The sequence below is a fragment of the Sinohyriopsis cumingii genome, chromosome 10 (assembly GCF_028554795.1).
Source record: "Sinohyriopsis cumingii isolate HCF-2022 chromosome 10, ASM2855479v2, whole genome shotgun sequence".
NCBI lineage: Eukaryota > Metazoa > Mollusca > Bivalvia > Unionida > Unionidae > Sinohyriopsis > Sinohyriopsis cumingii.
This window is the reverse complement of record NC_142970.1, coordinates 69,993,179-70,115,074: the sequence shown is the minus strand read 5'-3', so window position 1 is coordinate 70,115,074 and position 121,896 is coordinate 69,993,179. Positions and strand designations below refer to the sequence as shown.

Genomic DNA, 121,896 nt, shown 5'->3' with positions numbered 1-121,896 from the left:
CAACGTAAAGTGATTGGGAAGTCTCACTCGCTTCTGGTACACGATTTGATAGATTTTTTCCAGGGGCCGACTGACGATGTGGTGAGTGGGTAAACGTACAATCTTGTTCGGTTGATAAGTGGTCACTTTAAAGTTTCCATCCTCTCCCGATTGCAAGGCTTCTTTCAATACCCCAAAGCTGACCACTCGACTGGTACGATGATTCAGAGTCAGTCCTTTCACTTTGCACGTCGTGTGCACTTCTCCTTGTTTGTCCCGGTATTCGTAGCCGTAATTTTTGGGACCACCACTGACGAAACTTAGAATCTTGTCGTCGGGATGCTCGTCTGTCCAGGCTCCTAAACGGTCTCCTTCGATGTCAGGGTGCTGTTGAATCGGGTGATGGATGTAAATGCAACTGTCCGTGTCAAAGTACAGGACGCGTTCTTCTAACAGTTCTAAAGCTTCGTACAATTTTAAGCGAGCATGAGCTGTCACGTAAGCCGCAATGATGACATTTCCAAAAGGGTCGTCTTGTACAAAGTCCAGATCTTCTTCGTAATTGACCAAGATCAAATCCTCTCGAACGACGTCCACGTGTTTCATGTATTTGGTTTTGTCGTGAATCATCTGGAAGTAGCGGGAAGGTTCTGTCAAATATTCCGTCTTGGGTAAACAAGGTCGTTGTGCCATTTTACCCCACAAGCAATTTAACATCACTTTGGCAAACGATCGCCTGCCTTCGTTTTTTTCGATGTGGTCTAAAGAGATGCCTTCTTGTGCGTAGTATTTCTCTTTGAATTGTATTTGGTCTTCGGGAGTGTGACACCAGGAAGGATAGCCGCTGGCTTCTTGTTTCAGTTTCAAAAAGGCATCCACGTAGTCAGCGAAAATGCCTTTCTGAGTAGGGTCACCCTTGTGGTACTGTTGTGTCTTGGGAAAGTGGCAAATTTCGTACACTTCTAACAGTTGGTATCCCATGTCCAGAGCTTTGAACAATTCCACGCTGACCCAGGTTCCCGTCAAGGCACGTTCTTCCTGGCTGTGATGGCAAGGCTGGTCCTGGTTGCACGTTTCGGCACAAGTACGGCACAAGGGAAACATCAGTTTGCCTTGACAATGGTGAGGTAAGACGGGATGGTATAGGTTCGTGGGAGGCAAAACTTTACACTTGATCAAGCCTTCGTATTGTCGAATGTTTTTCAGGTCGATGTGTTCCGTCAACAATTGCGGGTGCCCTACAGGAAAGCGACAATATTTGCACACGTAGGGATACAGCGAACACACGTCCAAGTATTTGATTTCTTCTCCTTTCTCTTCGTCGGATTGGTACAGCAAACAGGTGGCATTGGTCCTTCCTCCGTACAAACTATCCCTCGGGTTCAGCGGGTCCATGAACTGGTAACTTTCCACGAGGCGTTTAAACTCGGGATCGGTTTTCAAAAGGTGATCGTACTCGTGTTCCCACATTTCCACCACTTGGTATCCTTCCTGTTCTAACTTTAGGCGTCGCTGACAAGTGTCCTGGTACAAGTCTTCCATGGTTCGTTGCAAAAACTGATTTTTAGTGCCACGGTCAGGGTAACAGACGGGACATCCGTGAAATAAGCAACCGTTAAACTCGTACACGATCTTGGGGTTTTCTAAGTCCCAGCCATCTACCGAATACGTTCCGATGGTCTTTTCGCCTCCTCCGTTGCGGGCATGCTGAATCCATTTGTCTTCCTTGTCGCACAAGTAATGTAACCAACGTAGGGCTTTGACCGAGTATTGACGCTTGACATAGTGGGTCGTTTGAGGACTGATGACAGCCACGGTGTTTTCAGGCATGAATCGTTGGCGGTACACTAAGGAACACGCTTTGGCAATGGTGCAAGTTTCTTTCAAAGGATCGACCCCTCCGTGTTCCATGAACAGTTCTCGAAATTTTCCACAGCAACGCCGTAAAATGTCCACGTCGGAACGACAATACTTTAACATTTCTTCCTGAAAGTCGAAAGGGTCCGAGGCGTGAGCTTGGTACCAAGTGTAGAAAGCTTCTCGTTGTTCGGTACGCATGTTGTCGGGGTCGTAATAGTGAGCCTCAGGCAAATGGGGTAGAACGGCATGTTGATTGGCTTCCGTATTGAAAAAGTGTGGAAAGTACCCTTTAGCCATTTCTGTCATTCCAAACGTTTTAGGCATTCGGCTCAAAGGCATGGCCAAGTAACTCATCGAATCTTTAAACTGTACTTGTCCCACTTGCATGAAAATGATTTTGGCTCCGTTCAAAATCACTTTAGGACGTTCGGTGCCATGTTCCGTATAGTACCTCAAAAGAAACTGTCCATCGTATCCGGAGAAATTGTGAGCCATCACCGTGGCATGACGATGACAATCTCCGTAACGTTCGATGTCCTCTTGGCTCCACGTCTTGTCGATGGGGTCTAAGACCCATTGGGCAAAATCGGCTAACGTGTTTGGTCCCCGAAAGATTTTTTCACGTCCTCCAGGAATCTTGCTGAAGTGAGGGCAATGACTGAAGATAGGTTCTTGAATGCACTTCTCGCACGCTCGATGAGCCACGCAGAAATTAGGGATGTGAATGCCAGTCTGTTGCATGCATTCGAAATCGAAAAAGATGAAATTGCCTTTCTTCTTGTGACCGTCCTCTTTCTCTGGTGGGGGTTGGTATTTTTGCACGTAACATTCGTGTTCCAAGTCCACGATGTGGTGACAAATGTGACATTTTTTCTTTCCTCGACATACGTGTGCCTTGGCATTGTTGGTACGTATGCCTTGTCTACACGTAGGGCACAATCTCAGGAGTTGACAAGCACATTTCTTCTGTGAACCTTGTGTTTTCAAATGTTGTTGGTAACAGGTAGGGCTGACAAACGTGCGCAGACAAGTCGAACAAGGCACTGGTTCTTCGCTCAGACAGGGTGGAGAGGTCAAACATCCTGGGCATTTCCATCCACAATGCTTGTGTTGCTCTCGATTATTATAACCATAGTCACATTTCTCACAGTAATATCTGTATCCCAGGAATCCGGTGATACTGGTAATGGTATCGAAATGGTCATCGTGATGATAAACATGAATGTATTTTCCGTCCTTAAAGTCTTGGCCTCGAAACAACAGAGACCCGCGCATTTCTTGAGGGTGCACTTTCAAGGTGTAGCGTGGAGCTAGGGCATCTTGCAATTTTTGCATCTCAGGAATGCCACAGGGTGTGTCTTTGGACAGGCCAGCTTGTTGCAACAGGAGTTCTGCTTCGTTTCGTTGTTTGGTTCGGTTCGATTTTCGAATGTTCTCCCAGGTTCTTTTCCATTCTACCGTGTCGTTCTTGTTGGCATAGGTTCGTCCCACCACGATGGCACGGGCTAAACACATCTGGTCATGAGGATTGTGAATTTGGACAAGACTACGCTTAATGCTGCGAAGCTCGTTCACCAATAACATCTTTTTGCGTCCTGTCCCTTGAGGAAGAGAGACGTGGGCCATTTTCAGTGTGGCTTTACCATCGGTGATGTCAAACTGGTCATTAGATTGTTGTACGTGTTGAATCTTGTCCATGATTTTGGAAGAGGTTAGTTCTGCAGGTCTGCTAAACTCGATCCAAACAGGGGATTTCAAACCGTCGTGATCTATGGATAGTGTCAAGCGATCGTCTTCTTTGGGTTGATATTGTCGCTTGAGTGCGGTGAGCAAAGAATCCCACATCTCGGTGATAAACCCTTCTGCTTTCTCCAACGGTACGTCGGCCTTGAAATCTTTAAACTTCACCGTGTAGGTGTAAGCCGTGGTTCTAAATTTTCTAGAGGAGCGCTTTTCCGTCTCTCGAATGGAATAGTACTTTTCAGGGTTGACTAAGGGTGGTGAACTTGGTTTAGAGGTTTCAAATTCTGGTTCACTCATGTCCTCTTCAAAATCACTGGCATGAATTTGTGCCAAGATTTCAGCTCTGGTACGAGGCGATAGATCACGTTTCTGCCTCTTACTTTCTTCTTCTTCTTTCTTCTCGAATGAATGGGATCGTTTCATCTTGAGTGAAAAACGTCAAATGACTCAAGTTTAAACACCACAGACTAATTTATAGTCATGGCAAACCAGCGTATATAAAAAGGGTGTGTGTCTTGTCCTTTCACTATTCATTTCACTCTCAAACCGAGGAGAACGATGGAAGAGACTACCCAGATGGAACGTTTCGTCAGAGCTTTGCGAGGGGTCATTAGAAAATTCTCTTCAGACCAGCCGACGGACTACTCTCCTTCCTTTCGAGATAAAAGTCAAGATACTTGCTATATCTGTCAGAAGAAAGGGCATTGGTCTTCAGAGTGTCCAGACAGTCAAAAAAGAAAAAAAAACAGGGGCTAAAAAGGACAAAAGTCAAGATACCTGTTATTATTGTAAAGAAAAAGGACATTGGTCTCCAGATTGCCCAAAAAAGAAACAAGAGGAGTCAGAAGAAAAGAAGGATTCTTCAGAAGAAGAGAGGGATTCTTCGGAAGAAGAGAGGGATTCTTCAGAGGAAGAAGAGGAAGAAAAAAGACAATTGAATTTAAAAGAAGCAAAGAAACAGGAGAAGAAAAGAAGAAGGGAAGAAAATGAGGTAAAAACGGTGAAGAAATTCAAAAAACAGAGAGACTAAACAAGGAGAAAGAAGAAGTCAATGAACTTTTAATTAAAGTGTTCTGTGGTGAATTGTGAATTGGATTGTAAAAAAATGGATAAAAGAATACATGAATGATATAAGGTAAGTGTCTTTGAGTTTTGATTTTAAAATAAGAAGCTACACTCACGCACTCATACACAGACACGTACTATAAGGGTAAAATGGGTGGGGTTTATTTTTGAGTTATTGGCAAATTGAAATTGTATTTCTTTTCGAGAAATGTGGGTGGCCCTGAAAAGGGCCTTTTTATTTTGGTGTAGGGGTGAGTTTAACCAATCATCTTTAACTGCCTTAAGCCTTTGCCACGGCCAAGGCCTACTTCTGATGATTGGGTTGAAATCACTAAGGGTGGTACGACAGGCTTAGTCACAGGGTTGGCGTGTTTAGCTCGGGAAGGTCGTATTCTCTTCGGTCGTGATAAAGAAGTCTGATACATTTGTTTCAGACTTCTTAACTCCGCTAAAATGTCCAACAGTACCGTGGCCGTTTGATTTTCACCCTCTTGTTTCTTTGCTGCTACTTCTTCTTGCTGTTGTTGCTGTTGTTTTTTTCTTACCTGTTCTTGTTGCTGTTGCTGTTGCTGTAGGAGAAAAGCTTGTTCCGCTTCCTTTTGTCGTTGCATAAATTTCTCCAATTCTTCTTTCTGTCTCTGTCTAAAATTCTCCACTTGCGGTAATGAAGAAGGTAACGAAGGTTCTGGAACAAATTCTTGCGAGGTAAGAAAATCCACAAAATCCCAGTGTACCTCTTCTGAAAGTAAGTCCGGGTTCCCTTGGGCAGTCTCCCCTGCTGGTGCACCCCAATGGATCGTTTTCTGAGTTTCCGTCATGTTGAATCACTGTCGCATAGATTGACTGCACACAAGCGCTAACGAATCTATATAGACCACGTGACGTCACAGACTGCTCTCTTCGGATTGGATGCGAGCTGACTGAATTTTGTAACGCGTGTTCGGATTGGTGAATGAATTCAATCCGTTTCAATCCTTCCTGTACCTATAAATAAGCACAGTTCACTGCATTGATTCACCTATTCGCGTCGCTTCAAGATGTGGACCACAGTTGAGTCATCCACCCTTGTGTCTTCCATGATGTTTAGGACGGACATGCTCATGTATGTCAGGTCCAAGTGGACTGTTGTTGATAGGACAGATACTAGTCAATAGATGAGGAGAGTTTACATAGAAAGACAAGGATGTCTCAAGAGGGTACTTTTGTATGGACCGGCAGTTAGAAGGAGTTTAAGAAGAAGAAGAAGAAGATGTGACAGATGCCATCTATGTTAATATTAATATTAACATAAACCCAAAGGCCCTTTTCAGGGCCAGCCATATTTCTCGAAAAGAGATAGCCTTTCCATTGCCTACCCCTTTTCTAAATTTAAATTTAAATTTAAATTTAAAAAAACTTTAAAAAAAAAAATAAAATCCCATATTCAATTCCCCTTGTCCCTAGACAAACCCAAACTCTATTCCCATGTTAATTTCCCTTGTCCCTAGACAGACCCAAACTCTATGTTAAATTCCCATTGTCCCTAAAGTGGCCCAACGTTTTTCTCCATGTTAAATTTCCATTGTCCCTAAAGTGGCCTAGGGGTGTTTTTAATGCTAAGTCCCATTGTCCCTATGGTGGCCCACTTAACTACTAATGCAAAAGGTGATTATTAACCAATTAGCCATCAATAATTATACTAACAACATCTATCTGCTCTCACCTCCGACGTAAGGCCTGATGAATCACTTAAATATAGTAATTAAAACTGGCCAATTAACTTTGATATTATAAGGTGGCTTAAATCTCAGCCATCAGGACCCGCTGCACATTGAGGCAACGATTTGACTAATAAACTTGTTAAAACTTAAAGTAAGAACCTAAAAAGTAGATCTATAAGGTGGCTAAAATCCCAAAGCCATCAGGACCAGCTACACAACGAGGCACCAGATTTACATAATTAGGAAATATGTCCCCGAAAATTAGAATTAGAAGGTGGGTAATCACCAGCCATCAGCCCCCCCCCCCCCGCACACGGCGGAAAAATTAATGATTAGAGTATGGACCCCAAATACCATCAGACTAAATAAATTTCACTAAAACAGAATAGGAAGATTCATCATGTCATCTTTATCTTATTCCACAAACAGCAAAAATAATGATTTTCCTAATTACAAATACGGCAAGACGACGCCATTTACTATTCGGAAACTGGGGAACAAAAGAACGATCCTGGATGTAAGGCGCATCCCTTCCATTCAGTCAGACATACCTTTGCCAATTCCAGACATGTACTATATAAGTGAGTGCGTGTGGGCCATTCCCACTCACCATGAGTCCCGTGAGACATCATTGTCTCGAAATCGAACTAATCAAATAACACTTTCTTAGTGCACTAATGCGTTGGGGAAGTGGCACCATTCCCCTCCCCGTTGAAAAAATCATTCAGCCCCAAACGGGGCACTAACTAGTCGTAAATGCCCATATGGGCGCAAACGACTTAAATTTAAATGACTGATTGACTGACAATCGCGTCATTCAACATTGAATAAACCAAGATGGCAAGTAACCATCTTGAGAAAATGAAGAAGCTGCAAGACGTTGTGGATAATTTGGGACTGATTGAAGAAATGCTGGTCAAACTGGATGACGATTTTTGTTCTTACAGTCCCCATCGAGTCAAGATGGAAATCAATAATTTAAGAACGTCAAAGGATATGTGAAGGGAGATGAAAATGAGAGAATGGAATGTAAAGATAGAAAAGGAAGAGGAGAATGAGAAAAGGAAGAGGAGAAGGAAAAACAAGAGAAGGAAAAAATGAGAAAAAAATTAGAAGACAACATCAATAACGAAACTCAGAAGATGGTGGAGGGAGAAGAAGACATTAGAAGAACAAGAAGAAGAAACCAAAAAACCCTTTTGAGGTCCACTCAGATGCTTCGAAAAGATATTTAATCTCTTTGCCATATCTGTGTTTGATGTTCATCAATCTATGTCCATGTGTTGCATATCTTATATACGTCTATGTCCCGCCCGCCAAGCCTTCTAGTTTTCCCCCGCTGTTTTGCCCAATTGAGGTCACCCACTTACAACATTGTTACCAATGTCCGGTACCGTGACGTCACCTGACATGTTCCATTCCTATTATCCCTATACAACAACCCAACTTTCCCTTGACGCTATACAACACCAATATTGCCCATGTTAAATTCCCCCTCGTTGCTAAACATCCCCAGGGTTTTGTCCATGTTAAATTCCCAATTGTCGCCATACAGCCCCAGCAATATTTTTTCCTTGTCGCCATACAGCCACACGACCTTTTTGACTGGGACTTACATTGTCGCTATACAGCCCCACTGTACTACTTACATGTCTGAGCCATTCGATTCTGCGTATCTTGATCTCCAGGGAAATGTTGTTACATTCGGTCTTTTCATACAGGATTACATTGGAGAACTTGTTTGGCCAATAGATGTTGCAGATTTTACTGAGGCAGCTATTGTGAAATTAATTTAATTTGCTCATGTCTGTATTCACTACTCTCCAACACTCGGACAGTAAAATAGGGTCGACTTTACGTTGCTATTGTAAAATCTGATCTCTGTCTTGAGGTTATATTGTTTTGATTTCCATATAAGGTTAAGTCTGTTGAAAGCACCGCTGGCTTTATTTAACGTGGTATTGATGTCCTTTTTGGCACTGTTGTCGTTGCAAATTAGGCTACCCAGGTAGGCGAAGTCCTTTACAAACTCAAGTGCATCAATGATAATTGGAGGAGTAGCTGTAGCATTTATGCACATCATTTGAGTTTTTTTTTTTTTATTGACATGCGGACCAGTCTCTTTAGTGCACCTGCTGAGTCTGTCAGATTTCTCTAAAAGATGAGAGTACCTTGATGAAATGACAGCCACATCATCAGCAAAGTTCAGATCTTCAAGATGTGAAAAAAACGTCTACTGGATCCAGACAGATCTTGTCTGATGCATTATCCAGTCGATGGTGAGGAGGTACAGGATGGGAGAGAAAGGATGCAACCATGATTAACACCAATCTTCACTTTGATATTACGATTCTAAGGTCTTAAGATAAGTAATAGAAAAGAGCGAGAAGCAACAAGCTTTATAAATTTCAATAAATACTTCCTTTGCCTAGAATACAAAGTGAAATGTAAAAATAACTTACGGTATTGCAAATCCCAAATGAAGTTCCAACACAAGTTATAATGAATAAAGTTCTGAATAAACTTTAGTGGTATTCCAAATAATTTCCAACGCTGAAGGTGTTGATGTTCCTGCAGTGGCAGGTAGCTTCTGATGTACTAATGTACCAAAGACATGAATTGTAATGATGTGCCATCAATCTTTTGTTGAATCACAGTAATATAATCCAATGTTTCCTTGTCTGAATTCACAATAATTCCCAGTTAATGTATCTTTCTAAGAACAGTATTGAACACTTTGTATTTCCAGTGAATACATAATTTGAATAAATAAATTCCAGCCCAAATGAAATACTAAACACAAAAATTGATTCTTCATCAAGATCTTACAGCAGAAATAAATATTTTCCAATTAAACACGATTATAAAGTCTTCTTATAAAGTCTTCTACTAGACATAGTCATAATTAACATTTTCTGACACCCCCCACCTATTGCTTAATGGAATTGTCTATTATAAAATATTATATTTCTAAAATGATAATAAAGAACATCGTAAACACGGTGTCCTTGACTCACACCAATATAAATATCTTTACTTCTGTTGATAATGTTCCTAATTTTAAACCCATGGTCATAGAGGAAATATTTGCTCTGTATTAGTTGTTTACTGATGCTACTGAGTCTGTGTTATATAGACTCGTGCGTAGGAGACTCTCTGTCTCTCTCCCTCTCTCTGATATATATATATATATATATATATATATATATATATATATATATATATATATATATATATATATATATATATATATATATATATATATATATATATATCATGAGAGAACTTTCCAGTTCATGAATATATTAAATTATTAAAAAAAATTATTATTCAGATGCTTTTACACTGCTGCTGGGAAAAAAGCGAGGGAATTTTTTTTTAATTTGGTTCCCAAAAGATGACGTTTTGTTCACACAGGATTCCGCCATGTATTTCTATGCCAGTATTACTATAGCCGTCCTTCTTATTTTCAGGAATAAATTTTAAAATGTAAAGACAACACTTTACAAATCTGCTTGAAGTAAAACCGAATAGTTTTGCAACGCAATTTACTGACAAGGGTGACTTTTTTTTTAGTTTTGACATAGTGGACCTAAAATTGACGGCTACCTGTACTGAGAAAAATATAAGAATCTCACGTCGATTATTTTTTTTTTTTTTTTGATACAGTCTAATCGTTGCCTACTATGAACTGAGTGCTGCAGAAGAGTTCACAGATAATCAAATACAAAATGTGTAGTTAAAGTCAGGTTAAGATCAGGACCGTTATGCCACAACGGTGGATCCTAATAAGATTGTACGTTTGTCAGATCATCGTTAGTTGACATTTGGAAAAAATGCATAACGAGAAAGACTTCGTCGATTTCAACACGTTATCGCACAAACAAATCAATATTCAGTATAAACATTTCATAAAAATAAGAAAATATCGTTGTGAGTACATACACGGACCTAGAAAGATGAATTCACACAGAGAAACGGTATAAAGGACAAATTAACTCAAGTTCAAGTCAAGCGCTATGCCTGGCTACTGAAAATTTTAAAGTCGATGCTAGACTTTCAAAGGGAAATAACCCAACTGTCTGGAAGGAACTGTTTTAATTATTCAGCTTCTGGAAGATGTTTTTTAAATTTTGTTTTTTCTTTGGGAGAAATAGTGTTTATGCTGTGATGTGAAGCTTCACAAGTGGGAATGTAAAGAACCAGCTTTGAACATTCCAAATGATGTCCGTACACTCTCTACCTTCTGCCCAAAGTATGATCCCCATGTTAGATATGACAAATTCCCACTGTCATTTCAATGTTAAAGTTCCCTTATGCCCGAGACAGCCATTTCCATGTTAAATTTCCCTTATCCCCAGAGTGCCATTCCCATTTAAAATTCCTATTTTGCCCCGTAAACTTTCTACCCATTTTAACGTGGATGTATGACGCGCTAGATTGTCATCATAAACTATTTATCTTGTCCAAGTTTAATCTGCTCTTTCTAGTCCCATTTTATATATTTGGACAGTTTTGTTGAGAATAACCATCCAACTATCTAAAACGGGGTGGGAAAAGTCAGAGAAAACTGGGACTAATTCTATCCTCCCCTGCAAACTTCCAAAGTCAAAAGCACCACCCAAAAACAACAAAATTAACACCACTAACAACAACAACAAAAAGAAAAAAACAAACCAACAACAAAACTTGGAGTTATCCGGTTTGAATAGCTTACGATGAATAAATCCGTTTTGTTTTCAGGTGCAAGAGCTTTATATGTTAATTAGTGGGACATATCCCAGAATTCCAATTAAAAGATGTCTGCGCCCATGGTCCTACAGTTCACGTCAAAAATCTGATATTTCTTTTCAGTTTAAAATTATTTCCAGACCTTGAAAGCAAACAGCAAATATTAGATAAGAAAATGGTAAGTTGTACCTACAGTTAACGTACCAAACTTGCTACTGTCATCGATACATAACGTTTCCAAATCGATAATTTGCAAATAGATTGAACAGCTGGTGTTATTCAGGTATGTTGTTTACCACCATGTCGGGTAATTCTGCGCAACGATAAGTCATTCCTGTAAACATTGAATCACGTGTTATTTTTGTTTAAAAATCCATTTTGTATCAAGAAAGAAAAATCGTACTTTAATTAAGGAAAGTGATATTCATAAAGTGTACAAAAATATCCCGCATTTCGACTCGAAATGCATCTGAAAATGTGATTTCAAAATGTTAACATGAAGACCCACTCCATGACCTTCTTCAACCGGTAACCCAGAAAATCCGATTTACTATGTATCTTTTAGAACCACACAAAGAAATACATTATATAAAAGAGGGAAATGTATACCGTAAAACAATACTGCATTTTTATCCAAGTTTCCAGTTTTGCAAATTGTCCCACATGTACAAAATTGTCCGCTACTCAATGTGTCAACTTGTCACTAGACATACATTCTCAAGAAATTCCCTGGTATATAGTCTGTTTATAAATTTTTTAGTAATTTTGTTCCCATCAACAAGACGTAAATACATTACATCCTATTCATTGTTGTTTCTCTTCAAAATATAAGCTTTTTTTTAATGAAAAGTTGAACTTTACTAACTTTTGTAAAAGATCGGTTTAGTTTACTTAATATCTCTTGCCATTCATTGGCATTTTTACCTTGAATTTTGTAAAACTAGCTATAAACCTGACCTAATTACTCGACTGAACTGCTGACATAAACAGTCCAAAGTAATGTATTTAATTTCTGTAGTCCGAAGGATAAACATTACATCTTTTCAATGCTGTGCACAGAATAGGCTGACATATCGCGAGTCATGAAAACATGAGGGTGGTATCCTTGTATTTTATTTTTGTCAATCGTTCGAATTCGTTATGCGTTTTGCTTAAGTGCGCAGAAATGCCTAACAGCACTGTATTACTTTTAAAAAGAAATCTAGCTCATTAACACATTTGAAACATTTCCACAAGTATTACCTAAACTTGAATACAGCTGTAGTGCCCTTCAAGAGGGAGCTTTTTAATACAATGCGACCCTGCCATAACGCGCCCATTGATAACGTGGTCATGGTGTGGCTCCCAAAAGTTTGTATATTCATTCGCACATGAAAAAATATTTTTTGTTCCAAGTACATGAAATAGTGTATAAAAATGTATTATCATTTTGGGGAAAGAGATTGTGGGTGAATTTGAATATAATACAATCGTGGCTTGGTTCCTGAAATTTTAATGTATATGCATTTTTCTCATACTGGGAATATTTTTAAGTGCGAGAAATAGTGTGTAAAACATTTATTATCATTTTGGGGAAGAGTTCACATATGAAATCAAATATAATATGCTCTTGGTGTGGTTCCTGAATTTTTATGTACATGTACATGTATTTTTCTCGTACCGGGAAAAAATATTTTTTTTTTAAGTATGAGAAATAGTTTGTAAAACATTTATTATCATTTTGAGGAATAGTTCACATATAAATTTTAATATAATATGATCGTGGCATAGCTTCTGAAGTTTAATAATTTCACCATTTTTTAAAAGTGTTTTGCCAAAATAAACATTATCGGAAATGTACTTATTATTGATTCATGAGTAAAGCCAGAAAGTCCTGTTTTTGATTTTCTTCAGTTAATTCTGTATACAATCGTTGCTCAAACAATAGCCAACATGTATTTCTTCTTTAACTGCATACACAACCAAGCAGCAGAGAATACGGTGGTTGATAAAAGACTCTCACAATTTAATAAACATAAAAAAATGAAAGCCGCCATAAGTTTTACGAAATTTACACTTAAAATACAAACTGATGACATACAAGCAAAGACTGGAAGAATGATCATTGCTGAAAAATCCGGAAAATTTGTTCATACTTGTTTGATTTGGATCCAGATTTTATATTAGAAGTGATGAAATTGGTCAGGGAACCAGACAAATTTTACAGCAGCACATCAGACGCTTTAAACTGCAGCTATTTGTTTATGCAAAGCATATGCATGATCAAACTGTTGATCTTAGAATTTTGTAAAAAAATGGCATCCAGCAGGTGATGCATGTTTAAGACAAAAGGGGAAATAAGCCTCTTGAAAAGTGTTAATAAATCAACACAAAAATAAAAAGTTATATTCAGATTCTTGCGATTCTTGAGTATGACTCGTGGCGGGGAAATATGATTGCATTCATGTGGAATGGAAACAAGAATTTCCAAGCCATTGAGCTCCATAGGGTATGGAACAAAAATTTGTGCAACTGTACTAGTGGTAAATAAAGTCTACACGTGCTTTACAAACTTTTCAACTGAACGTAATGTTTATCATTGCTGCATGTTCCGAATACCAAACTTTTAATTGTTTTCCAGCTTTACAATAACAGTTTATGGTATTTTGTTACACCTTACTGAAAACTAGTCAAATTTATGGAAATAAATCAACTGCCTTACTGAGACGGACTCGTCAGGGTCGGCAGCTCTGTTAGTATAGTAGTTTTCACATGTTTCATTTGGTATTCAAAAAATCTAAAGTAAAAGTTATATGCATGCTGAAAATATGCATTGATTGTTAATTATTCTTGCTGTAATCATTCAAACAAATAGGCATACAAGCGTTAATTATTGGAAATTTGCGATTGTTAATTATTCTTGCTGTAATCATTCAAACAAATAGGTGTACAAGCATTAATTATTGGAAATTTGCGATGGATAAATGTACACGGAAATGCATATGAGAAAATTTTAGCAGTATGAAATTTGTAGACACTGTTCATAGACCCTGGAACCTAATGAACCATACACGTGCTTCATCTTTCTTAACCTAATTTTGCTGTTAATTTTTCCAATTGCATTCAGACACATAATGATCTGTGACAAAATTATTGAATAGTTTAAATATGTATGTAATTTTTGCAATGGAATTACATGTATTATGGATTAATTGCAAGCCCAGATGGTACGATATCAGATGGAAAGTAAACATTGTCAATATTCTGTTCATGCTGTATATTAGACGTTGAATTCAGACACAATGATCTGGGACAAAAGTATTGAATATCGCAAATCTGTGTGCAATTTTTCAATGGAATTACATGCATTATAGATGATCTGCATGCCACGATGGCCTGATAGTAAACGGTGTTGATACCGTATTCATCATATACATCAGACATGAATACACGTATATGTGCCAATGAGTTGTTCTCTGAAAAAAGTAAAATACTGTAAACCCCGCATTAATGCAACCCTGATATTAATGTGAACCAATTTGTTTTACCCCAATTATCACGTTATAGCAGGGTTCCACTGTACCGCCATAGTGCCCTTCAAGAGGGCGCTTTTTGATACAGTCATGGTCCCCTTTTTGATATAGTCATGGTCCCCTTCAAGATGGTCCTACAGTGTAAGACATTGATGCTCATATTTATGTTTTTGCTTTGGTGTCCAACTGTTAAATAATGGCGTTGGATAGCATGTCGACTGACAGTGGAACTAGAGGCCAAATTTTCAGGAAAGAACTCATGTTTGGCAGCCCATATTAATGCTTCTCTCCAAATTGAAGTCATATTACTTTAGTCAGACTTAACTTAATCTGATGTCTATTTTTCTAACAAATTCTCATTCTGACAAGCAAATGAATGTTTCAAGTTCTGTTGACCTACATTTCAATTGACTGGAATGTGATGACAGCGGGGAATGCCAAAATAGGTAAAAAGGATGATAAATATTTTGAATGAAACAATGCCAGTTAAAGACTTTCTTCAGTATTGGCATATTTGTATACATTTCTTGAAAGAAACTTATCTCAACTTCATAGACATGCTCATTCAATAATTGACATATTGCCTTGCATGCATATGTTCAAAACTTGTAACAAAAAGGGTTACAGGTCTAGTGTTGCATGGATTATTGATTTTCATCTCTACTGATCATAGGTCTTTCATCTGTTGTCTGTTATCCACCATCAGTCCATCTGATAGTACAAGTTTGTTAACCTCTTAAACTACTTGGAATGTTGCCATGAAAGTTTGCACATGTGATTATTCCATGGTCTGATTGGTCCTAAATGAAAATGGTGATGCACAGACCTCCAATATGGCCACCGCCATGGTCATCTTGGAAATCTTTGTATCGCTATGGAGGGTCATATCTTTTTATGATGTCTAGGTGGTCCTAAATGAAATTCAGATCAATCTAATCACCAGTTTGGCAGTCATATTGTGGCTAACTTGAAATTTTGTTATCACTACTTCTTCTAAATGAATGTTTATATCAACATGGGGCTTTTACTAAAAAATTCTTATATATTTATTTATATTTATATTTTTTATTATATCCTAAATTAAAATGGTGTTGATCTGACATATAATAGGTGCATATCTTGAAATCTTTTTACTACTAGGAAAGTCATGTTGACATGGGTTTTCATCAGAAAAAATATTGGTGTGAAAATCAATAACCTCAGTATGGCCACCATGGCAGCCATCTTGAAAACCTTGTTATCTCTAAGCTTCCCAACATGGGTTGTACACAAACAGACTTATGATAACTAGTTGGGCCTAAATGAAAATGGTGACATACATCCAATATGTCTGCTATCATGACTGTCTTACAATTCTTATTGTCACTACTCCTGAATGGATAATCTTTATGACATGGTGTTTACACCAAAATTCTTATAATGTCTACTTAATCCTGAATGAAAATGGTGCTAAGTTGATGATCAATAAGTGCATCACAGACGGCAATTTGAAAATCTTATTATCTCTGAAAAATATTAGAAATGGTTTCAACACTCAGAAGTTAAATGGAAGAAATGGTCTTGAATTCTTGGAAATTCTTTTCACACAGTAGAAAATCAGTTCTTTTGAGGGACTGTTGTTTTTAAAGATTATTGAAAATATATTGAGCAGTTTGCTGTTAAAATAGTTTATTTCTAAATTTTACATTCTATGGTAATACTTTTCTATTGTAAATCAAGAAAAGGCTAAGAGAAACAAATGGCAACAATATGTTTTGTTAATGTACATGTATTTTAAGAAGCTGTTGCAGTCATTGGAAAGGTCATTAAAGCTTCTGGAAAAGGATAAATTATGTAACCCTAATAGTCAACATACAAAAAACAATAGGGGCCCTGAGAGGCCGAGTAGTCTGAAGTGCTCAGTTACTGATCACTGCCATCTCACCTCTGTCAGCGTGGGTTCAAGTCTTGGGTTCGGCCTATGTGGGTATGTGAGAAAGCTTACCAGTAGCTTCTCGGGGTTGGTGGTTCTTTCAGGGGTTTTCCATGATTCTTCCTCAACTATTAATACTGGCTGCCATGTATAGCCTATCTTGAGCTGAAAAATGGTGTTTAACCCATCAACAACAACAATAACAACAAATAACAATAAAGTGTAACTAGAATTTTGATTGTTTCAATATTTTAGAGGCATGCTGTATGATTGTAATGCTTTTAATAATCATATGCATTTTATACATCAGGGGTCAGATAAGTGGAGTGTCTATTTTGCGTGTTTAGAATGCAGATTTGTATGGTCATGAGTTCTTTTATTTCAAGAGCACACTTTGTATATTTAGGAATATGATGTAATAGTAGATGTAATAGTAGATGGTCTTCTTAAATCGTTACAGGCTCAGCATATTGGACAGGTTGATGTAGAAGAGGAGGATGATTTTGGAGGATTTGAGGTAAATGCCATGTATAAGTAAAACCTGTTATAACACGATTCATGATATCGCAATTCTGCTTATAACGCGATGGCAGCATATCTTTCATTTTTTAATTTAAGGTGACTTCTCTTTTTAAAATCCTAAAAACATGCTCTTGGAAAAGCTGGTTATTCATATCCCTATCAGATTTTTAATCCCAGAACTGCATTTGAAGTTGCCTTAACTTTGCCGTGCACCGTTCCCGCCATATTGGCATGTATACAGTTCAAAACTGAAATATACTTGATGTCTGATGAAACCCGGTGAAAATAACAAACAATATATGATCAGGAGGTTAGTTTAAACTGATGACATTGAAATTTCAGTGCACATTTTCTATTGGGAAGGTTTTCGAAAAATTTGTTATCGCGATGTCGCTTATATCGCTTTGTCATTCTTTTGACCCTGAGCGTTATAACGGGTTTTACCTGTATAATTAAAATAGTTCAATCCAACTCTGCAGTAACCTGCACCTACTGGACACAAGGCTGTCACAGGTGGTACAGATATGGACATCTCCACTTGCCCTTCTTCAGTCTCCACTTGTATCTCTTTCCACATTTGTTTCCTTCCTTCTTTAAATCAATGACACACTTAATGTTCTATGTCATATTGGTTTTCTTGTAATAATACTCACTGTTTATGTACATGTATAATGAGGTAGCAATCAGCCTTAAATATTTAGCATTGACAGACTTGGATTAATAAAATATCTTTAATTTCCTGCCATTTATTCTGAAAACATTTTGAGTACAAAACTCCAATTTAAGCACAAAAGTTCGAAATCTTTGAGTTCTGTATCTTTAACTAAAATGAAGTTAAAATCATAGAACTTTCAGGAGCTTTCTGAACTTGGGCTACTCATCTTGCATGCTAAATTTAAACTATACTGGCTTACTTCATTTCTCTAATTTCATTTTGGGGTTTTGAAATTCAGCTTGAGTTTTGTATTCTGGAGATTGCAATGACTAGTGTATGTGTAAAGATGACTTCTTATACAGGTAGTTATACTGGTAATTTAACTCACATTTTTAATTCCTGTTACCTTTAGATCATGGTCATTAGTAGTCTTTAGTAACCATCATTTTCAGTGGCAACAATTTCCTATACATATTTGTATTTTATTATTGAAAACAAATTATTCAGTTATAGAATGGAAAATGCTGAAAAGGAATTTTAGTAATCTTTTGATAGATGTTTGCAAATATGTGACCACATTTCCTGAATCTATAAACATGTTGACACAAAGGATGAATTTAGCATTCCATGGACACATTGTCTTCATTATGAATTCAGTGTTTATTATATTCATGTACTTTTTTGCCTTTTGGAATTTTTCATTCTTCAATTTTTCTGATTTTATGATTTTAAAACTCAGATTTTTGGATTAGTCTTCATATACAAAAATGAGCAATATAATTTTGTGACTAACAATGATTGATGTTGTATTTGCTATTTTTGGCTTTTACCTCACCTGGTTGCATGTTCAAGTGAGCTTATGATACTGCCATGTATCCATAATACATTGTATTCCCACATGCATTTTCCATCAACACTTGCCATCTTAAACCTCTGATGTAACTGGACCAGTTTCAACCAAACTTGCAAGAGAGCACCCTGGCATGAAGAGCTTTCAAGTTATGATGTATAATGCACCATCAAATGGTAACTGATACTAACATTAGGAAACATTTATGCGACTTCCTCTCAACAAAAGTTCAACAGAATGTTACCAAATTGGACAGAAAGCATCCTGGCATAAGGAGTTTCAAATTTATACAATTGATGACAATCTGACATAAAAAAATGACATTGTCAGAATTTAAAAAGGCAACTTTGAAATAGACCAATATGTTGGCTTAGAGTGGTTAGAGCATTCACTTCAGATGCCAGAGGTTGTGGGTTCAAACCTGGCCAAATCTTACCAGAGACTTATAAAAATGATACTAGCAGCTATCTCACTTGGTGCTCAGCTTTAAGAGGTTAGTATTAGGACTGGTTGACCTGGTATTAGGATAATTTGATTGGGTGGGACATGATGCTACATGTTTGTGGCATTATGCCCCAGTGCTGGACATCACTGTAAACTGCCACACTGCGGACATCGTAGTGATGCGACTAAAAAGTTATTAAAGTTAAATTAAAAATCCAAATCTCTCTCTCTCTCACACACACACACACGCACGCACACACGCACACACACACACACACACACACGCACTATACTGCAGCCCTCTTACAACACTGGATTTGTTATAGATCTATACATATTTATTTTACTATTTTCTGATTCATGATAGGGTCACACTTGACATTGTTCTTTCAGGCAGCGGTGCCATTTGCCCCAGTTGAGGCACGTGCAGTAGATTTTGAGGCGGGTCCTAGTCCCTGGGTTATCTTTCCACCTAGTAAGTTTAATTCACATTGCGGTACTGTTGATTCACATTGCAGTGATGTTGATTCACACTGCGGTACTGTTGATCATAATGAATAAATGAAAAGCGTTCACTTATCTTATTGATGTATACATGTCCTATAGCACTGTACATGTCTTATACATAAGTGTACATATGTATAGAACACACCATGTATAGCAGTATATATGTATAGAGCACACATCTTATAGCACTGTAAATATATATCTAGAGCACATCTTATAGCAGTGTAGATGTATCTTATAGCAGTGTATATATGTATAGCATCTTATAGCAGTGTACATATGTATAGCATCTTATAGCAGTGTATATATGTATAGCATCTTATAGCAGTGTATATATGTATAGCATCTTATAGCAGTGTACATATGTATAGCATCTTATAGCATTGTACATATGTATAGCATCTTATAGCATTGTATATATGTATAGCATCTTATAGCAGTGTAGATGTATCTTATAGCAGTGTATATATGTATAGCATCTTATAGCAGTGTACATATGTATAGAGAACACATATGTACATATATCTTATAGCAGTTTACATGTGAATAGAGCACATCTTATAACAGTGTATGTATGTATAAAACACATCTTACAGTAGTGTACATGTTTATAGAACACACATCTGATAGCTGTTTACATATATCTCATAGCAGTGTACATACATACATACATATATATATATATATATATATATATATATATATATATAATGTCTTATAACAGTGTAAAAATATATTATAGCAGTGTACATGTGTGTAGAACACATCTTATAGCAGTGTACATATGCATAGAACACACAACTCTTATAGTAGTGTACATATGCATAGAACACACAACTCTTATAGCAGTGTACATATGCATAGAACACACATCTTATAGCAGTGTACATATGCATAGAACACACATCTTGTAGCAGTGTACATATGCATAGAACACACAACTCTTATAGCAGTGTATACCTTGATCAGCCACTGCTTAATTTCCCATAAAACATCTTGACAGAACACACATCATGATACATAGATACAACTTCCAATAGTGAAGACCCTGATCTGCTACTGCCTAATTTGTAACAGCATGTATTGCCATGGGTATCATTGTATAATATATATGATGATACACGGATCGTGGTGCAACTTCCACCAGCATTGACCCTGATCTGAGACTGCTTAACTTGTTGCGATGTGTATTGCATCATGTGCCACAATATGATACATAGATCCTGATACAATATTTCACCTTTGTATTGCTAGATTTTTTATATACATTTGAATAAATATAATGTGTATTTCATTATTAAGACTAGCTACAATATGACCAAATTTAAATTCATTATATTAAGACAAAATTATGAAGAAAATTGATAGAATTTTGTAGTTACACCAGTCAATGAATTTCAAAGCGCCAATAAATTTGTAAAATTAATATTTGTTTAAAGTTCTGAGGGAGTATTATTTTTCATATGGTACATTGGTGGTGATATGTTATATTGTATATAAATATGAATATTTCTGATACATATTGCAACATCATTACATCCCTAATAATTTGTTGGTTTATCAAGGTCTACATGGTTTGTTGTAAATGGAACAGACAAAGTCAACAATAATCAGCTTGTATCTTCTGTGAAATAAGGGTATATGCATTTGAGATTTTATCATAGAGCGATTCAAAAGATTTTGCATTTATTTGATGAATACAGGCAAGAGGTTGCCATAGAGCAATTTTTATGTAACAGCTGTTGAGGAAATTCTGTCCAAATTTATGTAATTAGAAATGAATATAAAACTGATTCAAATAAATGTGTTAGTGAAGTCTGAATATCATTATGCTTTTAGTAAGAAACATTTTTTCACAGGTTTATAAAATTAAGTTTATTTCTTCCCCATGGTTTTCATCACCAAATGACAATGCTTGCATCAGCTGTTTCAAATGTGTAAATACTAAAATAAGTCTAAGTGCCAGCATAGTGTGTGTGTGTGTGTGTGTGTGATTTTTCGATTTTTAATGTAGCTTTCAAAAAATTTCAGCATAATGAAGACACAGACAAAAAACATAAACATTATTTTTGTTTCCTAAAATGTAGTGCCAGTACTAAAACTAAATGACCATCCGGATGAAAGAGACTATATCTGTGTTTCATGATTTCTGCATCATGAGATATGATTTCTTTAAGAGTTATGTGTGTTTTTATACACAACGTGGAATTTGGGACCTACTTCAGTTAAGTCATTATCAGTAACACAAATTATACTGCAATTTTTGACCAGGAAGAAAATTAAGTTTATTTGTTTACTCTGGTTATTTTGTCCTTGAGTTTTGAGAACATTGTGGTAGACAGATTGGTCTTCCTAAAAAACTGAATAGTTTATTAATTTTTACATGTCAGGATCTACAAATGGTATTGCTTACTTTAATGGTCTATTTCTTACCTAATGATTTTTGACAAATGCGAAGATTTCCAAGTAACCCACCCCTAGTGTCAGTCCTCCTGACTTTTGGTTCTCTGTCTACTACATTACCTACTCACATTAACATTAGGAAATAACCACTGCTACATCAGAATTCAGCCCTACTTGAAAGATGAAAAACATCTTTCCATCTGTATGGCATAGAAGCAGAGAGGAGTAATTCTTACAGATTAACTCCCCTTTCCACTACTAGGTGACCACCCATGTACTAGATGTTTACCAGTTTAAGCTTTTTGCTCAAACTGTTAACTGTGCCTCCAAGAATCCATCACAATTTATCATAATTTTAGACCATACATCATATTTTTTACAGTGGTACAATAACTCAGAAGTTTGATATGTGTAATGTATACTTTTGTATCTTTTCTGGTGAATTTATTTATACTGATTCATGTTTATTGTCAGTTGTTATTGTCCATGTGATATTGTTTGGTAATGTACCTTCTGGTCACACGTATTCACCCAACTGAATACATTGTATGTTTGTTGCGTGCGCTTGTTTTTTCCCTACCATTTCAGAGATGTCAAGCAAGTAGAAGAAATATAAGCACTATAATATCTCTGACAATAATTACGAGATGCACCTTGCTTACACCAAATGTAGATCATTACACCCAGATGTATGGTCCAATAACTTAAGAAGGCATTAGAAGGGCTGAGAGAAAGAGCACATTTGAAATTGTCCAAACATGAAGTGTTAAGTATTCATTGGAATTAGGAATCGTTGGCAAATTTTATGGGGCATGTGGAGATGACATCCATTCCTCTGACAGAGATTCCCAGAATGGCACGTATTCAATAATTATTTCAGATCACATCGATGCTGTATCGATTTCACATAGGCTGTACTGGAATTAAGGATGATGTACATATAAAAGAGGTCATATCTTAAAGGTTGTTGACAAGCAATTTCTAGAAAACTGGGGCTGTTTTTATCCCAGATTGGCTGCCCACTGGGAAAAACTGCCCACCCCACACAGGCATGTTCTTAGTGTCATAAAATGTGTGATTAGAATCTGATTTTGCCAGATAGCCGCACCTTCAAATTACACATGTGCCATATGCCATCTCAGCTTCTAACCAACAATTCCAGCGTCCAACCAGTCAGTGTATGGTTTGGGCAGGTATAACTCAATCTTTTAGGACTGGTGAACCACATGTCACTCTTCAGTTCTGTTTGCAACAGTAGGCTTTGTCCCACAGGCCACCCTCGAAGGCCAATCAGCCAGATCCATGACATCACAGGTGGTGCCCACTGGCCATTCTAGCCGTAGGCCAGCATACACACGGCTGGATTGTGCTCTGTGTTGGATATGATATTGCCAGTTATAATAGAATATCTGGCAGTTAGGGCCAATCTTATGCATGGTGGTGAGAAAATATCATGACCATATAGAATGATTTGTCCTTGATGCAGAGTACAGGAGGAGGACAAATGTCCTGTTGATGAGGGGGATGACACAGACTTACCTGAACTTTCCGATCTGACAATGGAAAGGACCATGTTTTAACATGTGTTAAGGTGGCAGTTGAAGATATCAAAAGAATTTGCCTCCATCTGATTACCTTTCTCCTCAAGCAGTCAGTGCCCTTTACAAGCAGATCTTGATGAAGATCAACTGTGCTTTAGAACTTCAACACAGTTGGCAAAGATTTCTTAAAGTACCAGGCTTCTGTTGGATATAAACCCCAGTAATTCAAGTCAGTTGCTTGCAACTTTCTCACCCTACTGATATTTTCCGACACTAAGTTTTAAAACTAGAATTTGCTTAGTCTGTTTAACGACACATGATGCTTAAAACTTGAATTTACCTAGTCTAGATAATGATACCAATGCTTACAACTTGGATTTGCCTAGTGTAGAAAACAACACCAATGTTTAAAACTTTAATTTCCTTAGTCTAGATTCTGATGCTGATTCTTAAAACTTGGATTTGCCCAGTCTAGATAATGACACTATTGCCTTTAGCCAATCTGCCCCACCCCATTGTTATAAGGTGAACAGACAGGTGTTAAGTTGGTCAGGATCATTGTGTTGACTTCCACCCAATGTGACATTTCTTGCAATCTTTCACCTAGCTGAGAAGGCAGGGAGGAACCATGCCTGGGAATCAGTATGTCAGATTGTTAAGATAGTCATCAAGAGTAGCTCACCACAGAATGGTTAATACCTTAACAGCTTCTTTCATCCTTGGTTTGATAGATGTTCTTTTGTGATCTTCGTCTCTTAAACTATGCCATACAGCCCCTTATACTCTCTCCCATTTGGTTCTTACATTTTTTTTGGGCTGGGGTTGAATTAATGAGCTGAAAAAGCAGGCATCACATGAATAGCCACTTCTGCTCTCCTTGCAAGACCCTATCACTCAACATCATCAGGGGATATACTAGAAAAGTGATGATCATTGATAGACTTTAAGAATACTACTCAGTAACATTGACAACGCTCTTTTGGCCAGTGAATTATAGGCATCCACATGCCCTTAAGGTATGCATTCAGGATGGGAGGGGGAGAGAAAGCAAAGTTTTTCCTCTCCCAACCCTCCTGCCAACCAACAATAACTTGGTATCTCTACCAGCCACTAGTGACCTCTTACTGGAACCAGACAACGGTTCTGACAGACTTGGATCATCCTATTTACATGAAATGATTGAGTGATTCATATTATTTTGGAGGGGCTTGTCCTGGCCCCTCAACTTTCAGCAAACCTTTCCATTTCATTAGACCCCTTCCTAAGCAATCCCATAAAGGCATACATGTTACAGAAGGAAAGTGAACAGTGCAGGTTTTTATTCCAGACTTTTTTGTTCCCAAAAGTCAATGGGAAATTGCGACTGTTCACAGAATTAGGCAAGCTCATTGAGTTTATTGCAACCCTAAAGTTCAGAATCTTTTAATTCTTGTTATTGCTTCTCCTGAAATGGTTATGTCAGCATGGGGTTTTAAGTAGATGACTTATGATGTTATAATTTGGTCCACAGTGAAACTGGTGCTGATCTATTGTGGTCACAGTAACAGCCATCTTGAAAATCTTGTTAAATGCTACTTCTCCTGAATGAAAAGTAATATTGCCATGGTGTGTTCACCAAAAGACTTCTTATCCTGGTTTTTTTGTTGTCAATGAAAAGGGTGTAGCTTGCACATTTAGTATGGCTACCACAGTGGTAAAACCACATTTAGTATGGCTACCACAGTGGTATTGAAAACCTTATCACTGGTCCTCCTGAATATATGGTCATATCAACATGGGGTTTTATTAGATAACTTCTTATGATGTCTGGTTGGTCCTAAAGGACAATTATGATTTTTAGACCTCCATTATGGCCACTACTCCTGAATAAATGGTTATGTAAGCATGGGATTTTCACTGAAAGACTTTTTATGATGTCTAGTTGGTCATAAATGGAAATTGCGCTACATGTAATTTCATATCCAATATGTCCACTGAAAATATGGAAAATCATTTAAACATGTGGTTTCCACTGGAAGACTTAAGACATGTATGCTGACTTGTTGGTCCTAAATGATGTCATTTTGTTACTAAATGAAAATGATGCCAGTCTGACATTCATAGCTACTGATTTTAAAAATCTTGTTTTTGCTCAAGAATATCAAATATTGTTTCAACACTCAACAGTCAAAAGTAGACATAGTCTTATCTTGAATTCTTGGAAATTATTTTTGGCTAAAAAGGCATCAGTCCCTTGAAGGGATTGTTTAATTCCCCATTCCCATGGCATCAGTCCCTTGAAGGGACTGCTTAATTCCTCTTTCCCATGAAGTAAAATTATGCATGGACATACTGTTTTCATTTGGTGCTTAGTAATGCCACCTAGTACCATGAAAATTTAAATCTTTTCCAATATTTAATTATTCTAATCTGCTGTTTGACATTTAAGTAATAATACAAATTATAATGGTACCACAAGCAGCAGGGGGGGCGAATCCTACAAAATACTTTTCCGAGACACCCCTTTCACTGAAACTTTTCCCGATAGAAGCGTTATTTCCATGAAATAACACTTTTATTCAGAAAACGAGACAAAAAAAAATGTCCTTGAAAATGCTTTGTATTTCCGCTGATATAACGCGAGTTACTTCAATAAATCCGACTCGTATCCGACATAATTTCCACGGTGAGGTATCATCGAAAAATCAGGTGTAGTTTGCGCCCCCCTGCTGCTCTACGAAGACGAAGATTTCCAAGGAAACATTTTTATGTTAACCATACAGTGTATCAAGTCCGATACGGTATCTTGTTCTGGGATCGTGTAAATTTATTGTCACAAATCCATGCGGGGTTCTTTGAGCGCGACTAAAGAAATTCTTAAACTTATTAATATCCATATCGCCGCTACACCAGGTTTGATGAATATTTCTCAGCGTGTGAACATCAACTCCATTAAACACCGCAAGAAGATTACAGTTATCCCTGATTACTTTTGGTATTTGTGTATAACGTTGAGTAACATAAATGACATCGGTGTTTTTATGACGACCCCGTGAAAATATTCTTGCAGGATTTTTTTGCTTGTCCAGCATCACATCATCATACACTACTAGGTTATTTATTTCCCCGTCGAGGTCTTCCACGGACGGAGCTTCTTCAATATCAGTTATAAATTCAACAACATCCTCGCCGTCTTCACTCAGCGCTTTTGCACTCTCATTAAAATCTTTTATAACATCATAACAACGTTGATCATCCACAGACGGAGCTATCAAGTATAGTTTGTCCCATTTCATCCACTTCATTATCATGTTCAGTAGCAGTTGCGTTTTACCTGAACCGGATGGCCCAATTATAATCGCGCGGATAGAGTTTGGTAGCACTGAATTATGCTTAACTGGCTCCTTTCTTCGCGTCGCAGAAAAATCTGTAATTTCCATTTGTATATAAAGAATAATAATTATGGATCTATATTGTGTGAAGTGTAAGGCACGAACCCCTACAAACGACATAACAACCATTACAACAAAAAATAACAGACAAGCACTTTCTGGTAAGTGTGTGCAATGTGGCACAAAAAAATTTAGATTTCAAAAAAAAAGCCTGACAAAGTCAGCGGAGGTGACATCGCAGCAACCCTCGGACGACTTCCAGGTACCCCTTGGGCTAAATATCCCGGAGAAAAGCATCTCCCAGGATACAATTACTGCGGTCCAGGGACACGACTAGATATCAGACTTGATGAACAATCTAAACCAAAACCGGGAGAGTATCCGATAAACGCTATCGACGCAGCGTGTCACATACATGATGTTGCTTATCGAAGTAAAGATCTACAAGACAGGCATATCGCGGATGTGAAATTAATTCATGCACTAAGCTCCATAAAAAATAAATCATTTAAGGAGTCACTCGCTAATTGGTTAGTAAGATCAGCGATGAAATCTAAATTAGCATTAGGCGCTGGATAATTAATAACAATGGAAGCGATTTATTATTCCCCAATCGGATACTGGAGAGGTAACTCAGCAATTAATAAACTCGCCAACGCGGCATCAGTAACACGCAAGGTTGCCAAAAAATGGCTGTCAAAACAAGCAATATGGCAAATCTACTTACCACCACCTCGACAAATCAACTTTGCACATTTTGATGTTAGTACCCCCAATGAAGTTCATCAGGCTGACATACTATTCCTGCCTCATGATACTGTCCGTAGAAAAACATACAAATACGCGCTAACAGTAGTTGATGTTGCTAGTAGATACAAAGAAGCAGAACCGTTAGCGACTAAAACAGCCGCTGAAGTTGCCTCTGCGTTTAAACGAATTTATCAGCGAGGACCTCTAAGCTGGCCCCGATTATTACAAGTTGATCCTGGCAAGGAATTTCAGGGCGCGGTGTCATCACTGACAAAGCAGCATAACGTTACCATACGACGAGGACATACTGAAATTCATCGGGATCAGGCAATTGTTGAGCGATTTAATAGAACACTCGCTGAGAGATTATTCGGATACCAGTACGCGAGGGAATTCATTTACGATACGAGATCTCGTGAATGGGTTGCAAGACTGCCAAACGTGATAGCCGCGCTGAATAATGAAATTACCAGAACAACAAACATGAGACCTGTAAATGCAATCACAAAAAAATATATACCCCGCGTCAGTGAACGCGTTTCAACGCAGCCAACGACGCTAGCGTCCCCACTGCTGGGTAATGTCACCGTTAGGTATTTATACGAACCAGGCGAACTAGAAGGAGGAAAAAAAAGAGCAACCGATCCCACATGGAGTGTTACCACACACAAGATATCCAGCATAACCAGATCAACTGGGAGAAACGCAATCTACAGATTAGATTCGACTGCTCCTCAGCGTGGATTCACACGCGAGCAACTTCAGGTGATTCCCACGGATACACAATTACCACCTCGATCACTTAAATAACTGCAGCAACACCTCTGCGTCGATTACACTCAAGACAGGTCAGCATTACATTTTCACGCGTATGACCGAGATTGCTGTCTATTCTATCCACGGTAAATTGTCTTGGGTCGTTTTTCGGATACTGCCACAGCAATAAACAATTACAACTCGCACAGTGATTATTCTGACGCTCACGTAACGACAACACAGCGTTGATATCCAGGTTAAACTCTCTATTATTTTTCTTGTCGCTTTGTCGGTAACTGTCTAATTTTTTTCTTATTTGATCTTTTTGCGTTAACTCAACAACGGCTGACTTCGTTGACGTATCTAATACAATTCTTCGTAACTGAGCCATCTTTCTTACTCTGGACACGGCTAAATAAACTAAATTTGACCATTCGATGCGGTCATCAACGATCCAAACAGTTGTATCAGAAATAGTTAATCCTTGTGCTGAATGAATCGTCATAGCATATCCTAGTGTCCACGGTGATTTATTTATTGCTAATGCATCTTCGACCGCATCGACGTTAACTGTTACTATATCATTCAATACTAAATTTTGTTTCTCTGGTTTTCCGGGAATATCAACATCAATATTCTGCAATCGTGTATCATCTGGTCTATAACATAACGGCACTTCCAACGTTGGAAATTTTTGCCGCTGTAACTGAAATAGTCGCCGCTGAAGTGTATCTCTGACTGATTTTCTACTTGCAACAATTAAATCATCTGGTTTCCACGCCGTTAAAAAGTTATCAAATGAAGTCTCTGGAATTATTTCACGCATTATTTCACATTGGACTTTATTGGTTTGTAGCCTAATTAGTTTTTTAAACTCCTTTAATGTGTCATCAAGCGCTCTGATGTCATCACGCATTTCCTCGTAATAATCAACAAACCCTCTCAACCATTCGTGGGGAGATTCGCCGACAAATGGTGGTGGTTGACCATGATCGCCGCACATCACAACTGCGGTATTTTTCGTTAACAACCACGTCAGGAACCGTTGTAATGTATCCAGCGGCACAGTGTCTATTTCATCCCAGATGATTTTTTCCGGGATATACTTCGTTCCCATTCGTGTAGGAGTCCATGTACCGCCGCTGTATTTGAAAAAGCCGTGATAGGTGCAGGCCTTTACTCCGCGTTGTATCATTTCTCTGGCAAGTCTGTGTGTTGGTGTTAGCACGACCAAATCAGAACCGCGGAATAGTTCGATTGCACGAGTTGTCTTACCACAGCCTCCAGGTCCGTTCAAATAAACTGTTCTGTGTCTAGCAATTGGATCGTACACAGAAGGCAACGACAAAGTTGTCCACGACAAGGTTGTTGATTTACGATATTCATCTTTAATTTCAACATCAGCTGATTCACAGTACGCGTGCAACTCTTCCTTTTTTACTCGCCATGTTCCCCATTGATCATCCGATGTTGGTAAATCTAACGCTGTTAAATCGTCTTCGTTAATATAAAACGAATCTGTTGCAACCCTTACCGCGAAGGGAACTCTATTCACCATCGACAATAAATTTATAGAAACATAAGCCAGCATAGAGGATCTCAAATGAGTGTACTGAGCTGAATCACCGTCGATATAACTAACAACTGTTCCTAATCGTTTTCCAGGCATCCCCGGCAATGATATTATTATATCCTCGCGGCTACAAAATGTATCTTTCGCAGTAGTATCAGCGATAATGAAATTTAATTCTTCTTCATCCATAATTAATCGACTGTGATGTCGTTTATGATCATATGCTCCACCTTGAGTAAATTTACCTATCAATCTTCGGCCGAGATCTTTACAGTTGCGCTCATCATGTTTATACGCCAGTGTGCGTAATTCTTCTTCAGACGCTGTAGGATAATTTAATTTTAAGTCAGAATAACACGCAGTATCAGTTGGAGTTGGTAACCAAACTGAGGTTTGTTTTGAGTAACAAATAATCCCCTCACTGACAACAACAGATGTTAGTATTGTTTTGTCAACCATAAACCGCAACAACGGAAACGGCACCCACTTCCTTTCGTGGAAATGTCTGCCAAACCAAGCATAATTAATAGGATGTAACCGTGTTGCAAATTCGAACGATTCCACGCGAGCAAATCCAGTCAGGTCAAAATCAGGTAAAGGTCCGTTAATAGCTACTCTTGTCATTAAATTTGTGGGATGTCCAAATCGTTTAAAGTATTCAGCGCATTCGCCATAGCCAAGAAAACTTCCTGGATAGCACGCAATCATATCCACCGATACCATATTATCACTAACAAATACACTATTCCATAAACCGCCGTGTCCGTATTCGATGCAACTCTGCTGAACATTCTCGAGAAAACTCTTCATGGTTGGTTTCCAATTATTTTTTTGTCGTGCTATATGTGCGGCAACACTTGGAACAGTAAAACAATTAGTTAGTAATTGATCAACTTGCTCAGTTGAATATTTTTCTGTGAGCGCTTTCATTTCATTTTGTAACTCCGCAGTTCTATATATTTCTCCGTTCGGGGTCACGAACTGGTCATAATCACCAACTTCAGAACTTCTAAACAACCATACCGATACCGGATCGGTTTTACTCATTTGATAAATACAATCAAACATACCCGCGGAATAATACCTTATAACACGATCGCGTGGAAATATTTTAACTGATTCCGTCCAGGCGTGGCTGTTATGATCAATAATTGTTATTGAAGCTCCACTACGGTTGTATTTCGATTTATACAATTCCTCGCCTGTTAGCGATAATACCGTTATAGGAAATCTTAATAATTTTTCTAGCGCGGCAACATCCTTAATTGTGGCCCCTGTATCTTTGACTCGATTAGCCCATGTTGTTATTTTATTTTTTCTGATCTCAGTTAGACCATTTCCACGTGCTGCGTTTTTAAAATGTTCCATTACTCGCTCAGCTACACAATTTAACATTACTGATGTTTTCATTGGCGTGAGTTTATCTACACTTGGTTTCTTTATCGGATATATTCCGTAAACGACTGCAGTTACTGGATACGATCTGGCGTAATACGGTATATCAACCCCCGTCAACATTCCTGGTCTAGAATTATTGCTCAACAAAATAGTTTTCCTTTTAATGTCAAGGATAGGATCATTTTTATCACGGATAATCCACGTGTCATCGTCGTTTTCGTTGACCACTTTGATAATAAATTTTATCTGTATGAAATATCTTCTATCGTCGAGATACCCAATTATGTTACGCGCGATTGTATCGTTCATGGTAGCATCAATGATAACGCTCGCGTCGGGGATAATTTTATATGTCGACCACACATGTGCGGCACCATCACGACGAAACTCTTCTTTGGCGTTCTTGATAACACCAAGCAACCCCTTTAACTCTCTTCGTCGTGGATCAGCGGTTAACCGGTCAAGATCGAATCGAGAACCTGCGGGTTTTATTCTGGATAGTCTTTCAAAACTCATTATTATAATTAAGACAAGTATTTAAATAGACAAAAATATTATATATAATGAACGGAAACTCAAAGAGTTTCTCTGGAAATGCAAAGCATTTCTCATGCAAGTGGATCAAACTAAATTCATCAGCGCCGTGTAACAGACGTTGCAGAGGCGAATACTGTGGACAACATGCTCAACAGGTCCGCGGCGGGAGTCTAGGACCGATACCGTGTATCAGATGCGGCATTGGAGTACGAGGAAAAACGCAATTATGTTCAGCGTGTGGTGGAAAACGCTATCGAGAACTAAAACGGTATTATGATAAAAAATATCCAGCCTCGAACACTCTCTCGGAGCGTGATTACATAAATAAGTTTTCAGACAAATTATGAATTAGACAAATGATTTGCTTATAGTATAATGAATCAAGAATTTGTTCCACATCCAACTATTCCAAATTATGAGGCAAACCGAGATGGCATAGTACGACACTGCACGCGAAGACGACCAGTTGGTGGAGTTGATAATGCTGGTTATTTAAGATTTACTGTTACCAAAGGGAGGTATTTATGTCATCGTTTCGTCTATGAATGTTTCTTTGGAGTGATCCCTAAGGGGTTTGTCATTGATCACATTAACGGTAACATACTTGATAACTCTATAAACAATCTTCGCGTGGTCACTCAGAGCAAGAACTGCCTACTGGGTAACACAGGGCGTTGTAAAACAGTTGCAAGAAGAGCTATTAAATCTATAAACGCAATTACAGGTGAAGAAATAATATTTCAATCAATAAACGCCGCCAGTAGGTATTTCGGTATTTGTCCACCTTCTGTACAGCATGTCGCAGATGGGATCCACAAAACAGCATTTTCCAAGAAGCTCAAACAGAAGATTTCATTCTGTTATATAACTCCTATCATTGACACAAACAACGATATAATATAAGACCAAGAAAAAAAAATCCTAACAAAGGACTCATGAAGAGTACCCCGGTTGAAACACAAAGTGTTTCCAGTGATAACCGCGTATCTATGTGTGTGTTTTTGTTATCGTTGGAAACTCAAAGAGTTTCTCGTGCTAGCATAGCTCAGTAAAGCATTTCTCTGGAAGTCCAAGGGACTTCTCATGCATTTAAAAATATGAAAATATATAATAATATGAATCACGAAAACATAAATACCATACTTGTTGAAATTAAAGAATTACAACAGCGAGGTTTTAATATTTTACTAGACACTGAAACAATTATGTCAGATTTTGAATCCCTGAATGAGCTATCACGGTTGGGGAAGAACAATCTCCCTGCGTGTTATAGGTTCATTAAAAATATACAGAATCACGTTTACAAATCACTTGCGTCGATAACGTCCAATCAGGTATCTGAATTTATTCCACTGTGCCACGCAGTTGAGAAGATTCGTCTTGGATTGTCATCCGAGTATGAGACTCGAAAATTAATTAACACCAGGGTGAGACTGTTAAAAGGGTATATAAAGAATCTAGAAAACGCTAACACTTCCGAAAACTCTTCGAGTTCTGAAAACTCTTCAAGTTCTGACACGGAAATGCCTAGTGTTTCTGACTCCGGAAACGCATAGCGTTTCCACGAAGTGTAAGTGAAGTAGAAACCTTTTCGTGGAAACGCTTTGTACATTTTCACGGTAAAAAAAAATTGTATTATTTTTTTTTTGCCTTGAGAAACGCTAGCGTGAGACACTTTCAGTGTCAGAAACTCAAAGAGTTTTCGGAAGTGTTAGCGTTTCCCATGCTATGCATTTCCATCTAGGATCCGCCTAAGTGTTTTAACATCTATACAAGAATGAGAATAGTTCATAATCTGATTTTTATCAGCGTAGACGACAATGACATCTTCGCGCGCCAACTGTGCTTGTTGTGACGGCGTCAACAGAAAATCATCAACGCCATACTTGTCAACGACGATAGCAAACCGTTGGTGTGACTGTTGATCCGCAAATACGGTTTTTATTGCCGTGTGAAGAATTTGCTTATCATGAATATGAACTCGCACGTGGATGTATTCGTGTGTGAAAACGCTATGCGTTTCTGGAACTCTTTGAGTTTCCATATACGAAACTGCTCTTTTTTAATTGTGAAACTCAAAGAGTTTTCGGAAGTGTTAGCGTTTCTAGGATTTCACCAGTAAGTTCACGGAGACAGTCTCGCCACGCAGGTCCAACAAATTTCCCCGTTGGTCGACGAGTTTGAAATTTATCGTTGACAACCACCGGTTATGACACCGCAGATAGACCGGATTGATTGGTTCTTGCACAATCAGAAAACCAGGGGGGTCTTTTGGTGTGAACGTATACAGGATAAACCCCTGTTGTGCCGTCGTAGTATCTGATGCGCTGTAACTGCCATCGATGACGTCACATACAAGATTGACCGCAATAACATCTGTGATATTTACGATCCCGGGTGAGATGTGTCTGCCATCGGATGCTGTACTGTTGTCGTGTCTTAAAATAACAGGTTGTGGTCTTGTTCGCGTGTACGCGGCAAGAATATCTTCGAAAGATTCCGCGATGAGATCAGAGACTGATTTTCTCAGCGTGTGCGCGTTATATCCAGGAAGTTTAAAATCTGGAATATCCTTCACGGGAATACCAAATCGGTTTGCAAACTCCGATCTTTTTCGGTTTCCATAATCATCCTTGAGATTCAGTAGATGCTGAATTATTTTTTGATTTATAATTTCCATCGCGGATGCGAGTTTGTTTAGTTTTTCTATGGCTGTGATAATTTTATCGCGAGAACTGCTTGTAGAAACGCTAGCGTTTCCAGTTCCCGAACTGCTTGCAGTTCCACTTGTTAAATCAGAAATATAATCTTGAAAATATACTCGCAACAGTTCTAGCTGTTGTTTATGTGCTTGTTTGATCGGATTAAAAAAATGAGCTTCTATATCTTCTGGCTGATATTGACGGTATTCCCCGCCCGTGAAAGCTGCCTCTATTTTATCTACGGGAATTCTAGGTGATGTTGAAAACCAGGCTTCTCCGGATATTAATTTATCTGCAAATAATAAATAATCCCCGACGAGGTCGTGTGGGTCTTGCTTAACGGTCTCGAAATCTGATTTTTGGGGTGGTGGTGGGCCCGGTTCAGGTTCGGGTCGTTTTTGTGGCCATCCTAATACGGACCTGATTGAGCTTTTATAAATATCCACGGCGTATCCCGGTGTTGAGATTTCAATGACCGCAGACAGCGTTGGTTCATGAGCTGTTATAGATATTTTGGCTTCCTTGCCGGTGATTCGTTTTATTTGGCGTTGTATCTCATTATTGATTTCTTCGATCTGATAACTCCCAGTGGGGAGTGTAATTGTATCCCATTCAAATTCACGTTGTTGTGGGTCCGCGCTGGGTTTCCCGAACACGAACGAATTATTCGGCTGCTGACCGCCAAATGATGCCGACCTGACATTGGGCCAGCTGTGATACGCACTGAGCTTTGCTAATGCGATTTCACTCACACGAATTGGAGTTGGAAAATTAATGCTGAATTCTGGTGTCGTCGAGGACACTGAGATCATTGTGGTCCTTACCGGTGTTGTGTTTGTGACTATTTGCTGAAGCAGTTCCTGTGGCGTTGCCATCAGTGACATTATTTATTTGTTTAGTTTTCAAATAGTCATTGTACGCATCTGACATTAGTTTGAATTCAGAATCTGATATCAACGCAGCGTCGCTGGATTGCACGTCTAACGATGATGATATCAGCGATGATAATTTCTGATATGCGGTCGTGGCTGTATTTAATTTTGTCGTGTAATCGTGTAATTTTGTGTTAGCACACGAGGATATTTTTTTTGCTATGATGCCGAAAACTCCTGCCGTGGTTGTGGTCGCACAAACAGAGATCGTGGCAGCGACTACTGCTGTTACCGGAGTGACCGCTGATAGTATTACTCCCGCGGATGCAACAACGGCAGATACTGAATAAACCATAACGTCTAACACTGTTATGCGTCTGCGGTATTTTTTTACTTTTTGGGACGTCGCGTCGATGACAGTTTTTAACTCAGATTGCCACTCACGGACTTGATTGTATCGATACGCGGATGCTTCCATTATTACTTTACCCGGTGATCAATTAAGGTGTTTCGGCGATAAATTCCAAATAATACCAGTAATTGACTGTGGCTAATCCTTCCGGTTTTTCGGCTTTGGCTTCCAGCGTAAAAGTTTCTTCGGTTCCTTTGTTTATCACCACAGACGCAACTCGGGAAACCTCGCTAGTTAAATAATGTCTGGTAGATATCTTAAATTCTACAGCAGAGAGTACTGTCAGTCTGTATATTCCAGTAACATCTGCAGTATGTGTAATAGTCCTGATTTTTTGTGACCATGTTTCCTTTCCTGATTTTATCGTACACACAAGGGTTTTTGGGGTTACTCCGGCAGGAATTTTAATTAAATTAAATTTTTCCATTATTTGCGGAATTCCATTTACTACGTTATCTAATGTTTCCTTAATTTCGGTGAGTTTCATACTGACGGCATTAGGTTTCCCGAAGAACTCATCTACGGTGTTAAGAACGTTTCTGCGAAGTCTTCCAAACTGGGTCACATGAACATCATACTCAGCTCGTAACGTGGATAATTTGGTATCTATGACGCTGTCGGCTGTGTCCACATACTGTTTGTTTGCTGCATCTTCGGGACCTTCCGGATTTTTTAAAACGGTTATTTTGTTGCCGTTCATGCTGAGTTCTCCTGTCATCGTGTCACCGTCTTTTTTCACGCACTTGTCAACACCTTTATCAATACTGTCTTTGATGCTTGCGATTGATATGTTCGAGTCCTTGATCCGGCCGCCATCACTAAATGCAACGAAGTTATCCTTGGTAGCTCCAAGAACTCTGCGGATTAAATCATTCCACTTAATGTTGCTCGTTCTTAGTTTTCCTTGCCTGTCTTGGAAAATAGCAACTTCATCTGGGTCAACTCCGGCTAGATTCAAAAGATTATCGACTTCATCTCGGGTCGCATATTTTGAGAGATCAACATCTGTGCTTGGTTTACCTCTTCGTGTGAAAGGTCTTCCGTAAATATCCACCATTATTCTTATTGCTGTTTTTTAAATGCGAGCATAAAAATGCCTAGCATTGGAAACGCTAGCGTTTCTCGATGCGGTATATTCATACACTACTTTATGAGGAGACGTTGCTGGATTTCTTGAGATTGCATCAAGAACATTTAAAACCTCGTTCCCACAAATAGGCGGATCGATTAATGTTTGTGTTGGTAGCGTCGACTGCCACACTGGAACATTATAAAATCTGCTGTTGAGAGTGCGAGGCACTCCGCGGACATACTTGAGAAACTCAACTGGCGGTGCTAAACCGTACGAATCAAAATAGATAATTCCACGTGGATCGATCGCGTAAGCAACCCAGTGAGTTCCCGGACCATCTTTGTTGTCGAGATTGATAATGCCAGTTTCTGGATTATTCGGTTGTTGCGGTAATTGATCTCGCATAAATACTCCTCTGAAATGTTTTATGCGCAATTTTTTAACAGCATCGAGTAAATCAAAATTGCTCAACGGCGTTAGAATTTTTTTGGATACCATGATGCCGGAGTTCCTGGTAGTCTTAGCCCTGATCCGCGAGCGGATCTCCCCTTTTTTTTCTTATACCCGTGTCCGGTTGCTTTCTTTAGTGCCATTCCAGCTGCGGTTCCAACTGCACCAAGTGCTGCTGCCTTTGCTACGGCTGGTGCTGCCGCGGCAATCAACGCCGGTATTGCTGCGAGAAGAGGAAATATTCCACCATGTCCTTGATAGCTGCAGCAGAGAAATCAAGTCGGACACCGGTTTTTGCTGTTAGTGCCTTATTAAAATGGTTAAGCTGAGTATTAGTCAACGACAGCTTGTTTGGACCACCAGTAATCTGATCTCGTTTTAGTGTTATTGATGTCCCGCACGTGCTTGCGTTCTTTGATTGCAATTTCTTCGTTTGACCGGAAGTCAAGGTGACATTAACATGACTGTATGACATTATATTTCAGAAACTAATCTAATTGTTACATATTTTCTACTGGAGCGTCAATAACTCTCATTAGTCCGCCAACACCTTCAAGCAGCATGGCTTTATCGGAGAGTATGACAGCGACAGCTCTAAAACCACCAGCGGGAACACCTACACGAGCTCGGAAATGTAGGTCGACAACAGATTGTTTAACCAGATCAAGATGTTCCAGCGAAAAGTAATAAATCGGATATAAACTCATAAAGTCTCGCTGTGATATTTGCAGGCCAGTGTCTACATTAAGGTCGCGCCCCATAAATGACATCAGACGATGATACGCGCGTGCGACACGATGATGTTCGAAATCTATTAATATATCCTCAGATGGCTCCTGATGCCCATTTATTCTCAACGAAACTTCAGAAACTCCAAGTGTATCAAATACCATTGGATTTCTTTCCTGGCTATCTGTTCTAGCACGGTATTGAAATGCAATGAAAATATGTCGTGGTGCTGATACTCCTTGTTGCGATGATATATGCCATGTAAACAACCCGCCGTGATCACCCTGAATAACGTCCGTGGTTGTTGTTTTCCAGGATAGCAGTGATTTACCGCCAGTGTCCATAAAAGACAACAGTCGTTGTTCTTCGGTGATTGACGGAGACAACACTGGCATCCACAACCACAGTTTAGTTAGTATTATTTGACCAGCGGCAACAGCAGCATCTCGCCAGATAGCGTCATTATCATCAGGTTTTCGCACAAGTACAACTGTGTGTTTGGCACCGAATATGACCTTGTGGACATCTCTGCAGAATCCAAAGATGTGAGACAATGGAATCACACCTGAGAACTCTTCATCTCCACTTAACATCGATCTACGTGTTGCAAAACCCAAATTAAAATTTTCGTTCATCGATGCAACTGCGTCACCGGCATTATTCATTGTTACATTCCTGTTCTCGGGGCTGTCGGTTATATCCTTTGCAAACATCATTGATGGTCCGGCTGATCTGGTGTAATCATCCGAGTATCTCGCCAACCCGAGAATTGTTGTGGCAACGTCGACGTTATCATGAATTGTTTCAATTTCTTTTCCATCTATCATATAAATAGCGGATTTAAATAACGCCATGATCCCGTTGTTAACAAATCCAACTCGGTCGCCGATTCCGTAGCCGGTGTTATCATTCTTTAAAAGCCTACCTTCAACTTCGATGAAGGCCTCAGCGGGCAAGAAGTATCTACTTGTATCCTGGACCTGTAGTTCAATTCTTCCGCGTTGGTTAGGATCACGTGCTTCATAAGAATAATATTGAAAATCACGTACAGAATCATCTTTAAGTACTGGTTTGGACATATCAAACGCGTCATTGGATTTTCGCACAAACATTATTATTATTTGTGATGGTCTAATTAAAATGTTATCGTCGCCGGAAACCACTACCAGCTATCAAATTAGCAGTTACACTATCTTGCAACGCTTTGGAGGTAATTCCTGTTGTTGCGATCTCAGCTAATTTCTGATTTACGGCCTTATTTACTACGCTACTAACATTTGCCGGCATAGCTTCAGTGGATGGTAGTTTTACTGGCACCAACCTCTCGACTGGGTTTTTTTTTCGTATCAGCTGTGCTAGTCGATCCTTGATTGATTGAAATGCTTTCCCGGCAAGACTACCAACAGTGCCAATGGCTTTATCCTTGACAACATCAGCGGCTTTCATCGCGAATTGTTTTGCTAACGGTCCAGCTTTCGGAGCGATTCTTGTGACTAAATCCCTAACAACATCACCGACTCCATCTCCGTAAACAACCTCGTATACTGGTAATCGTGAGTTTACTACTCTGACACTTCTTGGTCTGCGAAAAGAATCGTGTAGTATCATTTTATTTAATTATTGTTTCTCTAACTAAATTTACTAGTCGCTGTAGTAACCATCCGCGAGTTCATCAATGAGTCCCCGGTAAACGCCGATATCCATAATGCCACGCTGAAATAGTCTCTGACAGATATCTGCGGCTTCATTTATAATTTCCGGAGAGTTGTTTCCGGCACGTCTTCCTCCGATGAGAACTTCCAACCGTGATACGTCATTGACGATATTATCAGGGCAGGGAATAAAACCGGATCCTAAACCGCTCCCGGATTTCTCTCCAGGGTCACTAAAAAATTCCTCTTCGGTATCCCCCTCCGAGGATGGCTGTGGTTGTTGTTGTTGTTGTGGTTGTTGTTGTTGTTGTTGTTGTTGTTGTTGTTGGCGTTGTTTATTTACTATCTCTTTCACTTCCGCATTAAATTTTATGTATCCGGGATCGTTTACATCAACGGGCAAATCTTGCATTCCAAAATATACCGCCTTTGCCCATTCCCAGAAGGTATTAATTTTTTGTTCATGTTTTTTTAGTAAAAAATCTTCTCTGTTATTAAAATTTTTTATAGTAAAAATGGGAAGATTCCCTCTTATTTTTTTAAAACCGGCTTTCGTAAACCACCCCCGAGGTGTTTCTTTCTCGGTCTGCTGCAACGGAGGAGGAAGCCGATATAATTCTTCTGTTTCTGTTGGCGTTGCGACGACTTCCGGTTCTTGTTCTGTTGGCGCTGTGACGACTTTCGGTTTAGCTGTTTTCCGAGTTGGTTTTTTATGTCGCTTTGTCTGTCGCATTTGGACATCAAATCGATCTGATCCTGACATATACTCTCGATAAAATACATCACTGGTATCTAACCGTTCGATACCCTGTTTTATTTTATAAATTCCATCGAGAAATTGTTGCTTAGATATCTTTTGATTAGGATCTTTTATAAATTTTTCTCGAGAGTGATATGCCCTAGCAGCGTCAGCACCAAAAGCAATTATTTCATCTCTATTTCTGACTGGACGATTTTTAATTTCATCCACAAAACCTTCAACGAAATCCGTTTTATAATTAAATCCTTTGATCGGTTTCGGTTGAGCCTTCCTAAGTTCTTCTATCGCTTGAAGAAGACTTTGTTGCGGTTTATCAGGATCAGGTTTTCCTATGATAGCAGTTTTTATTGTTTCAGTAGCTTTGGTCACGGGTTTAAATAATTCCTCCGCGGATTCTGCAAAGCCTTCCCGTGCTTGCTGTCTTAGTTGTAATTTTTGTCTGACACTATCACGGACAGGAAGAAATTTCTGAATTGCTTCGAGACGTTCTCGAGCTAATCTAGTCGTATGTGCTTCTCCAATATTTGCCATTATTTATTTGTCAATGATTTAATTCCGCTAACATAAAAATGTTTTTCCTTGGAAATCTTCGTCTTCGTAGAGCAGCAGGGGGGCGCAAACTACACCTGATTTTTCGATGATACCTCACCGTGGAAATTATGTCGGATACGAGTCGGATTTATTGAAGTAACTCGCGTTATATCAGCGGAAATACAAAGCATTTTCAAGGACATTTTTTTTTGTCTCGTTTTCTGAATAAAAGTGTTATTTCATGGAAATAACGCTTCTATCGGGAAAAGTTTCAGTGAAAGGGGTGTCTCGGAAAAGTATTTTGTAGGATTCGCCCCCCCTGCTGCTCCACAAGTGGCCGAGTGATCTAAAACTCTCACCTTTATTGATCACCTCTGTTTGCATGGGGTTGAGTCTCTGTCTCAGCCTGTATGGGTATGTGAGAATCATTACCTCTGTTTTCTTGGATTCTTCATCCACCAGTTATACTGGCTGACATATATAGCTACAGTATATCAAAAGTAATCCCACATTTATTAGCAAAGCAAGAGTTTCACAAAAGTTTTATAACCTTGGGAAGTTACATTTTTCTGACAAGGTATTTCTATTTCGACTTCATTGACATTTTACTTTTAGATGTTCCTGTCCAGCCAGATCTGTTGTGCAGTCAAAACCATTTCCCTCGTCATCTGGATACACCAAATACAGTAGACATCACCAGTAGTGCAGCAGCTAGCCTGGGAGCAAGTGGACATAACTCTGACAATGGAGATACCCTGGAAGATGAGTTTGATTTGGAAAGAGATTTACACAATTCTGCAGAGGTATAAATATGTTTTATAGAATTAGAAGAGTTGCTCGTTTTTTGTTTTTTCATAAATCGGATTTGTATGCCAGTGGCTCTAATTTTTAGCTGGGCTATCCAGAGAATAGGGAGAGATTATACAGTCATCCAGGCATCATTACTGGCATCAGTTGAAAGGGAGATGTGGTAGTTAAATTAATAGAGCAGTAGATTCAATATCCAAAGGTCATGGTTTATTATCCACACTGGTCAGCTGAGGTATGCTGCATCATTGTGATGTCCTTGGGAGAGGCACTTAGCTCCAATTTCCTCTGCATGATTTGGCCTATAATGTGTTGAAAGTGTCATTAAAACCAACAAAAAACAAAAACTGACATGATTACAGTTTTGGAACACGTTATTATTTTACAAGCAGTATCTATGCTACTTTGATGACTTAATGGACTTGTTTTGTTTCGATGGACCTACTTCTTATCATCATCAGGCTGTGAAAAATGTAGAGAAATCAAATCACACAGTCAGGCAGGTACTGAATATTTGTACTCCGGGCAAGCAAAAGTTACCAACTGGGTGAGTTGATTTCTCTGTATTGAATGATTTTACTTGCCTTGAGAAAGCAACTCACTCAGTCAGGCAATTACTGATTATTTTTATTTGCTGTGAGAAGACTCTTACTAAACCATCTGTTTACAGAAATTAAACGTTGACAATATTAATGACCTAAATTAAATTGTATGAAATCTTGTGACCCTTCTAATGCCATTTACAGTTAATTATATATGGAAAATACATTTATTTGTATTGAAGAGTAAGAGCAAAGCACTTGTGTGAGCTTGATCAAAATAAAGGGAAAACAAGCATCAGGTAGATAATATGGATTTTCATGTAACAGATTCAGGAATGTTCTGAACATAACATACTTTTAGTATAAAGAGAAACACTTGTCAACAATGAATCAGGACTAATCTAATTGCATAAGTGATTGGAAAATTGATTTGAACTCCATAAATTTTCATTTGCCATTCCAAGTTGGATGTGTGAAGTTCCAACCCCTAATCATGTTTCATGGAGAAAGGGCAGTCCAGTACTAAGCATATTTTATAGCCAGTTTATGGTTAAGTTATGCAACTTTGAGAAGAGAGGAATTGTCAGTCGGTCATTTCTTGAGTCATGTTAGCTTGTCATACAGTGGCACTTTTTATTATTTCCTGCCTGGTGAGGAAATTTTCCATTTTTTTATTTTATTGACAGCATACAACTAGTATTGATACATCATAGTACTAGTATGGATATATGATATAACTAGTATGGACACAGAATATAACTAGTATTGATACATCATAGTACTAGTATGGATATATGATATAATTAGTATGGATACAGAATATAACTAGTATTGATACATCATAGTACTAGTATGGATATATGATATAATTAGTATGGATACAGAATATAACTAGTATTGATACATCATAGTACTAGTATGGATATATGATATAACTAGTATGGATACAGAATATAACTAGTATTGATACATCATAGTACTAGTATGGATATATGATATAATTAGTATGGATACAGAATATAACTAGTATTGATACATCATAGTACTAGTATGGATATATGATATAATTAGTATGAATACAGAATATAACTAGTATTGATACATCATAGTACTAGTATGGATATATGATAAAACTAGTATGATAACAGAATATAACTAGTATGGATACAGAAGATAACTAGTATGGATACAGAATATAACTAGTATGGATACAGAAGATAACTAGTAAGGATATATGATATAACTAGTATGGATACATGATCGAACTGGTATGGATACACCATAGAACTATTATGGATATACCACAGAACTAATATGGATACATAAAAAAACTAGTATGGATATATAGATATACAATAGAACTGGTATGGATATACCATTGAAATGGTATGGATATACCATAGAACTGGTATGTTTATACCATAGAAATAGTATGGATATATCATAAAATTGGCATGGATACACAAAAGAATTAGTATGGATACACCATAGAACTGGTATGGATGTATAGGTATAGAACTAGTATGGATACACCATAGAACTGGTATGGATGTATTGATATAGAAGTAGTATGCATACACCATAGAACTGGTATGGCTGTATAGATATAGAACTAGTAAGGATATACCATAGAACTGGTATGGCTATATAGATATAGAACTAGTATGGATACACCATAGAACTGGTATATATATATAGATATAGAACTAGTATGGATACACCATAGAATTGGTATGGATGTATAGATATAGAATTAGTATGGATACACCATAGAATTGGTATGGATGTATAGATATAGAATTAGTATGGATACACCATAGAACTGGTATGGATGTATAGGATACACCATAGAACTGGTATGGATGTATTGATATAGAACTAGTATGCATATACCATAGAACTGGTATGACTGTATAGATATAGAATTAGTATGGATACACCATAGAACTGATATGGATATACCATATACTAGAAATGTTTTCTTCACAATATTAGTTCTACATCAGAAACCATGACCAAACTTTGAGGATGGGTAAAGGAAGAATTCTCTTGATTTTTTAGGTAAAATGGTCAAAGTCACTATGACTGAAGGAATAAAAACGATTTCCTCACAATGCTTTAAGTTTTATGTAGCAAACTTGGACCAGACTTTGTCGATGACCTGACCATGGCATGAGGAAGGAGCCTGTCAGTTTTGGGGTAAACATTTCAAAGGTCTATATCATTGTGACTGAGATAAGAATGATAGTTTCTGCACATAAATGTCAGTTCTCAACAATATGCCTTGATACAAGTTTGCTGATGACTTACACATTTGATGGGAAAGAAGACAAATGTTTTTTTGCACAGTAACTTTAGTTCCAGACCTTGACCAAAATGTTTGGAGGGCAGGCACTATGGATATGGAAGAGGTCTGTCGATTTTTGCATAAAAAGATGTAAGGACAGCAATATTGTGGTTCCAAGAAAAATAGATTTTGTAGAGTAATAGTTGTTTTGGAGAAAGTTCCTTCACCAAACATTTATGGATTCCAGTGTTTAAGGTAATAAATAGCCCATAGTTTCTGGGATCTGAAGGTCAGAGGTCACTATCACGACAAGTCTAATAAGAACATAATGGTTTCTACACAGCAGGTTTAGTTTTTGAATAAAATCTTTGACCAAACTTAGTGGATGGCTTGCACTTAATGTAATAAAGAAATATATAGCTTATGGGGTCTAAAGGTCAGAGGTCATGGTTATGGTAAGTCCAATAAAACTAAGATTTGGCACCCATGATCTATAACTGTGTTCAGACATAGATTATAATGTTACTAATTGAACTTTTTCTGTAACCTATGACCTTAAGTTCCCTTTTTGCTTCGACAGAAGATTTATTTATTTGATGGTACTTCTTACATTGCAGTTGGACCAAGATGCAAATTTTGCCAATGACATTCTGGATGGCAGCTTTAGGTCAGCATTAAGTAGCCAATCAGGAGCCAGTTTTGTTCCACATGTGCAAGATGACCCCATTCCTATAGTTGCTGGACTTGACCTTGACCCTGGTATTGGAGCAGGTCAGCAAAGAGCAGAGAACTCTATGCAACAAAATTTTGACCATGAAAATTTGTTTTTTGGTGGACTGTCTGCAATTGAAAATTTTAATGTTTCAGCTGAGGAGGCTTCTACTGCATCTAATTGTTCTAGTTTGCAACAATATGATGGCAGGGGGCAGGGTGCCATGGACATCAGAGTTCATGACCTTTCTCATGAATTTGGTCAAAGGTCAAGTGAAAGGGGCCAAAGGTCAATGGAAACAGAAGATTCATCAGCATGTGTCATTGGTTCAGACAGCAATAATGAAAGGACTTTGTTATTAAATGCTGAAGAGGAGAAACTCAGTGTTCAAAAGGTTAGTAACATCAAATCTGAAGTTGGTAAACTTTTAATATTAAATTACACAGTGTTATAGTCAAAATTAATTTAAAGCCTTGTAGAAGAATGCATCTGTAGATTGATACAGATTTTATTTTTAAAGAATAATTTAATCAGAGAAATTAGTACATGGTGTTTTTTTTTAATATATGTATTACAATTGTATGAGCATATTTTAGACTGGTATAAGACACAAACTTTAAGTTGAATAAATACATATCACATAGTTACTTGTTATCAAAACAGAAATGTTGAACACCTTCCAGACACAGTGTTTACTTGTTATCAAAACAGAAATGTTGAACACCTTCCAGACACAAATATTGTTGACTAATGAAAGTCTTTTTATGTGCAAAATGGATTGAGAAAAAAAGTCTGTAACAGTCTGAATAATCTTTTATGCTGAGCTCAGAGTTACCTGGATGCATGTGTTTAGTTCATGAAGTCTGGTGAGCTGCTGTATGATGTTACAACTTGTATCACAATATAAGAATAAATATTGCAAACTATACAAATTGTTGATGTCATAACAAAGAATATAGAAGTCTTTGTTAAATCTAAATGTTTCATATTAAAGTGCTTTGTATGGGCAACTGAATTTTAATTGGGATAAAAAAAAATATTTTCTTGCTTACCCACTTATACTGTTTAGCCTTGCTGCCATATAATTCTTGCTTGCCCACATAAGATATAAGTTTGAAATATGTTATAGACTGTCCATAAAATGCAGATTCTTCATAAAATGATCTCCCAAATTTAGTTATAGCCAATTAATACCCTAATGTATTTTACAGTGGTTGTAGGCATGGCATAATGGCCTCCAATAGCTGATTAAATATCAGAATTTTGAGTTGAATTTGAGTGAGAATCTTTGGTTATCTTTGGGCCAGATATAATATGGGGTATGCAGAGATTTATGGATCAGAGAGGTTAAATACATCTTTTTTTCAGGAATTGGAGAACTTGTTTGCTGAAAATAGACATCTGTCAGAGCATTTAAAAGAAGTTCAAACCATGAAGGAACAGGCACAGAAAAAATTGGAAGAAATTCAGGTAATGTTGGAATAGGCAATGTTGTAATTGGTAATTTTGTAATAGGTAGGGTTTGTAATAGTAATGTTGTAATAGGTAATGTATTAGGTGTGTGTGTTTGTGTGTGATTTGGATTTTTAATGTAGCTTTAACAATGTTTCAGTCATATCACTATGATGTCTGCAGTGTGACAGTTTATAGTGATGTCTAGCACTGGGGAATCATGTCACATTATCCTGACACCTAACTGACCAGTCATAACACTAACCTCTTAATGCTGAGAGCCAAATGAGGCAGCTGTTAGTACCATTTTTGTTAGTCTTTGGTATGACTCGGCCGGGGTTCGAACCCACGACCTCCCACATCCGAGGCATATGCTCTAACCACTAGACCACCGGAGCGGTATTATGTATGTTGTAATAGTTATTGTTGTATTAGGTAATGTTGTAATAGGTAGTGTTGTAAAAGGTAATGTTGTAATAGTAATTTTTTAATAGGTAATGTAATAGTAATTTTATAATAGGTAATATTTTAATGGGTAATATTGTAATAGGTAGTGTTGTAATAGTAATTTTGTAATAGTAATTTTTTAATAGGTAATGTAATAGTAATTTTATAATAGGTAATATTTTAATGGGTAATATTGTAATAGGTAGTGTTGTAATAGTAATTTTGTAATAGTAATTTTTTAATAGGTAATGTAATAGTAATTTTATAATAGGTAATATTTTAATGGGTAATATTGTAATAGGTAGTGTTGTAATAGTAATTTTGTAATAGTAATTTTTTAATAGGTAATGTAATAGTAATTTTATAATAGGTAATATTTTAATGGGTAATATTGTAATAGGTAGTGTTGTAATAGGTAATGTAATAGTATTGTTGTAATAAGTAATGCTGTAATAGGTAGTGTTTTGATAGCTAATGTATTACATTGTTAAAGTAATGCTATAACAGTAATGCCATAATAGGCAATGTTATGATAGGTAATATTGCAATGGGTATTTTTGTTCTAATATGTAATAGGTAGTGTTTTGATAGCTAATGTGTTACATTGTTAAAGTAATGCTATAACAGTAATGTTATAATAGGCAATGTTATAATAGGTAATATTGTAATGGGTATTTTTGTTCTAATATGTAATTGGTAGTGTTTTGATAGGTAATATTGCAATGGGTATTTTTGTTCTAATATGTAATTGGTAGTGTTTTGATAGGTAATGTTGCAATGGGTATTTTTGTTCTAATATGTAATTGGTAGTGTTTTGATAGGTAATATTGCAATGGGTATTTTTGTTGTGCTATGTAATTGGTAGTGTTTTGATAGGTAATATTGCAATGGGTATTTTTGTTGTACTATGTAATTGGTAGTGTTTTGATAGGTAATATTGCAATGGGTATTTTTGTTGTAATATGTAATTGGTAGTGTTTTGATAGGTAATGTTGCAATGGGTATTTTTGTTCTAATATGTAATTGGTAGTGTTTTGATAGGTAATATTGCAATGGGTATTTTTGTTCTAATATGTAATTGGTAGTGTTTTGATAGGTAATATTGCAATGGGTATTTTTGTTCTAATATGTAATTGGTAGTGTTTTGATAGGTAATGTTGCAATGGGTATTTTTGTTCTAATATGTAATTGGTAGTGTTTTGATAGGTAATGTTGCAATGGGTATTTTTGTTCTAATATGTAATTGGTAGTGTTTTGATAGGTAATATTGCAATGGGTATTTTTGTTCTAATATGTAATTGGTAGTGTTTTGATAGGTAATGTTGCAATGGGTATTTTTGTTCTAATATGTAATTGGTAGTGTTTTGATAGGTAATATTGCAATGGGTATTTTTGTTCTAATATGTAATTGGTAGTGTTTTGATAGGTAATATTGCAATGGGTATTTTTGTTCTAATATGTAATTGGTAGTGTTTTGATAGGTAATGTTGCAATGGGTATTTTTGTTCTAATATGTAATTGGTAGTGTTTTGATAGGTAATGTTGCAATGGGTATTTTTGTTCTAATATGTAATTGGTAGTGTTTTGATAGGTAATATTGCAATGGGTATTTTTGTTCTAATATGTAATTGGTAGTGTTTTGATAGGTAATATTGCAATGGGTATTTTTGTTGTAATATGTAATTGGTAGTGTTTTGATAGGTAATGTTGCAATGGGTATTTTTGTTCTAATATGTAATTGGTAGTGTTTTGATAGGTAATATTGCAATGGGTATTTTTGTTCTAATATGTAATTGGTAGTGTTTTGATAGGTAATGTTGCAATGGGTATTTTTGTTGTACTATGTAATTGGTAGTGTTTTGATAGGTAATGTTGCAATGGGTATTTTTGTTCTAACATGTAATTGGTAGTGTTTTGATAGGTAATATTGCAATGGGTATTTTTGTTCTAACATGTAATTGGTAGTGTTTTGATAGGTAATGTTGCAATGGGTATTTTTGTTGTACTATGTAATTGGTAGTGTTTTGATAGGTAATGTTGCAATGGGTATTTTTGTTCTAACATGTAATTGGTAGTGTTTTGATAGGTAATGTTGCAATGGGTATTTTTGTTCTAACATGTAATTGGTAGTGTTTTGATAGGTAATGTTGTAATGGGTATTTTTGTTCTAATATGTAATTGGTAGTGTTTTGATAGGTAATGTTGCAATGGGTATTTTTGTTGTAATATGTAATTGGTAGTGTTTTGATAGGTAATGTTGCAATGGGTATTTTTGTTGTAATATGTAATTGGTAGTGTTTTGATAGGTAATGTTGCAATGGGTATTTTTGTTCTAATATGTAATTGGTAGTGTTGTGATAGGTAATGGTGTAAGATATAGTGTTGTAATAGTAATTTTTTTATAGGTAATGTTGTAGTGGTAACATTGTTATAGTAATGCTATAATAGTAATGTTATAATTGTGTTGTAATAGGTAATGTTATAACATGTAGTGTTTTAATAGGTAATGGTGTACTAAATAATGTTGTAATTGGAAGTGTTGTAATAGTAATATTGTTATAGTAATGCTATAATAGTAATGTTGTAATAGTCTTGTAATAATATTGTTATAGATTCATTGTTATAATAATGGTATAGTAGTATTGTCATAGGTAATGTTGTAATAGGTAATTTTGTAATAGGTTGTGTCATAATAGAAATGTTGTAATAGGTAATGTTGTAATAGGTAATTTTGTAATAGGTTGTGTCATAATAGAAATGTTCTAATAGGTAATGTTGTAATAGGTAATTTTGTAATAGGTTGTGTTATAATAGAAATGTTCTAATAGGTAATGTTGTAATAGGTAATTTTGTAATAGGTTGTGTCATAATAGAAATGTTGTAATAGGTAATGTTGTAATAGGTAATTTTGTAATAGGTTGTGTCATAATAGAAATGTTCTACTAGGTAATGTTGTGATAGGTAATTTTGTAATAGGTTGTGTCATAATAGAAATGTTCTAATAGGTAATGTTGTAATAGGTAATTTTGTAATAGGTTGTGTCATAATAGAAATGTTCTACTAGGTAATGTTGTGATAGGTAATTTTGTAATAGGTTGTGTCATAATAGAAATGTTGTAATAGGTAATGTTGTGATAGGTAATTTTGTAATAGGTTGTGTCATAATAGAAATGTTCTAATAGGTAATGTTGTAATAGGTAATTTTGTAATAGGTTGTGTCATAATAGAAATGTTCTAATAGGTAATTTTGTAATAGGTTGTGTCATAATAGAAATGTTCTACTAGGTAATGTTGTGATAGGTAATTTTGTAATAGGTTGTGTCATAATAGAAATGTTGTAATAGGTAATGTTGTAATAGGTAATTTTGTAATAGGTTGTGTCATAATAGAAATGTTGTAATAGGTAATGTTGTGATAGGTAATTTTGTAATAGGTTGTGTCATAATAGAAATGTTCTAATAGGTAATGTTGTAATAGGTAATTTTGTAATAGGTTGTGTTATAATAGAAATGTTCTAATAGGTAATGTTGTAATAGGTAATTTTGTAATAGGTTGTGTCATAATAGAAATGTTGTAATAGGTAATGTTGTAATAGGTAATTTTGTAATAGGTTGTGTCATAATAGAAATGTTCTACTAGGTAATGTTGTGATAGGTAATTTTGTAATAGGTTGTGTCATAATAGAAATGTTCTAATAGGTAATGTTGTAATAGGTAATTTTGTAATAGGTTGTGTCATAATAGAAATGTTCTACTAGGTAATGTTGTGATAGGTAATTTTGTAATAGGTTGTGTCATAATAGAAATGTTGTAATAGGTAATGTTGTGATAGGTAATTTTGTAATAGGTTGTGTCATAATAGAAATGTTCTAATAGGTAATGTTGTAATAGGTAATTTTGTAATAGGTTGTGTCATAATAGAAATGTTGTAATAGGTAATTTTGTAATAGGTTGTGTCATAATAGAAATGTTCTACTAGGTAATGTTGTGATAGGTAATTTTGTAATAGGTTGTGTCATAATAGAAATGTTGTAATAGGTAATGTTGTGATAGGTAATTTTGTAATAGGTTGTGTCATAATAGAAATGTTCTAATAGGTAATGTTGTAATAGGTAATTTTGTAATAGGTTGTGTCATAATAGAAATGTTGTAATAGGTAATTTTGTAATAGGTTGTGTCATAATAGAAATGTTCTACTAGGTAATGTTGTGATAGGTAATTTTGTAATAGGTTGTGTCATAATAGAAATGTTGTAATAGGTAATGTTGTGATAGGTAATTTTGTAATAGGTTGTGTCATAATAGAAATGTTCTAATAGGTAATGTTGTAATAGGTAATTTTGTAATAGGTTGTGTCATAATAGAAATGTTCTAATAGGTAATTTTGTAATAGGTTGTGTCATAATAGAAATGTTGTAATAGGTAATGTTGTGATAGGTAATTTTGTAATAGGTTGTGTCATAATAGAAATGTTCTAATAGGTAATGTTGTAATAGGTAATTTTGTAATAGGTTGTGTCATAATAGAAATGTTCTACTAGGTAATGTTGTGATAGGTAATTTTGTAATAGGTTGTGTCATAATAGAAATGTTCTACTAGGTAATGTTGTGATAGGTAATTTTGTAATAGGTTGTGTCATAATAGAAATGTTCTAATAGGTAATGTTGTAATAGGTTGTGTCATAATAGAAATGTTCTACTAGGTAATGTTGTGATAGGTAATTTTGTAATAGGTAATGTTGTAATAGGTAATGTTGTAATAGGTAATGTTGTAATAGGTAATTTTGTAATAGGTTGTGTCATAATAGAAATGTTCTAATAGGTAATGTTGTAATAGGTAATTTTGTAATAGGTTGTGTCATAATAGAAATGTTGTAATAGGTAATTTTGTAATAGGTTGTGTCATAATAGAAATGTTCTACTAGGTAATGTTGTGATAGGTAATTTTGTAATAGGTTGTGTCATAATAGAAATGTTGTAATAGGTAATGTTGTGATAGGTAATTTTGTAATAGGTTGTGTCATAATAGAAATGTTCTAATAGGTAATGTTGTAATAGGTAATTTTGTAATAGGTTGTGTCATAATAGAAATGTTCTAATAGGTAATTTTGTAATAGGTTGTGTCATAATAGAAATGTTGTAATAGGTAATGTTGTGATAGGTAATTTTGTAATAGGTTGTGTCATAATAGAAATGTTCTAATAGGTAATGTTGTAATAGGTAATTTTGTAATAGGTTGTGTCATAATAGAAATGTTCTACTAGGTAATGTTGTGATAGGTAATTTTGTAATAGGTTGTGTCATAATAGAAATGTTCTACTAGGTAATGTTGTGATAGGTAATTTTGTAATAGGTAATGTTGTAATAGGTAATGTTGTAATAGGTAATGTTGTAATAGGTAATTTTGTAATAGGTTGTGTCATAATAGAAATGTTCTACTAGGCAATGTTGTAATAGGTAATTTTGTAATAGGTTGTGTCATAATAGAAATGTTCTACTAGGTAATGTTGTAATAGGTAATTTTGTAATAGGTTGTGTCATAATAGAAATGTTCTAATAGGTAATGTTGTAATAGGTAATTTTGTAATAGGTTGTGTCATAATAGAAATGTTGTAATAGGTAATGTTGTAATAGGTAATTTTGTAATAGGTTGTGTCATAATAGAAATGTTCTACTAGGTAATGTTGTGATAGGTAATTTTGTAATAGGTTGTGTCATAATAGAAATGTTCTAATAGGTAATGTTGTGATAGGTAATTTTGTAATAGGTTGTGTCATAATAGAAATGTTCTAATAGGTAATGTTGTAATAGGTAATTTTGTAATAGGTTGTGTCATAATAGAAATGTTCTAATAAGTAATGTTGTGATAGGTAATTTTGTAATAGGTTGTGTCATAATAGAAATGTTCTAATAGGTAATGTTGTGATAGGTAATTTTGTAATAGGTTGTGTCATAATAGAAATGTTCTACTAGGTAATGTTGTAATAGGTAATTTTGTAATAGGTTGTGTCATAATAGAAATGTTCTAATAGGTAATGTTGTGATAGGTAATTTTGTAATAGGTTGTGTCATAATAGAAATGTTCTAATAGGTAATGTTGTGATAGGTAATTTTGTAATAGGTTGTGTCATAATAGAAATGTTCTACTAGGTAATGTTGTAATAGGTAATTTTGTAATAGGTTGTGTCATAATAGAAATGTTGTAATAGGTAATGTTGTGATAGGTAATTTTGTAATAGGTTGTGTCATAATAGAAATGTTCTACTAGGTAATGTTGTGATAGGTAATTTTGTAATAGGTTGTGTCATAGTAGAAATGTTCTACTAGGTAATGTTGTAATAGGTAATTTTGTAATAGGTTGTGTCATAATAGAAATGTTCTAATAGGTAATGTTGTGATAGGTAATTTTGTAATAGGTTGTGTCATAATAGAAATGTTCTACTAGGTAATGTTGTAATAGGTAATTTTGTAATAGGTTGTGTCATAATAGAAATGTTCTAATAGGTAATGTTGTAATAGGTAATTTTGTAATAGGTTGTGTCATAATAGAAATGTTCTAATAGGTAATGTTGTGATAGGTAATTTTGTAATAGGTTGTGGCATAATAGAAATGTTATAATAGGTAATGTTGTGATAGGTAATTTTGTAATAGGTTGTGTCATAATAGAAATGTTCTAATAGGTAATGTTGTGATAGGTAATTTTGTAATAGGTTGTGTCATAATAGAAATGTTCTAATAGGTAATGTTGTAATAGGTAATTTTGTAATAGGTTGTGTCATAATAGAAATGTTGTAATAGGTAATGTTGTGATAGGTAATTTTGTAATAGGTTGTGTCATAATAGAAATGTTCTACTAGGTAATGTTGTGATAGGTCATTTTGTAATAGGTTGTGTCATAATAGAAATGTTGTAATAGGTAATGTTGTGATAGGTAATATTGTAATAGGTAATATTGTAATAGGTAATGTTGTAATAGTTAATTTTGTAATAGGTAATGTTGTAATAGGTAATGTTGTAATAGGTAATGTTGTAATAGTGAAATGAAAGAAATTCAGTAAACTGGATCAAAGTTAAATTTCTATAAACAACTTTAAATTGTATTTTTATCTCCATTGACGAGAATCCCCTTCCCAACTATATTTCTGTATAATATTTGTAAATGATATTATAGTTATAAATGATATTATATTTATTAATTGATATTATATTTATAAATCATCAGTTCTAGGTAGATGCCAGGGTATAGCAGTTACGGTTGAATTAGATTTTGGTTTTGGTTGGCAGACGACATACTTGGCAAAACGTAGACAATCAAAGTTTCAGTGACAAAAAGATGAATATTCTAAGAATTAAAAGTGAGATTGCTAAAATAAGTCTTATTTTTCCAGGCAGCACACAAGGAACAGTTGGGAGAATTGCACCAAGCTGGACATGATGCCCTGGCAGTGGTTGTGGAAGAATACAAGGTTCTGAATTGAATAAACATTGACTCCGAAAAGAAAAATAATTTGTTCTGTGCCACGCCTGGTTACCCTTTGAACCCATGTGTCATGAAAATAATGTTTACTGCAAATTCTTAAAGCATGGTCTTGATATGCAGGCCTATGCCATCTTGTTTTTCTTTGCAAAGTGTTTGAGGATCATTGCTGAACATTTTTGCAGTTTTTTTTCATGCCTTTTTTGGAGAGCTATTTCATTCACATTTTATTTTACATAAACATTTTTATGACTTTATTTCAATAGCCCCATAACTAGTTTATTTCATATTTTGAATATAACATAACTTTATACTGAACTCATGTATTTTATCTCCCCTTCCCCTGGGTCATGTCCCTGAGTGGTACCGTGTGGTCAAAAAATACATTGGAATTCACATTTTGGTTCAAGTTTATTTTTCCTAGAGTATTTCATTAATGACAAACCTGATTCATTTTTTGTTAGGAAGTTAATACGGTAATGAAATATATTTCTTTAAACTTATTTATTATTCACCTTGATTGTAAATCAACAGGTAACAAAGGGTTCATGTTTGCCTGCAACAGTTAAGATGGGGAGCTTACAGTTACAGGGCAGTCCACAAGTGCCTGTGGACATTCTTGATAGAATGATTGATGTTTTATCATATGTACTTGACACCAACAGAATGAAAAATGAATTTGTTATGAATTTCTTCTTTTGTCAAAATTTGTATGTTTCTTAACAGGAACTGATGAAGGTAACAGTGTTGCATCAGCAGGAGATGTGTGAAGAGAGGCTAAGGGAGAGGTTAAGAGAGGAGACACAGAGGTTCCAGGAGGTTTTGGAAGAACAGGTGAGGAAAGAGTATAGAGAAGCTTGCCTTAAACAGCACCTTTGTGTACAAGGCACCAGCCATTAAATATCACCTTTACATATCTCTAGTAAAATTCCTTTGAAAAATTGTTCTATTTATAAGGAACTCATTTGGCATTGATATAGTATGCTTACTTTTGTTACATATGACTTTTTCATTGTATATGAATTACAGTCTGTTCTTATCGTTAATTCCCCTTTTTGTGGGATTTTCAATTTTTTTTCATGGGATACCAATTTTGTTCTTTTATTTTGTGGCTTCTACAAAACTCGAAGTTAAAGACCCAGTGAATTATAATCCTCGTATGAAAACAATAGGAACTTTCCTCAATCCATGATTGAAAAAAAATTAATTTGTTAAAAAACCTAAAGAAAAAAAATCACCATAAATATCACAAAAAGAAAAATGTGAGCATTCTTATTTTTTTAATTTTTAAAAATAAAAATTAAAAAAAATAATTTCCCACTATTTTCCTACATAGTGGTTTGGTTTGATGAAATGAATTCATGAAAAACTTAAGTCTGTTAGTTATGGTGAAGACAAAAGTGTTTCACGTGATAGTTCCTTTGAAAGAACACTTAATATCAATAAAAGTCAGGTTTAATTGTGTAAGAAATGCATTGGATGGTGTAATTTTTAGACTGAACTGTTTAGGTCCTCGAGAAATGCATTGGACATATTAGTGTTAAGACTTAACTGTTTCAATCCTGAAGAAGATTTGTTGCTTCGAAATGCAGTGGACAGTGTGGTCTTAAGACCAAACTGTTTAAAGATTTCTTACTTTGAAATGCATGATGCCAATCATTCTTTACTCAACCATCTTTGTCAGGAAATCAACACTGTTGTGAAAATATTGATTACGAATACATTAATCTCCAAAGTGCAAAGTTTGGAAGATAATTAGCCAACCTAGGAAAGCTGTAACATTATTTATTGCTGTACTTGCTTGATTATAAACTTTTAAAGTAGTATCTTTAAGATTAGACAGAGATGGCATGGATTAGTCCTGCTGGCATACACTATGCAAGTACTTGAGATGTTTATAATATTCATTGATGACAAGTAGAGAAAGACAATAATTCTGATAATATAAATATAAGAAAGGTAATTCTCTGTTTTATTGTTATTACTTTCACTCTTATTACCATTTCAGAAGGAAAAATTCCAGATGTTATTAAGAGAGAACCAAGTTTCTCAAGAAGAAAAGATACAAGAAAGTATTTCTGAACAGTGTGAAAAAGAGAAGGTAGTGTATCAGTCTTCATTCAGTGAATTACAGATTATTGACAGTCTTGAAGTTTTCATTCAGTCAGTTATTGATTGTTGATAGTGTCTTAGTTTTCATTCAGTCCATTATAGGTAGAATAAGAAAATGAGCATATAATAAAAAGTTTACTACATTTGTATGGGAAAATATGAACTCATTTTGTCGGATGGATATACTGCACTCCCAAGGTCATGCAGCATTCCATCCGAAAAACTTGTACATATTTTCCCATACAAATGCAGTAACCTATAAATACAGTGCAGGGTGTGGTTCCTGTGTCATGTAGTGTGATATACTGGTGCAGGTGTGGCTCATGTGTCATGTAGTGTGTTACACTGGTGCATAGTGCAGCTCATTGATCATCATTCATATAGTGTGATTCACTTGTGCTGGGTGCAACCCATGTGTCACATAGTGTGATACACTTGTACTTTGTGTGTTACTCTTGTGTTACTTATTGTGATACACTGGTACAGTTCTTGTTTCACGGTGTAATTCATTGGTTCAGGTTTTATACTGAATAGATTCTTATCAAGCAAATGCTATAGAGCTGTTTAGTGAGCTATAAATGTTTTATGATGTCATTTACCCATTAGGCATTGCAGCATTGGCCACATTGTTTTCTGATAAACATACGATGCAGCATTCATTAAAACTTACTGTTATATTCATCTTTATCTAAGTGATAACTTTTATGTTTTAATAATGTAACTGAGTGTAATTGTTATAGCTTGTGTACCATAATGCGGTTGGTATAACAGTAATTGAGTGTAATTGGTATAGCCTGTTTATCATAATGGTTTGTGTACCATAATGCAATTGGTATAACAGAGTAATTGTGATTGGTATAGCCTGTTTATCATAATGGTTTGTGTGCAATAATTTAATTGGTATAATAGTGTAATTGAGTGTAATTGATATAGCATGTGTACAATAGTATAATTGGTATAATAGTGTAACTGGGATAGCCTGTGTACCTTAATGTAATTGGTATAGTTTGTATGCATAATGTAATTGGAATAATTATGTGATTGAGTGTAATTGGTATAGCCTGTAAACCATAATGTAAGCGGTATAGTTTGTGTACAACAATGTAATTGGTATAATAGTGTGATTGATTGTAATTGGTATAATAGTGTAATTGAATGGAATTGGTATAGCCTGTATTCCCTAATATAATCAGTATAGTTTGTGTACAACAATGTAATTGGTATAATAGTGTAATTGAATGTAATTGGTATAATAGTGTAATTGAATGGAATTGGTATAATAGTGTAATTGAATGGAATTGGTATAATAGTGTAATTGAATGGAATTGGTATAGCCTGTATTCCATAATGTAATCGGTATAGTTTGTGTACAACAATGTAATAGGTATAATAGTGTATTTGAATGTAATTGGTATAATAGTGTAATTGAATGGAATTGGTATAATAGTGTAATTGAGTGTAATTGGTATAATAGTGTAATTGAATGGAATTGGTATAATAGTGTAATTGAGTGTAATTGGTATAATAGTGTAATTGAATGGAATTGGTATAATAGTGTAATTGAGTGTATTTGGTATAATAGTGTAATTGAATGGAATTGGTATAATAGTGTAATTGAATGGAATTGGTATAGCCTGTATTCCTTAATGTAATCGGTATAGTTTGTGTACAACAATGTAATAGGTATAATAGTGTATTTGAATGGAATTGGTATAATAGTGTAATTGAATGGAATTGGTATAATAGTGTAATTGAGTGGAATTGGTATAATAGTGTAATTGAATGGAATTGATATAATAGTGTAATTTAATGGAATTGGTATAGCCTGTATTCCATAATGTAATCGGTATAGTTTTTGTACAACAATGTAATAGGTATAATAGTGTATTTAAATGTAATTGGTATAATAGTGTAATTGAATGGAATTGGTATAATAGTGTAATTGAGTGTAATTGGTATAATAGTGTAATTGAATGGAATTGGTATAGCCTGTATTCCATAATGTAATCGGTATAGTTTGTGTACAACAATGTAATTGGTATAATAGTGTAATTGAATGTAATTGGTATAATAATGTAATTGAATGGAATTGGTATAATAGTGTAATTGAGTGTAATTGGTATAATAGTGTAAATGAATGTAATTGGTATAATAGTGTAATTGAATGTAATTGGTATAATAGTGTAATTGAATGGAATTGGTATAATAGTGTAATTGAATGTAATTGGTATAATAGTGTAATTGAATGGAATTGGTATAATAGTGTAATTGAATGGAATTGGTATAATAGTGTAATTGAATGTAATTGGTATAATAGTGTAATTGAATGGAATTGGTATAATAGTGTAATTGAATGTAATTGGTATAATAGTGTAATTGAATGGAATTGGTATAATAGTGTAATTGAATGTAATTGGTATAATAGTGTAATTGAATGGAATTGGTATAATAGTGTAATTGAATGTAATTGGTATAATAGTGTAATTGAGTGTAATTGGTATAATAGTGTAATTGAATGGAATTGGTATAATAGTGTAATTGAATGTAATTGGTATAATAGTGTAATTGAATGGAATTGGTATAATAGTGTAATTGAATGGAATTGGTATAATAGTGTAATTGAATGGAATTGGTATAATAGTGTAATTGAATGGAATTGGTATAATAGTGTAATTGAATGGAATTGGTATAATAGTGTAATTGAATGGAATTGGTATAATAGTGTAATTGAATGGAATTGGTATAATAGTGTAATTGAATGGAATTGGTATAATAGTGTAATTGAATGGAATTGGTATAATAGTGTAATTGAGTGTAATTGGTATAATAGTGTAATTGAATGGAATTGGTATAATAGTGTAATTGAATGGAATTGGTATAATAGTGTAATTGAATGGAATTGGTATAATAGTGTAATTGAATGTAATTGGTATAATAGTGTAATTGAATGTAATTGGTATAATAGTGTAATTGAATGTAATTGGTATAATAGTGTAATTGAATGTAATTGGTATAATAGTGTAATTGAGTGTAATTGGTATAATAGTGTAATTGAATGTAATTGGTATAATAGTGTAATTGAATGTAACACTGGACAACAAATTTTTACAAAAGTCATGTTACTGAAATAAAATTAGTCAATTCTTATCAATTTTTATGTGCTGAACACGAATATGACAGTCAAATTGCAAAATTGGCTCTAGTTTTTTTGTAATCTGCAAGAAATTAATGTTTACATAACGAAATGCATTCCAATAGTAAAAGGTCAACTGTAATAGCCTACCTATAAAAAATCAAGTCATTGACTACATCTTAGATTTCTTCGCCTGTCTCTTGTACAGCTGTTCGGGAGCATCTCTGAGGAGTGTCCAGCAGTAGTCAGCCAGCATTGTAGTGGACCATTTTCCCTGGTATCTTTGTTCCATTGTTGCGATATCTTGATGAAAACGTTCGCCGTGTTCATCACTAACAATACCACAGTTGCTAGGAAAGAAATCCAAATGGGAAATGAAGGAAGTGAATCTTTAGAGACATATTGCAGCCAAGTTTCTTATACTTCATCAACATGTCTTCTACTAGTTCCTTATAGTTTTCTGCCCTAACATTTCCGAGGAAGTTTGTAGAAACTAGGCGAAAAGCATTCCATGCTTGTTTCGCGTCACCTTCCAGCAAGTTGTTGAACCGGTCATCTTTGAAAAGCTCTCGAATCTGAGGACCCACAAAAACTCCCTCTTTAATCTTTGCTTCGCTGAGTCGAGGGAATTTTTCATGCAGGTATCGGAATGCTGGCAAAGTCCGGTCAATGGCTTTCACGAAGTTCTTCATCAAACCTAGTTTGATGTGAAGGGGTGGTAGCAAGATTTTCTGAGCCTCAACCAGAGCTGGGTGTTGGATATTCTTCTCTCCAATGGCTACATTCTGCCTGTGAGTCCATTCCTTCCTCATGTAGTGCATTTCCCTTGCTCGGCTATCCCACTCGCATAAGAAACACATGTATTTTGTATATCCTTGCTGCAGTCCCATTAAAAGGGCAACTACCTTCAAATCACCACAGAGGTGCCAGCTGTACTTGTTATACTCAATGGAATTCAGTAGCTGCCTTAAGTTATCGTATGTCTCTTTCATGTGGACAGCATACGCTACTGGAATAGATGGAAGAATGTTTCCATTGTGCAAAAGCACAGCCTTGAGACTCAGTTTCGAAGAGTCCACAAATAGTCTCCATTCTTGTGGGTCATGAGTGATTTTTAACGCATTCATGAGGCCCTCAATATCGGAACAGAATATCAGATTACTTTCCTTTCTGAAGAAAGGCTCCAATTGCTGGTGGCGCTTTCGATATGCAGTAATTGTGACATCTTCTTCTAGAAGATTCCATTGTTGGAGTCTTGATCCTAGCAATTCTGCCTTGTTCTTTGATAAGTCCAAATCACGAATCAGGTCATTTAGTTCTTCCTGTGTTATTCTGTGTGGGGTTGATGATGCACCACAGTGAAAATCTGGATCACTGCATGCTGATGGACCAGGAGAAGAACAGGTCGACTCACCTTTGTCTTCGTCAGATGAATCAAGAGAATATTCTGCTGGAGGTTCTGGAATAGGAAGTCCCTCACCATGTGGAACTGGTCTCAATGCAGACGGAATGTTTGGGTAGACTATTCTCGACTTCTTTCGCTTCGTTATTCCGCCGGAAAGAGGAGGAACCAAGCAGAAGTAACAGTCATTTAGGTGGTTGCTTGGCTCTCTCCACACCATTGGGACTGCAAACAGCATTGATGACCTTTTGCAATTCAACCACTGTGAAAGCTGTGTTGTACATGTAGCACAGCATATATGCGGAGCCCAAGGCTTGTCTTGGTCACCAACCTTGCATCCGAAGTAAAGATGATATGCCTTCTTCACTTGAGAATTGATACTTTTCTTCTGGTTGGCAAATGTCACTTCCCCACAAATATAGCAAAAATTGTCCGCGGTATTAACACACTTTCGAGGCATTACTGTTCTTTATTGTACGTAAATGGATAAAATAATAAGTTTTATGTAACAGTAGCTTGAACTGTCTCGCACAACGTCTAAAATATTTTACATGCTGAACCTATCTGATTGGGCTTTATATAGTACACTGCTTACGTCAGCTTCAGCAGCCGCCTGGCATTAGTATAATAGGCCTACACATGTATAGTACACTGCTGACGTCAACTTACTTCAGCAGCCGCATGGCATTAGTATTGCATTGCATCAGAAAATGATGCAATCAACTGTGGATGATGTGAGCATGATGGTATTATGCAATGTTACATCATTATTCCGGATGTTGCTGCAGTCCTACTGGAGAAATTTACACAGTGAAACATAGAAAATGAGGTATATGAATATCTTCAAAACGAGAGCCAATACAAATTTTTCACGGTTATATTCGTGTTCAGCACACCAAAATACTACAGATTAGGGCCTTTTCAAGTCAGTAATGATTTCACTGTTGACCAGTGTAATTGGTATAATAGTGTAATTGAATGGAATTGGTATAATAGTGTAATTGAATGTAATTGGTATAATAGTGTAATTGGTATAATAGTGTAATTGAATGTAATTGGTATAATAGTGTAATTGAATGTAATTGGTATAATAGTGTAATTGAATGTAATTGGTATAATAGTGTAATTGAATGTAATTGGTATAATAGTGTAATTGAATGGAATTGGTATAATAGTGTAATTGAGTGTAATTGGTATAATAGTGTAATTGAATGGAATTGGTATAATAGTGTAATTGAATGGAATTGGTATAAGAGTGTAATTGAATGGAATTGATATAATAGTGTAATTGAGTGTAATTGGTATAATAGTGTAACTGAATGGAATTGGTATAGCCTGTATTCCATAATGTAATTGGTATAGTTTGTGTACAACAATGTAATTGGTATAATAGTGTAATTGAATGGAATTGGTATAATAGTGTAATTGAATGGAATTAGTATAATAGTGTAATTGAATGGAATTGGTATAATAGTGTAATTGAATGGAACTGGTGTAGCCTGTATTCCATAATTACTGTTTACAAACCATTTTATCATTTATCACCTTTAATATCCATTACACTCCAAGCCTTGTATCACTCTAACATTATGTATTGAATATTCCTCAAACTGGACAATGTTGTGACCAAATGTTCTGGCTGTTTTATTGAGGTAGCCAGTTCAAAACAAGTTAATTAGTACTAAATGGGTCCACTGGGACCAAAATATGTGACCAGTCAGCAGAAATTGCATGTTTAAATTAAGGCTATGTTAAAAATGACATCATTAAGAATATTGCAACATTTTATGATATATCTTGATTTGTTGAATTGGTTTTCATGTCCTAAAACTAATAATTGTAAGAAAAGAAAGGAATTTTTAATTTACAAAGCATATCTACATAATATTTTGATGATTAATTTATTAAATTGGGATATTTATTACTTTTTACCAGTGTTATCAAATTTTTATTTTGTACTTGTCTTTGCTGCATATGAATATTGTCTTTGTTAAGCTAAGGAAATGTTATTTAAAATGCTTGAATTAATAGTCATTGATTTACTTTGTTGTTTGTTTTTTAAATTATTTCCATTATTGGAGATGAACAGTCAACATGTATTGTGTTCTTATTGAATACTGTTGTATTTCAGGAAGGTTTTGAAAAGTTTCTTTCAAATGAAAGGCAAAGGAGTGAAGATAAACTTGAAAAGGCAATACAGGTAAAGAATGTATTTCTGTGACCTCACTTATTGGTTAACCGTTATCATTATTTCAATGGGTGGGTGCTCTGTGAAGCATATTTTCTACAAAACGATAATTGTTGTATGTCCTGCGATATTGTATGGAGTGGGCAGACAGTGTTAATTTCCAACACATATCTATCACCAAGTTTGTGTTCTATAAATATAGTTTGAAAAATTTAGTTGATTGAAACCTAATATTTTGTGTGATGCCTTACACAACATGGTTTGCGCAGTCTTGAAAAGTGCTTGTACTTTGGTCATTACCTTGAAGAGTACTTGGATGTTGGTTTGTTGCATTAAATTAAAAATTACTTGAATTTAAGGGAGACTTCAAGAGAACTGGAAATGCTCTTGAAAACATTTAATAGTCCATGAAAAGTGTGTGAATTTTAAAACAAATGCATTTCATTGAAAAATAGTCATTTACTGATATTGTTATGACTTTGTGGTCCTGAAACAATTAACAAGAAAGTGCAACACCAACAAGTTTTGTATAATTGAAAATATAATTTATTTCACTGAAATACAAAGTGAAAAGTAAAAATAACGTACAGTATAGTCAATGAAACCCTAAAGTCCTAAATAGTTCTCGCAAGTAATCCGAATGAGTTTCAAATGTAGTTAGAATGATGATCAATAATGTACTGATGTATCCACAGTTCAGAAGAATCACTGTGATATAATTTCAAAATGTCTTTAAATAAATTCACAGTAATCCCATAACAGCTGTGAATCCAAATAGTCTGTTAATGAAATCAGAGTAATTCCATATAGCTATTTTTCCAATTAATCCGAATATTTTGAACACTGTAATGCCAATGAATGATTAAATAAATGAATCAGTTCTCTCAGTATAGCTCTTCCAATACTGGTGATACTAGTAAGAATGTTTAATTCTACAAAATAATTCCATAATATACATTGCCAATACACATTAGAGAAAATGCAATACATGGTTTGAATGAATCATCTTGGCATTTTTAAATCGCTTAATCAAAAAACAGATCAGCTGTTTAAATATTAATCAATGAGGAATTAGGTCAGCTTGTTCTTTTAAAAAAAAAAACATGACCTTCATTCACATCATATTTACTTGAATCACAGTATATCTCAACCTTGAGTGTTATGAATGCATTTATGCTCTTTTAGAATGACTACAGTATAAACCCATTCATTTAGAATACAATTTTTTAAAGCATTGTTAATTAAATAATCCTTCCTATAACCATGAATGATAATGCACATAATGTAGATATACATAAGAACATAAATAACAAGAAAGAAAATAAAAGAGAATAAAAAATTAGAAGGTTTTAATCTCATGTCATGTTCAATAAGACTTCAGACTTTTAAACACAGCAGACTATGTATTATTATCATTCTTACATCATCAGTTACTTATGACATAAATTATATTCTTTCAAAAAAGAGCCCATCAGTTACTTATGACATAAATTAGGTACCATTAAAAAAGAGCCCATCAGTTACTTCTAACAGAATGTAACACAATTTTTGCGCAGGGTTTGTCTTCATCCCCGACAGGCATGCCAAAATATGCCTTGTAGGCCTCACACATTTTAGCAGATGCTTCCACGGAGTACTTATTTTGCTCTTGTCTTGATGAATTTGCCGCAGACATAGAAAAATGCATCTGCTGGACGCTTGCAGCCTCTTGATCTTTCACAAAAAAATATATATTCACGCAGTGGGCTTAAGGCCCCTGTATTCATACTACTGTTTATATTACTGGAAAGTTCTAGAAAGTGCTAGAAGTTAATCAAAGCACTGAATCTATCTGGAATGTTCTGGAGAATAGGTAAATTTTAAAATATCACTGTCCTGGTCACAAAAGCAAAGTTTGTGGGGAATAATAGCCATTTTCTATACTTTTTAAGCATAAGCAAGTATGAAATAACACTTACTACCCATAAGAAAAAAAAAAGTTGTTACATGGTGTTACATACCTTTAAAAAAGAGACCATCAGTACATTTCTGACATAAATTATATACCTTTATAAAAGAGACCATCATCTACTTGTGACATAAATTATATACCTTTAAAAAATAGACCATCAGTACATTTCTAACATAAATTATGTACCTTTAAAAAAGAGACCAGTACATTTCTGACATAATTTAGATAACTTTAAAAAAGACCCCATCAGTCACTTCTAACATAAAATATGTACCTTTAAAAAAGAGTCCCTCAGTTACTTAATGACATACATTTTATACATTAAAGAGAGCCCATCAGTTACTTCTTATAACAATTTTATACCTTTAAAATTAAGCCTCTTTAAAATTAAAAAGAATATAAATGTAAATCATACACATCAGGCCAAATAAAACGGGCATGATAATTAGGTCGAAAACATCTGAAATAATATGAAAAACATGGAATACTATACCCTTTTTGAAGTTAGGGGCATAATACACCATGAAGGAGTTTGATAAATTCTTTTTGAGTCTACACTTTATACATGCAAAATGAAAAGACTTTGAATTATGCATTAATTTTGCTGACTGATATTACTATATTATGCTCGTGATTAGCTAATACCATTATTTTTCTGCAATAATTTTAGTGTTAATACCTGCAGTTTTCAGAAATACATTTTGGTTTACATTGATAATCAGCTTCCATTTTTGCGGAGTCAGAGACTGGCTCTTTTAATTCTCATCCAATTCATACTGACATTCAGAACTTGAATTCAGTTCAGTAGTATGTATGGAACCATTCTATGAAGAATGACAATGCAAAAATGGCCACTGATTGTCTTCAGAGACCATCAAATGGTTGTTTAGCTGCAGTAAGTTTACCATCAACATGCTTTTAATTTGCAAACAGAAAATGATAACCTATCTGATTGATGTATCTCTCGTTTATTACTCTAACGTGACCAGATAAATGAAAATTATCGTGGAAAAATGCCAATTTTAGGTGATCTCAAAACACTTGAGGTGTTATGTAACAGTGTTGTAAGTCACAGTGTAATAAGTTTCATAACATCACATTCTGCTTCTGTAAGTGTTATATCACAGTGTGATAATTTTCATGGAATGATATTCTGTTCCTGTAAATTTTATTTCACTGTGTGATAAATTTCATGTCATGACATTATTCTGCTTTTGTAAGTGTTATGTCATATTGTGATCAATTTCATGACATGACATTATTCTGTTTTTATAATTGTTACGTCAGTGTGATAATTTTCATAGCATGACATTCTGCTTTTGTAAGAGTTATTTTACAGTGTAATAAGCTTAATACATGACATTATTCTGCTTCTATAAGTGTTATGTCACAGTGATAGTTGTTATGGCATGATATTACCAGCATATGAGATAATTTTCATAAAATGACAGTATTCTGCTTCAGTAATTATTGTGTCAAAGTGTGATAATATTTTGACATTATTCTTACACATGTGAAATGAATGTTTAAATTGTGATAATGTATGTCTTCTTGTTTTTCTATTGACATAGGAAGAGAAAGCATCTCTGGCTAAACAGATAGAACAAATAGTGAAAGAGGAGAGAATGAAGACTGAGGAGGAGCTAGAGAAAGCAAAGGTACAACAAAACATATTTTGCCATGGCCCATAATTTGCTGGTTATAGTTATTGAAAAATGTGGTTATGTTGTACTGGTCCTTGTCTTATAGAGGTGGCTCTTAAACTGTTGCTCACTACTCCGGTGGCCTAGTGGTTAGAGCATCTGCCTTGGATGTGGGAAGTCACAGGTTTGAACCCCAGCCATGTCATACCAAAGACTTATACAAATGGTACTGACAGCTGCCTCACTAGGCATTCAGCATTAAGAGGTCAGTGTTAGGACTGGTAAGCCTATTGTCAGGATGATGTGACCAGGTGGGACATGATGCTACATGTCTGCAGCAAGATGCCCCAGAGATAGACATCACTATAAAGTACCACACTGCAGACTGAAAAAATTGTTAAGGCTATGTTAAAAAGCCAGATCACACATAAACACTTAAAGCAGGCTCAGCTGTATATATCTTTGATGTCTTAAAAAGAACAATGGCAACAAGCTTGCGCCAGTGCATTTTGATTTAATCCTGTTGCTTTGTCCATCCATACATCCATCAAAGAAAGTTTGCAGATAAGATTGCATAAAAACCACGCCATGTAGACAAATGAAATTTGTTAGCTTATTTGTTTCTCTGTTGGAAATAATCCCCAATCACGTTAATGTCAGGGAAAAAAAACCTTTCACTTTCCAAATCCAGCCCTCCCAAAGAGACAAACTTGTTGTCTTTCCCATCCTTCCAACATCTAGATCAAGGGAAGGAACTCTTACAAGTTACCCCCCCCCTTTCCACTGCCAGGTATCTACCCTTAGGTTGGATTTGACCTGTATAAGTTTTCACAGCAGTACTAGTAACATTGACCACAAAGTCTCTTGATATCCAAGGAGAATCAGTTTTGTGCATTCCCATTTGGAATCCTCACAAATTGATGGGCTTTCACAAAGATTTATTGACTTCAGCATCATCTTGTACTTCATTAACATTGACTGCAGCGTTATCTGAAATACATCCTTAAAAAACATGGTAAGTTCTATTCTGCTGGTGAGCATCAACAGTCTGCTGTCCCATTTAAGTTTTTCAGGCTTTTAAGTGAACTGGGAAAGTTTGGATCTTGAACAATCAAAACATTTTGTTCATTTGGAGTTTGTCACCAGTCTCAATTTCATATGTCTGCACTATTTTATTGATTATCAAACTCACATAGTTAATTTCCAACAGGGAGTTGATTACAGTCCTAGCAGCTTAGCTCATTCAGTGACAGCATATCTGATTCTACTCAGAAACCTTTTTATGTGCCACTTTCAGTTTGCCCTGCTGGCACATTGGTGTCCCTTTTCCAGTCATCTTGATCATTTGCAGTTCGCCTTGCTGGCACATTGGTGTCCCTTTTCCAGTCATCTTGATCATTTGCAGTTCGCCTTGCTGGCACATTGGTGTCCCTTTTCCAGTCATCTTGATCATTTGCAGTTCGCCTTGCTGGCACATTGGTGTCCCTTTTCCAGTCATCTTGATCATTTGCAGTTGGCCTTGCTGGCACATTGGTGTCCCTTTTCCAGTCATCTTGGTCATTTGCAGTTGGCCTTGCTGGCACATTGGTGTCCCATTTCCAGTCATCTTGATCATTTGCAGTTGGCCTTGCTGGCACATTGGTGTCCCTTTTCCAGTCATCTTGATCATTTGCAATTGGCCTTGCTGGCACATTGGTGTCCCTTTTCCAGTCATCTTGATCATTTGCAATTGGCCTTGCTGGCACATTGGTGTCCCTTTTCCAGTCATCTTGATCATTTGCAATTGGCCTTGCTGGCACATTGGTGTCCCTTTTCCAGTCATATTGACCACCTACAATTGGCCCTGCTGGCACATTGGTGTCCCTTTTCCAGTCATCTTGATCATTTGCAATTGGCCCTGCTGGCACATTGGTGATCCTTTTCCAGTCATCTTGATCACTTGCAGATAGCTGAGTGGTTCCCCTTTTATAGTCATCTTGATCACTAAGTCAGGATCATGACCCAATTGTTATTATTTCCATGGAAAAATAAAAATTGGCTCAGAAGGAATCCTATGGAAAAGCCCCAACTGGAAATTGGGTCACAGCAGGTATCCCTCAGGAAAAGCCCTGACTGGAAATTGGGTCACCACAGATATCCCTCTGGAAAAGCCCTGACTGGAAATTATGGTTTGTTGAGGTGCCCACCTGTTGCTTGACTTTGACATTGTCATTTTCAGCTTGGATCTGGAGGAATTGCTTTTTCATATCAGCTTTCTAGAAACAAAGGTTTGAAGGCTTTTCATGTCTGGAAGGACTGACTCCATGGAAAAGTAGTCCTTATCATGTCAGATGTAGTGGCCTACCTCCTTAAACTACTGGCGGGAGGTTGGGGGAACAAATCATCCATCCTATGCATTCTGACTGGTAGCTTCAGTGCTGGTGCTCCAAGCTAAATATAACCATACATATCAGACACATTTCCAGCAGGCTCATTGTCCTGGCTGACCGTCTGTTAAAGAATGGCCAAATCCCTCATTCAGGTCAATTCATCCGGTGATCATATGTAGGTTTTGTGGACTTTGGGGGCATCCATTGATAGATTTTTTGCCACAAGTGTGGAATCACAAGCTACCCTCATTTGTTTTTTCAGTTCTGGACCCAGAAGCCTAAGCCATGGACACAACATTAATCAGTTGAGAGGGCTTTGGAGCCTTTGCCTACTCACCCCCCACCCCCACCCCCCGGATGGTCCTAGTCTAAAATGTTATAGAAATTGACAGGTCAGAATTGCAAACTAATTTGATAAACCTTCTCAACTGGACAAGTTTTGGTTCAAAAATCTCGATCCAGTGATGGATATGCCCAGAAAAATCAGCAGTACTGAATCTAATCCAATGTTGATGGTGTTGGGTATTTCATTTATGTCTGGAATGGCTCCTCCTTCACACCTGATTCTTGTCAGGATAGCTGTTTGAGAAAAGGAATTTCAGTCTGTAATTGTGGAGAGAATTTTGCGAGCATGAAGGCCCTCCACTTCGATAGCATATGAAGGAAAATGTCACATGTTTGGGAACTCTAGCAAAGTCAACAACATCATTCCTTTCAAGATGATCCTACAGTGATCTGATCTCTTTCTTTATTTCAGGATTTCAGGAGAGAAAGCTATCACCGATCACTATCCAAGGCTACTGCAACATGATTTGCAACCCATTAAGACATCGTGGCAGATAGAATATTGGTTATGATAAAGATCTGTTAGGCCTGCCAGCCATTTTCGACTTGAATATACCAAAATTCCTTTGTCCTGTTTTCAAAATGGAATCTCTCATAGGTCCTGATCATTCAGATCATAGCCTTAACGTTGGCATGCAGGGTAAGCAAGTTGCCTGCCTTTTAAATGGACCCATCCTATCTCCACTTCAGATCAGATGGTAACGCAGTGCTAATGATACAACAGGTCTTTGTACCCAACAATAGGCTACTGTCAGATGGCAATCAGAAAGTCCACTGTCAGTCCAGCCTTCCAGTCCTCCATCCAGCATCTGTCTTTCTGACTCTGAGCTTTTCGGTTCCCATAATGCCATTCAAGTCAGCAGGTACAATGTTGTGGGCCCATCTGGAGGACATTACACCCAGCAATGATGGGACTACCTATTGCCTGCAACTGGGTTAGTTATACGCCAAAACGCAAGTGATGCCTCAAGTGGACAACCTTCCACAGTGAATGCAGGGAAAACAAATCTCTGATCTGACATTGGAGCAGATGAAGTTAAATTTTAAAGATGTGGTCGAAGAAATTTTACCAGTACTTGTCACGGTCAGACTTGCCACCACTGGCGGTCACTTACAATGCCTATAAGGTCAAGGCCTCTGTTGATGTTGAGGATCATAGTTGGCAAAATTTTGTGAAATCTTGCATTATCAGTCTGATAAAATCCTGGATCTGGGGATTTGTAAAGCTTTCTTATCAGAGAGCTTTTTACTAGTATCTTTCTTGTCACTCTTGTTCTGTATACAGACATGTACAGTGTGGCCATTCTGAACTTAGATTGGATCATTGCAGTAATAAACATGTTTGCCCACAGAAGTTCTGCAAGGTTGATTGCTGTGTTGTTGACATGACATGCAACCATCATAATAAAGGCTGCACCATTTATTGGCTCCACGTTTGTTGCTGTTTGGTTCATCGCTGCTATTCAGCTTCTTTATCAAGGATGTTCTAAAATAGGTAACTCTCTTTACCCCTCCCCCAATTTTGTTCCCCCTTGCAGCCAAAATAGCAAGATGGTTGTGGGGAAATGAGGCTGAATCCCACGCAAGAGCAATGGTCTCGACCACAATCTAATTTTAGACAGTAACAGGCTTTTCAGTATCTGACACAGTATAATAAAGGGAATATGAAACCAAGTTTCTCTATCCCCAGTCATCCCAACAACACTTTGTCGGCACCAGGTTCCTTCATTTTGTCTTGGATTGGCATTAAATATAAACAACAAAAAAATTGAAACCATAGTAATTTTAAGTTTCTTGTAAAGACTATAGCACGTATTCAAGCCATGAACTTTAAATCCATACCTTTTTGGTAGCTGGTTTAACATCCAGTTTCAAAACTAGGTTGAGGAAAAATCTTTACATCCTTTATTGTTATAAAACTCTATCATTTTACATAAGAGCTTTACACATTGAATTATACCTTGAAAAGCAAGAAAATTGATGCTCAGACAATATTTAGCTGTATAACTTTTAATCAATAGTTCCCTGATCTGTAAGTATATCACCAATATAAAAAACCATGTTCAAACTATTTCCTGTAATGCGTAATAGTAAGCTAGTAGAAATTTGTTTTTATAAGATCTCCTGATGTGTTGGGTATATTGTTTTCTATCAACAATTTCCATGCTTTTAAAACATTACACCAAAAAGCATTTTTTTAAAATCTGCTCCTAATAGGTATTCAATCTCACATATTTAGTATTAAAACAGATACATTCTCTGTTAGAAGAACTTATCAGTACATGTTCATTTGAACAATATAAAATGCTCTTTACAATATTTTTTTCTCCAAAGAGTTAAAATAAAACACATGTACAAGCTTATAGTTTATAATAAGATTCCAGTATTGACATTGATTTATGGATACTAGTAGCTCTGTTAATATCTAGGAATGAAATACATTAAGAAAATAGGTGGTGGTGGTGGTGGTGGTGGTGGTGGTGGTGATGGGTTATCCTTACGTGTGACTAATATTTCATTGTGTGTTTGAATTTGCACTTCGGAGGAAAAATGAAAACCACAAATATTGGTTCCCCACAAAAATTATTTGATACCACAGTATGCCCACCTTATTTCATTTCTTTATCTCGTGGTTTCTGCTTAAGTGTGCTAAAAAATTGCTTGCCAAAAACTTGAATTCCAAAATGTAAAAATCTTTGACAGAGTTACAAATGTTGATGCTATGGCTTAAAAATATAATCAGATCATAGAAATAGTTACAAGCTGGCTACTAGCATGCCTGATGTGTGCCAACTTAAGCTTAAGCAAAACAACAACAAGGATATTTGCATTGCCAGGTGTGGGCTGGCTTCAATAGTAACCTGATCAGACAAGTATACTGAGGCAAACATAACTTACCACAAATTTTACTTTGTCAGTTTCTCTGATCACATTAACATCAGGAAAATAGGTCATGGGAAGAGGAAATACGATCAAATCTTTGTCCTATATATACTTAGAGGGAAATGTAACTGGAGTCCTTATGGATTTCCTTCAAAAGAAATGTAGCTAGAGTACCATAGGTATACATAAGGGAAATGTGGCTACAGTCCCTATGGAAATACTTAGAAGGAAATGTGACTAGAGTCCATATGGGGTGACTTCAAGGAAAATGTGGCTGGAGTCCCTATGGGTATATTTCAATAGAAATGTGACTGGAGTCCCTATGGGCAGACTTCAATGGAAATGTGACTGAAGTCCAAATATGAAGCATAAACTGTTCCATTAAAGTCAAGGCAGCACAACCAATTGACATGTAACACATCTGATGTGGAACCTGGTTGCCTTATGAGGACCATGGAACCAGTGAACCTGAACTGGATATAATTAGGCCCATTGAAAGAGCATGCAACTCACTCCCCCTGCATGCAAAAGCTAGGGCTACAAAAAATGTTTTGTAAGATAGCAGTTTCAGCAAGGCTTTGGCCAAAGGCTAGAACAAAACCCATGAGAGAAATAAGGAACAGCATAATATATTATGATAGAAAGAATAATGTTGATGTTGTTGTAGGTTTAACACCATTTTTCAGCACACGATAGGCTATACATGGCGGCCAGTATTAATGGTGGAGGAAGAACCCAGGAAATCCCCAGAAAGAAAGAATAATAAAAATACTTGCATATTACATTTAATTCATATTCAGATTGATTGAAATATCTGAATCCTCCAGATTTGATCAATGCATTTTTTAATTCAAAAGAACAGCAAACCTGCAGTATATTAGAACTATTGCTTGAAGCTGTATTATTCATGAAACACTAAGTATATACATTAATTACAGCATATTAGTAAAGGTTACAATTCACCAATTTTAGGACAAAGCCACTCTATCAGCATTGTGTCATTCAAATCTCCTGGTACATTCAAATTCATGTCACATAATAATCCCTGCTAATAATTAGGTCCTATCTTTCGCTCATTGTCTTGTGAGCTACAATTATCCATTCACTGTGAATTAATCATTGTGGTTGCAAGGTTCACATTATACATTGCACTGATCATCACCAGTAACATTTTGCTTTTTCTTGATGACCTGCATGACCTATTTAGCATACCAGTTGTGGAATTTTGATTACAATTCTTTGTTCTACTTTTTAATTAATGTCAAGCCTAGTGCTTTTAGTCAATCTTACTTGAAGCTGGTGCAAAAAATGGAGTGAATCCACTGTCTTTCAGTTTAGTTTGTATCTTCACTATTTGATGGCTTCGGCTTCCTTTGATGTTCAGCACTCAGATGAATCCATGGTGAAATTGATTGATGTAGACAGGTGTTTTTTTTTGTGCTCATAGAGGTTGCAATATTATTTTTGTGGTCTTGGCTGCATTGGCTTCTGTGGATGTTATTCACTTGGACGAAAACAAAGTGTAAGCTTTAAACTGGTCAGGTCTTTATGTGGCAGTGTTGCTTTAAACATTAAGTGACCACCTTTTTCATTGGCATAGTTTTATTCTTTTGTATTCTTTATTTTGCGGTATTTGTAGAAATGAATTGCCCTCTAATACGTAGACTCTGAGAGGCAAAACTACGTATTTGAGTTCCCCATGAAAATGTTTTTTTTTCTCCACAAAACAATATGAATTAGCCCCACAAAATTAAACAATACTACATTGTATGGATTTATTTGTTGATGACCTATTAAGATTTTCATGCATATGTATCAGTTCTTTCTTAGTTTTAATTTTTGTGCTCATCATATCTGATAAACGTGGGTAAGTTCTTTTATTATTGACAACAAAAAAAATACAGAATGGAAGCTGTAGAAACAGAGTATCAGCTGGCATTTGTTATGAATATACTGCTACCTGGTTATACCAACAAATTTTGTACCTAATTCATTTTGGTGATGCCTACTGAGGTCGACTATTTATTGAGGTAGACATTAAAACCAGGATTTCATTACCACCCAGTACTTAAAGACCAACAGTATACATGTACTTGTGAGATTTGTAAAGTCCAAGATTAAAAAAGTTATTTCTTGGGTTTCTTTACAAGATATTGTGTCTATACTTTCTAAATGTCTTATTGTCATGATGTTTGCATGTGTTCCTGTACAGGTAGAGTTTAACAAACAGCTGCAGGAGGAAAGAGAAAAAAGTAGAGAACAACTAAAAGAAGCAATGGGAGAGGAAAGGAAACAGTCTCAGGTAAGGTGGTGTTGTCATATTTGTGAAACATAATTGTTGTATGGTAGAAGAAGGAATCAGTCTCAGGTAAGATGGTATTGTCATATTTTGTTTTATACATAATAGTTCTATGACACAAGAAAGGAATCAGTCTCAGGTAAGATGGTATTGACATGGTTTATGGACATCATAGTTAAATACCTCATCCCATCCTTCTTGATTCACAGTTGTTTTATACCAACTTCATACCAAAGCAGATAAAGATTTGCATGGAAAGTTGTCATTCTTTCTCCAAAGGACAAAGTTGGAGAAGGGCTAATTTTGTCTCCAAATTAGTCGTAAAGTATTTGGAACAGTATTTATTAAGGTTATACCATAGTTACATATGATATAATGTAACATGGTGAAATAAAATAGTTCATTTTGTTCTTAAATAGGCATGTCTTCATTCAAAACCTCAAAAATTTACATCTGTCAAGAATATGTGATTTTTTTTATTATATAGAAGACACGTTTTGTACCCATCTAATATATACAGTGGAACCCCATTATAACGCGATAATTGGGGTAAATAAAATTGGATCGTGTTAATATCGGGGTTGCGTTAATGTGGGGGTTTATGGTATTTTACTTTTTCAGAGAACAACTCATTGGCACATATATGTGTATTTGTGTCTAATGTATATGATGAATAGGGTATCAATACCATTTACTATCTTGCTGTCATGGCATTCAGTTCATCTAAAATGCATGTAATTCCATTGAAAAATTGCACACAGATTTACAATATTTAATAATTTTTTCCCAGATCATTGTGTCTGAATTCAACATCTAATATACAGCATGAATAGAGTATTAACACCGTTTACTTACTGTCTGATATCGTACCATCAGGGCTTGAAATTAATCCATAATATATGTAATTCCATTGCAAAAATTGCATACATATTTAAACTATTCAATAATTTTGTCACACATTATTATGTGTCTGAATTCAATAGGAAAAATAAACAGCAAAATTAAGTTAAGAAAGATGAAGCACGTGTATGGTTCATTACGTTCCAGGGTCTATGAACGGTGTCTGTACAAATTTCATACTGCTAAAATTTTCTCATATGCATTTCCGTGTACATTTATGCATTGCAAATTTCCAATAATTAACGCTTGTACGCCTATTTGTTTGAACGACTACAGCAAAAATAATTACCAATCAACACATGCTTTCAGCGCGCATATACTTTTCCTTCAGATTTTGTGAATATCGAAAGAAACGTGTGAAAACTAATATCCTAATCATTGCACGAAGTGCACAGAACGATTTGCATTTTTGAACTTGCTTTTCCATAACAGTAAAATATTTTTATAAAAAATAGGAAATTAATAACGAGTTCATAAACTAACATCATACCAATGTAAAACCTGAGAACTAAGTGCAGTAGGCCTGCAGTGGTCATGAGTCACTTTTATATAAAATATTTTTTATGTTAAACACATTTACAATTTCATACCCTTTAAATTCCCAGCTAATAAAGCGGACAATATTTACTGGTCAACTGATTGCGTCTAATAACACCGCCAAGCCCAGCAAACATGTTGGCGGCTTTTGTTTTTTGATGTTTATTAAATTGTGAGAATCTTTTTCAACCACCACATCGTCTGCTGCTTGGTTGTATATCCAGTGAAAAAAGAAATACATGTCGGCTATTGTTTGAGCAACGATTGTATACAGAATTAATTGAAGACAATCACAAAGACGACTTAGTGGCTTTGCTCATGGATCAGTAACAAGTAACATTTCCGATAAAGTTTATTTTGGCATAACACTTCACAAACCTGGTGAAATGGTCAAATTTCAGAACCCAAGCCACGATCATATTATATTCGAGTTCATACTTGAACTCTTCCCCAAAATGATAATAAACGTTTTACACACTATTTCTTGTTCTTTAAAAAAAGTACATTTCTGGGTACGAGAAAAATACACGTTCTTGTATTTAAAATTTCAGGAACCATGCCACGATTGTATTATATATCGTATTATATTCAAATTCATACACGATCTCTTCCTCAAAATAATAATAATTTTTTTTGCGCAAAGTGCAGAGAACGAATTGCGTTTGTGAACTTGCTTTTCCATAACAGTAAAATATTTTTATAAAAAAGTATGAAATTAATAACAAGTTCATAAGTAAACCCATACACATGTAAAACCCAAGAACTAAGTGCAGTAGGCCTGCAATGGTCACGAGTCACTTTTATAAATTTTTTTAAAGCTGACCGCATGTACAATTTCATACCCTTTCAATTTCCAGGTAATAAAGCAGACATTTTTTACTGGTAAACTGATTGCGTCTGATAACATCACCAAGCCCAGCAAACATGTTGATGTTTATTAAATTGTTTTGTGATGTTTATTAAATTGTGAGCATTTTTTATCAACCACCGCATTGTCTGCTGCTTGATTGTGTATGCAGTTAAAGAAGAAACACATGTTGGCTATTGTTTGAGCAATGATTGTATACAGAATTAATTGAAGACAATCACAAGGACGACTTACTGGCTTTACTTATGGACCAGTAATAAGTAACATTTCTGATAATATTTATTTTGGCATAAAACTTCAAGAACCTGGTGATATCATTATATCCGAATTTGTGTTATAGCGAGGTGTGTTATATCGGGGTTGCGCTGTATGCAAATTTTGTATATGTCCTTGTGTGCTTTCATACTTAACAAACAAAACAGTTAAGAAAAACTGTGTTCTTCACAGTATCACATAGATGCTATTTTACTTTTTCTCTGAAAGCCTGCCAGTAGCTTCTCATGGGTCGGTGGTTCTTTCTGGGGGCTTTTCCCGGGTTCTTCCTCCACCACTAATACTGGCTGCCATGTATAGCCTATCGTGTGCTGAAAAATGGCGTTAAACCCCACAACAACAACAACAACAACTTTTTCTCTGAACAAAACTGACACACAAATGCCATATGCCATTTGTAATATATTCTTTGCTTTTATTTCTGATCACATTTAACGACATTATTTGGCTCAAATCCGATATTAATATTGGTATGATTGTAGCTATATATAGAAGAGGTACAAGTAAGTTGAGGGCAGTATTCCCACAATGAGGCTTTCAATAGGGAAATGAGGCTATGGGAAGGGGGCAAGTAACACATACTGTTAATGAGAACAAAGTTAAACATTTCTATCCTTTCACTATTTAATTCTTGGTTAAGCATTAGAATGAAAAATCTAGCCTTATGCCACCATCCATTTATGTGTCTTAGTGTTATTGCAAAGCCATGTGACTTGCCACCTTAGGCTTTGGTGTGCTTAACACCACAACATTGTATGAACACCATGATAGCATTTTGTTGAGCAGGTATTCTGGAACCTGAAGGTAATTAGCAGGACAGTGTGTAATCAATGCTGATTATTAACAATGTATCAAAATGTATCAAATGAACAAAATGTATCAAATGAACAAAATGTATCCTATATTTGCCTCGTAGCATTCAATCCATTTTCATTAATGAGAGGAGACAGAAAAGAGAGCAAGATTGATTGGTGACCTTGACTTGGGTACAAAAAATTATCTTTATACTTGAGTAAGCAGCCCCTTTAATAAAACCCCAGTATGTTCATTGACTCGGTGTGTGTATATGTGTGTGTGTGTGTGTGCATAAATTGTTATGTATATATTCCATATTGATAAACAGAAAAGCATGTTTCAAATTTTTCATATCTGAAATTCTTTTGATTTCCGTGTTTGAAATTTTTACAAATTCTTTTCAAGCTTCAGTTCATGTTCTTATCCTTAAAGAAGACACATGTTACCTGCCAATTCAAAATTTAACACTACTGGAACATGTTTTTTTTTAAGTACAAGGGTTGGTTAATATACACTACATAGTACAAAAGATAAATTGCAGTGGTGTATACATCTCGACGCTCATAATAGATCGTCCCTAATTTCAAAGTTATTTAATATAAAGTTAAGAAAAATGTATAAATATGATAGAAACTTCTCTCCAAAATAAACATAATATTATTTCATGATTTTTAAAATATGTTTTAAAATAAGATCATGTTGACTTCTAATTGGTTAGTTCACAGATATGATATCAATGATTTAATCATGGAGAGACAGAAGAATGTGGGCTGCCCTAAGTGGCTGAGTGGTCTAAAGCGCTCTCCGTTACGGATCATTGCCATCTCACCTCTGTCTGCGTGGGTTCGAGTCTCGGATTCAGCCAGTGTGGGTATGTGAGAAAGCTTGCCAGTAGCTTCTCGTGGGTCGGTGGTTCTTTCTGGGGTTTTCCCAGGTTCTTCTTCCACCATTATTACTGGCCTCCATGTATAGCCTATGATGTGCTGAAAAATGGCATTAAACCCTACAACAACAACAACAGAAGAATGTGGAGTGTAATGAATACACTTTGTATTAATCGGTCCTAATGTTTTCTCTTTTTTCCCTTTTTTTCATTCTAGGGACCCATTTGAAATTAAATAAGAAACCAGTGCTCATCCACTCAACAAAATTATTATAACTCTTTGTCTTAAACTATGTAACAGAAAGAAGCGAAACCAACAAGTTCAGTAAAATCATCAAACATTTTATTTCTCTACAATGCAGAGTGAAAATTTAAGAGACACAGTATTGTGAATTAAATCCAAATAATACTACAGGTAATGTAGCAATATGACTGAAAAATTGTAAGGCCACTTTAAAAATCTAAATAACACACACACACACAAATTTATCTGAATTGTTAACAAAATAAAGTAGGCTTTACCTTTGTCCAAGGTATAAACTAAACAGCTTTGGTTATTGACATTCTGTACACATGCAGCAACATCCAGCTATAACTAATTTACACACTGTTTGCAGGGTATTTTTGTGAAATACACAATTTAGAAGTACAGGAGTTATCTTTCTTGGGCGATTGTAGTAAGAGATATTAGCAAGTAAGTGCTAAACATAAATATAGACTGTTTCAAATGACAACATTTTTATTGCCAGGTAGTCAGCTGTTGTCTATAGAAATATACACATCATATAAGTTAAGTTGCAAAATAGAATTTAAGTTACATACATACATACATACATACATACATACATACATACATACATACATACATACATATGTTTGCCATTATTCATATTATGTGCAAATGCAGAATTTATAATTTATCTTTATCAGCAAATACATTTTTTAGGTGGTTGTTTACCATCATGTCTGTAATCCCTGAAAACAGAAGCCACAACTGGGGGGAAACCATTGGCTTTTTAATGGTTACTTTCCTTTCTTAAAAGTGACCCAGAATAAAAATGAAATATTTATGGAAGAGAATGTGACTGCTTTTAGCTATATGGCTTTCATCCTGATATGATTATGGGCCAAAATCAACCCTGATCTTGTTTTGTCCCTTAGGCATTGTTAATCCTACCTTGTCCTTTAGGCATTGTTAATTCTACATTGTCCTTTAGGCATTGCTAATTCTACATTGTCCTTTAGGCATTGCTAATTCTACATTGTCCTTTAGGCATTGTTAATTCTACATTGTCCTTTAGGCATTGTAAAAAATAACCATGTTAATCATGCATTGTCTGCTAGGCATTGTTAACCCAGCCTTGTCCTTTAGGCATTGTTAATTCTGCCTTGTCCTTTAGGCATTGGTAATTCTACATTGTCCTTTAGGCATTGGTAATTCTACATTGTCCTTTAGGCTTTGTTAATTCCACATTGTCCTTTAGGCATTGGTAATTCTTCATTGTCCTTTAGGCATTGTTAATTCTGCCTTGTCCTGTTAGGCATTGTTAAAAATAATCATGTTAATCATGTTAATTTTATAAACCCAACTGAGTGAAAACCTTTTCAAACTCTACAGTTTTGTTTACAAATCTGGCACATACCTTTAAATCAGACACTATGTCAATGCCCTTAAATCAGACATATTGCCAATGTCCTTAAATCAGACATATTGCCAATGTCCTTAAATCAGACATATTGCCAATGCCCTTAAATCAGACATATTGCCAATGTCCTTAAATCAGACATATTGCCAATGCCCTTAAATCAGACATATTGCCAATGCCTTTAAATCAGACACTATGTCAATGCCCTTAAATCAGACATATTGCCAATGTCCTTAAATCAGACATATTGCCAATGTCCTTAAATCAGACATATTGCCAATGCCCTTAAATCAGACATATTGCCAATGTCCTTAAATCAGACATATTGCCAATGCCCTTAAATCAGACATATTGCCAATGTCCTTAAATCAGACATATTGCCAATGTCCTTAAATCAGACATATTGCCAATGTCCTTAAATCAGACATATTGCCAATGCCCTTAAATCAGACATATTGCCAATGCCCTTAAATCAGACATATTGCCAATGCCCTTAAATCAGACACTATGTCAATGCCCTTAAATTATTGGTCTAATTGTAGTTTATGTAGACGAGAAAGATGCACTTCTCGGTGCAAAGTTGCTAAGTGGTCCATATTAGATTTAGGGCCTGCCATGTCAGATTTAAGGGTGCAAAGATAGAGAAGTGACCTACTTAAGGGCCAACCATGTCTGAGTCAAGGGTGCAGATGTAGTCATTTGCAGTTTTGCCTTATTTTGACTTGTATAAGGAATAGAGGTAACTGAAGCATATACGATTAACAAGATCTCACTATTTATAGTGTGGTCACAAGAATGAAAGCCATGCTAGTTGTGATGCTAAAGAAATAATATGACTGAAATATGATCAACTCTTGGACAATTGACCGTAGATGAATTTTAATCCTATCTTTACCTGATTTCCTTTGTTATTGCAGATTCACAAGTCATACCTCATGTCATTCATTAACTTCTAACTTAATTTTCACCATCTTTTTTAAGTTTTTTGAGAGTTATGACTCTTGTTTGATTTCCACTACATTATGTTTTCATTTGATATGAAATTTATGAAACTAACTGAATAATATTATATGCCACAATCTGCTTATTTTATTCGACGAGTTTCATTTATATCCAGTCAGCTGATCATTAGTGTGTGATCCTAAATATCACATAATTTTAACGACTTTACATCACTCCATAACATGGCAATGTAGAGTTATCATGCTTTTATAGATACGTGCTACAGTATGTAGCTATGTGGAGTTATGTACAGCATGTAGCAATGAGGAATTATGCCAGAGTTTGTAGACATGTGGAGTTATGCCTTATTGTAGCTATGTGGAGTTATGCACAGTGTGCTATGTGGAATTATACCAGAGTTTGTAGACATGTAGAGTTATGCCTTATTGTATCTATGTGGAGTTATGCCAGTGTGTAGATATGTGGAATTATACCAGAGTTTGTAGACATGTAGAGTTATGCCTTATTGTATCTATGTGGAGTTATGCCAGTGTGTAGATATGTGGAATTATGCCAGAGTTTGTAGACATGTGGAATTACAACTTATTGTATCTATGTGGAGTTATGCCACAGTGTGTAGCCACATGTTGTTATGCCACAGTGTAGCTTTGTGGAATAATACCACATTGTTATATGGAGTTATGCTGTAGTGTGTAGCTATATGAAGTTATTTGGAGATGTGCCAAACTGTAGAAATGTGGAGTTAATGCCACAGTATGGAAGAATGTTTATGACTTGATATCATAATGATAAAAATGTGAATATTACTTATTAAGTATAAAACATGCAGTTAATAATTTACTGAATGTGAAAAAAATAAATCTTGATATCTGACTGGTTTACTGGATGATTTTAGGAAAATGGTTTAATCTAACTATTAACAAGATTATACATTTTCATGCTTTATGTGAATTTTTTCATCTTGAAGGCCTTATTGAATGCAATGTTGGAAGAAGAGAGGAAATCGAGCCGAGAACAGATCAGACAAGCTGTGGAGGCCACAAGGGAAGAAATGCAAACATACCTTGAGGAGTTGAGAAGGGTTTGTTTTTATCTCTGTACACTCTTCCTCGATAACTTGCACACAACGGGGTCCACAAACATTGACCGCACCATTAGCGAGGCACTATTTACCGAGGGACCTCCAAAAATTGGAAAAATTCACTTTGACATCGAGAAAACCATGGTGGGGCGGGGGGAGCCACATTAGGGAACTGGGCTGTTTATTGACTGAATCCTCATTTTACAATCATGTCGATAATAATTTTTAATAATGCACTTTTTCTAATGAAGTTGTTTGTTATTCTGTTTAAATAACATTTATTTTCAAAATGTCCAACAAATGAAAGATTGTTCCAACTGGTTTCAACAACCATCACAATGTCTGCGAAAAAATGTGTATTACATCACTGCTATTTGTTTTCTTGTTGAGTCAGGTTCCCGTAGTGGTGTTTAATATTATCCTGCCAAATCAGGAGTCCCCAGGGCAGGGAACTAGACTAACTGTTGATAACTGCCAAACAAGATTCCTTTTTTCAAAAACACGCAACATTTATTTTGTGTGACAATTTTCTCTTCGAAACTCAATTATTGTATTGTTCAGTTAGTACAATATTGATGTCATGATTTCATTGGAAGTAATAATGAAACTTCTTATCATCCTTGAGGTTATCTCTAAGTGCCAGTTCAAGAATTCTCTGAAACTCACTTGTCCACAATGGAACATATCTGTGAAATCAAGCTCTTTATTTTATGAAGTTTCATTTCGCTTGGCTGCCTTGTTATCTTTGATCACAGTTATGAAAGAGTCAGTTAATTTAAGGTAATTTATGTAACATACACAATAACATTTATAAGTGTTCGATTGATCAGATGAAGTGAGTTCACCGGACATATGACCGGGGCAGCTAGAGGTTAAGTTTGTTGGCTTTTCATTCCTTTTAACTTTTCTTTTATTCCACTTCCTTTATTTGATTCAAAAGACATAATTAACTTGGTAATACAAGGGAGGCCAGCTTTTAATTCAGTGCAACAATACAGCAAATACTTCCGGAAGTCAGTTATTAAAATGCGGTCGGCACTTAATTATGTTTTCAGAGAAATGCTTGCAGACATAGCTGTTACGGTAGATTGACGCATTTCGCGTTTAATTTCAAGAGGACACTTTGCATTTATGATGATTACACTTAAAAGGAACTAAAAGATAAGAACTAGAACACAAATTTCAATTGATAAAAAAATCATTGAATTTGTATTTATTAAAGTACTGCCTCCACTCGGCATAAGTGACATTTTCATTGATCAAAATTTCCTTACATATTGTTAATTGCGGTGTACTAGGAATGTCGTTTGGAAAGAAAATGTAAAAAATTGTATGACCTATTTTTAAATTTGATATTTCATTGTGTTGATTAAAATTTCCAGGTTCTATCTACCGTTTTCAATGATAAAACGAGCGATACATCAAAGTTTCGGTTTCCAATTTTGATCGCAATTTTCTTCAAGTTTAACAAAAAGGGATCAATTTTTGGGGTATTTTCTGGTTTAAAAAAATGGGATCCATGCCTGACCCCACGTTGTAAGCAGGTTCGCGAGTTATCAGGGCGCGAGTTATCAAAGGAGTGGTGTATCACAATATTACATTTTTATTATCACTCATCGAGAGATTTGAAAAATATTTGGGTAAAAGGGAATCCACATTAAAAAGTGTGCATTTTACCTAATCAGAATGCATGTATATAGGTAAAAAGGAGTCCACATTAAACAGTATGCACATAAGCAAATTTACATGTAAGTGCATAAAAGGGATTTCATGTTAAAACCATGGGCTTTGGATGGGCAGGTGGTCATTTACCTTTGTAAATACCATATCTGGCATTGAACTCGTAACCTGCAATGGTGCAAAGCAAGTGTATTGCCTCCATGCTATCTAGATTCTTGTTTAACGCATTTTTATCAACATATGGAATGTCAAGAAACTTGCTACTGTATGTCTTAGCTTTTATGTTGTTTTTCTTAAGTACGTTACCCAGTCGTAATGCCTTAGGAGAACTACTACTGTACTATCTCGCAAATTCAGCCCTCCCAGATAACACTTTTAACTAAACGGTGGCTGTTGGTCAGAGTGATCTTCTCTTCATAAAGGGACTCGCACATAGTCCTGGGAATATCTGTTACTACTTCTTCTCACATCAAGCAGCATGGTCTTATCAAGGAGGACCTCACAAAATCCTCTACTAAGTTTGTAGACCTCACAAAATCCTCTACTAAGTTTGTGGACCTCACAAAATCCTCTGCTAAGTTTGCAGACCTAACAAAATCCTCAACTAAGTTTGTGGACCTCACAAAATCCTCTACTAAGTTTGCAGACCTCACAAAATCCTCTACTAAGTTTGCGGACCTCACAAAATCCTCTACTAAGTTTGCAGAAGTTCTATACTTACAAGTTGAAGGAGTCTTCACTTCAAAAGGGAAGTATACTCCATCTATGTTTCCAATGATGACAAAGTTCTGCCTTTACAATTATCACTTTGATGTCACTAATAGTATTTACATAGTTGCATGTGTAGCCTGTTTAACTTCACAATAGTTCTGGCTTTAGTTTTAATTTATATATGCATGCAAGTCTGTTGTGGGCTATAGAAAATTCTTAACATGTGTATAATTTCCACTCTGACTGGATAAATACAGGTAAGTTTTCTATACCAATGCAATCTTAGCATCTATGTATCCATCTTCATGGAATTTACCTGTACAGGCCATCAAGCCTTCCTACAAGTAATGTGAATTGATATTATATATTGACACTTTGTTGCCTTCATTATGCAATCTGCTAGCACTAATTCATACATGACACTTTATTGTCATGCATGACACTTTAATGTATACATGACAATTTGTTGATTTTACCTGTACAGAACATCGTTGGGCCTTTTCCCACAGGTAATATTGTCTCATACAGGTGCTTCAGCTACATTATTATGTGCAGTTTTTTATGTGTAGTATAGAAAACTTGTTTATATTACTGTATAGCTTTTGCTCTGGTTGGAGAAGCACAGGTAGTTTTTTATACACGGTTTACTCAGTAGTGTCCAGTTCATGCATGTTACTATCAGCGATGATGCTTAAGTGATTTTTATCTGTATAGACAATCAACAATTGGCCTTCCTACAGGTAAGCTGTTAATAAAATTGATTATTTGTCTTCCAGTTAAGTACTATAAGCAATGCTTCATTGATTCAATGTCCATCTTCAATAGATGTCTCTTCACTGACCTTCAGGTCTTTGCCACCTTCAGGCCTTTGCCACCCAATAGACTCTACTTGGTGACATGTTAGAAGTAATGGGATCTGACTCATCAGTCCTGCAAGTGTAGTGGGCCACCATCATCAACATCAGCAAGGACTTTGCAGTTAGTGTGGGCGATGTTGACCTTGATCTAGAAATGATGATACCTTCATTAAGTTTCCGTCATCGTTGACCTTCATTAAGTTTCCGTCATCGTTGACCTTCATTAAGTTTCCATCATCGTTGACCTTCATTAAGTTTCCGTCATCGTTATTAGATTCTTCTTGGAAGAGTGAACTCTGTTTTGTAGGCTTAAACTAAAGTTTCCTTCCCAGTCCCATTGGACTTTGTCCTCTTTTCTAATCATCATCTGACTTAATTATAAGTGGAAGATTCTACTTTTCATTGCTTCTACAATTGGAATCTTTACAGGTAACCACCACAGGACTCGTCATTGCTGGTGATTCCTATAGACATTGCCACCTCATGATTCAACTCTATTTTTATTGCAAAATAGCAAGAGAAAGAGTTATGTAAACAGCCAAAAGTATCTCCTTGCACAGCAAATGCATTGATCAGTTACGTGAATCAGACTCTTCATAACCTGTCCCATCATAATGAATGGGATGAAGTTCTCCCCACACAGATAACCTACTTCCATTTTGGTTGGATTAGGCCATGTACAAGGGATCATATGGTCCATGACCACAACATATACTGTACATAACAAAGTCACAGTGTCAATTCAGGGCGTTCCATGATTTCAGTCATTGGAATAAGCAGGGACATATTCATAGTAATAACAGAGACACAACATACTATAGCTGTAATAGCAGCTTTGAACTTCCAACAGGATGGAAAAAAGATTCAGTGTTCTCTGCCTCCACCTTCTCTGCCTCGACCTTCTCTGCCTCCACCTTACAGACCATTCATGGTCTAAGATACACTTGCAACCTTCATCTTCTCTTCGCCTCCTTAATGATCAGGTTGACGAAATTTACAACATCCTACCATCCCTCTCAATCTCGCCTACAGCAGAGGGATTTGAAAGGCAACCAGAAAGGTTGCGGGTGTCCCTAGAACACATACCACCCAGAAAAAATCCTACAACTGAGCGGAAGAGTTTGAGGGAGGTTGATCGTTTTCACTATTCACGTGACTATTCCTATCTTAATGACATACTTACAGGCCCCCCCTTTCCCAACTTTAATCACAGATCCCAGTAGGGAGAAGGCTCCAATCTTTTATTGCTGAATGGGAGATTTACCATGATGTTGTGTGGACACAATAAGTTTCCCAATGCCCCATCTAAGCCTTTAGCCAGAATTCTTCAGCTACACTGCAGCATTCATCAGTTTGTGCTCAAAGTGGTTTCAGTCAACTCTCTTACACTTCTGAGTTTGCACTGGAATGCAACAACGGGTCCTAACTAACACTGTCTATTGTGGAGACTGCATAATCTCCTTGTCAACAAGAACATCTCTGACCTCATACCTTTGAAAGATTCAGTCAGCTAGGTCTGGTATCAATATTCAAGTAAAAAGAATGTGTCCCTCCCTCCAGGAACGAGAATTGAATTCATGCAATGGTAGGTTCCATGCCTATTTTGTGCAATCCATCTACTAGCCAATTCCTTCACTGGCCGCGTTTTGCTTAATTTGGATGTCTTAGTCCTTTGCTGCTTTACTGGGTTCCTGTAACAGTGATCGTGTGGTCCAAGTGGAGACCTAACCTGTGACCACTGGGCCAACTATCACAATCTGCAACAATACAAGGTTGCTTCTTGAAGGCACGGAAACCACTTTGGACTTGCATTGGCTATACCTCTGCAAGTACAACTTCGGGCAATCACGATCATTACAGATGCAAACACAGAGAGCTGGAGGAGCAAGTCTCCTACCATTTTGGACTGCCATAGGAGTGTGGTCCTATCAAGATCATTATTTACTTATCAACATCATCAAGATGGAAACTGTTTTGAAAGTTTTTCATTTGTGGATGAAGAGCCTATGCAGGATTGGACTTCACTTGCTGTCTGATATCTTCGTCGTGATGACTTATTTCAAACAACAAAATGTAACAAATGCTCACACTTTTGTATTGTTTGGGATTTTCTAAAGTGGTGTCCACATTGACACATTTAAGTAAACATTTAATGTATGGGTGGTCTCATGTCTCTGTAAGAAGGAAATAATACGAATGGAATGGTCTCTTCATCACTCTTTTCACTCAACTGATTTCACTGGGATCAACCTATAATGGACATATTTGTGGAATGCCAAAACCTCAATCTTTTGTCTCACAAGCCCTGGACACTAAAGGCCTGAATAATGGATACTCTTTATATAGATTGGAATGGCTGAATATATACACCATTGATGTGAAGGGGATACAGGAATCAGCAAATATGAGTGACTTCTCCTCCTGATTACTATATTCAAATGGAAAATATTGGACTCGCCTCATCAATCACAACAGAATTAGCAGAAAAAACTATGATGGCAGTTTTTCAGCCCAACCCAGAGTTACTGAACCTTCACATCAGGATCTTATGAAATATACCTCACAGAACAACAGTTGTGGAATAATCTCAAGAAAGATGGATATCCACCTTAGAGGCATGTGAAGGCAATGGAATATAATCTGAGTGGAGCACACAAAGCACTTGATTCCAAGGTAGGCATTCATACTTCAACAGCTAACTTCTTATGCATCTTAGATGAGAAACATTTACCACCAATCACAAAACCTACTGTTCATGATCACTAGCATACTGTGATATCATTGACAAGAGGACATAAAAACTGAAGACCTATCTAATCTGCTATTCATTTGGATCCCACCTGGCCAATGACATTGGACCTTGCCCAAGTGGAAGTTATCATGGGTATTAACCTGGCAGAACAAGACACCATTTTAATTACTCTCAGACCTTACTTATTTCACTATCTTATAAGTCACTACATTGGCAGTTGGCAAAATCAACAATATATTTCTTATTGGTGGACCCATCTATTTGCAGTTCCTCCATGATGGATCAATAACATTCATGAAGCCCCCAGGCTTCCATTCATGAAGAATTAGATATTTGTAATAAGTCCCATCTATTCTGGACACTTCATCTCAAGGTCATCGACAGGAGCTCTGAAGTGGTCTTTAAGAAATATGGAGCCGTTTGATTGAGGGAGATCATGCCTCAGTTTACCTTTAAGAGGGGAAGGACATTATATCAACGTAGGTGTTTTCATCATGAATAAAGTAGGCTTTCTGTCCTGCATATCAGATTAAACCCACACCAGTGAATTTCCTCCACATATTGGCTCACGAAGTTAGGACAGTCAGCACAGTCATTACATATGAGTGAAACTGTACCCAGACTATCATTATCCATGCTGTGGGATGGACTTCAAATTACACTTCTCCAGTTCTTATCACTGCAGGGTTAGTAGCATATTTCTTTCAAAATTTTCAAGGTTTTTTCAAGGTTCAAAATCGTGTTTTTAAAGGTGCATTATTACATTAATTTCAAAAGAATGCATAAATTAAACTGTATGTAAACACAAGTTAATACTATTACTCCATATGAAGAACATTTCATGCAAACTTACTTTTAAAAACAAAAATAAAACATAAAGTCAATATTATGATCATTGATTTCTTTCCCATTAAACATCCTACTTCTGGGCATTAGAATAATGTAGTCACTGAACAATGGAATTACATGTATTATGGATGAATTGCATGCCACGACAACACAATATTAAATGGTATTGATACCCTATTCATGATATACATTAGGCGTGACTAAATGTATATGTGCCAATGTATTATCTGAATAAGTAAAATACTGTAAAACCCTGCATTAATGCGACCCCAAATATCGCGTTAACGCAGGGTTACACTGTACAGTATTACTTCTCTCAGCTTATCTGTATTCTATATTTTTAGATTTATCTTGTTCATTGCAATTATCATCTTTCCTATTATCACTCAATCCCAAATTGACTATATACAGTAACTGTTTCTATTTTAACACTTGAATCTCTGTGTTCACAGACATATCTCATTCATCAAAAATGATTTCATGCTGAAGGTTTCTTGTTTTGCCTGTATTAAGCTCCATTACAGGAGCTTGTTTTTTTTTCCAACTGCATGTGACCATGGAGCACTCTCTCCCATTGCATGCAAATCAATATACTTCTGGCATAATTTGCATTTTGCAAAGCTCTTCTGAGAAAGATCTCATAATCCAAACTTTATATTTTTCTTCATCTAGCCACCAAAGTTGGAATTGGCAGCCAGCCATGTTGGAGCAAATGATTCAAATTTAAACCACTGCTACATCAGGGCTTCATACAATTGGAAGTCCAAAATGGATGACTGCACAGTGGCCAGTTGTTGAAATATTTCCGTTCTGGCACAAACTTAGCGAGATATTTTTTTTGTTTTTCTCCTTTTCTTTTTATTTAATTCTGTTAAATGAAAACTGTTTATTAATTCCTTTTGGTTTCATGAAAATCAAGGCTTTTCAAGGTACCCTGACAATATTTTGAATTTTCAAGGTGTTTTCAAGGCCTTGAGGGAACAATTTATTTTTCAAGACTTTTCAAGGTTTTCAAGGTCCCCATATGGACCCTGTATCAGAGATTTCTCATTCTAAAAGGCTCAGGTTGATCTGGATGAACTTTTACCCATGATACAAAGGTTACCCTTCCAGGTTGTTTGACCACTTCATTGAGACACAACTTAATGACTTCCACTGATTTGCATTAGGGAAAATATTTCCCTGTTGCAATCGCTCCCTGGCTGATGGAGTCTTTTCCAGTTGGGTTATCTAGAATCTGTCTCATCTACCTTGGGGGAGCAGAGGTGGCCTTTTCAGGGTAAGGGGACACATCTCCCTCCACCTCATACCTTTTCTCATAACGTATTATGATTAGGTGACATATTTAAAGAAGAAACCAAATTTTTCTAGCCAAAAATGTTTCCTCAAGATCACTTGCACAGTCATAATATACATTCACCCTCCCAGCCTCCCTGCAGTTACATCCACATAGAGAGGATGCCTGATGTTCCAGTAGTAACGGAGGTATTCATGAGATTTAGTGCCGGTCTGAAGTCTTTCGGAGATATGGAGCTGTTTCATTGAGGGAGAAGGATGATATATCAATATTAGGCATTTCATGACAAATAAACTGGGCTATCTGTCCCGCATATTGGACTATACCCACACCAATGAATTTGCTCCTCATATCGGCTGACTAAGCAAGGATAATCAGCACAGCATGTTCTCTATCTTTACCTTCAAACACGGGAAGGATGATAAATCAACATAGGTATTTACATCCTGAATAAAGTGGGCTATCTGCCCTAGATATTGGACTATACCCACACCAATGACCAATGAATTTGCTCCACATATTGGCTTATAAAGCCAACCTCACTGCAATTACATCCACATAGAGAGCATACCTGATACTCCAGTAGTAACTGAGATATTCATGAGATTTAGTGCCAATCTCTATACCAAGGGGAGTTCACTCTGTCCAACAGCCACCTGGGTAGGCAGATATCTTTTAGCTAAAAGTGTTATCTGGGAAAGCTGGATTTTCGAGGTAGTATTATTATACATGTCACATGGGTTATGTATGCGCATTTGCTCATTGTAAATTAAATATAAATTGTTCTTTTAAAATTTAACGCTAATTTTCTTTAACCAAAGTCTATTAAATCCTGATTATTGAATGCTCTGCAACTTACATGTCACCAAAAAACATTTAGATGAAAATTACTTATCGCTATGGACATTTACAGTGGTGGCCATGTACTAAATGTGGAATTGTCACAATCGAGGTTATTACAGATTTGTTTATCAATAGGCATAGCTTTCATTGTGACATCAGTTCATGTGACATACAATCCGGATTGTACTGGATCACACCTTTAGGTTCATTTCATCCAAAAATGTCTGCTTACTTTAACATTGATTTTGCTGTATGCACCTCTCGGGGCATCTAAATAATGACCTTCCAATAGAATATGGATGTATATGGATCCAAATGAAGTGAATACTTTCCACTTAAAGGTATGTAGAACAAAATTCTAAAAAATGACACCCATTACTGAAATATTCCATGTTGAATGCCTACATGACTCGTGTGGTTCGAGTCTAGGATTTGGACAATGTGGGTATGTGGGAAAGCTTGCCAGTAGCTTCTCGTGAGTCGGTGGTTCTTCCAGGGTTCTTCCTCCACCATTAATACTGGCCACCATGCATAGCCTATCGTGTGCTAAAAATGGCGTTAAACCCCACAACAACAACAACAACAACATAATCCGTGTGACTTATACTTTAGTTCTCCTCAGGTACTATGAGTGGATGAGTATTCTCAAAGAAATATATTTTACAAGAAAAAATTGATATAAATGCTACTTTCAATTTTTATTTCATTTTTTTTTTAAATTTGTTTTTCAGGCTGACAAAACTTTGCACAGGAGACAGTTAGCTAGCCTCGACTTATTTCTCGAAAGTGCTCGACACCAGTTGACTATGCTAATGAGTGATTCAACAGACAAAGTGGAAGATTCCAAATCATAGCAGCATGTTTATCACAAAGAGCTTCATTTCAGAGTGATATACATGGAATAAACTGGAGGCTTCCAAATGATATAGCAAAGACTGCATTATATGGAGAAAAAAAATAAGATTCCAAATGATGTATTAAGTTCAGTTGCTATATAAATTTAAAGAATAAGGCACATTGTTCCAAATAATGAAATATCTTACTCACAACAGAGCTGTGTCTTTTATGTGATGAGAAACATAATTTCGTTGTTCTGTATAGGGATCAAAAAGCAGAAGATTCCAAATGGTATTCCATTTTCCTTCCTACCATGGAGCCATATAAAATGTTCATTATGTATTCATGAGAAAAATCAGAGGAGTCCCAATGAATTCAGTATCTTCCAAGTTAATATGGAGCTTAACAAGTGATATTCTTATGACATAAAAAGAAAATTCTTAATGCTAGCAGCTTTTGCTGATATCACAGAGTGAATGAACAAATTCATATTTATTTATAACCATTAAAACTGAGATAACCAATCACTGACTAAAACACTTTATGTACAAATCAAGAAGTGACAAGCCTTTAATGCATAATAAAAGTTATTTGAAATGTGTAATACTTACATGCTACATTTATTGATAATTAAAGTTATTTGAAATGTGTAATACTTACATGCTACATTTATTGATAATTAAAGTTGTTAAAAATGTGTTATGCTTACATGCTACATTTATTGATAATTAAAGTTGTTAGAAATGTGTAATACTTACATGCTACATTTATTGATAATAAAAGTTATTTGAAATGTGTAATACTTACATGCTACATTTATTGATAATTAAAGTTATTTGAAATGTGTAATACTTACATGCTACATTTATTGATAATTAAAGTTATTTGAAATGTGTAATACTTACATGCTACATTTATTGATAATTAAAGTTATTTGAAATGTGTAATACTTACATGCTACATTTATTGATAATTAAAGTTGTTAGAAATGTGTTATACTTACATCTTACACGTATTTACAGTTACAGATCTTTGTATTGAGCTCAGTAAATGTTATTCTTAAATGTTCAACATGATAATACCATGTATTAACATGACCAGTTAAATATTCATCAGAATAATACCATGTATTAACATGACCACTGAAATGTTCATCATGACATTACCATGTATTAACATGACCAATTAAATATTCATCACAATAATACCACGTATTAACATGACCACTGAAATGTTCATCATGACATTACCATGTATTAACATGACCACTTAAATATTCATCACAATAATACTACGTATTAACATGACCACTGAAGTGTTCATCATGACATTACCATGTATTAACATGACCACTTAAATATTCACCACAGTAATACCATATATTAACATGACCACTGAAATGTTCATCAGGATAATTGCATGTATTAACATGACCACTTAAATGTTCATCAGCATAATACCATTTATTAACATAACCACCTAAATATTTATCAGTATAATACCATGTATTAACAGGACCACTTAAATGTTCATCATGAAAATACCATGTATTAACATGACCACTTACATGTTTATCAGCATAATACGATGCCATGTATTACCATGCCCACTTAAATGTTCATCATCATAATACCATTTATTAACATAACCACTTAAATGATCATCATGATAATACCATGTATTAACATGACCACTGAAATGTTCATCATGCTATTACCATGTATTAACATGACCACTTAAATGTTCATCATGAAAATACCATTTATTAACATGTCCCTTTAAATGTTCATCAGGATAATACCATGTATTAACAAGACCAATTAAATATTCACCACAATAATACCATGTATTAACATGACCACTTAAATGTTCATCAGGATTATACCATGTATGAACATGACCACTTAAATGTTCATCAGGATTATACCATGTATTAACATGAGCACTGAAATGTTGATCATGATAATACCATGTATTAACATGACCACTTAAATGTCCATCATGATATTACCATGTACTAACATGACCACTTAAATGTTCATCATGAAAATACCATGTATTAACATGTCCCTTTAAATGTTCATCAGCATAATACCATGTATAAACATGACCCTTTAAATGTTCATAATGCTAATACCATGTATTAACATGATCACTTAAATGCTCACCACAGTAATACCATGTATTAACATGACCACCTAAATGTTCATCAGGATTATACCATGTATTAACATGACCACTTAAATGTTCATCAGCATAATACCATTTATTAACATAACCACATAAATATTTATCAGTATAATACCATGTATTAACATGACCACTTAAATGTTCATCAGGATTGTACCATGTATTATCAGGACCACTTAAATGTTCATCATGATAGTAGCACATATTAACATGACCCTTAAATGTTCATCATGATACCATGTATTAACATGGCCACTTAAATGTTCATCATGATAATACCTAGTATTAACATGACCACTTACCTTGTATTAACATGACCACTTAAATGTTTATCAGCATAATACCATGTATTAACATGACCCTTTAAATGTTCATCAGCATAATACCACATATTAACATGATCACTGAAATGTTCATCATGATATTACCATGTATTAACATGACCACTTAAATGTTCATCATGATAATACCTAGTATTAACATGACCACTTAAATGTTCATCATGATAATACCATGTATTAACATGACCACTTAAATGTTCATCATGATATTACCATGTATTAACATGACCACTTAAATGTCCATCATGATATTACCATGTATTAACATGACCACTTAAATGTCCATCATGATATTACCATGTATTAACATGACCACTTAAATGTCCATCATGATATTACCATGTATTAACATGACCACTTAAATGTCCATCATGATATTACCATGTATTAACATGACCACTTAAATGTCCATCATGATAATACCATGTATTAACATGACCACTTAAATGTCCATCATGATATTACCATGTATTAACATGACCACTTAAATGTCCATCATGATATTACCATGTATTAACATGACCACTTAAATGTTCATCATGATAATACCATGTATTAACATGACCACTTAAATGTTCATCATGATAACACCATGTATTAACATGACCACTTAAATGTTCATCATGATAATACCATGTATTAACATGACCACTTAAATGTTCATCATGATAATACCATGTATTAACATGACCACTTAAATGTTCATCATGATAATACCACGTATTAACATGACCACTTAAATGTTCATCATGATAATACCATGTATTAAAAGTACCCTTTAAATGCTAGCTCTTGAACCTTGCTTACTGCTTTAGGATGGTTCCATACAAATATACCTTCCATACCATAAGACACCTAAACTGTCTTTAAGAGAGAAATGTGTTCATGAGATTGTGTGTGTGTGTGTGTGTGTGTGTGATGTTTTGAAAAGCTAATATACTGTAGTTAACCAAATTATTCAACTTTTCTTCACATCAAATCTTACAGTGTGACAAGAATCAATATCAGAAAAATAAATGTTATGCTAAGTTTTACATGTCATCACAGAGCCAGTAACGCTATTTAGAGTGCAGTTTTGCGTCAATTTAATTCAAAAATTTTATGCACCATTTCAAAAATAGTAAATGATATGTGAAATTACAAAAACACTGGATCAGAATAGATTTGTCAGTCAAAGAAATATTAGGTATTAAGGAGAAACTGAGAAATTTGAGACACCATCTTAATCATTTTCAGATTCTATGAGGTTCCTTTTCCAAAGGTATCAAGCCACAAAAGGTGATTACATTGTTCACACCATGTAGCTTTTAAATTGTTCAACAGCCTTCAGTCATGCTGGGGCCCCGAGTGGCCAAGTGGTCCAAAGTGCTCTCCATTATGGATCACAACAACAACAATCAGTCTTGTTAGTTTGATATATTAATTCATTGTATCAGCTATGTATATATATCAGCTTTTAAATTGGGAATGTTCAAGAGCATTCAGTCTTGCTAGTTTGATATATTCATTCATTGCATCATTGCTATGTAAATATCAGCAGTAAGCATCATGCAGATTCTGTATAGTAATTATATATTTTTATTTTGTTCTTGTTTTGTTTGTGTAATCAACTTTCATAGCTTTGGGATGGTTTCACATACATGAACCTGAGTTGCACCTGGCTTAGATTTTGTTATTCATATCAAATTTAAATCAGAATATTAATTTTATTAAAGACTTGAAGTAGATGCTGTGAGGAGCATGACGGTAATTCAGTAATTAGATTTATCTTCATATTTCTCTAGCTTGCAGCATCCCCTAGAGATGTGCTGATATCACGACCTCAGCATAACCAATTTATTCTTTCAGACAAAGCCACAGCATAAAGTGTATTGGAGTCATCCTCAGTCCAAACACTGGCACCAGCTGGACTTATTATGATATGGTCTGCCATGAAGGGTGTGCTTCTTACCCATACCTTCCACAGCGCTGACTGCAACACTGACCACTCGCTGGTTTGCATAATGAAGCTTCAGCCGAAGAAGATCCACCACTCTAGGCAAGAGGGTAAACCATGCATTGATGTGAGCAAAATGTCATATCCAGACAAGACTGAAGAATTCATCTATGCCTATTCATCTATGGGATCACATCAGAGAGAGAGTGTACAGCACAGCCACATGGATCTTCGGTAAGAAGCGGTCAAAGAACAACAACTGGTTTGAGGCCAACTCTGTCACACTCATGCCAGCCATAGAAGAGCGCTGCAGTGCTCACCTGGAATACAAATGATTCCCCTGCCAGAAGACACTGCAGGCATACAGGTCTTCCAGAAGCAAAGTGCAGAGATTAGCACGGCAGTGTGCCATTGAATACTGGCTTCAGCTATGTCAGAGCATCCAGTAAGCAGCAGATATTGGAAACATCTGAGGCATGTACGATGGCATAAAGAAAGCAGTGGGTCCCATGAAAAAAGTGACAGCACCTCTGAAGTCTTCTGCAGACAGTACCATCCACAACAAGAGCAAGCAGATGGATCATTGAGTGGATGACTACGCCATTGAAAACCTCCCTCTCATGGCCAAACTGGATGAGAAACGTACTGTAGCCAAACTAAAGAAGGCCTTAGAGAAAATCTCCTTAGGTAAAGCCCCAGGGAAGGATGGAATCCCAGCAGAAGTCATCAAGTGCAACTGCAGCATGCTGCTCACACACCTGCATGACATCCTCTGCCAGTACTGGGATGAGGGTGCAATCCCTCAGGGCATGAGAGATGCCGTCATTGTAACCCTGTACAAGAACAAGGGCGACAGAAGTGACTGCAACAACTACAGGGGCATATCCATTCTCAGCATTGTGGGTAAAGTCTTCACACATTTCATTCTGAACAGACTGCAGATGCTTGCTGACATTGTGTATCCAGAGTCGCAGTGCGGGTTTCACGCAGAGAGGTGCACAGTCGACATGATCTCTATCAGGCAACTGTAGGAGAAATGCAATGAACAACACAGACCCCTCTTCCTGGCCTTTATAGACCTCACCAAGGCCTTCGATCTGGTCAGCAGAGATGGACTCTTCACGATCCTGGCGAAGATTGGATTAACCCCCCCCCCCCAAGCTGCTAATCATGATCCAGTCCTTCCATGATGACATGAAAGGCACAGTACAGAACAATGGCTCAACATCCAACCCCTTTGACATCCACAGCGGAGTGAAACAGGACTGCATCCTTGCCCCTATGCTCTTCAGCAGCTTCTTTGCTGCCCTGCTCAAGCACGCCTTTAGGATGTTCACAGAAAGGATCTACCTGCACACATAATCAAATGGCAGACTGTTCAACCTGGCATGAATGAAGGCAAAGAGCAAAGTGCGTGAAGCAACCATCAGGGCCATGCTCTTCGCAGACAATGCTGCTCTAGCCAGTCACACAGAAGCTGAGCTACTGTGCCTGATGGACCGCTTTGCTAAAGCATGCAATGGGTTTAGGCTGACTATCAGCCTAAAGAAACCCAAGGTGAATGCTCAGGTCACGGATCCCCCCAAGCATCATCATCATCATCAACTACAAACTTGAGGTAGTCAGTTAGTTCACATACCCTGGCTCTACCATCACCAACAACCTCTTGCTCGATGCTGAGCTCAACAAGTGGATTGGAAAGGCATCAACAGCTCTCTCCAGGTTGTCGCAGAGAGTGTGGAACAACAGCATGCTGACCCTGAACACTAAGATCTCTGTGTATAGTGCTTGCATGCTAAGCACTCTCCTCTACGCCAGTGAAACCTGGACTCTATGCCTCACAAGAGGAAAGACTAAGCGCCTTTCACATGCGATGCATACGTTGCATACTCAGGATCACCTGGAGCGATCAAGTAACAAACCGCAACGTGCTTGAATGTGCCAAGATTCCAAGCATGGTCACACTCCTCCACCAATGTCGCATCAGATGGCTGGGCCATGTACGTCGGATGAATGACAGATGGATCCCCAAAGACATTCTTTATTAGAAACTTGCCTCTGGCAAAAGCTCAATCGAACGGCCACATCTCTACTTCAAGGATGTCTGCAAGCGTGACATGAAAGCCCTTGACATTGATGTAAACACCTGGGAAGAGCTTGCTCTAGACAGGTCCAGCTGGCTACATGCTCTTATTACTGTTATGAAAGCCATAAAGGACAAGGTATGCTTGCTAGTTGATGAAAAGCGATCGCAGAGGAAGAAGAACCAGCTCCAACCCACACCAGACACAACCGTCAAGTGCAGCAAGGACTGCCAATCCCGTCTTGGGCTAGATAGCCACAACAGACATTGCACAACCACCAACCGGGAAATCTGTCATGGGCGCACTTCCATCGTCTCTCGAGACTAATGGATGCCATCCAACCAACCAGCTTGCCTAGCAAAGTGGGCATTATTGGAAAGGGGTGAGGTAATGCTTACCAACATTTTATACAAAGTTACTGTTAATACTTAGGCCATCAGAGTTAAATTAATGGATGTTGATGGTTTTCAATGGCGCTTTCCACACATTATAGGCGATATCATACCAATGAAATGGAACGTTCCAAGAACACACCGAGACAACTGACCTGGACTGGCCTGTGTGGATAATGAACATGTGACCCTAGGATTACAAGTCTGATGACCCTAGGATTACAAGTCCGATGACCCTAGAATTACAAGTCCAATGACCCTAGGATTACAAGTCTGATAACCCTAGGATTACAAGTCCCATGACTCTAGGATTACATGTCCGATGCTTTATCTTCAGCATAGGTTAAAAATTCATTTTCTTAAAGTTTACATCAGTTGCTCAGGGTTGTATGTAGATAATTATAATCATGTGTCTTTTCCTTTTCAGGGAAATATAATTTTTCCAGCTCTGCCCAATAAAATGTGTTCAGTCTCTTTTCTTATCCATGGTGTATCAACCATTATTTGCATAAAACCATTCAAATTTAAGCTCTCCATATTCTTTTTAGTTTCTTTTTCTATTGAACATAAATTTTGAGGGTTTTACGTCATCATTACCCCTCCATCATCACATAGCCTCATGTACAAGGGTTGGCTTAAATTGTATTGCATCCTGGCCATGACGTACATCGGCTTAGTTGAACTAGATTCGTCCACAGATGTGATCATGATCTACTCCTGTAGAATTGTCACCATCTTTCTTTTGCTAATTTCTTCTTGATTGTTGATATTTCTGGCTTATCATTGTGCCTAGACTGTATCTTCCTTTTTTAGACTGTTATGCGCTCATAGAATAAGGAGCATATGCAATGTAGTCAATACCTTTAAGTAACCATGAGGAATCAGAAATAACAATGCAAACATTTTTATTTAGTTTAAATAGTATCACAGCTCTGTCTGATATTTTCTTTTTGATTTTTCATAATATTAATAATTATATATGGTGTATGATACACAACAAGTTTAAAATTTAAAATTATGATTATGTATCCATTTATCAGATATCCTATATTATAAAAGAGGAACCTTTAATTTTTACCTCAAGACATATTGTAAACACAGGTGAGAGAACTGATTTTAAAACAGCACTATTAAACCAGAGTATATGTCAGTTACTAAGATGACAGCTCTTTAATATTCTGTCATCAGGTTACAAACATAATGTAGCATCTTAGCAAGAAATTATTCCCAAAGAATTTTCCTTTCAGAATCTTGTATTAAATTTAGATACAGGTTGATTCTGTTTGCATTTTAGAGTAGAATGCTGGCTATTGGCTGTGAACACCTGTTATCAATATTATTTACTCCCACAGACTCGAACAATGTCTTTCACTTTCACTCCAGCCGTGTATCATGGACTCCCACCATGTCTCCCATCATCACTCCAAGACAGACTCCTGCCATGTCTCCCATACAAACTTCCAACTTGTCTTTCACAATCACTTGCATCATGTTTCACACGTCTCCCCACACAGATTCTCATCATGTTACCCAAATATTTTAGTCCCAAAATGAATACAGACTTGCATTGTAGAATAATTTTGTGCACAACCACTGTTTGATGATTGATCAAAAGAAGAGGCAGCTTACTGTAGTAGTCTGATAAAGCGGGTGTTCTGGCCCAAACCCCTATTTTGAACTTGACAACATAATTCCTCCTCTATAGCTCCCCTCAAGTTAGTCTAAACAACTACGAAAACAATTTTGTTGAGGCAACAGCGTCTATTTTATAATCGTTTACTCGTCCAGGAGATGCCACTGCATCGTCGCCGTCGTCAAACAAAATAGGGTTTGATCCAGAACACACACCCCTTTATAAGACTACTGATATATTTCACACAAAATTGCTAGAAATTTTTCTATCTGATATTTCACACAAAAGTACTACACCTAACATTCACACAATGTTCCAGTCCGCAATTAATAACTCGCTGTGACTTGCAGGTCAAACTGCTGATCAATGAAATGAATAAGCTATTAATAACTCGCTGAGATTTTACAAAATAATGAATATTTGCATACATTACAACAGACGCTCCAAGAAGATTAGTTTCTGCTTCGTACAGTTATACATCTGAATTTCATCTGTATATCTCTATTGCGTTCAGCGACAAAATCGGGGGAGCCCCTGTGACCGAGAATTTCATCCTTACCAAATATCTATGGCGGGTAGAGTTAGGTACCCAGTAATCAGCTCTTGGCTACTTTTGCATTTTAGTTCTGTCAGTAACTTTCCAGCTTCTTTTGTATAGCTTATTAATGCATTTTTAGAGCTATTTTGTATTTCATAATATTCGTCAGCGATATTTGTTACAGTTGTAATTTCGTCTAGCTCGAGACCGCTCCGGTGGCGCCTAGTGGTCAGAGCGTCCGCATCGGAAGCAATAGGTCGTGGGTACGAACCCCTGTCGAATCATAGCAAATACTTACAAACATGGTACTAACAGCTGCCTCCCTAGGCGTTCCGCATTAAGAGGTTAGTGTTAGGACCGGTCGGCCTGGTGTCAGGATAATGTGACTGGGTGGGACATGATGCTACATGTCTGCGGCATGATGCCTCAGTGCTAGACATAATTATAAACTGCCACACTGCAAACATCGTAGAGATATGTCTGAAAAATTGTTAAAGCTGCATTAAAGATCCTAATCACACACACACACTCGTCAAGCTCGTGATAAAACATATCTCGTCCGACATCATCATATTAATGTGATTTACATTATACCTTTCTTTATCGCTGGTGAGAGAGTCTATTAAAACTAGATATGCTGTTGTAGCATTTTAGTGTACTGTTATCTACTATTGCTAACAGTGTCTTTTTATCATAATAGTCCATACCGAGTACACGAAATACTAGATGTTTAGCAAATGTGTTCTTGAGCTTATGATTTCTTAAAAACTTGTGTTTCCTTGATTCCGCTAGTTTGTCAAGCTCGCCGTGAATCTTTTTTAGTCGCTCTTGTTTCTTACCACATGAAATTTTGTTTTACACGGTTAGATTTATCAATAGCCAAAACATTTTCTTTATTTAGCTCCAGCAGTGTATTTATCAAATATTTTTCAACCTGTTTCGCCGCTCCTCGCAGTCGCTTAAAGGACAATATTTGCTAATTATATTAAAGTCTCTGATAGCGTATTTCAGTTGAGGGCCTATCATTCTTGAAACCCTAGCAAAATTGTCGCTGTTCTCAGTTAAACTGGGGGAACATAAAGTTAATTTTTTCATTTGGGCAATTATATTTATTGCTCTCGCCTCTTCCACATTCTCTAGGACTAGCTGATCAACATCAGCTATTTTGATCTCCGTTTTAGGGTTTAGTATACAATTATAAAAGCCTTTTGCAACCCTGATTGATGGAGGGTCAATATATATGATGGAGGGTCAATATATATGATGGAGGGTCAATATATATTATATATTATAATTCCATTAAAATCACACCATGCTAGTACACCAGACCTTTATTAGGTCATCGAGTGTATATATCTGAAACATCGACAAACCAGGGAAAGGACATCTAGTATTGAAAACATAAATCCAGAAGTACGAGTACTTTTTTATGGTTTCTTTAGGATCAAGTGTAAATTGCCGAGAATTAGTGGTAACACTATCCTGAGAAGTATCATCAAAATGATAGCCCATGCCCCTATACAGCTCATCCCATTTTGTATTATCATTAGATCCTTCTAATTTCCAATCATAAATGTATCTTATATTAAAACATAATGTCGTTGCAATAAAACCATAACAATTATTAATAGGATCAACAAGATGTGAGATATAATCGACACCATTTTTAGCTAGTTTTGTACTACCACCAATTAATTTGGATCTGGTAACACTATCCACGTACTGTTTATTGACAAGAACGGAGGTAGATACAGGCACATACATAGAAGTTATCTATTTTTCAACCATATTGATCGCGCATGTTACCATACCACCGGATGTTTTAATATAATTGGCATATGCAGAAGTAATTGCATTTGCTGATGCTGCACCTATTTCAAGGTCAACATAAAATTTATTTGTTAGATCAAATGGGGCAACTGGATTATATGTCATTATTTTCTCTGAGCCCAAGTTTAACATACCTGTAATTGTACCACTGGTTTGCTTAACGTAAAGTGCATCAGCAGCTTGACCTGATACATCAGTTTGTTGCAGTAATTGATCTCAGGTCAACATAAGTTGTATAAGTAACATCATATCCAGCAGTTGCATTATATGACTTTATCTAATTCGATCCCATATCTAACGTGCCAGCCATCGTATCGCTGGATTTTATTACAAAGTTGTCATTGACAAACTTTACATTTGTTACAGAATCGTTACTGGTCAAGTTATATTATCAAGCTGAGTATTAAACATTAGTTTCCCACCCTGTCATCGTCCCACCAGATAATGATAACTTAGAATTATCTACTGAGCGTAGTTGTGCATAGCTTACCGCATGTGAATTATTTATGTATGGGGGTATTCGGTCTCAAAATTTACAATCTTTTTTTTTTTAATCATGTTGACATTTTCGGTCATCTTTCCACCATTTATTGACAACTTCCTACTACTGACAGCATTAAGGTAGGCAAAACTTGCTGCTTGTGAGTTATCTACGTCGATAGGTGTATATGTTGTGTCAATGTCTAGCACTCGCTGAGCAGACATATTTAAGTTATCAGTCATCTTTTCACCCAACAATGATAATTTACCATTACTGACAGCATTAAGTGGTGAAAAGCTTACTGATCGTGAGCTATCTGGATTGATTGGTGGATATGTTGTTTCTAGATATAACACTCGTTGTCCTGACATGGTAAGGTTGCTGGTCATTGTGTCATCGGATCACTTAAGATAATTTGTCAGATCAACATCTCTAGCTGTAGTTGCTGTTGTTTCAGCAGATGAACTAATGATTAACATACCAAATTTTGTGTGTTTGTAGCTCAATTTATTGTAATTGCTGCTGACAAAAATTTGGGCACATATTATATGATGAGCATAATAAACTTTTGACACAGAACGAGTAATAAAAAAATAAACACAATTTTGAGTTACCAGATTGTCATTACATGATAGTCGGACGTACTGGATCTGGCAAAACAAAGTTGTTAATGAACTTGCTACTTAACGACATATTCAACTACGATCGGGTATATATTTACACAATCAATCCTCAGCAGGAAGGCTATGAGTTGATGAACAAGTACAAATAAAAACTATTTTAAAAAATGAACTTGGTGCTGGCGAAGATATATTTGTTATAAGGACACCGGAAGATCTTGTTCATGTTGCCGAGCTAGATTCGGACGAACATAAGATAGTCGTTTTTGATGACATCCCGTTGAGCAATTCTGAGATGAACGAGATCAAATCTTACTTTTCATTGTCAAGAAATCGAAGATTTAATGCAATTTATTTTGCCGAAGGATTTTATAACGTTGATTATTTTATCAGGAGGAATACGGTTTGTTTTACATTGTTTAACGGACATGTCAACATTGACGTGTAAAATGTATCACGAGAACAATGCGGTGACGTTTCCAGCGACAAATTTGTTGAGCTATATGATGAGGCACTTATGGAGATCATAGTTGTTTCTTATTCACTAAACTTGCCAGAGATACCACGCACATGTTACTATGTGGAATTAACAGGTTCTTAGACTGTAAAGAAGTATAAAATTAATGTGTTATGCACAATACAGGACAATGCGCTGATAAATCTACTAGAGAAATATGTTGCTACAAGAACTGCGTTTAAGAAAAAAGTTGAACAAGAACGTACTGGACAACAACAAACCGTAGAAGAAACTGCTAGACTATTATAAGCCTATCGCCGAATGTGTACTTGGCAAACAACTCGGTGTTAATACAGAATCACCAGAAAATCTTGAAAAACTAAAAGAAAAAGGTCTGCGAGGACTACTTGAAGAAGGACAAAAGAAAATTGCTCAGGATATTGTTGAGCGAATTGGTGATCCTGATGCACAACAAGCTGACTTTTTACAAAAAATTGAGATAAAGATATGTGTTATTTAGCAAGCAGATTAGAGAAAGAGAAAAACAAGATCATTGAGGAAGTAAACAAGAAAAGAATAATATAAATTATGAAAACACTATCAGAAAAAAAAATTAATATTATGGAACATTTTGCCTTTGAGCCTGACAAAAGATATATAAAATTTGACAAAAACACGAAAATAAGATCATGAACTAAAAATGAAGAAGAATCTTCTTTTAAAAAAACCAATTTGAATGATGTAATACAAAAAGCAGATGAGGCTAGAAACGGTTTGGATTCGGAAACTGAAATGGATGATGCTAAATATTTCATGAAATATTCAGAGAAGATGTTATTGATAAGATACATTTGAAATTTTTGAAAGTTTTAAGATCTGCAAAAGGTTTTGCAGCTGACAAAAATTCAAACAATTGTGAAAGAAATTTAAGATGAGGAGTTAAATAAAATGGAAAAAGAAGATCAGCAAAGTTTAGAATATGGAAAAAGTTATTTGAACCAGGTTCTGATTACGCTGCTGTAGAAGAAAAAGACGGTAACTGATTAAAGATCTGTAACTCGGCAGCTGATATTATTGATCGACTTTTGTTGCTAATCTCGTCGAAAGAAGCTGGAAAAACTAGCACTGAAATAGACAATGAACTAGTTGAAATACTTGATCATCAAAGATCAAACGGATCTTTAACGACGGACTATTATCATGTGATACACAGCGATCTGATTCGCGGCGAATTAATTCGCTAAGGCAAACCAGTTATTATGTTTTTATCTGCGAATGACAAATAAAAATGTCGTCTATGACATTGTTGCTCAACTGATCTCAGAAAACTTCGAACAGCGCAAATTTTTCCGTGCTCTATAATCCTGTATTTGAACTTGGTCATAGGTCCCCAAAGCAATATCAGATCGGATTAGTAGAAGCTATTGTTTGGCACTCTATGGCAAATGTTAAAACTAATGTTAACGATGATTTTACGTTCGGGTTGAAAACCAATTGCGCCATCGAGTGGAAATCTGTTAAAATCCCACGAGGTACAAACAATGTCACATATATCAAGGAAACAATAAAATATCTTATAACTGCTGTCATTAGTGGTATATCATCTGACCATTTCGAGATAAATTCAAACTACAACACGTTACGAGCAAGAATAACACTAAAATAGAAACTGTTTATCGATCTTAGCGGTCAATACACAATCGGATCATTGTTAGGATTTGATAAGAGACAATACGAATCTGACACATCTGCGACAGCATCATATGACAGCAAATCAGCCGTCAACATCACATATGTATATACAATCCTGATAAACTGTTCTGTTGCAACTGTTTTATATACAGCACCGGGTAGCCAAGGATAAATTATTTATTCGTTTATCCCTGATGTTCCACCGTGTTCGTTAAAAGCATGTAAATCCGAGACTGATAATATACGATCCTATTAGTGTCAAAAATCAAATATCAGCTATCACGATGACACTTAACGATCAATCAGGTCGCCTGATTGATCTCAACAACGAAATTGTTACTTACTGTCTTCATCTGCGCGTCAGTAGCTGACCATAGTAAGCTAGCTCACCACAGTCATTTTTATCAGACATTTTGTACAACAAGATAAAACAACAAAACAGTTTTATCAGAAAACTAGTAGGTGTTCTTTTTAGGAAATACATTCTCAAAGATAATCGAAAATATACCTGGAACAGCTCACAAAGTAGCACCAATCACGTTAAACGCGTCAAAGGCTTTTTCAGCAGGATCCGCATATGCAACAGGAACAAATTTCGGACAGAAGATGGCTGATAAAATCAAACATCGATTGCCAAGCGGCCCAGATATAAAACAGGTTATTTCTGAAATAGCACCATCATGGAAACAGCACGTGCGATGATAACAACAACAAAGAATTCTTGTCTCCGGCCGGAGAAAATATTATTAGAAAACACGTAACATGAGCTAGAACAAAACAAGATACTGCTGCGTTTTAGGTGATTGTAAAATAATCACTCTTTTGTCTGACGATTACAATACAAATATCTATTAAAACTTATGTTGACCTTGCCGACGAGATAACCATAGATGACTCTGCAATGGAGTTAGAGTATATTGACTATCTCGACGAAAACTAATGACCCTACCAAGGCCGGTATCAGAACATTTAAGACGAGAGACGAAGATATGTTTTTGCTGCCGCACAAAGCCTTACTTGAAGTACGAGGTAGTATAAGAACAGCCGCATATGGTGATATTGGTGTTGTGCAAATATTACATTAGTCCAAAACGCGTGGAGCTTGTTAAATAGTGACATATATCAACTAGCCAATCAAACAGTAGAAGATATTTCCATGCACTTGCCAATAGCAAGTACTATTCTTAACGTAGTGTCGGTCAGCGATGATTATTTGAGATTTGTTGCAACAAATATGCTGTGGATAAAAAATACATGATTAGGAAATACTGCTGATTTGGGTCTGATTCAAACTGGCGAAACACTAAATGCTGGCGCTAACGATGATGGAACTCGTACTAACATAAGTAACGTTTTGCTGAGGCTGCATAATCAATATGGGACAATGCAGCAGTTGATAATGCAATAGCTAATGTGAGAAATGCTCTGATAGCTCTTTGTAACACAATTGGAATTGATCCACAAGCTGCTACAGCTGATACAGTTGCGTTGGTAGCAAAAGCTCAGAGTATTGTTTTTGTGATCAATCTTCGAAAGCACAACGATGGTTATGTTAAACGACGAAATTACACAGCTCAATCACGTTAAATCTCAATGACGATTACGTTAAGCACAATATTTGGATTTTTTTGCAGGGACTATAATAAAGTTTTTCATGGTATAAAACCGAGCTGATAATAACGATTTTCTGATAAAGCTGCTGTTATTGCTGATTGACAGTTTGTGATTCACGATTGACGTTATGGATTCCACGAGTTGTCATATCCATCTAAAAACTAACTGAACTTGAGGCATTGTTATCCGCATACAGCAAACAAAAATATATTTCGAACAGCATAAGGTTTGTCAAATTTCAGCATCAAACACGACTGATAACACATGGCGGATAACAACAGCACCGAGTGAGCAATTACCGCGTCATATATTTATCGTGTTTCAGCGACAAAAATAAACCTAATAATCAACCACAAAGCAACCTGATTTTTATTAACGCTGACGTAAGACGAACATTAAATAGAATAAACTCTGAGCAATATCCTGAATGAGCGATCGGAAATAATGTTAATAGAAACGTATCTCGAGCTTATGTGTATCTGATGGAAGCGATGCAGAAATATCAGGACGCTGATACCAGATCTCAATTATCTGTCTAAGAGTTTCGATCTCTTTAAAATATATATCATTTTGATGTTAGTAAGCACAGCGAACAAGCTACTTGATCAACAGCTGACATCGAAGTAACATGGATGTTGGGAGTGGTTTCTGCTGCTCCAGAAAACATATACTACGATTATGCTCTTGTAACATCTGACAGATACATAACAATTGACGCCGTCAAAGGTAGAGTGACTGTACAGGTGTAGTGTTAAAATATTGTATCTTTTAAAATCCATAATGAAATATATTTTGCATGAGATTAACCTGTCACAAGGACAAATACAAAAACTTGCACAAGCTATAGCTAAACAAAAAGCGGTCTAATTACAAAATTACTTCTAACACAACGCCAGATATCCAAATTGTTAAAAGGTAAGCCTTTTATACATGATCTGTCAGTGGCACAAATAAAAACATTTGCCAGATCGAAAACGATACTTGACGGATCAATACAAACAACGATAGCTCTTTAGCTCGAACATTATTGCCAAAGATATTACCTGTGTTAGGAACGTTAGGATTAGCTTCAGCGTCAGGTGCAGTATCAGGAGCGACAAACAAAATGTTGCATCCGGAGACGGAGTCACCGGTGACGGAATCAAACAGTTGCTGTAACAGAGGCCGCTATAAATTCCAGATTTTATCTTATTGATAATTATAGCAATGCCGACAACACCAGCACGAAAAACTCCTATGACAAAAGAAAAAGAAGAAAAACAAAAATGAACCGCAACGCGATGAAAGGCGGGTTCATAGGCCCGTTGCTAGCAGGGATAGCAGGAAAAACTATTACCAAACCTGTTCGGGATAGGACGCAGAATGCAGGTATGCCCAATGCGAAAACGGACTCCTGGAAGTCGTAGCCGAGGACTGATTCTACCGGGAACCAGAAGAAGGTATCTTCCGCGTTAAATAATTCTGAAATTGCTGAGAAACTTAAAGATGTCAGAGGATTTATCGGAGCATTTTCAAAAGATGAGTTAGCTGTTAGATCACCAGAAACTAATCAATGCAGTGTCAGCAATATACAAGATTTATACGACGGATCTGAACGCAATGGGTAGCGCTTTACAACAACTACTTTGACTCGCTTGGTCTTCCTCCAAGTGATGTTATTAAACAGTACATCGTAAACATATATTTAAAAATAAACTATAACTCAAATCAGCTTTAACCAGTCGGAACTTCAGCTTGAGGCTTATTATTACGTTATGTTTATCAAACAAATATATGGATCCGATAGCGAATCTAAACATAACAATTTCTTAAAGTTTATTTTGCAATTCGACCCGTTTCCTAGTGTCAGCAATGCTCGTAAAGCGGTACTTGGATCGTAAACGATCTTAACATTAATTTTGTCTGACATCAAGTATAAAAATAAGAACATATTGTCTCAAATGCAGAACCAAAACCAATAACATCTACGAAACAACAGAAACAACCGCAAATAACAGAAAAATGCTAAAAGGTATCTGTGATGTCTGTGGTAAGAGAAAGAGTATGTTCCTTAAATAAGATAAATCCGGTGAAACAAATCACTGGTGGTTGTGCGATGCAAACCCATAATGCTAGCACTCAGACAATAGCATCCGACGATAAAGTTATTTTTGTCAGCGACTAAAAATAAATGAAATGTAATTGCGATGATGTGAAGAAAGTCCTGTGCCTGAAACAAAATAGAATAGTCGCCCATTACCAGCGTTGCAATCACAGAGCTGTCATTGGACCAGGATTGGATATACATAAAATTATTGGCAAATTACCAAAACCAGAGGGAGGTTGGACTTTGCCAGGACACAAATACCGGGACAAGAACCTTACAATGCAGTTGATTCAATTGCAATGTGTCACAATATTTGTTATCGCGATCATGTCGACGACAATTTAGGTTGCGAACGGGTCATGCTTGACGAATAACGAGATATGAAACCGGATAATATGCGAGAACAATTTGAAAGAAAAAAAAACTAGTACAAGGTGTCATTGGAGCAAAATATAAACTTGGATATGATGTGCAAGCACACCCGATGCCTCATAAACTTGCGTCAAATCAACTAGCGTACGAGCTACACATACCTAATAGTAAGGTTCCTTCGACGAAAGGCCGTTGCAAACGCAGTCGATGATATATGGGCGATAGATCTCGCACATATGCAAAACATTGGACAGTACAACGATAAAAAACGGTATATGTTTAACGTCATAGATTTCTTTAGCAAACACGCGTTTAATATTCCTGCTTCTGATAAAACTTGATCGACAATAACAAATGCGTTAGAAGATATTACTAAGACGGAGCGAAATTCAAATAAAATCTGGACCGACCATGGATCAGAGTTTTTTAACATCGAACTGTTTATAAGAAAAACAATATTAAAAAATATGTTGCTGGTAACGAAGAAAAGAGTGTCGCTGTCGAACGAGTTAATTGTACGATAAAAGAAAAGATCTCCAAGCAGCTTACAGCAAAATCAAAAACATTTATATTGATGATCTGCCAGCAATAATATCAGATTATAATAAAACTAAACACAGTACAACAGGTATTTCACCGAACGATGCTATCAAAATTCCGGTTCTTGCAAACGAGAACATAGTTGGTGATCGTGTCAGAATTTCATTAACGAAAAGGACATTTGAAAAAAGTTTTACCCAGAACTGGTCCGAGGAAGTGTTTGTCATCGACAAGATTTTAACAACAATCCCGGTAACATATAAGCTAAAAGATCTTGCAAACGAAGATGTCATATGAAGTTTTACGAACAGGAACTTTAACGAACAACACAAGATATATATATATATATATATATATATATATATATATATATATATATATATATATATATATATATATAATCGAATGAGTGACAAAAAGATGTGGTAATCGAAGTTTGGTCAAATGGCGCGGTTACGGTGATAGTTTTAACAGTTGGCATGCAGCTAGTGAAATCAAAGATCCTTGATTAGATCGCTAGCGATCCAATTAGATCGCTGCAGATCTAGTAGTTTAGAAAAACAGACTTGCATTTTATAGGTCTGCACAATAATATCAGATGTCGTCTTCATCTGCTGTTAAATCTGTCAACAAGTTTAAAAATTTTACAAAAATAAAATCATATTTTTTTTTGACGACCATAAACTTCGAGTTGTACAATACACATAAACGGCTTTAGCATATTCCACAATATCTGATGTTCTGTGAGAGTAAAATCAATTTATTTTATCTTTTTGGCAAGATGATATCTTATATTATATCGTAATTGCGCTGCAACATAAACTTTCTCATGCTGAAGTATAATACCTTGTTCATCGGCAAGTTGAATATCAGGTACAGGAAACAGATATGTTTCAAGATCAAATTGTGATTGTTCTACATTCTAATGCGATGTTATCAGTCGATTACGATCTTCAATTTTATCTAGATCAGCTCGAAGATCGGACAATCGTTAAAACATATTATTTTTTATCAGCGACATTATACGTAAAACTTTTATCTAATATGAGTAATAAAAATGCCAGACGAAGTTAAATGTATTGTCAGAACTAAAATCTTAAATATGAACCTGCTGTTTGACGCGGTTAAAGATTTTATGAGCAATGATAAAAGGGATCTCAAGCATGTTAATCGTTGGATACGATCCTTATTCGGCTTTTGAGGTTCTGTTAACAGATTCTAAGGCATCGGAACTTGAAAAACATGAAAAAATATTTGTCAGATATGACAGAGAAACTGTCATACAATGGGGTCATTGCTGCTTGACCCGAGAAAATCTTCGCGATAATCGGTGATCAGCAATTTTATGTGAAACAGTTGTTTAACATGGAACGGTTTGTTACTCGAGCTAATTTTGTAAACACTTATCAACTTGAAGAGGCTATAAGAAACATGTTTCGCGGTGATGTTAACGCGATGGCCGAATTGGAAGTAGAAGAAGAACAAAATAATCTTATTTTGCTCAGCAACGGCGAAGTTGAACGCATGTTAAAATATGGTAAGATTTGGAACGAATACGACAGTGAAGAGGTAAACAAATATGTAAATTGCTGTTTGACCTAAAGCGATATTGCTGTTGTACTAAACGGTAAGAGATTAGTATCGAAAGAAGATTCTATCTCCGCTTGGTTTTGAGAAGGCAGATTTTGTAGTTCCATCAGCAACAAATTTGATTGATCGTGAGCAAATGTTAAAATATTTTTCAGCTGATATCATTGACGGAAATAATGTTTCTTCTCCTGTTGTAGAGTTTGTTCCTATAACAGATCTATCGGGATTATCTAAATTGACCGTAAAACATTTCGTAAATAAGACGATGCGAAAGATAGCTAACTTTACTGGTGTTGGTATCTAGTACTGACATTATAAAATATTCCAAATTGCCAACATGCCCAATATTTTTTTTGTTCTAATGTTTCCGACCACTCCTCTTCTGCTAGCCTCATACAAATCGTACATCGGATGAGATTTAAACTCCTCTTTCAAAGGCAAAGTTGCAATGTTATTGTCTGTGACTTGATCATTGACATGATAAACTTGCATTGCAGCTGAAATATCATCAGAGAACAGTGCCCATATAATGTGCAAGAACATGTCAGTGTACTTTGCATCATCGCTAGACTTTACCTTTATCTTATAACCAGCTGGTGTTATAATCCCGAACGAAGCTTTAGTTTTGAGACTTATAACGACACCAAGTTCATTGCCAGCGAACAAATTATATTTTGGATGGGACCAGCATATTTCCTGGCACCATGCAAGACCCTTAACAATAATAGGTCGTTGGTATAAATTGGCCATCATATACTATTAGCAATTTTGTTTTTCTAGTTAACAATTTCTTATCGAACTATTAGATAAATATAAAACACAATATGCTGAAACTTTCAGATATCACGAAACGAAGTTTATTCGTGACAAAACATGAGCCCCAAACATTTACAACAGCATTTGCTGGATTTGGCAATAGTTGGAGATTTGATAATCAACTTTTACTAACAAATTTCTCATCTACAAATCTGTTTCATCTACTTCAACCAAAAGTAAAATCTGAGCTTGCAAAGCATAATGGTCTAAAAATCATTGTGCAATTTTATGTTCGTTCTTTAAAGATGAGTATATCATCGGACCTATAATCGGATCAGACGCAATTATCTCAACAGCAATTCGAAGAACTTGCTGATCCTTACATCACTTTGCTGTCCCGCCAAGTTTTGGACCAAATAGAATGTCATTGTCAGATGATATATTTTAGAAGATACAGAAAACGATTGATGAATATACAACATCTGGATCAGGATGGCGATTCGATAAAATATCATAAATTTTATTTCATGCCATGAAATATAATCCATTGCGAGGTAGCTCATACGTCGATGTACCAACTAAAATTAAAAACACAAAATGTTGTATCAAATTCACAAAACAACGATAACGAATGTTTCCACTGGGCCTTATTATCAGCGATATTCTCAGCAGATTAGCACACCAACAGAGTATCAAATTACATTTTTCATTCTAACAATCTAAACTTTTCCGGAATTGTATTTCCCGTTTCCGAATATTAAATTCCAAAATATGAGAAAGAAAATATTTTAGTTTTAGCAGGTGGTATTAGTGTGTTTGGAGTAGATTATAATACACAAAAGATTTATACAAGATATATCAGCGATCGAGCCGTATCAGATCTCGCGAAATCCAAACAAGCAGTGATAAACGTGCTGTTCTATAAAACTATTACGTGTGGATCAAAAACTTTAACTTAACAGGTTGGTTGTACAAGATACAATACTGACAGAAAATTTTATGAACACCGGGATCTGTTTGATGTTTCTGATTATCGAATAAATAGCGGATTTCTCTGCGATGACAATAAAATGTAATAGGAAAGTTTAAAGATAAAGTTTCTATGAAAATTTTAACTGAATTTATTGGATTATGCAGTAAAATGTATTCCTTAAAATTATCTGATAATAAGATTAAAAAACGAGACAAGAGAGTAAAAAGAAATGCGGTCGGTAAAGTATTTGTGTGTGTGTGTGTGTGTGATTTGGATTTTTAACGTAGCTTTAACAATTTTTCAGTCATATCGCTACGATGTCTGCAGTGTGGCAGTTTATAATGATGTCTAGCACAGGGGCATCATGCCGTAGACATGTTGCATCATGTCCCACCAAGTCACATTATCCTGACACCAGGTCGACCAGTTCTAACACTAACCTCTTAATACTGAACGCCATGCGAGGCAGCTGTTAGTACCATTTTTATAAATCTTTGGTATGACTGGGCCGGGGTTCGAACCCACAACATCTCGCATCTGAGGCGGACGCTAGAACCACTTAGGCCACCGGAGCGGTCGGTGGGTAAAGTAATCGGATTTTGTAAGTATAAGTCAGCGTCAGACGGTTTTAGTGGTCATATCGAAATGATGACAATAAAATCTATGTGTCATAAAATTTAGACGGATATTATAATTAAATCTGGTCTTTGGCAATTTCGCTGATAAGATATACTGTTCTGATGGAATTAATACATTTGCTTTGGGATGTAAAATGTCTAATATTGTTTATTTTAGGAAGCTAGATTATTTAAATTGATTATTACAGTAAATCGCCAGCAATTTAATTTAAAAAATAAGGATAGTAAAAAAAATTTTTTGAACTATGAAGTATAATTCAAAATATTACGGTGGAAGATACAACGTTAAAGATGAAGTGAATTCTCTTTCAAGGTAATCATATGACTATTAAACTTAACAACAAGAAATATAGCACGTACTTCAAAAACAGAAAAAAGATAAAGTTGCTCTGGTTTGTAATGATTATTCGGAATAATTTGATAAACTTTCTGTGATCACAAAAGAGCTCGTTAAAACTATCGACAATCATATAATTCAATATCGCAAAACAAATACACACACACTACAATACGTGATGATCTAAACAATGTTATGTTAATAAGACAATTGTTTCTCATGGAAACTCTTCAAAATGTTAGAACCGGATTCTCTTACCAGCGGTAAAATAAATATATACTTGTTTTGTCATGATGATGAGAGTTTTATTATTGCAAAACCTGAAACGTCAAAAATATCTTGAGAATACTTGTGTAATTTGTGTGAAATATAAGATATACAAATTGCAAGCAATTTTGTGTGAAATATATCAGTAGTCTTATAAAGGGGGGTTGTTCTGGAGCAAACCCTATTTTGTATGACGACGGCAACGATTCAGTGGCATGTCCTGGACGAGTAAACGAATATGAAATAGACGCTGTTGCCTCCTCATAGTTGTTTTCGTAGATGTTTTTGACAAACTTGAAGGGGCTATGTAGAGGAGAATTATGTTGTCGTCAAGTTGAAAATAAGGGTTAGGGCGAGAACACCCCCTTTATAAGATTACTACTCTACCAACCAGTCTACATCAATACTGCAAGGGTTTCAGTCAGTATTAAAGAACTCTTTAACTTTTGTGAACTTTCTTTTGACAGAGTGCTAGTTATTGGACACAAGCATAGATTGTCTTACTCATAATTAAGAGTCTTTATCGTTGTGAATGATAAGGAAGCATAAATTTCCCCATCAGTTAGAGTCTGTCTACTTGTTATCTTGCATCCCTTTATGATAGTGGATTGTTTGATTTCTTGAAGCCATTGTTTACTGTAAAAAGCTTTCAGTTTGATACTAATCTACCTTTCTGTATACCAAAACCCATTAACAGCATTTTGACCAATATCGTAAAAATCAACAAGGCATGAAGGGGTAACAACTATATACAAGTGGTCCGATCTAAAATAGAAGAAAACAAAACTTGAAATGACTCCTGAAAAGCCACACAAATAAATTTGACCACATTTTTTTAATAGAAAACATTCTTTCGTCAGGAGTTTCATATATTTATTTAAATGATACCAAGCTGCCATCAAATATGGCAGTCATAACAAGAATTAGAAAAATGTTTCAGTTACTTATTGTTACAGGTTATATCTCGTCAGAGTTCATCTTGGGATTAAGGGCATACAAATGACGTTGATCTGCCATCAAGTTGGTTTGCCATTGTTAAAAATGTAAACACGTTAGATGACTTAAATGTAATGAACAGAACTTGATTCAGTTTAACAGAAGGACTAGGGCATAAAGGGCTGTTAAGTTCGTGCAAGTATTGTCCATTCGCCATCAAATATACAGCAATTACTAATAACAGAAAATCCTTTTAACAGCTTATTCTGATAAACCACTCAGTATAATAGGGTCAAACTGCATCTATAATTTATACAAATGATGCTGATCCTCCGTCAAATGTGGCTACCGTTACTAAATATAGAAAAATATCTCCACAACTTTATCTCAAAAGCGCTGCTCAGCAGCGTTTGACCATCATTGACAGAAAGCACATTGGCATAAAACATTTCAATATATTGGACAAATGGTGCTGAAGTGCCACCAGTTATTGATGAGGATACAAAATAAAAAAAAGCAATTGTTGGAACAACATTTGCCATAACTTATGCGGTCAACAGTATTAGAAATAATGCGAGAGGTCATGGGTTCGAGCCCCCAGCGAAGTTATACCAAAGAAAAAATTAAAAAACTAAGAAAGCTTTCTACTGAACCAGATTATTGATAAACTACTCCTGCACTTGGCCATGAGGCAGATGCAAGCCAATTGAGCGATATTAGCCCCACTTGAACCTCTTGTTTGGGAATTGAAAGCATTTAGATCAAAGTTTGCAGTTTTGAGGTTGCTATATGCAAACACCAGAGAGAAGTTTGCATTTAAGGTTTCATTATGGCTTATATGAAATAACTATGTATCTAACTTTTAGTTCTGTCTGTTTCATGGTATTTGATATTCCTTAGATGTTTGGCTACTTGGACAAATGGTTCTTACTGGTTTCTCTATTCGGTTTCTCAAGTGTTGTTGCTAGTTGGTTTGTATACCATTGTGTGGGTGTCTATGGTATGTATGCCATGATCAGTCTGATAAAGGTTACTGTGACCTATATTTTATTTTTCAGTGTCTTTGCTAAGCTGTGTTTGTTTGGAAATCAATGTCTTGTGTACTATTGACTCAACACTCAAATGTTTTGTCTGTTTATTGGTCATGTTTATTATTAATCATACACATACCCCAATAAAGATTGCTTTGTTCATAATTACCCTATTCATGTACTTATAGGAATTGGGCCTACAGTACATGCTGTAGGGATTTTATGATATTTAATCTTTGTTGTGAAAAACATTGCAAAGTATATTGTCTAGCAAGATGGGACTGCATTAGAAGTTATTGCACTTATGTGTTAATTAGGTGTGAATGGTTGGCATTGGTGTACTATACATGCAAGTGGTGCTTTCGTCTGAGAATTTATTTCCAATTCGAAAACCCCCAAGTGATCAACGATTTAGTTTATACGTGTCCATATGCAACAACATTTAACCAAAATAACATTTATATGTCATAATGTGTGACTGAATTTTGTGACAGTTCATGTGGGATCCGGGTGGCCAAGATGTCAAAGACATAAAACATTTCAATATATTCTCTGAGAACTTGCCTCTGTCCGCACGTGTTAGACTCTCAACACGGCCAACGTGGTTACGCGAGAAAGCTTGCCATTAGCTTCCTGTGGGTTGGTGGGTCTTCCCAGGATTTCCCTTTGAGTTTTCCTACACCAAATATACTGGACAGCATGCGTAGCCAATCATTTTTTTTGAAAAATGACGTTAAACCCACAAAACCATGTTAGACCACATTTTATTGCCTGACACATGTTCAAAGAATACTGAGTTGTATATGTCCAATTATTAAATATTTATGACTGCAAAGGTATTTAAGTAGATCACACTGACCAACATTTAATATTTAGATCATGTATGGTCAGGAAAGATTAGTAAATGTGACAATATCTAGGATTCAGATCTATTGTTGTCAGCAATGAGATAGACATGCATATGGATGCCAGAGTGATGCATACATTAACAGGTAATAATCACACTCGTACATACATTAACAGGTAATAATCACACTCGTACATACATTAACAGGTAATAATCACACTCGTACATACATTAACAGGTAATAATCACACTCGTACATACATTAACAGGTAATAATCACACTCGTACATACATAAACAGGTAATAATCACACTCGTACATACATAAACAGGTAATAATCACACTCGTACATACAAAACAAGTATAAATTACACACATACAGCAACATGTATGTGCCACATTCCTACATAAAGAAACAAAATCTTCACACACATGAAGTACAAGGTATAGACGTCACGTACATACAGAAACAGGTATAAATCACTTTACAGCATGAAGAAACATGTATTAACCACACTCATAAATCCAGAAAGAAATAGAAAACGACATACATATATGTATGATCCACACTTGTATGTATAGAAACTAGTATAAACCATACCTACCGAACCAGACAACGTGAATGCCATACTTAATTCAGCTTACTATTCTTTCGTCTACTTTAGGTCTTTTTGTCCCTTTTTGTGATAGGGTTCAGTTTGTTAGATGTGTTTATTGAAAATATCTGACAATTTAGGTGAAACATCCTTAGCGTTGGGTTGCCATAAGATTATTTAGTATTATCACATATATGTACATGATAACAAAAGTCCGTAATAAAACCAGCCATACTACACTGAATATGTCTAAATTGTGCATATGTAGGATACAATATGACTAAAAGAAGTTGCAGTGGCTCACAAAGCTGAAATGGTGTAATGTGAAACGAAATATTATTAATCAAGGTTCTGTTAGTAAATATGTGATTCAAGACCAGAAAATCAATCAAGTGTGTAATGTTTTGTAATGTGTGAAACAACTATTCTCTTTAACTTACGCCTTTTTATTGAGATGACGCATTTGATGTGAAAATCATTCATGCTTTGAGATGACCCATTTGATGTGAAAATCATTCATACTTTGAGATGACCCATTTGATGTGAAAATCATTCATATTTTGAGATGACCCATTTGGTGTGAAAATCATACATACTTTGAGATGACCCATTTGATGTGAAAATCATTCATGCTTTGAGATGACCCATTTGATGTGAAAATCATTCATACTTTGAGATGACCCATTTTATGTGTAAATCATTCATACTTTGAGATGACCCATTTGATGTAAAAATCATTCATGCTTTGAGATGACCCATTTGATGTGAAAATCATTCATACTTTGAGATGACCCATTTTGATGTGAAAATCATTCATACTTTGAGATGACCCATTTGATGTGAAAATCATTCATACTTTGAGATGACCCATTTGATGTGAAAATCATTCATACTTTAAGAAGAAAGGAACATAAATTCCTTACATGAGCGTTATCTTTAGATGTGGAAATATATGATTTACTTCGAACGTATAGCAGTAGTTCATGTATCACGACAGCAATGTGTATGTTCGTTTATATGGTTACTGATTTTGTAAACGTTTACAGGCAGTAAACCAAAATAAGTCGTTTACACACGCAAACATTGCAATAGTACCACATACGTTAAAAATGACATGGCTTTTAAAGTGTTGGTATACAGCAATTTGACATACCAATACTTTTGGTATATCAAATTGTGATCCGGCCATGGAGCAATAATATGCATTGATAAACATTCTTGTAGCTGTGTGATGTTGATTCCAGATCAATGATGAATTTCCACTGATAAATCAATAGTGACGTATGAAAATGACGACAAAAAGGTATTAATAATCCTCGTTTTCTAAATAAATTTAATATGGTACACAATTTCATAGCAATTCTCTCTGCTGTCAATTTCCCTGTCCCCACTCATGTAATAAGCTTAACTTCCTTAAGCCTTTGCCACGGCCAAAGCCTACTTCTGGACTGGCTCCTGTCGATGGTAATTTGGTAGAAATCAGTAGGAGTGGTATCGCATGCGTAGTAGAATGGCTGGGTTGTTTGGCTCGGGAAGGTCTTTTTCTCTTGGGTCGTATTAAAGAAGTCTGATACATTTGTTTAAGACTCATTAACTCTGCTAAAATGTCTAAGAGTAACGTCACTGTTTGACTTTCACTGTTTTCCTTCTCTCCTAGACATTGTTTCTTCTCTGCTGCTTCTTCCTGTCGTTTCCTTCTTGCTTCTTGTTCTTCTCGCTGTTGCTGTTGAGGGAAAAAACTTGTTCTGCTTCTTTCTGCTATTGTAAACATTTCTCCAATTCTTCTTTCTGTCACTGTTTAAAATCCTCGACGTTTAGTAAAGAAGGAGAAGGTGGCAAAGGCACTGGTACCGGAACAAATTCTTGCGAAGAAGAAAGACATTTGACTAAATCCCAATTAAAATCGACCTCTTCTGGAAGTAGGACTGTATTGACTTTGGTAGGCACTGCTATACCATCTTTTCTCGTCTCCACAGTTGGTGCACCCCAATCCAATTCTTAGTTTCCGTCATTTTTGAAAACTCTGTCGCATGGATTCACTGTGTATAGACGCAAGCGCATCTATATAGGGAATGTGACATCACAGACCGCTCTCAACGGATTGGAAGACAGAGTGGCGTAGTTAAACTAAGCGAAATGACAAACCAACAAAATGTATTTAAAATATTTAATATCTTTTCAGCTGATCTCAGTTATTATTCTGCTTAAATTATCATTACTACCGACCATAAAAATTCTCTCTCTCTCTCTCGTCGGTTTGACTTTTATTTTACCATCAGTCATAGGTCCATAGACATTGTCGCATGACACA

The 121,896-nt window shown here is 36.0% G+C and overlaps 1 protein-coding gene across 1 annotated transcript; it reads left to right on the top strand.

The window, feature by feature from the left end:
- The first annotated feature begins 11,151 nt into the window (after window positions 1-11,151).
- LOC149790358 (uncharacterized) lies at window positions 11,152-93,461 on the top strand. Its single transcript, XM_089972403.1, has 14 exons — window positions 11,152-11,256; window positions 16,963-17,019; window positions 19,367-19,448; window positions 41,605-41,792; window positions 45,243-45,731; window positions 46,706-46,807; window positions 54,623-54,700; window positions 55,438-55,545; window positions 56,720-56,812; window positions 63,490-63,558; window positions 67,069-67,155; window positions 74,950-75,039; window positions 82,869-82,982; window positions 92,703-93,461. The coding sequence occupies exons 1-14, from the start codon at window positions 11,254-11,256 to the stop codon at window positions 92,823-92,825; spliced, it is 1,683 nt and encodes a 560-aa protein (XP_089828529.1). The 5' UTR covers window positions 11,152-11,253; the 3' UTR covers window positions 92,826-93,461.
- The last annotated feature ends 28,435 nt before the right edge of the window (window positions 93,462-121,896 follow it).

Coding starts and splice junctions, on each gene's coding strand:
- LOC149790358 (XM_089972403.1), top strand. Junction 63,559..67,068: donor AACTTGAAAAGGCAATACAG/GTAAAGAATGTA, acceptor CTATTGACATAG/GAAGAGAAAGCATCTCTGGC. Junction 82,983..92,702: donor ACCTTGAGGAGTTGAGAAGG/GTTTGTTTTTAT, acceptor TTTGTTTTTCAG/GCTGACAAAACTTTGCACAG.